At 34.5% G+C, this 102,391-nt stretch overlaps 8 protein-coding genes across 8 annotated transcripts; all 8 read right to left on the bottom strand.

Annotated features, from left to right (window-relative positions):
* Positions 1–6,341: 6,341 nt before the first annotated feature.
* LOC138314897 (IQ motif and ankyrin repeat domain-containing protein 1-like) lies at positions 6,342–9,845 on the bottom strand. The gene is made up of 5 exons (XM_069255511.1): positions 9,643–9,845; positions 7,909–8,011; positions 7,477–7,611; positions 6,998–7,129; positions 6,342–6,802 (listed from the first exon to the last, which is right to left on the bottom strand). The coding sequence occupies exons 1-5, from the start codon at positions 9,830–9,832 to the stop codon at positions 6,652–6,654; spliced, it is 711 nt and encodes a 236-aa protein (XP_069111612.1). The 5' UTR covers positions 9,833–9,845; the 3' UTR covers positions 6,342–6,651.
* A 5,623-nt stretch (positions 9,846–15,468) lies between these two features.
* Positions 15,469–19,064, bottom strand: LOC138314896 (IQ motif and ankyrin repeat domain-containing protein 1-like). The gene is made up of 5 exons (XM_069255510.1): positions 18,592–19,064; positions 17,026–17,128; positions 16,594–16,728; positions 16,115–16,246; positions 15,469–15,920 (listed from the first exon to the last, which is right to left on the bottom strand). The coding sequence occupies exons 1-5, from the start codon at positions 18,785–18,787 to the stop codon at positions 15,770–15,772; spliced, it is 717 nt and encodes a 238-aa protein (XP_069111611.1). The 5' UTR covers positions 18,788–19,064; the 3' UTR covers positions 15,469–15,769.
* Positions 19,065–23,337: 4,273 nt separating this feature from the next.
* Positions 23,338–28,516, bottom strand: LOC138314895 (IQ motif and ankyrin repeat domain-containing protein 1-like). Its single transcript, XM_069255509.1, has 5 exons — positions 28,051–28,516; positions 26,670–26,772; positions 24,784–24,918; positions 24,158–24,286; positions 23,338–23,749 (listed from the first exon to the last, which is right to left on the bottom strand). Exons 1-5 carry the CDS (start codon positions 28,175–28,177, stop codon positions 23,599–23,601), a joined length of 645 nt encoding a protein of 214 aa, XP_069111610.1. The 5' UTR covers positions 28,178–28,516; the 3' UTR covers positions 23,338–23,598.
* A 1,453-nt stretch (positions 28,517–29,969) lies between these two features.
* Positions 29,970–32,720, bottom strand: LOC138316922 (scavenger receptor class F member 1-like). The gene is made up of 8 exons (XM_069258566.1): positions 32,578–32,720; positions 32,248–32,352; positions 31,931–32,032; positions 31,531–31,644; positions 31,070–31,302; positions 30,838–30,943; positions 30,596–30,700; positions 29,970–30,237 (listed from the first exon to the last, which is right to left on the bottom strand). The coding sequence occupies exons 1-8, from the start codon at positions 32,636–32,638 to the stop codon at positions 30,044–30,046; spliced, it is 1,020 nt and encodes a 339-aa protein (XP_069114667.1). The 5' UTR covers positions 32,639–32,720; the 3' UTR covers positions 29,970–30,043.
* Positions 32,721–33,012: 292 nt separating this feature from the next.
* Positions 33,013–35,627, bottom strand: LOC138316532 (uncharacterized). Its single transcript, XM_069258217.1, has 7 exons — positions 35,600–35,627; positions 35,147–35,248; positions 34,764–34,865; positions 33,994–34,098; positions 33,586–33,818; positions 33,339–33,450; positions 33,013–33,068 (listed from the first exon to the last, which is right to left on the bottom strand). Exons 1-7 carry the CDS (start codon positions 35,625–35,627, stop codon positions 33,013–33,015), a joined length of 738 nt encoding a protein of 245 aa, XP_069114318.1.
* A 3,871-nt stretch (positions 35,628–39,498) lies between these two features.
* Positions 39,499–43,376, bottom strand: LOC138316531 (multiple epidermal growth factor-like domains protein 10). The gene is made up of 8 exons (XM_069258216.1): positions 42,894–43,376; positions 42,605–42,706; positions 42,087–42,191; positions 41,739–41,971; positions 40,957–41,062; positions 40,642–40,746; positions 39,923–40,027; positions 39,499–39,620 (listed from the first exon to the last, which is right to left on the bottom strand). The coding sequence occupies exons 1-8, from the start codon at positions 43,024–43,026 to the stop codon at positions 39,499–39,501; spliced, it is 1,011 nt and encodes a 336-aa protein (XP_069114317.1). The 5' UTR covers positions 43,027–43,376.
* Positions 43,377–54,066: 10,690 nt separating this feature from the next.
* Positions 54,067–66,627, bottom strand: LOC138316530 (cell death abnormality protein 1-like). Its single transcript, XM_069258215.1, is given in 23 exon segments — positions 54,067–54,334; positions 54,690–54,794; positions 54,932–55,037; positions 55,164–55,274; positions 55,276–55,397; positions 55,631–55,744; positions 56,031–56,132; positions 56,348–56,452; positions 56,671–56,772; positions 57,429–57,540; positions 57,678–57,910; positions 58,088–58,192; positions 58,857–58,958; positions 59,237–59,338; positions 62,107–62,214; positions 62,349–62,454; positions 63,483–63,715; positions 63,856–63,960; positions 64,729–64,830; positions 65,132–65,236; positions 65,852–65,956; positions 66,167–66,272; positions 66,601–66,627. Coding segments are annotated over 23 exon segments (2,712 nt in total). The 3' UTR covers positions 54,067–54,140.
* Positions 66,628–79,283: 12,656 nt separating this feature from the next.
* Positions 79,284–90,975, bottom strand: LOC138316529 (cell death abnormality protein 1-like). Its single transcript, XM_069258214.1, has 20 exons — positions 90,960–90,975; positions 90,405–90,509; positions 90,003–90,104; positions 89,114–89,218; positions 88,741–88,973; positions 87,585–87,690; positions 87,343–87,450; positions 84,458–84,559; positions 84,078–84,179; positions 83,309–83,413; positions 82,899–83,131; positions 82,650–82,761; positions 81,892–81,993; positions 81,569–81,673; positions 81,252–81,353; positions 80,852–80,965; positions 80,383–80,615; positions 80,151–80,256; positions 79,909–80,013; positions 79,284–79,551 (listed from the first exon to the last, which is right to left on the bottom strand). The coding sequence occupies exons 1-20, from the start codon at positions 90,973–90,975 to the stop codon at positions 79,358–79,360; spliced, it is 2,490 nt and encodes an 829-aa protein (XP_069114315.1). The 3' UTR covers positions 79,284–79,357.
* Between the last annotated feature and the right edge of the window lie 11,416 nt (positions 90,976–102,391).

The raw sequence follows: 102,391 nt of genomic DNA, 5'->3' as shown, positions 1-102,391 counted from the left end.
ATATAGATGTACAACGTCCCGAGAAGAGAGACTTTTTAATGACATTGCTTTTACTAGATTGAAGATATCTATGATTTGTATTTTAAAGAGACAATTCACTCAGGCTAATTCTTTTACATAACCCAGAAGCAAAATATGGCATAAATGTATTGTTCTAAATTTCTTATGAAACATATAACATGAAATATTGACAAATTATACACCATTTTCTGTATTTTAATTGATACCGTTGTAATTACAAATCGTTGATCAATACGATTAAGCATGTACAATATGTACGCTGTACCCATACCCGAGCCAAAGTCACGCACGTTAAACAAATGAACTACATAACCACTGAGAAGGTGACGAAATGAATTTTAGACAAGATAATTCACCTAATAAGGTAAACACAATACTGTCAGACCGATTTGAGCAGTTTTAGACAAAAGTTGCATTACTCTACGAGCAAGGGACAGGGTTCGGCATACAAGATGTTCGACCACATGGTGTAATGGCGGACAGCGAGCGAGTTTGAACATTATACACACATTTCACCACCATGGGCTTTTCTGGTATATCTCAGTAAAACCAACTGATCTAATATCCATTAGAACTGGGGTTTTTTCCGATATATGTACAAATTTTAATATTCTCTTAGACTGAATTAATGATACTCAGTAAAAGGTAAATAATAGTTTCTTAAAATGAAATGAAACAAATAGTTTATCCTATTAATTTATTCCATTTTTTTCAAATATTACTTGAGAAGTGCATTTAAAGTGTAAGTGTGTCGATTGCATTCATAGCATATTTTTAACACATCCACATACATTTTTTACTAAGAGAAAGATATACCTTTCATATGGATAACTAATACAATGATTATTATTTTCTTTATTGCATATATATTTTTACCAATTATATAACTTTGTGTGGTGTTAATGTTTAACAATTTATATTGGCCTATAATCTCCAGTTTGGAAAAAACTTAGCCAATGGTTCATTTATAATTTACTAGCATTCAGCCCTTGATAAGTATGGCTAATCATGACTGTAAAGTATAATTAATGTACTGTATACATAACAATTAACATTATCGATAGACACCAAAAGGTATTAAGCAAATGCAAGTAAATAACTTAATACAAATTGCATAATGAGAATACAACAAATATCTGACACATAGTCGCCCAGTAATTCATAGCTACAACTAAATCATTTATATCCATTCTGTTAAAAAAGCTCTCTTGTGCAAAATGTACTTACATGTTTGATTTTGATTAATGACAGTCAAGTAAGCCACAGTTTTAAAGCTGCATCATTGACTGAAAGGTATTATACTAAACCAATTTACACACAAATTAGTTTATCAATATATTGACAGCATGTAAACTCAGATGCCTCTTGACGTTTCTTTTAAATTTTAGGAGGTACATGTATGAATACATTAATTCAGGAAATACAGTATACTGTACAAACTTTAAGAAACATGTGGACATTGATATTTTGGTGGGGTTATTTTTGGTATGGTATGTATATTTCATAAGTAATTGAAATGTTATAAGGATATCTTTATACCTGGTACTATTTGTCAATCTATTGTCTAAATCTATCTATATATCTGTTCATCCACTAACCACTAACTTTGATTATTTTGATTTCATAATATAAGATTATTCTTTTGAAGCTCACATGGATGTTTTCTGAACCAAATATGTACATGTATGTAAACGGATCAGATTTTGATAGTCCTTTTAATACAACGCGACTAGCGTTTGTATTAATGCTATCCGGTTTACCATAATGTGTAGGACTGAGTAGGACTTGCCCTACAATGACATCTAGTGGTGACCTCTAAAACTATTTCATTCATAAACTTCCATTCATAAAATCCCTATTTATTGAATAATATTCCTTTTGACCAATCAAAATGTAGCATTCCCTTTACTGCAGTATGCAGTCATGGGAAGCTTGCCTTATGATTGGTGGAATTCACACAGCCTCTGTTTAATATACACACAAATACTCCCTAACTGTGTCTACATTTGTATACATGTACACAAAATCTACATCTGGTGGTGACTCATCTGTCCAACTTACATAAACTGTTAATGATAAAACAAATTGGAATTACTATATAAGACTAATAGACCTCAGAGTTAAAAAGTAAACAGTTCAGAGCTACTTTCTGTGTGCATTATATTGCTTTAAAATGAATATTGATAAGGCTGCTCTCATGTGTTCATGGTTTTACCTACATAAGTCAAGAGTGTAGGACAAAAATTCCTTTTTATCCCCCGCCCAACGAAGTTGGCGGGGGATATACAAATGGGTTCCGTCCGTCCGTCCGTACGAATGGTTTCCGGAGCATAACTCTAAAACTAGTAGAGATATTTCCACTAAACTTCATACACACATTGGTCTTATGGTCTAGTAGTGCCTTTTGCTATTTTTAGGTTAGCATTTTTTGCATTTTTTCCGTAACCATGGAAACATTGCTGAAAATATATTTTTGTACCAGGTTCGTTTCCGGAGCATAACTCTAAAACCAGAAGAGATATTTCCACGAAACTTCATAGACACATTGGTCTTATGGTCTAGTAGTGCCTTTTGCTATTTTAAAGTTTTCACTTTTTGGACTTTTTCTGTAACCATGGAAACATTGCTGAAAACGGCAGATTTTTGTGTAAGAATCGTTTCCGGAGCACAACTCTAAAACCAGCAGAGATATTTCCATGAAACTTCATAGACACATTGTTCTTATGGTCTAGTAGTGCCTTTTGCTATTTTTAGGTTTGCATTTTTTGCACTTTTTCCGTAACCATGGAAACATTACTGAAAATATCATATTTTTGTACCAGGTTCGTTTCCGCAGCATAACTGGAAAACCGGTTGAGATATATGCACGGAACTCCATAGGCACATTAGTCTTATGGTCTAGTAGTGCCTTTTGCTATTTTAAGGTTTTCACTTTTTGTACTTTTTTCTGTAACCATGGAAACATTGCTGAAAATATAATATTTTTGTGTAAGAATCATTTCCTGAGCACAACTCTAAAACCAGCAGAGATATTTCTATGAAACTTCATAGACACATTGTTCTTATGGTCTAGTGGAGCCTTTTGCTATTTTTAGGTTTTCACTTTTTGTGCTTTTTTCTGTAACCATAGAAACATTGCTGAAAATATCATATTTTTGTAGCAGGTTCATTTCCGGAGCATAACTCTAAAACCAGCAGAGATTTTCACGAAACTTTATAGACACATTCTTTTTATGGTTTAGTAGTACCTTTTGCTATTTTTAGGTTTTCATTTTTTGCACTTTTTCCGTTACCATGGAAACATTGCTGAAAATATCATGGTAAATGGTAGATGTTACTTTGCAAAACTCCAACCATCTTTGTTTATATAGTCTAATATAAATGTCAAGGCTGTATACCTGATTCAACAATTGCAGCCCTGCTCTACTTGAATTATACTCCATCTTTCTTTAGCTCAACTTCCTTTTTCCTGTTTTTTTCATACACATAAGTCTCCACAATCAAACTTACTTCAGCTTTGATATCGCCATTGGCGGGTGATCTGAATGACTATGTCCTTGTTTTTAATGAATATAAGACTGAAATGCTTTCTTTACTTTGAAATTGTTTATTTTATGTAGGGATTTTTAAATAAGAAGAATGTCAAACAATATTCCTTCGGACCAATCAAAATGTGGCATTCCCATTACTGCATGTTGTGTATGCAGTCATGGGAAGCCTGCTTTCTGATTGGTGGAATTCACACAGCCTCTGTACATGTATAGATTATACACACACCTACTCTACATGTGTACACTACTCTGTCCAGTTTACATTAACACTGTTAATGACAATACAAATTGGAATTCCTATCGAAGGCTTACAGATCTCAGAGTTAAAATTAAACTTATCCGAGTTTCTTTCTGTGTACATTATAGTTATGTTTTAAAATGATTATTGATAAGGCTGCCCTCATGTGTGCATGGTTTTACTATACAAAATAATACATAACTGTGCAAGAGTCGAGAGTGTAGGACAAAAGCTCATTTTTAATGAATATAAAACTGAAATGCTTTCTTTATCTTGAAATTGTTTAATTTATGTAGGGATTTTAATTAAGAAGAATGTCAAACAAAATATACATTAGTTAAATATTCTTGAAATAATTGATATCAAAGTCGGTCACTCGACCACCAGACATTAGACTGCTGATAAATATGTAAAGCCTTCAACTAAGCTTGATTTTCCAGGACGTACAGTATCTGTTTTCTGGGGAATGGGACATCTGTTTTTTATTGGTCTAATATTCATCATTAAGATTTTTTTTGTTCACAAAACCAGACTGGTGTATCAAATGTCATATACAACAGGACTTGATGGCAGTACTGAATTCATCAAATTAATTTCATTTCATTCATTTTTTTCTGTATCTGCTGCGTTGTATTTGCAGTACTTTGAGTCCTGTCTGAATCTGTGATGTAAGTGAGTTTTATTCCATGGTCAACTGATATGGCCATTTGGCTAGAGTGTCTAAGTAAATTTAGAATATATTTAGATGAATAGCTGGTGAGGACATATTGAGGTCATAAGTCAAGGCCATTTGAATAACATTTTCCTTTAAACAAAATTTTCTCAAAACCATATAACTATGAGGTTTAAACAGATATACACATATCGCTATATGATCAATATTCCTTAGGAACCTACAAAAAGTAGTTGTACATATTGCATTTTGGGACCGATCGGCCAGCAAAATGGCCACCATGCAGCTGCATAGCATGCAACCATTGGTTCCCCTGGACCCCGGTGATAACTGTTGCAATTTTGGAACTATCGGTAACAAGCTGGCCGAAAGGTAGCATTCTAGAATTTTATAAATTTGTAATAGGAGCTTGTCACTGATATTTCTTGAAGGAATCTAAAATTTCGCATGCAGATTTCTCGTTGTCCCTTTATAATTTGCCAATAGCATTTTGCTCGTGAGAAGGAATAAGGCTGATCATGATATGAAGCCATCTTGGATTTTGTCACTTTCACAGAGAGTACTTTAGAGGTCTAGCTTCGAATTTCTCAAATTAAGGTTGTAGGCTCTTCATGTTCCTGCGTTCTGCATATTTTGGATCAAATTCGAGCACAACATGACAGACAGTGACTAATTAAATTTAACAATTGAAGTGCGTTTCCTCTAAGCAAATTTATGTTAATTTCCCTAATCGTATTCGAAATTTGAGTGGGAAAGCAGAGAAAATATTCCTCTTTTTATCCCCCGCTTTCTCCGAAACGGGGGATATTAATTTGGGTTTGTCCGTCGGTCCGTCTGTGTGTCCGTCTGTCTGTAACACTTCGTTTCCGTGCAATAACTGTAACAAATGTAAACCGATTTTCTTCAAACTTTCTTCAAACAAGGTTAAATGCCTTAAGGGCTCGACAAAGGTCGATCGCGATTGTCGATGGACCTTATTTAGCGGAGTTATGGCCCTTTGAATTACTAAAAACATCATTTTCTGCCATTTCCGTGCAATAAGTGTAACAAATGTAAACTGATTTTCTTCAAACTTAGTAACAAGGTTACATGCCTTGAGGACTCGGCCAAGTTTGATCGCGACTTTCAACGTACCATATTTAGCGGAGTTATGACCCTTTGCTTAAATAAAAAAAAAGTCAGTTTCTGCCACTTCGGTGCAACAACTGTAATAAATATTAACCGATTACCTTCAAACTTGGTAACAAGGTTGAATGCCTGGCCAGGTTATATCAACTCTTTCAGCGGATGTTATTTATCAGAGTTATGACCCTTTAATTTACTACAAATGTCATTGTTCTGCAGTTTCTGCGTAATAGTTAAGAAATGTGAAAACTAATATTGTTAAAACTTGGTAACAAAGTTAAATGCCTTAAGGTGCATAGCCAAGTTCTAAAACATCTTACTTCCGAATAAGACTTCACTTTATTTTTTCATGTTTCAACCAAGGTTAAATCAAACCTCAATAATATATTATGTGTTCTGAAAGCGGGGGGATGGAAATTCCACGAATTGCTTGTCATGTAAGGATCGGTTGGTTGTATTGGAGCTAATTAATACATTATTGTATTAACTCTTGTTTTGGCTTCTTATAGTTTACATACGGTGTCTGCATATTTAAAAAAAAAACGGGAATTGCAATGCAATATATGTTATGGTAAGTTTTACCTATTCTGTAACTAAAGCTTTTGGCTGAAAATCCTTAAATAAATGCTTTTAAATGTTATACATGTATTTCATATACATGTATTTACAGTATTTGTATACTGCCGTAAAGAATGATGCAATCGGTACCCATTAATGATTTAAAGACTGTAGGTTCGATTGATAATTTTATTAAACATTTGAATAATAAATAAATATAAATTGTACATATTCAAAAAAAAATTAACGAAGTGATTTATTTAACATTTATAGGAATAGCCTTCCCCTCCGTATGGTTAGTGGGAAGTGTTGTACATTGTATGATAGTTATGTAAAAGAAACATAATAACCCTGCAGTGTCCTCTTTAAATCAAATCATATAAGTCCATATAGCACCGCTAAATGTTGCCCAATTCCGACTGTCTTTAACATTTGACAATAAATTATTCTGAAATGAAAATAAGTTAGTCTGTCACGTGGTGTCTTTATTCTGCTCTGACAACAAACATCTTCTCTTTTACGTCATCAGAAACTTCTATCTTTTTTGTGAGAACCGCGAAGGAAAAACTGTCTGTTTGGAAAGCGATCGATCGCTGGTAATCTTCGTCATCATTTTTCCTGATCAGTTTATCGATACTGTGAATAAAAAAAGAGATGTTCAAAATAAAGGAAAATCCTTCATTGACAAATTTATATTTAATGCATGTCTTATAGATTCACACAATAAAGATAACGTCAAACGAAGTAGGGATATCATGTATATCTATTAGCATGTGCTAAATACTGATAATAGTGTCTCGAGTTTGATTTAAAACAATGTTCTTTACTCACTTTTCCTCTTCCATTACTTTCTTTGTGAAGAGCAATTCGCTCAGGTCGGGTAGAATGTTATTCAGGAATGTGATCATTGCTTTGAACAAATCGCCGCTATCCTCCAAGTCAATGACGAAAGGTTTACCATACCTGAAAAGTAAAGACTTGTTTAAAAATCAAAATATATATTACAGACAAAATGAATCCACTTTATATCGTTCATTACTGGCTCAATCGAATCTCAAAAAATGTTCATCAACTTTTTTGTTTTCTCTAATGTGGGTCGATATTTTGACATATTAACCTACCGGTAGATACTCCCAACAATTTTTTTGGAAATACTTATTTAATTTTGACTGTAAAATATTCGCTGCCATGAGTATTGTTTAGATTAAAATGGAGCGCTTTTATCTGTTTGTTTAAGTTATAGAAATTAAGTTAATTTATACGGGATACATAATCTCAGAACATTGTTTAAGAGTTCAACTGTTCAATACCTGAGCGCCCCCAGTAATGCCTTCCGAATCATCTCTGCTTCCATCTCATGTTGATCCATTACTCGGAGAACGTTGACGTTCCGGTATTTTATAAACGTACTGAGAACTCCCGAGGGATTCACAATGTAAGGCCATCTGAAGTACAATAACGAAAAATGAAGATAGCTGATTTGTTCTACCGTGTTTGTGTGTGTATGTTTTATTTATGAAATTCAGTAAAAATACAAATGCTTTTCTAATGATAAACAACTTTCCAATATAAAATTTCCCTCTTGTGCTTCAATCTGTGAGACTATACTATGAGGCCGAGAATGAATATATGGTTATACATTTTAACACGCAAAATAATGAAAAGCATTAGTTAATGGTTTCACTCAAACTAGAGGAATGATGTAACTTGTACATAAAAAAAATAAACTGTGTATTTATTACCTTGGCGATTTCTTGATAATTTCATCTTTATCTGACAGTAAAAAGTCTGGAATAGACTTTATGGACATTTCTATTTCCGGCAACCGCACAGGTTTTGGTGGTTCTGAAGAAAAATCATAGTGCAGCAAGTTACGTATCCATACAAAAATAATGTGGAGATCAGTTGATGGCAATAAAGTCAATGGTAGCTGGTGCATTATTTTGTGACATGCGCTGATTATAACGTACACTATGAAATACACATGGAGTTGTTTATTATATTTGGACCCATCAGAGTGTCCATAGATCACGTATTCAGCATATAGAGTATGAAGTTTATCTTTTTTGTTATATAAAAAACCCCAAAAAATATAAAAATGGTCTATGATCATGGTTGTGAAATACATTGACTAAATAACTACATACGTATACGTAGATCTAAGAATTAGTCACCGTTTAACTACATGTGGATTTGCTGTATCCATAGATCACTTCGAGGTAGATAAAACCCTATAAATGCAAACATTTATTTATATATATATATAAATTTCAAGAAATGATCCATGGACTATATATGACTTTAACCGGACCCCGTGTATGATATCAAAACCTACTGAAACAGTTGGCTACAATTGCAACCTAAACATCATAGATCGGACACAAACTCATAGCCAATGGTACAGGAATTTGTTTTTGGACAAACTATGATTCCTTTCCGTAGGGTTGTCGGTAATTCGATTGTTCTTATTTCGATTGTTCATTTTAATGTTATGATAAAATTGTTCACGTTTTGCTTTCAATCACTGCAGGCAGAATTTTAGTATAAGGCCCACTATATATAGGTTTTTAAATAACATTAATACATATAGAAAATACATCGATGGCCTAAGATGAGGTTACAACACCAGCTTTTGCGTATAATGAAACTTTCATTTCCTGTTTTCCGTCTGGCGCAGTTATTCATACATGTACAGACTTTGTTCAGGAGATGATGACATGTAGTATTAACGTAGTAATAACTTTTGCTTTTATCGATCTCGTTTTATTGGTTTTTAAAAATTAAAGTAGCTGTTTTAAGTTATCAAGATATTTAACGAAAGTAATTACAGACATGTGTATGCCTGTATGTACTACATGGAGACCTCATACGTTGTACTTATAGAAGACTTGGAATTGTTCGCGACGGAGAATAAACTTAATTGCCTTTTCAGGAATATCTTGGAATTTTTCAGATCTATGTACAAGTAATAAGTAATATGTGTGAGCACTAGTGGGTTGATAGACAGATGCATAACATACATATATACATGCAAAGACCACCCAAGGGACAGAAAGACAATGCACTTTATTGCCAGTTGGTCGTTATACACAAGTTGTATTGATTTGGTAATTTGGGACCATAGAAGGTGGCTTTATTAACCAGATGGTCTATTTACAGAGGTGGTCGCTAATGTAGATTTTTCCTGGATTGTCAAACCTGTATATAACGACCACAAAAGTGACAAAAATGATCTTTGTAGCCAGTTGACCTTGGTACAGAGGTACAGCACAGTCGTGTTCAAATTAACCATTTGGGACATAATTCTAAGCACTGGTATTAATTTGTACAGAGGTTTTTGATAGGATAGGTTTTAGTCTTATATAAATAAAAAATGTACCGAATTGAAAATCACTATTTATAGACGATTTAATTTTAGTGCAAAATTTTAATTATATCTCTATTCATATATGTGTTAGCTATGTTTTATACCCTACCTTCGACAGGTTTGCTCGCGGGTGGTGGTGCATTATCGCCCTTCGCTGCTCCGCCCCCTTTCACAGTCCCGGCGCCCCTTGCGGCCCCTGCACCTTTTGCAGCCCCTGCACCTTTGGCCCCTCCAGTAGCAGCAACTTTAGTGGTAGGCTTGGCCGCCATTTTCGTCGTTGATGTTTTCTTTGGTGGCATTTTCTCTGTCTTGTGTTTTTACGAACACTGTGTGTGGCTTTCTAAGGGTGTCGTTCATGTACGTACTTATATATCTACAGTAGCCCCCGGATCGAGGTTTTCCCAGCCAGGTTAATCTCACTCACAATATAATGACACCTGTTGGTTATTTCATGGTATTCCCATATTGACCTCATACGGGACTCCGTTCCCATTTTTGACCAGACCTTTAATCAATATTCCCGTATACACGTGTGTACATAGCATTTTTTAACCGGGCATAGTAAAGCTACATGTATTGTCATATCAGGGTGGAGTCGATAGAATAATAAAGAGGTCTCCAATTTTCTTATAATAAAATGGTGTTGAGCAATTTGTGTGACGACATTGAAATATAATCGGGGAATTGACAAGGGTATTTCCTGATTTAAACTGACCAAACATTACAGTGACTGACGGAGAGTGTTTACCCGTTACTAAGGACGCCGAGTGAGTAAACACCGTACAGGACAAGTGTAGTGTGGGCTATTTTAACTCGTATCTATTTTGAGACGTACATGTACGATCAAATGTATACATTACGGCTTTCCGATACGAATTTTACTACAATTGATATCCAAAACATAATACATGTACATATAAACTTTATTATTCCATATGCTTGTCTGTGAATAGTGTGACGCCTTTCACATATACGTGAAACCAGAGTTTACCAGGGGAAATCCACGTGATTTCAATGGAGACTACAAAAAATCATGAGTATGTAATCAAGGGAAATAATTAATACGAAATATGGATATATGTATGTGATTCAATGCCTGTTACTACCCTGGTTTTGTTTTTGTTTTTTTGTTTTTTTTACTACCATTTTTATTCACTTGAAAGGGATCTACGTATCGATGAATCAATGCAAGTATTGTAAGTATTTTACAGTGTGCTATAAACTATCATACTGTTATCTACGATAGCCCGTTTGAGCCTGTCAAATTACAACTATGTTATTGAATAAGTTGTACATTTATAAATTGACAAAGTGTACATGACCATTTACTCTTTAGAAGTTGTACATTTATAAATTGACAAAGTGTACATGACCATTTACGGTGGGCAGGGCAAGGTATCGGCGTGAGTTATTGAGAGACTGGTGAATGGGGATTTTAGATTCCAGTCTTGACCTTTGGTTCAGCCTTGATTCATATTGCAGCGATAACGTGACAAACAATAAAACGCAGGCTATCATCAGTTCGAAATTCCCTGAAATTGTCTGTAATACGGAAAACAACGAGGGGACGTGGTCTGCGCTTAATTGTTTGTTACGTTATCGCTGCAATATTAATGAAAGCTGAACCAAAGGTCAAGACTGGAATCTAACATTCCCTATTCACCAGTCTCTCAATAACTCACGCCGATACCTTGCCCTGCCCACCGTAAATGGTCATGTACACTTTGTCAATTTATAAATGTACAACTACTTAAGAGTAAATGGTCATGTACACTTTGTCAATTTATAAATGTACAACTTATTTAATCAGGCAGTTGTAATTTGACAGGCTCAAACGGGCCATCGTAGTTATCTGATGGAAATTGCGTATTTAAGTTTCCAGGTGCGACACCTTTTATGTACTTTTTATCTTGTATCTGTTTAATAGAGCATATAATGCTTTGTTTTCTTCATTTTTGTAAATATTAAACCCATGTATTTGGCAAGGAGACCCGGGGTGTCCATGATATATTATAGTATTTGCTACTATGGTTTACCCAAAATGAAATTCAAAGAAAAAAAATCCAAATATCCTAATTTTGTTGTAATCACAGCTACAGCATTTAATTTCTATTCGGCATAACCCATAGATCTTACGTATCAATTTTCATCACCTTGAATTGACATTATCAAAAAAAAAATCAACCAGAGGCCCATTTTTGTTACCATAACAACTTAACAATATCGAAAATAAGTGACCCTAGCGCCTGTGGCCGCATTGATATCTCACAGACACTATTTCCACATATTTTAATTTTGAAAACAAATTGCGCACAGTGTGGAAGTATCACATATACAATGGACCTTATCACATGGTTACCTGATATAACAAAACCACATCTTAAAATAACTCTTAGTATTCCTTTACAAAAACAAAACAAAAACAAAAATTAGCAAGTTGAGTTGTGAGGTTTGATTGTTGCTTTTCCTTTTGGTATTTTAGTTTCTATTGGGACAATTCGTCCCTGCTCCATCTGTGTTCACCCTCCGACAGCGTCTCAGTCTATCATGGACACTAGAACTTTCGACTTGAATGAGCGATCGCCACTTGTGAGGAAGACTTGGAGTTCTGCCCCTTTGTCGTAGCCACTACTTATTCAACAATATATGTGTACTATTATATATAAGAGATGTAGTTTCGGCTTCTGCCTTAAGGCACTTCCACCATTATTCATGATAGCACAACTGTTTCAAACTGATGTCGAGGAATAAAGTGAGCGCGGTGGGAATGTGTCGTTGCTCGGGTGTCTTTGTCATGCGGAAGGCAGTATGTAATGGATAAGTTCCGAAAAACACTGTCCATTATTAGAGAGAAATGGATAGTACCGAGCCCGCAGGGCGATGGTAAACAATCCATTTCTCTCTAATAATGGAACAGTTTTGGATGAAATTTATCCTACTTAAAACCCATCATACCACTACTCACTACCTTGCGTACCCTGTTTGAGAAATGGGACATCCCATTTCAGGAATTGCACAGGTGTTCACTCACCTGTGACAAATAATGGACTAACAATGTTGAGATATGCATGCACAGTCATTTTAGTTTTCTACACCTTTGGAGGTACAACAGTGTCTTTTTGAACATGTCGGATAGTGATATTTTCCTTACTCGGCCATCATTTACATGTATGGATGTAACGCAGCTGTGCTGTGATTCAGATTGTTTGCCTGTTTGAAGTGACCTATTTATTCGCACAAGGAAAAGGTGCATTGTCTAACTTTACATCAAATACATACAAGCAAGGTGAGTTTTCACTACAATTTAAACATAACTGTTTTTTCCTAAAAAAATCTACCATACGCATGTTATAGATATGATAAAAAAACCCATATCTGATTGCTATGATAGCATTGCACTGGAATACAATGAAACCTGTCTAATCCGACACCACGTGGGTTGTGTTTGGTCAGATTATTCAGGGTGTAGGAAAGTCAGATACTGTTTGTAACTATTGTTGCTATTGTTGAATACGAACAGTTAACAGATAGGATAGGGAAAGCAGGTCAGATTAGACAGGTTTCGCTCTTAAGTATATTATGTTTTAAACCATAATCATCAGATTATATGTTATAAGGGTTGTGAGATATCTGATCTAAAAGGACTGCATATTATCCCCACCTCAGTCAAGAATCTAGAGTTCCTATTCCTCGTCAATTACAAGTTTTAAAAAGATGTAACAAATAATAATACAAGATATCAAAGTCGGTAACTCGACCACCAGACATTAGACTGCTGATAGAATATGTAAAGCCTTCATCTAAGCTTGATTTTCCAGGACGTACAGTATCTGTTTTCTGGGGAATGGGACACCTGTTTTTTATTTTAGATTGGTCTAATATTCATCATTAAGATTTTTTTTTGTTCACAAAAACCAGACTGGTGTATCGAATGTCATATACAACAGGACTTGATGGCAGTACTGAATTCATCAAATTAATTTCATTTCATTCAATTTTTTCTGTATTTGCTGCGTTGTATTTGCAGTACTTTGAGTCCTGTCTGAATCTGTGATGTAAGTGAGTTTGATTCCATGGTCAACTGATATGGCCATTTGGCTAGAGTGTCTAAATAAATTTAGAATATTTTTAGATGAATAGCTGGTGAGGACATATTGAAGTCATAAGTCAAGGCCATTTGAATAACATTTTCCTTTAAACAAAATTTTCTCAAAACCATATAACTATGAGGTTTAAACAGATATACACATATCGCTATATGATCAATATTCCCTAGGAACCTACAAAATGTAGTTGTACATATTGCATTTTGGGACCGATCGGCCAGCAAAATTGGCCGCCATGCAGCTGCATAGCATGCAACCATTGGTTCCCTTGGACCCCGGTGATAACTGTTGCAATTTTGGAACTATCGGTAACAAGTTGGCCGAAAGGTAGCATTCTAGAAATTTGATAAATTTGTAATAGGAGCTTGTCACTGATATTTCTTGAAGGAATCTGAAATTTCACATGCAGATTTCTCGTTGTCCCTTTATGATTTGCCAATAGCATTTTGCTCGTGAAAAGGAATAAGGCTGATCATGATATGAAGCCATCTTGGATTTTGTCACTTTCACAGAGAGTACTTTAGAGGTCTAGCTTCGAATTTCTCAAATTAAGGTTTTGTAGGCTCTTCATGTTCCTGCGTTCTCCATATTCATTTTGGATCAAATTCGAGCACAACATGACAGACAGTGACTAATTAAATTTAACAATTGAAGTGCGTTTCCTCTAAGTAAATTTATGTTAATTTCCCTAATCGTATTCGATATTTGAGTGGGAAAGCAGAGAAAAAATATTCCTCTTTTTATCCCCCGCTTTCTCCGAAACGGGGACTATTAATTTGGGTTTGTCCGTCGGTCCGTCCGCAATAACTGTAACAAATGTAAACCGATTTTCTTCAAACTTGATGACAAAGGTTAAATGCCTTAAGGGCTCGGCAAAGTTCGATCGCGATTGTCGATGGACCTTATTTAGCGGAGTTATGGCCCTTTGAATTACTAAAAACATCATTTTCTGCCATTTCCGTGCAATAAGTGTAACAAATGTAAACTGATTTTCTCCAAACTTAGTAACAAGGTTACATGCCTTGAGGACTCGGCCAAGTTCGATCGCGACTTTCAACGGACCATATTTAGCGGAGTTATGACCCTTTGCTTAAATTTAAAAAAAAAAACGTCAGTTTCTGCCGCTTCGGTGCAACAACTGTAATAAATATTAACCGATTTTCTTAAAACTTTGTAACAAGGTTGAATGCCTGGCCAGGTTAGATCAACTCTTTCAGCGGATGTTATTTATCAGAGTTATGACCCTTTAATTTACTACAAATGTTATTGTTCTGCAGTTTCTGTGTAATAGTTAACAAATGTGAAAACTAATATTGTTAAAACTTGGTAACAAAGTTAAAATGCCTTAAGGGCTTAGCTAAGTTCTAAAACATCTTACTTCCGATTAAGACTTCAGCTTATTTTTTCATGTTTCAACCAAGGTTAAATCAAACCTCAATAATATATTAATGTTTACCTACAATATGTCCTGAAAGCGGGGGATGGAAATTCCACGAATTTTCTTGTCAATGTAAGGATCAGTTGGTTGTATTGGAGCTAATTAATACATTATTGTATTAACTCTAGTTTTGGTTTCCTCTATTTTAAATACGGTGTCTGCACATTTAAAAAAAAAACGGGGGGGGGGGGGGGGAAACGTAGAATTGCAATGCAATATATGTTATGGTTAAGATATTACCTTTTCTGTAACTAAAGCTTTTGGTTGAAAATCCTTAAATAAATGCTTTTAAATGTTATACATGTATTTCATATACATGTATTTACAGTATTTGTATACTGCCGTAAAGAATGATGCAATCGGTACCCATTAATGATTTGAAGACTGTAGGTTCGATTATAATTTTATTAAACATTTGAATAATAAATAAATATATATTGTACATATTCAAAAAAATTAACGAAGTGATTTATTTAACATTTATAGGAATAGCCTTCCCCTCCGTATGGTTAGTGGGAAGTGTTGTACATTGTATGATAGTTATGTAACAGAAACATAATAACCCTGCAGTGTCCTCTTTAAATCAAATGTCCATATAGCACCGCTAAATGTTGCCCAATTCCGACTGTCTTTAACATTTGACAATAAATTATTCTGAAATGAAAATAAGTTAGTCTGTCACGTGGTGTCTTTTATTCTGCTCTGACAACAAACATCTTCTCTTTTACGTCATCAGAAACTTCGATCTTTTTTGTGAGAACCGCGAAGGAAAAACTGTCTGTTTGGAAAGCGATCGATCGCTGGTAATCTTCGTCATCATTTTTCCTGATCAGTTTATCGATACTGTGAATAAAAAAAGAGATGTTCAAAATAAAGGAAATCCTTCATTGACAAATTTATATTTAATGTATGTCTTATAGATTCACACAATAAAGATAACGTCAAACGAAGTAGGGATATCATGTATATCTATTAGCATGTGCTAAATACTGATAATAGTGTCTCGAGTTTGATTTAAAACAATGTTCTTTACTCACTTTTCCTCTTCCATTACTTTCTTTGTGAAGAGCAATTCGCTCAGGTCGGGTAGAATGTTATTCAGGAATGTGATCATTGCTTTGAACAAATCGCCGCTATCCTCCAAGTCAATGACGAAAGGTTTACCATACCTGAAAAGTAAAGACTTGTTTAAAAATCAAAATATATATTACAGACAAAATGAATCCACTTTATATCGTTCATTACTGGCTCAATCGAATCTCAAAAAATGTTCATCAACTTTTTTGTTTTCTCTAATGTGGGTCGATATTTTGACATATTAACCTACCGGTAGATACTCCCAACAATTTTTTTGGAAATACTTATTTAATTTTGACTGTAAAATATTCGCTGCCATGAGTATTGTTTAGATTAAAATGGAGCGCTTTTATCTGTTTGTTTAAGTTATAGAAATTAAGTTAATTTATACGGGATACATAATCTCAGAACATTGTTTAAGAGTTCAACTGTTCAATACCTGAGCGCCCCCAGTAATGCCTTCCGAATCATCTCTGCTTCCATCTCATGTTGATCCATTACTCGGAGAACGTTGACGTTCCGGTATTTTATAAACGTACTGAGAACTCCCGAGGGATTCACAATGTAAGGCCATCTGAAGTACAATAACGAAAAATGAAGATAGCTGATTTGTTCTACCGTGTTTGTGTGTGTATGTTTTATTTATGAAATTCAGTAAAAATACAAATGCTTTTCTAATGATAAACAACTTTCCAATATAAAATTTCCCTCTTGTGCTTCAATCTGTGAGACTATACTATGAGGCCGAGAATGAATATATGGTTATACATTTTAACACGCAAAATAATGAAAAGCATTAGTTAATGGTTTCACTCAAACTAGAGGAATGATGTAACTTGTACATAAAAAAAATAAACTGTGTATTTATTACCTTGGCGATTTCTTGATAATTTCATCTTTATCTGACAGTAAAAAGTCTGGAATAGACTTTATGGACATTTCTATTTCCGGCAACCGCACAGGTTTTGGTGGTTCTGAAGAAAAATCATAGTGCAGCAAGTTACGTATCCATACAAAAATAATGTGGAGATCAGTTGATGGCAATAAAGTCAATGGTAGCTGGTGCATTATTTTGTGACATGCGCTGATTATAACGTACACTATGAAATACACATGGAGTTGTTTATTATATTTGGACCCATCAGAGTGTCCATAGATCACGTATTCAGCATATAGAGTATGAAGTTTATCTTTTTGTTATATAAAACCCCCAAAAACATATAAAATGGTCTATGATCATGGTTGTGAAATACATTGACTAAATAACTACATACGTATACGTAGATCTAAGAATTAGTCACCGTTTAACTACATGTGGATTTGCTGTATCCATAGATCACTAGGTAAACCTATAAATGCAAACATTTATTTATATATATATATAAATTTCAAGAAATGCATCCATGGACTATATATGACTTTAACCGGACCCCGTGTATGATATCAAAACCTACTGAAACAGTTGGCTTCAATTGCAACCTAAACATCATAGATCGGACACAAACTCATAGCCAATGGTACAGGAATTTGTTTTTGGACAAACTATGATTCCTTTCCGTAGGGTTGTCGCTTATTTCGATTGTTCATTTTAATGTTATGAAATTGTTCACGTTTAAATCACTGCGAGGAATGGATAACCTATATATTATAAATACAAATAGAATCATACACCCGAGCTTTTGCTTTCATCCCCACTCTTACATACATGTACAGACTTTGTGTACACATGTAAGTCTAGCTTTATATTGGTTTTAGTAGCTGTTAAGTTATCAAGATATTTAACGAAAGTAATTACAGACATGTGGTATGCCTGTATGTACTACATGGAGACCTCATACGTTGTACTTATAGAAGACTTGGAATTGTTCGCGACGGAGAATAAACTTAATTGCCTTTTCAGGAATATCTTGGAATTATTCAATATATGTACAAGTAAGCAACTTGTGAGTACTAGTGGGTTGATAGACAAATGCATAACATACATGTATACATGTAAACACCACCCAAGGGACAGAAAGACAATGCACTTTATTGCCAGTTGGTCGTTATACACAAGTTGTATTGATTTGGTAATTTGGGACCATAGAAGGTGGCTTTATTAACCAGATGGTCTATTTACATAGGTGGTCGCTAATGTAGATTTTTCCTGGATAGTCAAACCTGTATATAACGACCACAAAAGTGACAAAAATGATCTTTGTAGCCAGTGACCTTGGTACAGAGGAACAGCACAGTCGTGTTCAAATTAACCACTTGGGACCTAATTCTAAGCACTGGTATTAATTTGTACAGAGGTTTTTGATAGGATAGGTTTTAGTCTTATATAAATAAAAAATGTACCGAATTGAAAATCACTATTTATAGACGATTTAATTTTAGTGCAAAATTTTAATTATATCTCTATTCATATATGTGTTCGCTATGTTTTATACCCTACCTTCGACAGGTTTGCTCGCGGGTGGTACCTTCGGTGCATTGTCGCCCTTCGCTGCTCCGCCCCCTTTCACAGTCCCGGCGCCCCTTGCGGCCCCTGCACCTTTTGCAGCCCCTGCACCTTTGGCCCCTCCAGTAGCAGCAACTTTAGTGGTAGGCTTGGCCGCCATTTTCGTCGTTGTTGTTTTCTTTGGTGGCATTTTCTCTGTCTTGTGTTTTACGAACTGTGTGTGGCTTTCTGAGGGTGTCGTTCATGTACGTACTTATATATCTACAGTAGCCCCCGGATCGAGGTTTTCCCAGCCAGGTTAATCTCACTCACAATATAATGACACCTGTTGGTTATTTCATGGTATTCCCATATTGACCTCATACGGGACTCCGTTCCCATTTTTGACCAGACCTTTAATCAATATTCCCGTATACACGTGTGTACATAGCATTTTTTAACCGGGCATAGTAAAGCTACATGTATTGTCATATCAGTGTTGAGTCGATAGAATAATAAAGAGGTCTCCAATTTTCTTATAATAAAATGGTGTTGAGCAATTTGTGTGACGACATTGAAATATAATCGGGGAATTGACAAGGGTATTTCCTGATTTAAACTGACCAAACATTACAGTGACTGACGGAGAGTGTTTACCCGTTACTAAGGACGCCGAGTGAGTAAACACCGTACAGGACAAGTGTAGTGTGGGCTATTTTAAAACGTATCTATTTTGAGACGTACATGTACGATCAAATGTATACCTTACGGCTTTCCGATACGAATTTTACTGCAGTTGATATCCAAAACATAATACATGTACATATAAACTTTATTATTCCATATGCTTGTCTGTGAATAGTGTGACGCCTTTCACATATACGTGAAACCAGAGTTTACCAGGGGAAATCCACGTGATTTCAATGGAGACTACAAAAAATCAAGAGTATGTAATCAAGGGAAATAATTAATACGAAATATGGATATATGTATGTGATTCAGTGCCTGTTACTACCCTGGTGTTGTTGTTGTTTTTTTGTGTTGTTTTTTACTACCATTTTTATTCACTTGAAAGGGATCTACGTATCGATGAATCAATGCAAGTATTGTAAGTATTTTACAGTGTGCTATAAACTATCATACTGTTATCTACGATGGCCCGTTTGAGCCTGTCAAATTACAACTATGTTATTGAATAAGTTGTACATTTATAAATTGACAAAGTGTACATGACCATTTACTCTTTAGAAGTTGTACATTTATAAATTGACAAAGTGTACATGACCATTTACGATGGGCAGGGCAAGGTATCGGCGTGAGTTATTGAGAGACTGGTGAATGGGGATTTTAGATTCCAGTCTTGACCTTTGGTTCAGCCTTGATTCATATTGCAGCGATAACGTGACAAACAATAAAACGCAGGCTATCATCAGTTCGAAATTCCCTGAAATTGTCTGTAATACGGAAAACAACGAGGGGACGTGGTCTGCGCTTAATTGTTTGTCACGTTATCGCTGCAATATTAATGAAAGCTGAACCAAAGGTCAAGACTGGAATCTAACATTCCCTATTCACCAGTCTCTCAATAACTCACGCCGATACCTTGCCCTGCCCACCGTAAATGGTCATGTACACTTTGTCAATTTATAAATGTACAACTACTTAAGAGTAAATGGTCATGTACACTTTGTCAATTTATAAATGTACAACTTATTTAATCAGGCAGTTGTAATTTGACAGGCTCAAACGGGCCATCGTAGTTATCTGATGGAAATTGCGTATTTAAGTTTCCAGGTGCGACACCTTTTATGTACTCTTTATCTTGTATCTGTTTAATAGAGCATATAATGCTTTGTTTTCTTCATTTTTTTTAAATATTAAACCCGGGTATTTGGCAAGGAGACCCGGGGTGTCCATGATATATTATAGTATTTGCTACTATGGTTTACCCAAAATGAAATTCAAAGAAAAAAAATTCAAATATCCTAATTTTGTTGTAATCACCGCTACAGCATTTAATTTCTATTCGGCATAACCCATAGATCTTACGTATCAATTTTCATCACCTTGAATTGACATTATCAAAAACAGGAATTCAACCAGAGCCCTATTTTGTTACCATAACAACTTAACAATATCGAAAATAAGTGACCCTAGCGCCTGTGGCCGCATTGATATCTCACAGACACTATTTCCACATATTTTAATTTTGAAAACAAATTGCGCACAGTGTGGAAGTATCACATATACAATGGACCTTATCACATGGTTACCTGATATAACAAAACCACATCTTAAAATAACTCTTAGTATTCCTTTACAAACAAAAAAAAATAAATTAGCAAGTTGAGTTGAGGTTATTGTTGCCTTTCCTTTTGGTATTTTATTTCTATTGGACATTCTCCCTCCCATCGTCACCCAGGACAGCGTCTCAGTCATCATGACACTAGAACTTTCGACCTTGATGCGATCGCCCTTGTGAGGAAGACTTGGAGTTCTGTCCCTTGTCGAGCCACATATCAACATATATGTACTTTATAAGAGATGTAGTTTCGGCTTCTGCTTAGCACTCACCATTATCATATAGCACAACTGTTTCACCTGATGTCAGAATAAAGTGAGCGGGTGGGATGAGTCGTGCGGTGTCTTTGTCAGCGAGCAGTATTAATATCATAAGGCACAACACAAGTATACTGACAGTCACCCAAAACTCTTATACGTTACACATCGCAGTGGTGATGAGATCAACCTTAATATGACAACCAATCATCAAACTAATGTAATATTTGTACAAATATAACCAAATTGCGAATCGTAGATGAGTCGTACTTTTTCAATTTAAGCTCTGATTACAACCTCACCAAAATATCTGTCCAGTTCTTCTCTTCTTGTAAAATTGTGAGCCCATTGCTAAATGGATTTGTAAACATCCATGATTCTAGTTGATCTGCGAGATGAATTTTCTTCACAAAATCATTGTCAACAATTACCCAGATGAGTTATATACGTAAAATTATACAAATTAGATAGGCACGGAATTATTTGTGTACTATTCATGGTACATTCCTGATTATATACAGGAACTTTTACCGGATGATGGGTATTCTGTTTTTTGCAAATAGTATCTATGAAAGCTGCTGAATTCGCGTTTTAGTAAATATGTATACATTTTTACATTTTTGTCATCCTTACTTTGAAGATATCAAAACTGTATTAAATCATTTTTCCTTGTTGATGTATTTGATATTTTTTTTCATTTTTATTATATTTTTTATTCCTTTCAATTTTCTATAATGTCCTGATTTAAGAAGTTCAATATGTGTTAGTTTTGTGATCACTCCCATATCTTTTTTGTAATTCTTTGTCTTAAAGTTTTGTATAAACTCTTCACTTATGGAGGAATAAAGTCAAAGAAGAAGATATTTATAAATATAACCAATTCGCGAATAGGTGAGTCATACTTTTTTTTTATTTCGAGCTCTGATTACAACTCAACTTCACCAAAATAAGTGGCCAGTTGATATTCATTTGTTAAACTGTGTGAGGTACTACTTATGTACAACATACCTTCCTCTGGCTGTACAGAAGCTATTCTTCCCTTGATCTGCTGTACAGATGTTTGCACCATATTTAATCGATAATTCGAGCCACGAAACACCAACAGTTATTCGAGTATTCGAGTTAGGTTTACTTGAATAAGCAGAACACATGAAATTGAAAGGTTATTCGAGTTATAAATGTTCGAGTTAATGATGGGGTTCAACTGTAATTGAGACATATAGTCACATTCATCAGCATTAGGTAATTACAAGGCGAGCATTTGGTATGTAGTGATTTATACAATGTATGTTTATATTGTTTATCTTCATGGCAAATTAAAAAAAAAAACGCAAAGTTAAAAACATATAACCCACAAGATTAAAGATGCTCCACCGCCGACAGAGCAGAAATGACGCTACTCATTTGAACAATACTTGGTGATTAATCGTTTATATAAATCTATATACATGTCTAATTAGCAAAAAAAATATACATAAAATATTTTATTTTGCTTTAGGTGCATGCACAATCAGCACTTCATTCAATATAGGAAATAGTTCCACGGATTTTTTTCGGGACGCAATTAATAAATTTTTAATGCTCTTATCCTGAAGTAAAATTTGAAGCTCAAACTTTTCAATGGTGGTAATGGTGTGAAGTAAGTAACTTTTGTAACTAAATGAAATACAATTTCGTCTGCTTCTTGTTTTGATAGAGAAAAAAACAATATTTGTCAGAGGTCGAGCATTTTAAGGTTTTATCCATTGTTTAAACTAATGCTATTTTGCTCGTTAGTTGGAAAGAACCAATGTTCTTACTAGCCAAGAGCATGGAATCTTACGAAATGACGTCAACTCGAAACTCATACTAAAGTGATATCAATAGAAACAATTAAGTCTATATGTTGTAGATGCATATCTACTACTTATGGTTACTACTTATCGAGTATTTTAAGACTTTTTTTTTTATTTCTTATGGAACCATTACGAGACAAACTTACTTTAAGACGAATTTAACCAAAGAATTCACACATATTTATTACGACATAAACTTATGTATTCATGATGTTGTTTAACTAAGAAATGGAGCACAACTACATGTATATAAACGAACTACAACTAATTAAACATTAATGGATATTTTCCCCGATAGAACATATATTCGGTATGCATCAGCTGTTATTTTTTATATCCAGGTATGAAATAAAATGTTGAAACACGATTATCTTATCACATTTTTATTGTGAAGTTACATGTCATAATAACATAATAACATACTATAATAAAATATGTACACTAGTTGTCATCAATAAAAAACATAAGATTCTGTTATATCTGAACCCAGTCGATTCCAGCCAAAAATACAAAGTGCATATAATAAATCAGAAGCGTTTAGCAGTATACTTTATAACCAGTCGCCTATTTGGTTATTAATTTCCGCTTCCGTTACACATGCGTACATGATCCATTTTAATAACGCTACTCATTCTACCCTGACTACGAGCATCTTTGATTTGACGTCGTCCGAAACCTCCTCTTTTGATGTTATTACCGAAAAGCTGAATCCTTCTGTTTGGTAAAACATTGGGTTGCTGTATTCCGAATCATCATTTGGCTTAATAAGCTTCTCGATGCTGGAAATAAACGTAATGACTGAAAATATTACTGTTTCGATACAAAAGATAAGTAGTCGAATGTGAGGTCAGAATGATAAGCTGTTTCACTGATTAATACAGAACAGTAATGCCTTTGAAAGACTTGAAATAAACGACATCATTACAAAATGTATGAAACCAATATCAATGAGGTCTCTGGAAACTCGAAGTTCTCAAAAAATATTAGACTTATTTATGCCAAAATTATATCATTTGATTCTACAAAACAATATGGCGAGATTCTGAATGTTAAAGAAATACGACAGAACAATGTTAATTGGCATGATAATTCATCGTATATTTCGAGAACATCTTTTCCTACATTTGTATTTTAGACTGACAAGGCGAACTATCCATGTATTATAATTGTACATATTTCAGACGTACCAATCTTCTTCCAGCACTTTCTTTGTAAGCACCAAAGTGGTTAGACCAGATTGAATACCATCTAGGAACTGGTTTATGGCAGAAAACAAATCCATGTCGCCCATATCAAAGACAATAGGTTTTCCATGCCTGTAAAATCATGGTTTTATAAATGTATTTAGTGCACACATTCTTTATCAAATAAAAATCAAAATGAGTCTAATGTTGAGAAATTATTAGTATTACAATATTCGAGAATAACGCCTTTGAAATGTATATGCTACATCGTGTGTTAACCATGTGTGTTAGCATTTTTTATGTTATAAGTCGCATCACCAGGAATATAAACAGCAAGTAATGTCGTTTGAGTGGGAATATTCATCTCTCTTTTCCTAGTATTCCTTGGGATACAATTGTTATAAGTGTCATTTGGATGGAATTTAAGTATATGTTGATAATCTATCATATTGTATATGTACACACATGTAACATGTATCAATATTAATTAACGATTCGTGTAACATGTACGTCTGTCCCATGATTAGGAATTGAAATATAAATTTTCTAAGCTTCCTTGCTAATTTACTCTTATTAATGGCGAATTTAAAATTGCTTGCTTGAAACACATCAGTAGTACATTTTTTTACCTGAGAGATCCCATCAATGCCTTTCGGATCCTATCGGGTTCCATTTGGTCCTTGGATGTGACTTCAAGCAGGTTCACATCGCTGTATTGGAGAAGCCTAGGGATGAGTCCATTGGTGTCAACGATGTAAGGCCATCTACAAACAAAAATTGTTATAACATATCAGGCTAATGTAAACTTATGGGATTCTCTGTAACTTCCAACATTTTTATAACTTTATTTTAATACTTTGTATTTGTGGGGTTTTTTAATTTTTTTTGTGTGTGTGCTAAATTGCTGAAATGTCATACTCGGTTGAGTTTATATCTACATATGAAATATTTAACAATGGTACAATGGTACATACTCTGCTGAGAAAAGAACACATGTTGGTAGAGGAGCGATGAAATTCCAAGTGGATGTCATCTGTCGCTTACTTTGATTGATTATCGTTTATATAGGTTAATTGATTTTGCGTCTGTTCAGTCACTGTATTGCCACATTTATGGCATTTATGATTCATCTCATGTTTTGATTTCAATCACCCGTTTAAATATTCCGTCTGCTATAATTACGGTAGCACGGTGGTCAAAGAGTGTTTCCAATTCTCACAAACTAGATATAATATTATACTATTCTACTAGTATTGTTTCCAAGTCTCACAAACTAGATATACTATTATACTAGTATACTAGTATTGCTTTTGGTTGTTGAATATTTAAAATTACTTTTGTAACTTTTAAAAAATAACTTACGAGTGTGGAATAAATTCAATATTCTACAACCACGAGTAGTGTGACCTGTTTCCACCACAATCATATTCGTTTTTAGCCGATAGAAATACGGCGGTGATACGTTAACGTGTATTTACCCAAATATGAAAGTAAGGTGTAGTAATATTTTCCTCAGCAAAAAGACCCTAATTAGTATTCAAAAGTCATCGTTTGATAAAGAATCCATCGATATCAAATTCTTTTATTTGGGAACATCTTTAGGGTTAAATAATACTCACTTGACGTCTTATTGAGTTCAAATCTTCATAGTTATTTCCAGAAAATAAAACTCAATGTCGGACTACATGTACAAAAGTAAAATCATTCGCACGACACGGCATCGTCTATTTCTCGCCAAATAATCATCAAGCCATTACCATCAAGATCAAGTTCGTTTCATACACGATAAATCTATGAAACTCCTCAGTGAAATTCTTGTTCGTCAAGATGTATTATTAGTACATAAGGTCTATTTAACATTTATGAAAACGTCACGTATTTTGACACAGCGACCACGACGCATACGCTTTCCCACACCGGTTTGGACGTCAACCAGCGATCACAACTTATAGTATGACGTCATTCGGTTATTGATGACGTTGACAAATGATGACGTGACACCAAGAAAAAGAAATTCGGTCAAAGTTCACCGTGTCAGCCAATCCAAATGCGTACAGAGTTTATACCACGTGTGGTATAAACAAATTGTTAATCAACAGCTGCACTGTTTATTTGATACCGTTAGAGTTGAATACCACCGCCTATTGTGGTAGAAAATATGATACTAGTAAACTAGCATAATATAAAATTGAAATGAATAGTTTGATACCCTACAATCTGTCAGTGTCTTCGTATTTATTTTTACATTGCATATTTGTATAAATCCGTGTGCAATACATTTTCAAGTATTTCAACCCATTTTCATGAGTGTTTTGTATATACCTTGGTTCCATGGAGTTTTGATTTGTATTATGTTTCATGGTCGGTTTTCGTTATGCTTGGATATTTTCGAGCATACATATATTTGTATGAACGTGTTAGCAAATCCTCAAACTATCATCGATCGTTTTGTAAGTCCGAAATACCTAATACATTTGTGGTAAAGAGCCATGCTGTTTGGGAGTGTGAATATCACCTTTTAGAACTTTTTAATTTTCCCTCGGGGTCCTTTGTGAGTAGCGGTAAAATCTGTTTTGCACCTAAGGTTTCCTCTGGTAAGGGCGGGCCTTTCGGTGGCTCTGTAAATAAGACATGTATTTGACAAGTAGCTGTCATTTTTAGTCAGATCAATTTCTTCCATAAATTTACATGATTCATATAACTTACGACCTTGTCTAGACTTTAAATCAATTCTAACATATCTTCTATATCATCCGGAATATGATATTGAAAGTATATAATATCTGAATTTCTCAATTTTAAACCAGTTTTCATATACAACCACACAATAATCACATAGAGTGTCACAGTAGAACTATATAACTTAAAGGACAGTCAATACAATATGTATATATACTAGTACTTTAGCCAATTCAATTAAGTTGTATTATAAAAGAGTTGACAGCAAACAACACTCTTTAATATCATGAAGTAGCTTTGCTACCTTATCAACATCAGGAAACACATCTACTTATCTAATGCTAATACTGGATTTGTAGTTGATTTATTTCTTGATGGCAGATACTAGTATCAGTCTAATATAAAAATGGTTACAGATACTAGTATCAGTCTAATATAAAAATGGTTACAGATAATGTGTACCACTATTTGTCGTCTTTTATTTACTGGCTTTAAAGGTGCACTCAGTTACTCCGACTAGTTAAAGATCAGATTAATCGATTTACTCTACACATGTAATGTAGCCCACACCAGTGTAACATAATATTCATATAGAATATGCAGCAGGTTAAGACTTTAGATACAGTCTGGAGTTCCGAATGTAACGACTAATAGCAAGTGCCACCTGGCACGTAGGTCTAGCTCTCATGCAAGCGTTAAAACTGATTAACAGACAAAACATAAAACTAAAAACCTTATTCACTAAGCATAATGATATAACATCCGAAATTGGTTATAATGTGTACATTGAGAAGAGGTAAATGTTTATAATCAAGTGTATGACTTCATGGGTTTTGTCCAAGTATCGAGGATAGATATAACGGAAAAGTAGTGATACAATCTCAGAATTACTTGTACATATGTATTCCATTTACATTAATTCTTGGCGTTTTTCATTTAAAAACACGAGTTTCGAATGGCTACAGCAACATGTTATCGAGGAATTCGTGTTCACAATTATATGTTATTATACTGTTCATGTTTAAACAGTACATATAATGGTTTTTTTTCTAATTAGATGTATGAATATAGACCAACACACATATCAAAAGTGACGATGGAAATGAGTAAAATGGGATAACTTTTATGAGATATATATGTAAATATACACTAAGAACCACATGAATTCACTGTAGAATCAATCTCATGAATTGCATTTTTCTCGTATTTTTCCCTACCTGCTGCTGGTTTCGCTTTCGTGGCTCCTGCTCCTTTGGCTGTTCCAGCCCCTTTGGCCCCTCCAGAAGCGCCTTTCGCAGCTGGCTTGGCTGCTGTTTTCGTCAGCGCTTGCTTCTTTGGTGGCATTTTTACTGACGTCTGTCTGAATGTGAAGTCTGTGAAATTTGTGATACAATTCCCGAAATGTTGTCTGTCAATTTCAAAATGAAATCTCCTGCTTTCCAGAATGGATATCTGTCATATGTGCTACAGTCAATACTGATTTACCTCCGTCAAGGTAGATTATACCGTCTAGTAATAAGCCTTAGAAGTGTTTATAATGCGCACATGCTTCGCCGGGGTAGAATTAATTTCCCACTTGAAATACTGGAGGATTTTCCGTATTACATTTGTAATGGTTATAAATAAACATGGCGACATGAACTATTCTATTCGTTCATCTACATAACAACTATTAGTTGGCGTTGGTAAACTGACAATTGCTTTGTTTTATTTTTATTGAAACATATGCGGCGATCATGTGTGTACCATGCCTAAAGTAGTACGAGTGTATAATACGCATACAAGGCCATTCAGCGATTGACATAATTTATGAAGTATTATACGTTATTCACAGGGTTAGTATATTTGTGTTTTGTATATACACAGTGTTTTACTAGGTTCTATAAAACAAAATCGATTGTAATCTTTAACCCCTCTTAGACAATGAATATTAACAAAATCTAAGTTGTAAAGAACTAGATACACTAGGAGCTATTTATTTCGTCTGGGTTAATGTTATTGAACAGTAAAAACAATAAACAAGTAATGAAACATAAAGCGATAAACATTGGCGTGGTATTGAGAATGCGTTCGTTAATTAACATCCTATTTCTCACCGCTTACACCGTAGTGTTCTGCTAACATCATGGCCACATATGCTGGTAGATCAGGCCTTCGGCTGTCACTTGCCGAAGGGTTAATTGAGCTCCATTGTGCTGCTAAATGATTGCCTATTTTCATTGTCCAATATTACTGTTCGTATCATATTATGTAATCGTATTCGTTTTGTGTGTCTTGATAAAAGTGCAGATCGCATCGAACATTTGACAATTATTTTTGTCCAAACGGTTAGAATCACTTCTTTGTCCCATATTCACCATTTGAAGTAATTCGTATCCTACAGACTTATGTTTGATGGGATCCCGTGTCATCTGGAAAGTCCTGTTGATATTACTTCTTTGACTCCTATCCTATTAAAGCACATAATTTGCACATTTAATGCGTTTTTATTCAACCACATATTGTCAATGTCCATTGGACAAGTTTGAAAAAACACTTCGATGGCTCCTTGGACTAGGGACTGCATGGACAGGAAAACAAATGATTTTTTCTGTGTTTTCGATTGGATTTTTCACAACAGCTTTACTTAGTGAACTTAGCGGACGGACTGACAAGACATTAGTTATTTACTGGAAGGTCATGAAATACCTTCAGCTTATACCTGTCCTCACCAGGATTCATTTCTAATTTCTGTAACACCGTTTTCAATCACACAAAAACCAGGGTCTTTCCCAGAAAATATTCAACTAAAAACCAAAGGATGAGAACGATACTGTGTTAGATTCATTGCTCAGATTCAGCCACAAACTAGTTAATAGCCAAATTAATCTTTGACATGGTACAGCGCCAATTGCTTCCAATACATCCAAAAATAGTTTTGTTCTTCTAATTCCAAGAACCAGTCTTCGCGATTCATGACCAATTACATATAACAAGTCCTTTAATTTTGATGTTCAATGTATTGGATTAGGGTAGGAACGCTTTTTCTGTCTTATTTAAGATTACACAGCCTACTTACAAAAATTATAAGTATAGTTATTTTACTAACGCCAAGATGTACATTTATCCAAGTCAAAATAGAACACAGACTACATTATAATGCAACATACTACAGTTTATTGATAATTCATTTCTACAAGACAAAATACACACAACAAGGTTTTCTACAGGTTAGTATCCGTTGTTAACAGTTTCATATCCACCAGTTCCTCCGGTGCCTCCATAACTTCCTCCGTGTCCACCACTCGTACATACACATCCTCCGTGGTAGGGGTCGCCACTGTACTTGTCATCACATTCACATTTGTTTGTCTTGTAATTACAGTGAGAGTGTGCGTAGGCTCCACAATGTCCGCCACATGGAACTTTAAAACCAGAAATTATGACTAGTTAACCAAAAAGAACAACAAAATACATTGAATGTAATACTTGATAATAAGTTTACGTCTTCTACAAATTATTGAGATTCCAAAGCCTTTTATGAGTAATACAAATTATTACGTCACATGCGGGAGAGTCCGGTAATATATTCTGACTGATGAATTTCGCTTAACAACCTTAAACCTAACTGAGTAGCTCTATATAATAAACACAAAGCTTGTAAGACTCGTTCCTGTTCGAGATCAAACATATTTCCTACTAAATTTCCGTTTTGCCACTGTTACTAACGAACCTAATACGGCATTTTGATCCTGGTCAATGTCTTTTTTTATCTTTACTTACGTTCACATTTCACAATTGGATTCCCAACCAGTCCCTTGTTGCAGTAACATTTATTGTCATCATGGTTACAGTAAGCATTATGCACACATTTGCCTTCACAACGTTCTGTAAGAACAAAATACAACAAATTATTATACAATTAACAGTGTCATCGACCTACTCTCAATGTAGACTTTACTCTGTACTTAGGTACTTGCGGCCCCTGATATATCATTTAAGATTACAATACGATGTTAACCTACCATCATCATTCTCAATGAAGACTGTTGCTTCGTGCTGAGGTCCTATACTTCCGCCCTCTGTTACCTTGGTCAATTTCACACTGAACTTTTCCTTAAGTTCGAATACCTGTAAAGAGCAAATATCCAAATAGGGTGAGGTTCCAGATACAACAATTGCATTTATTAATTAGAAAGTGAAATGTAAGGTTTGTATCATTGGATTCTATTTTCATGTCCGATGTCTAATACTTACATCGTCGTTTATGATGTGAATGGATATGTCCTTTTCATTGTCACCATCACCAAAGAAAAGAATACCACCAGTGTTGATGTAATCAAGTCCATGTACAGCAGTGCCATCGAAGGCAGCCCATGTCACCTTAATGGATCCAAAAGTAGAGCCAATTCGCTTGACGGTAATATCTACTTGACTGTCCTTTTCATTGACGGCATGGATCGACTGGGAAATTATAAATAGGCTTGGCTCTGAAAATAATGTGAAAAAAGATTTCAGTAAATCGCATTACTATATCAAACTACTAAGAATAAGAATACTATGATCATTGTATTATATGATCCTGTCTCTAATTCGTATTTTTTTTACATCACATAATATATAATTTAACACTTTCATCCTTCAGATGAGCATTTATCGGCGAATTGTTTACATGATCATTACACCTTCAATAAACCTATTCAGATTATTGTACTTACTGTGACATCCTCCTTTGTATGGTTCACCGTAGTAACCGGGAAGGCAGACACATTTCTGGGATGGAATATCACATTTGGTGTTTTTGCTCTTCAGACACTTATCATGGCATGGTACTGGTGAAAATAGTAGATATCGTGTTTATTGTTGTCAGGTATGACACAAGTCTAGGTAAATTATGTTCTTAAATAGGTGTTAGTGTCAGAAATTTGTGTAAAATCTGAGTACCCTTACAATAACCACCGAGCCAGCAAATATGAGTACCTGATAACTGCTCATCATAGGTTTCAAACTTACATCTCAGACATTGGAGTTTATTGGCGATATGTTAAAAGATACCGGCCGATGTCTTATATATAAAGTCTCATTGTTTAATGGTTACGTACTAACAAATATGCTTACAATGACATTCCGAGTACGCGTTTCCATAGTATCCTGTCTTACAATAACACTTGTTGTCCTTTCCACAGAAGGCGTTGAGCCGGCAGGCGTTGTTACATGGTTCTGTAAACCAGATTAAATAATCATAATAATTTTATTGTACATTGTACCTTTTAGTGTCGTTTAGATAATCGGTATATTTTGGCAACAAAACATTTATAGCTATCTGCGTATTGATTCAAACAGACAAGTTTTCATGGGTTAACAAAAAATGACGGTATATCATTAGCGAAGGAAACGGGGCATGACATACAGTTCGCAAGTAAAATCATTCTTACTGTAACATTTCACGGTTGGATTTCCGATGTAGCCTGTGTTACAATGGCATTTGTTATCTCGTGGACTGCAGTATGAATATGCACAGCATTTTCCATCGCATGGAACTGAAATAAAAGACGTATCCAGGCATTTAGCTGGTATGCATAAAATAATCGTTAACACAAAATAGCATGTCGATTTCAAAGTTCTAATGAATCAAACCAAGTAGGAAGTATGCGTAATCAAATAATGGCGATGACAAATGAATTAGCATTTTGAGCCAGAATTATCTACAAGTCATGGAAAAATGGAATATTGCATGGTGAATCGTCTATATTTTAGATACTTACGTCCGCACACTCCGTCCCATAGAATGAAGTTTTTGTCACAAACACATCTCTGTGAGGGCATGTCACAGTGTGAATTGACCCCACAAGGTCCACCACACGGCTCTGTAAGTGTATCAGAGCATTAACGAAGATAATATACCTATATGTACTTTATTATGCCTAAATTCAACCACGATAATATAGTTATATGTCCATTATTTTACCTATATTTTATATACCTTAATTTATTTAAGGGCGTCCTTTATAATATGACGGTATATAAAGGATCTGAGTGGCTATGTGATATGGAATTTACCAAACGAGTTCAATGATTGTATATGCCACAAGCCTTTAGGCGAGTGGCATATCAAATCATTTAACGGGTTTGATTAATTACATATCAAATAGTCACTAGTGAAAGATTCTATTTATCACATAACTTTCAATGATTAAGTTTTAATTTCGTCTCTGTATAAAACAGAAGAAATCTGGCTCCGATGTGTCGTTTCGGTCTACTGAGACAATCATGTGTCGTCATATGTAGATTATGACGTCAGAACTACGTGTGATGTTATAATAGTTTTACGCTTTATAAAAAGGAAAAACGTCAGTGGATGAAAATCACATTCTCAATCAATTTAAATATATTCCTAAAAATGAAAGCTTAATTATAACACAAAACTGGAAATTACTTTAAAATATCTTTAAAACGTTTCTTGTGGGCCTTATATATAATGTACAACCGATAACAATACACACAAATTTATGTAAATTCAACTTACTGTCGTCGTTGTGTATAGTGACGATTGTAGTGGATAAACTTCCCACTACGCCGAAAAGTGTAGGATTTGTTTGCGTAAGCGTTAACTTGAATTTTTCATCGAGTTCAAAAATCTATGAAACAGACGAAAAAAACACGCATGATCCTCTTAACGTTAAAATATCTTTCTTAAATACAGAGGTTTGGGACAAAATGGCATATTTGAGTCATGGTGGCTGAACGGCTAATGTTGAAAAAGAGTGTTTTACCTTATCGACTCTAATGTAGATGATGAAAGACACTGAAGTGACACCCGGAGCAAAGTACACATTGCCCACATTGTTGAGGTAATCGGGGCCGTATTTTGCAGATATATCTGTAGCTACCCATGTGACAGTCACTCCTCCAAATTTGGATCCAATCCTGTTTACTGTTACCGATACAGAACCAGTGTCTTCGTTTACGCTGTAACTAGGCGTGGCAAATACAAAAGTAGCTGGTCCTGGAATTACAATATCAAAACAAATTAATACCGAATACTTGCATCATATCAATTTTAACATTTCGGTGTTTTCGACTCTTTACATGACTGACTGTGCAGTATTAAATCCAATATCGGTTTTTATTTTAAATGTTTTGACAGCATCAATACTTCAAGAGAAAATGGTAATACTTACTTTGACATCCAACCTTTGGATCACCATGGAATCCTTTCAAACATTCACAAGTCTGGGATGGAATATCACAGCGAGCATTAGCCTTACATAGGTTGTTACATGGTGCTGTAAAATACAACAAGATTTGTTTAGTTGATTCATCAACCTCCCGTGTATGACGCGTGCAGCGTGAAATTGTTTTGGGAGGCTGTTGTATATTCGTGTGGTTTCTTCTCATACAGAGCAACTTTTGTCCTTCTTAAACTTCTATATTACTGAAGTATGCTACAAAAGACACCAAACAACACATCTTACCTGGTCACATTTTACCGACAATGGACGAACCAGTCGTCCTACTCCCTGTATGCCAACAGTGAAGCGGTGTCAAGGGGAGACGTTAGGAAGAACATTGTTAGTAAAGAAGAAGATACAAGAAGAGATCCTAAATTAACTGACCTTTGTGAAAATGACGTCATCAAGTATCTTATTTCTTATTAATACATTTTCGACACTGTAAAATGTATCAAAGAAATATAGACAGTAGACTTATGGTTTTATCGTATTTTAGTTTAACAATTCAAAAGCGAATTGGACATTAGTGACATTTTTGACCGTCCCTATCCCATCCTTACGTGTTTTTTGAAAGGGATCCGTCCCAAACTGCTAAGTAATCCCGAATTATTATAACTGATAGTTTTCAATACAGTTCCAAGTTAGGAAATATAGCTAAATATGCCTATCTTTGGCCGTTTAAAAAGTCATTTTATGGTATGATTATGTATAACACTTACGTGTACAGCCGACATATGGGTTACCATAGAATCCTTTGTTACAGCAACATCTGTCGTCAGACCCACAAAAAGCATTTTGTTTACAGGCATCACGGCAAGGTTCTGTAATTTAAACAAGAAATTTGATGAGGAAATCAACAATTACTACCAGATTTCGTAGGAAGACTACGTTTTAAAAAAAATAGTTTTTAATGTTAACCAGACGTCGCAAGACGGTAAAGATATTTGTTTATAAATCATTTTATAGTACAAGTCTCACTCGATACAATACATATACAAGTTTACCTATGTTAAATATGATAGTATAAAACCAAAATAGTTCTTTACTAGATAGGGATCTTATGCTTGTAAGGTATCAAGACATTTTCTTATTAGAAACTTACTGTAACAGGCCACATATCCAAGCCCCTTGTATCCTGGTTTACATTTACAAGTGTTATCCTTATCACAGTATGCATTAGCACAGCATCGACCATTACATGGACCTATAAATACAAATTTCATAATGAGATCTTCAATCGCGCGGACATATAACCTAAACTTAATTACATTTACCATCTTATAAATCTATCAAAATATTGTCTTGATTACATGTAATATTACATGGACCTATAACACAAATGTCTTAATCACATCTACCATCATATAGACGTACAACACAAACGTCTTAATTACATCTAGCATCATATGGACTATACCATAACGTCTTAATTACATCTGGCATCATATGGACCTATACCATAACGTCTTAATTAGAAGTAGCATCATATGGACTATACCATAACGTCTTAATTAGAACTAGCATCATATGGACTATACCATAGCGTCTTAGTTACATCTGGCATCTGTTACATCTGGCATCATATGGACCTATACCATAACGTCTTAATTAGAACTAGCATCATATGGATCTATACCATAGCGTCTTAGTTACATCTGACATCATATGGACCTATACCATAACGTCTTAGTTACATCTGACATCATATGGACCTATACCATAACGTCTTAGTTACATCTGACATCATATGGACCTATACCATAACGTCTTAGTTACATCTGGCATCATATGGACCTATACCATAGCGTCTTAGTTACATCTGGCATCATATGGACCTATACCATAACGTCTTAGTTACATCTGGCATCATATAATTATCTCTGAAAGGCATGTTGTTCTTCAAGTTTATTTTACGCTATTTTTGTGAAGGGTCAACATTTGCTGTTCAATTAAGTCAGTTCCTCCCACTTATGATCGACTTTTATTGAATAATTACGTCACTTTCAAATGACGATTTTATTGCATAAAATAAATAAAAAGTCGTGTGAGTCTAAATGTAGGATTGGATTTAGCTTTTATGTTTACTATGTTTGTATGAGGCAATTCCTCTAAGAACATATTCAATATGGGACGCGTTATTCTTAGAGGAATTGCTCTATACAAGTATGGTTAACATAAAAGCGAAATCCAATCCCTATGTGGATGTCATATTTAATTGTTGACGTCAAAAACTCCAGGCCGCCGAAACAACTGTATACTGTTAAATGAACGCCTTCGTTATATATACAACTACGTAAAACTGCAGCTCCAACTTTCAAGTTAAATATACCATTGCGTAAACAGCGTAAAATAAAGTGATTATCTTAATTGCTAAACAAATTATTATCTGTACTTGAACTAAATCATAATACGTACGAACGCATGCTCTATAAGTAGCATCCCAGTTATAGCCGTCATCACAAACACACTTCCTTATTTTCTCATCACAGCTTGAGTAACGGGGGCATGGTCTTCCACATGGATCTATAACAGATATTTTCGAAGTGATCCATGGATATAAACACAACATAATTCAACGTATAAATATCTATCAAACTGTGATGGTGCTCTATGATTCAAATCTCTTCAACAGTACGTAACGGAGTAAACAAACAAACCGTCATTGTCAAGGATGTTGATCTTTGCTGTCACGGAGGATCCCAGCACACCTCCTGCACTGACGTATTTCAGGACGACGGTGAAGAACTCTGTGGTTTCATAAACCTGAGAAGTAAATAGGATAGTCTTAATGCGGAATCTATGGTTTTTGATACAAAAGTTCAAATTAACGATTAGCGGGAAGACAAGAAACAAAAGAAAGATGGATCTTTTCTCTACTTTTTAAACTTTTTCAAACATACTACATATAAAATTTGAGACAGATCGCTTCATTACCTTTTGAGAAATAGCGGTAACAAACTTCAACTATCAAAATCCAAGATGACTCCTTGGCGGCCATCTTGTTGATCAATCGGTCTCAAATTACAATATATGCACAACTAGGGCCCTAGGGGAACCTACATGTGAAATTTGAGAAAGATCCATTCAATACTTTCTGAGAAATAGCGATAACAAACTTTGAATATAAAAATCCAAGATGGCTGCCTGGCAGCAATTTTGTTGACCGATCGGTCCCAAATCACAATATGCACAACTAGGGCCCTAGGGGAACCTACATATGAATTTTGAGACAGATCCCTTCAGTACTTTTTGAGAAATAGCGATAACAAACTTTGAATAACAAAATCCAAGATGGCTGCCTGGCGGCCATTTTGTTAACCGATCGGTCCCAAAATGCAATATGCACAACTAGGGTCCCTAGGGGAACCTACATATGAAATTTGAGACAGATCCCTTCAGTACTATCTGAGAAATAGCCATAACAAACTTTAACTATCGACGGACGACGGACCACGGACCACGGACCACGGACGCAGGGCGATTTGAATAGCTCACCATCTGATGATGGTGGGCTAAAAATACTTAATATATTTGGAAATTGGATAAAAAAGACTTGCTTATCATGAAAGGACAGTATCTGGAGTTGACCTCAATATAGCAGGGGGTCATTACAGGTATTCGCATATATTTTCTTGATTTCAATTTTCTGAAGAAAATATTTTGTTTTATGTATATGCATATGTGTTTTATTGATATCAAACTTTCAGGGAAGATCATTTCCTTGGTGAACCAAATAGGTATTTTTCAACTAACCGAGTCGTCGATAATGTAAACGTTGACGGTCTTAGTAGTTTCTCCGCTAGCAAAGTAAATTGTCCCTGCTGTATTTCCGTAATCCAATCCTTGTTTGGCAGTTCCATCTTGCGTTTGCCAATAAACAGTGACGGCCGGGAAGCTGAATCCAGCTCTGGTTACAGAAACCTGTACTACTCCAACATCTTCCTTTGCAGTGTACACAGTTTTGGTAAACGTTAATGATCCAGGCTCTGCAGATGATATCAATAGATAAATAAACACACATATTGATGGTTTGTTGATACTCAACGAATTATATTCAATTTGACGTGCAACAGCATGATATTATAGGCGATGCATTATACAGGAGTGACTGTATAACAATATACTTACTTTGACAACCCTTCAGTGGATTACCAAAGAAACCATCTTTACAGTAGCATTTGTGGGCGTAGATATCACAGCGAGCGTTGTCTTTACATAGACCATGGCATGGCACTATCAAAAACAATAAAGATATAGACAAAGATGTTTCCTTTTGTTTTAGTCTCAAACTGCAAAAATACGAATTTCGCTTCATCTCGTACGAATAATCACGGTTTAAGTCTAATAATATAAATTGGGTTTTGGATTTTTTAGAAGTTGTCTTATCCAGACCTTTCTGTGATCGTCTATTTCAATGTTAAAGTTAATGTTACATGGTGATGATTTTTTAGTGCGAGTGTACTAGTACTATTATTTTCCTTGTCGGGTGTAGAGTCTGTGTACATCCGCTATGCGCAGATTCCAACTGCGCACGCGATACCGGAAGTCAGTGTCTTCTAGCGTTTGATAGATTTCGCCATGATTTAGTGACAACAAAATTTCAAAAACATATATTAAGATATACTTGTCAGCGATAATCTACTATAAATTAACAACAGTGACATTACACAGTGCTAAACGCATTTGTTTTGTGTAAACTTCAAGCGTCGTATCATACAAACTCTTGCATCGGTCATGATATTCTATGCATCTGATCGACATTTTTCACATCATCCTAGGCCTAGGTGTACGTTGCACTATAGCTTACTAAACCCTGTGACCACAGACCGCATTTCCTGCAGTTCTAATTAATATTTATGAAATTACATAGCTTTGCGTGAGAGAAACAGAATAAAAACACACATTATAAAATATCAGTTTGAGTGTCTGAGCTCTAGATCTAATGTATCCCAGAAAGGCGTTCAAGCATGACACAGGTAAGTTACCACGTGCACAGAGACTGGACGGTGTTCTAGCGGACGACTATTTCGAACAACGAAACAAGTTTATCGTATCAATATCAATATGATAATAAACACACTTTTATGTAACAAAGAACTTCAAAGTAACTTCACATTCAAAGTTCTGATGAAGTTAAGGAAAGTATTTATTACAATGCACCAAGGGCGTAAACCATCTCCTTGCAATAGTACCCAGGATAATGAGCGAAAGAGCTACGTACACCTGGTGCAGAGAATGATATTTCATAGCGGAAATTAAGGTTAGGAAGTATTTAGCGAGAGCACTTAATGTCTAACAGGCATATCTCTAATTTAAAAAAAAAATTCCATCACATTTCCATGCCGCAGTGATAGGCTTCCATAATTACAATATTTATAAATAATTTGATTTTGTGATGTTGTCATCAATTGTATATTCACCATTATTTTTCAGCCTTAATTCTGGAGTATAATATTAGGATTCTTTATACTCACAGTAGCATCCCTTGTATGGGTTGCCGTAGTATCCTTGTTCACAATAACACTTGTTATCCTTTCCACACAAAGCATAGCTTCCGCAGGCATCATTACATGGTTCTAAAAAAGAATATATTAATAGCAACGGCAGCGTAAATCTGATGTTTCAGTTCCAAGGCTATACTACCCTGGTATCAAACTTAACTAACCTATTTACCGATCGCCAGGTGTAATATAGCCAGGTGGATTCGTGCCCGCAAACGCACGTGTTTCTGTTCAATATCAGAGCGAACATCGTTTAACACACAATACAAAATACAAAGGCACGTGCGGTTTGATTGACAACAGGCGGTCCGTCAATTAGATAACTTAGCGAAACATTTTAAAGTTCTCGGACCATATTATTCTGTAATAGAACTTACTGAAACACTTCACAGTTCCTATGCCCCAATATCCTGGGTTACATTTACATCGGTTGTCTCGTGCATCACAGTAAGCATTGGCGCAACACAGTCCTTTACAGGGCACTGAAAAGACAAGTACGAGTAAATGAAGTACCGTATTGACATCATCTTATTATGGTTGGTTTTATCGAACAACTTAACAACACTGAAAGTATTAACTGCGATAAAACTATAAACTTCATTTAAATCGCTCCCGAAGTAAGTTATACGTTTGATAAAAGTCAATTTCAATGCCTCGGATGTAAACTAACGAGATATTTACGAGTGTGATAAAACGTTACAAAATAAGCGTAATAATTTGGATAACGCTTTTAAAAAAAATTCTGTAACTGTTCCTTCATTAATTGCGGTTTTCATCTACACAATGTATAGAATAACATGTATTATTATCTCCACAAATAACATACATATGTATATGTAGAGTTTGTGATGCTATCACACGTCCATATAACCTAAATTCAACAACCTGTAAACGTAAGTATACGTTTTCTACTGGACAACCATTGTACTACAATGATTCTCGTCCATTCTTTGACAATGTTTTGTATTCATTTCTCATAACACTCGGAAAACTAGCTCAAAGTTGAAATAAAACATATTCCTTATTTTAAAATACTTAACATTTATTTAACAACCATAATATACGATATGAGAAGAAAACGTATATAATAACCTACATTCACATCCTCCATAATAGGTCTTGATGTAGCCCTTAATGCAGACACACTTCTGAGATGGAGGGTCACACTTGGAATACTGGGGACATGGGCCGCCACACGGAGCTGTTAGTAGGAAACAAGTATTAATCAGGATATTGAGGTTGAAATAAAAAACGAAAAAAGTCAAATAATGATAATTTTTATCAGAACACTTAAATTTCAATATTGTTAATATTTCTTGCATTGATATGCTTATCCCATGTGACAATCTCTCAATTCATCAGGGTTATTGAAATATAACGATTATACATTATTTGAAAGATATGTCCTTACCATCATTATCCTCAATTGAGACAACTGTGGTAATAAGCTGACCAAATACGGCACCAGGCTCAATAAATGTCAGTGACAAAGAGAAGGTTTCGATCTTTTCATACATCTGTTAATACAAAAATTAATAAACAGCTTTACAATATTTGTCTGTAAGAATCAGAGATATATGTATTTAACAATGATTCATTGTGTGAAAATGTATTGATTTTAAAAAATTATAAAAAATAAACGTTGATTATAGAATTGGTTTAAGTACCGTTATATACCGTTACCGACACATGCATTAAAATCGTATTCTTGTTTGTGTTGTAAATGATATGTAATAAATGTGATATCGCTATAATGTTTCTTTTCGTGTATTTTGATCTTTTTTTTAAGTTTTAGTATTTAGTGAGCCACCAGGTGTACGATTGCTGTTGTACACTAGTTCTTACTCTTCCGGAGTTGTTGCTTTGAGCCATTTCCGTTTTAAAGTGCATCCATACAAACATGTATGTTTAGCACGTGATAAAACATTGGACACAAACCTCTATCATGCACATGCTCACGACAATGCTATTTTAGTATTATTAATATCGCTTAATATTGACAGACGTATCTTGTTGGAGTGGTAATGCAGGATTTATGAGTTAAGAAAGTATTTGAAGAATCAGAAAGAGTTCGATATTTTTGATATAAGATGTAAACATATTTGTATTAGGTTATTAATATTCCGTCGTAATGATGTTATCAGAAAATGTACATTACACATATACAATATACAACAGCGAATGAAATCTCACCATATCGTTTGTGATAGGGATAATGATTTCCACTGACGTTACTCCAGTGCCAAAGTAGATTTTGCCTTGACTACCGATATAATCACTTCCTTGTTTAGCTGTTACATCATGGCTTGTCCAGGTGACATGGACACCGGCGTAAGTTGATCCAGTTCTGATCACCTTGATGACAACAACTCCAACATTTTCGATTACAGAGTATTCAGGTTTCTCGAACTGAATGATTCCAGGCTCTGTTAAAGAAAAGGTTAAGTATGGCTAGATAGTTTATTATGAAATATCAAGAAAAAAAATGTATTTTCTGAAATTGCAAATTGATCCTATGTATAAAAATAGATTAATGCTTACTTTCACATATTTTGTATGGGTTTCCGAAGAATCCTTCATTGCAAACACATTTCTGAGTCGGGATATCGCATTTGGCATTAGTTTTGCAAAGTCCATGACAGGCCGCTGTTCAATAAACAATGAAACAATTTCTAATTAAGAAAAAACTTACACTATAATTAGAAATAATCTGTCTTTCCGTTGAAAATTATCAGTTTTCGGGACAATCGCGCTTACTTTATAACAAGAGTTAATGTGAAAGGCAGAAAAACGAAGCAAGGACATACTAATTTATATCATCAACCTTCGAATTGGATTAGAACTAAGGTTTCTATGTGTGGTAACTTTTATATCCGCGTCTTTATATAGTACAGATAGCAGAGTAAGAATTTCGTTAGAAAATTACATCTACCTCTCTGATTACAATGAAGTTCACTTAAGATGTTTGCATGGGAACGGTGTATATAAGGGCTTCCATACAACATTTTATATCGATTTTCTTACTTACAGATATAAGTACAAAATATTATTATACTTACGGTAACAACCAAAGTACGGGTTTCCATAGAATCCGTCGTTACAGTAACAAGTATTGTGCTTTCCGCAATAGGAATTCGTTCCGCACAAGTCCTTGCATGGTTCTGTAGAAAAGTAATCTTATGTTTGAGGAGGTCGGTATATCGTTAACAACATTCAAAAGACTTAAATATTCTAATTGTTATGATCACCTGACTTGTAAGAAGTATTTAGCACCATCAAAATATAACAGCGAAAAGTTATGGTTGATAATGATTGCATTAAGTTCAAATATTTTATATTTCCGCTTACTGTAACAGTTGACTGTCGGTACTCCATAATATCCCTTGTTACAGTAGCATTTGTTGTCCTCTTCATTGCAATAGGCATTAGCACAACAAAGTCCTCCACATGGTTCTGAAATGAAATAACCGATGTCGCACATGTTAAAATTTTTGTTTTTCTTTTCTTTTTTTGGACTATTTCACATACAAATGTCTTTTAAATATGATTATAACATATCCGCCATCACACATATCACAGATAAAGTAATGAAAACCATATCATCCGTTTTAGGAGGGTCCTTTGTTAAATATATATATTTTTTTTCCATTTATATTTTAATAACATTATAGACCAAAAGCGTTTAAAGACACCCCACCGCCGACAGCATTAACAGTACTCATCATTTGAACAAAATAGATGTTTATTCGTGAACATATGTGTATAGTTCACCCAAAAATATACATGAAATAATTATTTTGCATTTGGTGCATGCACAATCAGTATTTCATTCCATATAGGAAATAGTGTCATGTTGTATTTTCGGGACGCAATTAATTATTCTTAATATTTTCATCTTTAAGTTAAAGATGCTCCACCATCGCTGACAAATGGTATTTTTTCACTATAAAAACAGGAGCAGACGATTAATATTTTACTTCAGTTACAAAATTTAATTTCTTTACACTTTTATCTTCATTGAAAAGGTCGAGCTTCTAATTTTACTTCAAGCTAAAAATATGAAAAAGTATTTATTGCATCCGAAAAAAATCCCGTGGCACTATATCCTATATGGAATGCAGTACTGATTACGCATGCACCAAAGGCGAAATAAATTATTTTATATTATTTTTATTTATTGGTTTTAATAAGGCATATATATACACGATAAGATACCAATAATTGATCAAATGATGAATATCATTTATGCTCTGTCGGCGGGGAGCATCTTTAAATAAAAACCTCAAACTTTTCAATGATGGTAATGGTGTAAATAGAGTAACTTTTATTATTGAAGAAAAACACTGAAGCATTTGCTCCCGGTTTTTTTTATAGCAAACAAAATTCATTTGAATTACAATATTATCTTTATAAGAAAAGCCGACTTACTTCCACACCCGCCGTGATAAGGATCGAGAACGTATCCATCATCACAGACACAAGTTTGTTTCGGGATGTCACAGTGGGAATAAGGTCCGCAAGGCTTTCCACAGGGTTCTGGGAAATACATAAAGGGCCAATGAGCAGGAGAGAAACTAAACTAGAAAAGAAACTAGTCAAGCAAATTTAAAAGGCAAATTCTATTCTTATTTTTCATTTATGTTATCCAGTAAAATTACAATTAATAATAAGATAATAATATGCTACATAAACAAGGTCAATAATCTTTTATCCTGTGTTATTATTACTCGGTTTGTATACCTACCGTCGTCATCTGTGATTGTAATAGTAGCTTCAAGTGGACCACCTACTGCCAGGACTCCTCCACCAACAACTGACACTAGTTTTACTACAAACTTTTCAGTCTGCTCATAGATCTGTTAAAAGATTAGGTATACATCATCTCAAATTGAAAACCATTCAGCCAACAACAAAACGTTGATGCAACGAATACTACACACATAATTCAACTCATCAAAATAATAGTCAGACAGTCGGTATATCAAAATTGTGTAGAAGAATCGCTTTACCTTGTTCCCTATGATGTTGAACGTGATGTATTTGGTAGTCGCTCCGCTTTCGAATACAACTACCCCTTTTTCAGGAGAGTAATCGGATCCAAATTGAGCAGTAATATCTTTAGTCACGAACCCAACAGCTATCTTGCCCAAACTGACACCGACCCTCACTACCTCCACTTGTAATTGACCAACATTTTCTGATACAACGTAGGACGTTTTCACGAGTTTCACAATGCTTGGTTCTGAAATAGAACACGAAATTTGTCATGTGATTATTGGTATCAATTAGTAAGTTAATTCATTCACGTAATGCGTACAAATGTGCAGTAAAACATCCATTCAAGCATTATGTTAGATATATAACTATTTAATTTGCAAAGCTTTTCTTTTTCGTACCATGCAATAAGAAAAAGTGTTTGATGTTTTAAATACGCGGACCTCCATACAATGACTTCACTCCATCCTAAATGATGCGGCCGACCCCCCGAATTCTGAATAATAAACATGTTGAGGAGATTGTTTACTTACTGTAACACTTGACAGATCCGTCTCCCACGAGCCCCTTGTCACATACACATTTATTGGTCTCTTTCTCACAGAAGGCGCCGTCAACACATTTTCCATAGCATGGGACTATAATCGTGAAAATATGAAGATTCAAAGTGATATAAACTTATATAAACTCATTTATTTTGCTTGTGTTTTCTTTGCAATCAGTACCACATTCCATATAGGCATATATCTTGTTTCCGGGATGGAATTAATTATTTTACATACTTTTAAACTGAAGTGAAATAAGAAACTTTTTAATAAAGTTACTGGTAATTGTGTAATGTAAGTAGATTTTGTTACTGAAAAAATACTATCTCGTCTGTTCCTTTAATGAATACAACTGCCCATTCTTAGGCGGTGTAGTATCTTTAATACAAAATAAGCCGACTAGAGGCAATATATATGCTAAGTTTTATTGCAAACAGAAAAAAAATAAGAAAAAATGTTTTGTTGACAGGTTTTACTTACGGTAACAGCCTTTATAAGGATCACCGATGAATTCCTTTTTGCAGTAACATTTAAAAATCTTAAGGTCACAATAGGTATTGCGTCCACATTTATCCCAGCATGGCTCTGAATAGAAGAATGTTATTGTCGGCAATGGCATAGGTTTTAGGGAAATGTTTGGAAATCAACTGCAACAGACCTTCGATTTTTCATAAATGTTTAATAAGAATTCATTGTTGTCATTACCTAGAAACAAATATACAATGCGTCTTTTATTTATGATATGTTAATCATTGTTTCATACGTATATTTACGTTTGCTGATTGGAATTAGTCAGTTAAGTCTGCCTTATGATGGAACTATTTTAACAGGACAAATCATGAATGATGATACTACTACTCTTAGTGATAGTTACAATCCTCTTCTTACCAACACATGGATGAGTACTATCGCCGTGGTAGTCAGGTTTACACACACATCGTCCGCTTATATATACAGAGTTTTCACAACATTTCTTTTCTGGTGCAACGTAGCCCGGTGCTGGCGCAGGCGCAGCGTAGTCCCCAGATGTTGAAGGAGCTGCGTAATCCGCGGATGGTTGAGGAGCTGCGTAGTCGCCACCTTAAGGTAATATAAATCCCAGTAAAGTAAACTATGTATAAATAATTTCTTTCTAAATAAAATGTAAACAGAACATGACATAGCGTTTAAATGAATGTTCGATATTGATTAATCTTATTTTACACCGCTGTTAGACCTTTGAACTTTATTTGATTTGGTCTATATTTACGTCCTATTAATAGCCAGGGTCATTTAGGGACGGCGCCTGTAGATATGATATCAAAAAACCTGTTTATTTATTGACGCTTTCTGGTCTGTATCTGGTGGGTGAAGGTAATTTCCTCATGGCTGCTGCTTTCTCAATTCTTTATTATTATACTTTTTGAAAAACAAAATTACTATCTATAATCTCATTAATAATATATCATATATTGTCATGACTTATGAAACATATACTTTCAATTGCTTTCAAATACTCTTTCGTGTCATTTGTATATAAACATTTTGTTACCAGGGAGAGATCTTACATAGGCACTGCCTGTTGTTCGATCCTATTTAAACTTGTTTGAAATAAAATTTTGTTGAAATTGACGCTTTGCTATTTTGACTGTTGAAATAGATGCATACTTTTTCTAATAATTATTCCGTTTTTCATTCAATAGATTTCAAAGGATTAGCAGATGCCATTTTTCAATCTGAATCTAAATTAAACACGAGCCCTAATTACTCTGTATATAGTCTTTTTTTAGCAACCACCAAGCAAAGTCTATGTCCCACATACTATTTTAGAGATTCATTGGAAATACATGTTATTCTAATAGTATTGATACATGTGCAATATACATGAGGTATACCAATTGCTGAAATTCAAGAAAAATGGCATAATAACAAACAGTATACTTACTCGATATTGTGATGGCGGAAAACGCGCATATGATGAAGGTGATCCGCATGTTTGGTAGTTGGTGCAGCATCTCGACCAAAGATTCAATGCAACGCAAATGTCCGTATGTCATCGTCCTTTTATACAAAAATTTTCTCCAGTAATTGTCTATTGTAACATATGGTTAAAGATTACACTCCCCTTCGTGGTTGATACATATTATGTGCATGGGTCATTTTAATAAACAGCATGTTAAAACCCCTAATCGTCTCAATTTTGTACCGAAAACAAACAATATCGTAGATGTACTCAGTACGATGAGACAGGTGTTGGGCGTATTTCGCAAAGTTAGCAGAATCGCCCGCATTTGAACCCAACGCATATCATGTGTATTCACAGGTATATATTGATTGATTTCATATCGTCTTAATAAAATTTAATGTCGTCTGAAGAAAAACCTCACAAAATAATCATCTCTTGGACATAACGATTCATGAAATATTAATTAGTGATCCAGAATGAAATAAAATAATATATAATGTCAATTCGTTTGGATGTATGACCTTACTCACTATCATATATCATTTTAAACATAGCAAGTACTGGGACGTCTCAACACTTTACCAGAGGTGGAGCATACATTATATTATAATCATTTCGGTGATGCAAGGAGACCACTCGTGAACTATTATTTCATTTTTATGGATAGTATTATCGATTATAGTGTCTCTGGTGGTTCTATCGAAGGATAACGTTGAGTAGGTCTTTGATATTTGCATTGGACCATGAATCGACCTTAATATCTACAGTCTTTATTATTTTATAACTCAATATGTACCAGATTAATGTTTATAATGGTGTATTTTTGTGATGTTATCAAATTGAAATTTAATGATATCAATCTGCGTCCGGCAGGCTTTTGAAAAAGCCATGTTGGAAGGTCTTCAAGCTAATGTATCAATAGAAATACGAATATTTAATTCCGTATACCGTATACGCATATATCTGTAATTTTCTTTGTACGAAATTACAAATTGTTTCAATTCAGTATTGATAAAACTTCAAAGTGGAAATCAGATTGATTTTATTCGTTTGAATAGTATGACAACACATTCTGACTCAATTCGTAACACGACAGGATAGTAATCGTATTTGTTACGCGTCGTCGAGTTCCAATCGCAGACTACGTCATGTACGTGTGACGAACAGAACATTTATGTAACTTTGCGATCACTTGGGTTGTATTTTGATCACTCAACAAAACAACAACACATGAATCCACGGATATTCGTGGTAACTTTATATCGCATATTCAAGCCTAATTACATTCATTGTATCGGCATTTTGAAAGCAGTATCATAGACACCCTATGAATATCGAATCGTGTGTTGATATTTTAGTTTTCCCAAAGGAGTGGTGAACGTTTCTGTTTGCTCCGTTTCTTATCCTTCTTCTGCTTTTTCCGCCGCGACTTTGTCTGACCATTTTCTCGAAAATTATTAATCGGATCGTCATGAAATTTCGCGTGGATTTTCTGGTTACCTGCAGATGTGTCGACCGGTTTCATTTTTTCCGATCAGCATCCAAGATGGCCGCCTCAGCCTTTTTATTGTTCAAAATTGAACTGCTGATAGATATTTAACTACTGGTCTGATTTGCTTGGAATCAGTTTCATTATATAGTTTTAATCAGATTCTAAATTTTTAAAATAAAAGACTATAATTATGCAAAAATAAATACATTAATAAATAAATATAAAAATTCTACCTTGCATTCAGCAGGGATCCATTTTAGATTGACTTTTATTTTTGTTGTGTTATAAATGATATTGTTTCAAGTATTACAATACTTTATCAAATGAATGATCCTAAGATAATCTTCACCACAGTTGCAATTTTGTAAATAAAAGACAAATTTTTGTCAACATGTAGATTGAATCATATTTTAAATGTATAATTATGAAAAAATACATACATATTTTTGTGACCGATTCAAATTGCGATCCCGGATCTTCTGGAGTTCCTCAGGGAGCGGTTTGAGGTCCTATGACATTGTTTCCATTGATATGACATTATTGCATATAATAAATTATATATAAAATGAATTCTGAGATGGTCCTGACCACAGCTACCATTAAAAAAATAAAATAAATTTAAAAAAAACTCTTTTCCAATTTCACTGACTTTAACTAAAAATTGCCTCAGCTGCCATCTTAGTTGGTCTGATTATCTTTATTTTTATATTTAATTTCTGGACATGTAAAGTCGGATCCCAATGAAACTTTGAGAGTTTTTGTAACGGTAGTGGTATTTAATGACAGAGGCAAATACCGAGGTCTCAAGCACAACTGACACAAAGACACTACAAACTGACCAACACACATTTACCACCAAAACTAACTAGCTGACGAACAGGACATGGTACAGCATATCCTTATTTTTGTTTTTATTATTTTTCTTGCTTTTATTCAGAACATAATATTAAGTCCTAAAATATCTATTCGAAAAGATCGCAAGCCTCACATATTGCGATCTAGGCCAATCGATCGTACGTAGGCCTAGAACAAAACTTCACAACCATTTCGGCCTGAATGCTAGTGATAAAACATTATTAGATTCCTCACAAACAAATCATTAAATTCACTGATAAACATAAAGTGCACAAAATGATGCACGTTTTTCACCACATACCATATCACAATTTAATGTAGGCAGAGCTAGCTTTGTGACATCAGAATGTAAGGAGCGATCTGATCGTCTAATGGGAATGATGCAATTTCTTTCAAATTACGATTTTCGATCAATTTTAAGGGAAAATGATACATGCAACTTAAATACTTTTAGAATGAGGATAGAACGTAATTTTTCTTAAATCTGATGCATCATTTTGTCGTTTTAAAACGCAACTTCTTATCGTAATTTGATCTGGATTGATCAAAGAATTTATGACCATACATCGTGGGTTATGCTTTGGTTTTTACAACTTATTTTGAAGTTTTTCATATGCAATACACAATCCTTTTCCTTATAACCATTCACACTGCAACCATACGCATCTTCCTCTAGATTTTCAATCTTACATTCACAGAATAATATCTTCATCTTTAAAATTTAAAACATCCTTACATATCATTACCGGTATCACTTCATCAAACCATATACATCATTCGAATTCATTCACTCAGCACTCGCTATATTTTGTAACATTCTACATTACATTCTCCAAAAAATATGTGCGATAGTCTCCCTTTTAGTGTAACACATCATACACAAAAGGGAGGTAACCGGTTGTTAGTGACATGAAAAGGAATTTTTGTAAATAACAGACCAATGCTCTCATCCATATCATCAAATATCCTGTTTCCCAGATGATGAGAAGTTATTTTTCATGAATCTATTATAAAAATCTCTTCAATCTCGTAAGCTCAAAAAGGGTACGTAATTTAGATTATTGGTACAAATGGGGTGGCAAAGTTATTTATACCTAGCTTTACATATGTAGTTATCTTGTGATCCATGATATTGCAGAAAAAAATGTTGGTGTCCCGTATTTCTGTGAGACCTCATTTAGAGAAAAGAAGAAACCTGTGAAAGTACCTTCAGTATACCACTCTCTATAAAAATTGTTTTCCTCCGACACATATCCTTTATTATACTGTACCAAAGTGGTGATTTCAAGATAGACCTAATATTTCCCATCTTTCCTGATTCAAATTATATACATACCAAGCTAAAAACACTTAATTATTTTATATATCTAAGATAAGAGATTATCATCTGCGTATTCTAGTATTAGCTAAAATTTCCTGCCTTTAGTATGGACAAATATGGAGCGATCGGGTCGCCTTGACGACACCCTATCTTAATATGAATAGAAGATGGTATAAACATATTATGCAAAGGTTTCACTCAAGACAAAACAAATCCCGTGATACTGAGTCGAAAGCCTTTTAGAACTACAATGTATATCATTAACATCCCAGAGATATATTTTACTTTGCATATTGCATTATATCATATACTAGCCTGTACTAAACCAACCAGACAGAGAGCTTGTTTGATACAATTTTGACATTGGAAATGTGTGCACATTCAGGATCGTTCCCTGGTCAGCGCCATAATACACGTGCTTTTATGTCCGTTACCGACCGCCACAGTCATTTTATACAAGAGCTGTATTTATATAATTACCACACAAAAGTTAAACGTTTATGTATTATCCTTATCACTGAATCTAACATCTATTCGAAACACATATACATACTTTGTATGTCATATATGCAACAGACCGCACACATGGGATGCCGTCTTTACAAGATCCTGGCTGTTAGTTGGACGTTAATAAATCAAACAAACAAGTTATTGATTGTTGTCTTTGGCGGTATGCTTCAGTGATATAAGTGGGGAAGATAAAAATTCCTCTATTTTTAACTTTGTGACCGTGTTCTATTGTATCCCCACCTTAATATCAATATTGAGATGTTCTAGATTATGTTATGTTTCATAATCTTTTAACATAATTTTATGTATATGAATTATGTGTCAATTTGTTTGCATAATATTTGTTATATTACTTTGATATAGGTTTTATATATAATTTTTATACATGTAATAAATATGTCACCTTACGGAGGCCATTTTTAATTTATTCAACTCTTTATTTTTTGTATTTGGAGTGTGCATAATGAACTATAAAACAGACAAGTTCCACTATACAAAAAACACAACACAAATATACCGCAGTCTCCCACAAAACGGACGCACGTCATACATGCAATCCTTTTATTATCTGAATCTTTTCTGTTAAATCACGATCATGATGGTACTTAGCTTTACTCTCTTTTTCAAGTTTTATTGGGTGCGAACCAGTATTTGCCTGTGTTAGGGGCTTTTGGCAATAATTGGCTATGGACTTTCGTAGTCCCAGACACAGGCAGAATCACTGGATTATGTACCCATTAAAACTGAGAAAACTTCAAAAAAGTTTTGTGGCTTACTTGTCTGTTATATTACATAAATAATTACTATCTTACTACTATAATATTATTCAGTCTATTGATAAATTATCTCCCTTGTACAATTATATTATATATAAAAATATAAATATGAAATTTATTCCCAAACTTATATATTCTTTTGTATCATACTAAATTTGTTTAATTAAGATGTTGTTTAATCAACTTAATACATGTATATACTTTAATTTGATTATAGTTTCTGGCTAGGAAAGGGCTTATATAGCTTATATATCTCCCGTGTTTTGGGAGACTGCGGTATGTTGTGTTATCTTATAGTGGAACCTTGGCCAGTTTTATAGTGCTATATCACTGAAGCATGCCGCCGAAGAACAACAAGCAACACACGCACCCGGTCACATTAATTGGTTCGTTGGAAAAATTAAATGTTTGCTGTTACAGGTCCTTTGTCCATGAACAAATTTTATCAAAAGTAATTGTTATATGGAGAAACATTAATGCCAACCCCTACGACACGTTTAAACATTTAAAAGGCCACAGACGTCTGTGCTATAGACACTTAAAGTTGACCAATAGCGGTATATGACAAGGTTCCTTTTTATTTCAAAACTGCTATATTTTTAAGACAGAAAGTCGAACTTTCGAGCGCTATTATCGGCCATGTCAATTATCAACAAATGTGATTCATCTACTTCCAGTTTGAGTGAACAGGACCTTTATATGTCTACTGGCAACACTTACTTACATCGTAATAGCTATTCTGACCCCGCCAGACGTTGTGAAGGCATTCCTATTGTAATTTCTTTTCGAAAAGTTCTTAAGGCGGAACTTACCTATTAAAACTGTGCGATTTTTGAACATTATGGACCGGATACAAAGTGTACTTTCTCTCGGGCAACCGAGTTTGTGGTTGAATTTTAATTAAAAGACAGCATTCATACTTAGTGTATTCTCGAACATAACAAGCATGGTCATGCGGTTGTGAAGATATTCAACAAAACTATCAAAGGATGTGTAACCACTGTAACTAATCCCTTCTTGTAAAGACGGCAGGTATACTGCGCGATACTCAGATTAAGACACAAAAGCTTTTTAATAACCAAACCAAAATTCAACTTTGTCAAGATCCGATTTCTGTCAATATTTATAAAACCTGTTTTTCTAGCACGAGTTAAGAGTTAACCTTAAGTCCAAAGATGACAATCACTTTCGACTTCCTACCTGGGCACCAGTGTAACATAGTGTATTATTTTAGATCTGTTTTATAACTTACTGCTCCAGGATCGAACTTGGTACTTTAGCTAACTAGCCTGACGCTCAACCTATCAAGCTAAAGGGCATATTGTGTATTCAGCAGGGTTACACAGTTACCTGAAGTATCGTGTTTGCATTAACACGTATGATCCAAATATGTAATGTTGGTACTGTTAACTTATTTTCCATATTTATATTTTAAATGATGTTTCATTGACGTTCTATTTGTATACACTGCTTCGATAAAACATTAACCTGATAGATCTCTAGCCAGTGTTTTACAAGTTTTTTTTCCGAATAATCTCAATTCAATTATTAAAAATAAAAGCAAATTATTATATAGATTTTATTGGTGAAGGTAACATTTGTAAATTTCGCTGCTATAAAAAAAGGAAAATTATCAAAATAAAACATTTATATATTGAAATTTAAATCTTATGAAATGACTATCAGGAGAAATTTGAACATCGAAAGGTTTGAACGAATAAAGTGTTCATAATATTGATTTTGATTTTTAAAAAGAAAATATGATTGGGCAAATTGATAGAAAATTGATTATACACATGAACAAAAACTCTTAGTTTAATTGGTACCATATCTGTTAGTAGTGTAACCGAAATTGAAAGGGACATATCTAAAAAAGAGATTTCCAATTTGTATTCCTATCTCATAAAGCCGATCATCGATATTCATGATAAATCACACCTAACCAGTCAATTGGTTTGACATTTCGGTATGCCAATACTGTATCTTCGGGTTTTTCCAGACGTACAGGACTACTTAAAAGTGAAAGCTTTGTTTCCTAACAAACTTCATGATGAAAGTCAAAATAGAACACACACTACATTATAATGCAACATACTACAGTTTATTGATAATTCATTTCTACAAGACAAAATACACAAAACAAGGTTTTCTACAGGTTAGTATCCCTTGTTAACAGTTTCATATCCACCAGTTCCTCCGGTGCCTCCATAACTTCCTCCGTGTCCACCACTCGTACATACACATCCTCCGTGGTAGGGGTCGCCACTGTACTTGTCATCACATTCACATTTGTTTGTCTTGTAATTACAGTGAGAATGTGCGTAGGCTCCACAATGTCCACCACATGGAACTTTAAAACCAGAAATTATGACTAGTTAACCAAAAAGAACAACAAAATACATTGAATGTAATACTTGATAATAAGTTTACGTCTTCTACAAATTATTGAGATTCCAAAGCCTTTTATGAGTAATACAAATTATTACGTCACATGCGGGAGAGTCCGGTAATATATTCTGACTGATGAATTTCGCTTAACAACCTTAAACCTAACTGAGTAGCTCTATATAATAGACACAAAGCTTGTAAGACTCGTTCCTGTTCGAGATCAAACATTTCCTACTAAATTTCTGTTTTGCCACTGTTACTAACGAACCTAATACGGCATTTTGATCCTGGTCAATGTCTTTTTTATCTTTACTTACGTTCACATTTCACAATTGGATTCCCAACCAGTCCCTTGTTGCAGTAACATTTATTGTCATCATGGTTACAGTAAGCGTTATGCACACATTTGCCTTCACAACGCTCTGTAAGAACAAAATACAACAAATTATTATACAATTAACAGTGTCATCGACCTACTCTCAATGTAGACTTTACTCTGTACTTAGGTACTTGCGGCCCCTGATATATCATTTAAGATTACAATACGATGTTAACCTACCATCATCATTCTCAATGAAGACTGTTGCTTCGTGCTGAGGTCCTATACTTCCGCCCTCTGTTACCTTGGTCAATTTCACACTGAACTTTTCCTTAAGTTCGAATACCTGTAAAGAGCAAGTATCCAAATAGGGTGAGGTTCCAGATACAACAATTGCATTTATTAATTAGAAAGTGAAATGTAAGGTTTGTATCATTGGATTCTATTTTCATGTCCGATGTCTAATACTTACATCGTCGTTTATGATGTGAATGGATATGTCCTTTTCATTGTCACCATCACCAAAGAAAAGAATACCACCAGTGTTGATGTAATCAAGTCCATGTACAGCAGTGCCATCGAAAGGCAGCCCATGTCACCTTAATGGATCCAAAAGTAGAGCCAATTCGCTTGACGGTAATATCTACTTGACTGTCCTTTTCATTGACGGCATGGATCGACTGGGAAATTATAAATAGGCTTGGCTCTGAAAATAATGTGAAAAAAGATTTCAGTAAATCGCATTACTATATCAAACTACTAAGAATAAGAATACTATGATCATTGTATTATATGATCCTGTCTCTAATTCGTATTTTTTTATTTTTACATCACATAATATATAATTTAACACTTTCATCCTTCAGATGAGCATTTATCCGCGAATTGTTTACATGATCATTACACCTTCAATAAACCTATTCAGATTATTGTACTTACTGTGACATCCTCCTTTGTATGGTTCACCGTAGTAACCGGGAAGGCAGACACATTTCTGGGATGGAATATCACATTTGGTGTTTTTGCTCTTCAGACACTTATCATGGCATGGTACTGGTGAAAATAGTAGATATCGTGTTTATTGTTGTCCGGTATGACACAAGACTAGGTAAATTATGTTCTTAAATAGGTATTAGAGTCTGAAATTTGTGTAAAATCTGAGTACCCTTACAATAACCACCGAGCCAGCAAATATGAGTACCTGATAACTGCTCATCATAGGTTTCAAACTTACATCTCAGACATTGGAGTTTATTGGCGATATGTTAAAAGATACCGGCCGATGTCTTATATATAAAGTCTCATTATTTAATGGTTACGTACTAACAAATATGCTTACAATGACATTCCGAGTACGCGTTTCCATAGTATCCTGTCTTACAATAACACTTGTTGTCCTTTCCACAGAAGGCGTTGAGCCGGCAGGCGTTGTTACATGGTTCTGTAAACCAGATTAAATAATCATAATAATTATATTGTACATTGTACCTTTTAGTGTCGTTTAGATAATCGGTATATTTTGGCAACAAAACATTTATAGCTATCTGCGTATTGATTCAAACAGGCAAGTTTTCATGGGTTAACAAAAAATGACGGTATATCATTAGCGAAGGAAACGGGGCATGACATACAGTTCGCAAGTAAAATCATTCTTACTGTAACATTTCACGGTTGGATTTCCGATGTAGCCTGTGTTACAATGGCATTTGTTATCTCGTGGACTGCAGTATGAATATGCACAGCATTTTCCATCGCATGGAACTGAAATAAAAGACGTATCCAGGCATTTAGCTGGTATGCATAAAATAATCGTTAACACAAAATAGCATGTCGATTTCAAAGTTCTAATGAATCAAACCAAGTAGGAAGTATGCGTAATCAAATAATGGCGATGACAAATGAATTAGCATTTTGAGCCAGAATTATCTACAAGTCATGGAAAAATAGCATGGTGAATCGTCTATATTTTAGATACTTACGTCCGCACACTCCGTCCCATAGAATGAAGTTTTTGTCACAAACACATCTCTGTGAGGGCATGTCACAGTGTGAATTGACCCCACAAGGTCCACCACACGGCTCTGTAAGTGTATCAGAGCATTAACGAAGATAATATACCTATATGTACTTTATTATGCCTAAATTCAACCACGATAATATAGTTATATGTCCATTATTTTACCTATATTTTATATACCTTAATTTATTTAAGGGCGTCCTTTATAATATGACGGTATATAAAGGATCTTACATGAGTGGCTATGTGATATGGAATTTATCAAACGAGTTCAATAATTGTATATGCCACAAGCCTTTAGGCGAGTGGCATATCAAATCATTTAACGAGTTTGTGATTAATTACATATCAAATAGTCACTAGTGAAAGATTCTATTTATCACATAACTTTCAATGATTAAGTTTTAATTTCGCCTCTGTATAAAACAGAAGAAATCTAGCTCCGATGTGTCGTTTCGGTCTACTGAGACAATCATGTGTCGTCATATATAGATTAAGACGTCAGAACTACGTGTGATGTTATAATAGTTTTACGCTTTATAAAAAGGAAAAACGTCAGTCACATTCTCAATCAATTTAAATATATTCTTAAAAATGAAAGCTTAATCATAATACAAAACTGGAAATTACTTTAAAATATCTTTAAAACGTTTCTTGTGGGCCTTATAAATAATGTACAACCTATAACAATACACATAAATTTATGTAAATTCAACTTACTGTCGTCGTTGTGTATGGTGACGATTGTAGTGGATAAACTTCCCACTACGCCGAAAAGTGTAGGATTTGTTTGCGTAAGCGTTAACTTGAATTTTTCATCGAGTTCAAAAATCTATGAAACAGACGAAAAAAACCACGCATGATCCTCTGAACGTTAAAATATCTTTCTTAAATACAGAGGTTTGGGACAAAATGGCATATTTGAGCCATGGTGGCTGAACGGCTAATGTTGAAAAAGGGTTGTTTTACCTTATCGACTCTAATGTAGATGATGAAAGACACTGAAGTGACACCCGGAGCAAAGTACACATTGCCCACATTGTTGAGGTAATCGGGGCCGTATTTTGCAGATATATCTGTAGCTACCCATGTGACAGTCACTCCTCCAAATTTGGATCCAATCCTGTTTACTGTTACCGATACAGAACCAGTGTCTTCGTTTACGCTGTAACTAGGCGTGGCAAATACAAAAGTAGCTGGTCCTGGAATTACAATATCAAAACAAATTAATACCGAATACTTGCATCATATCAATTTTAACATTTCGGTGAAATAACGACTCTTTGCATGACTGACTGTGCAGTATTAAATCCAATATCGGTTTTTGTTTTAAATGTTTTGACAGCATCAATACTTCAAGAGAAAATGGTAATACTTACTTTGACATCCAACCTTTGGATCACCATGGAATCCTTTCAAACATTCACAAGTCTGAGATGGAATATCACAGCGAGCATTAGCCTTACATAGGTTGTTACATGGTGCTGTAAAATACAACAAGATTTGTTTAGTTGATTCATCAACCTCCCGTGTATGACGCGTGCAGCGTGAAATTGTTTTGGGAGGCTGTTGTATATTCGTGTGGTGTCTTCTTATACAGAGCAACTTTTGTCCTTCTCAAACTTCTTTATTACTGAAGTATGCTACAAAAGACACCAAACAACACATCCTACCCGGTCACATTTTACCGACAATGGACGAACCAGTCGTCCTACTCCCTGTATGCCAACAGTGAAGCGGTGTCAAGGGAGACGTTAGGAAGAACATTGTTAGTAAAGAAGAAGATAAAAGAAGAGATCCTAAATTAACTTACCTTTGTGAAAATGACGTCATTAAGTATTTTATTTCTTATTAATACATTATATACACTGTAAAATGTATCAAAGAAATATAGACAGTAGACTTTTGGTTTTATCGTATTTTAGTTTAACAATTCAAAAGCGAATTGGACATTAGTTACATTTTTGACGGTCCTTATCCCATCCTTACGTGCTTTTTGAAAGGGATCCGTCCCAAACTGCTAAGTAATCCAGAATTATTATAACTGATAGTATTCAATACAGTTCCAAGTTAGGAAATATAGCTAAATATGCCTATCTTTGGCCGTTTAAAAAGTCATTTTATGGTATAATTATGTATAACACTTACGTGTACAGCCGACATATGGGTTACCATAGAATCCTTTGTTACAGCAACATCTGTCGTCAGACCCACAAAAAGCATTTTGTTTACAGGCATCACGGCAAGGTTCTGTAATTTAAACAATAAATTTGATGAGGAAATCAGCAATTACTACTAGATTTCGTGGGAAGACTAGGTTTAAAAAAAAAGTTTTTAATGTTAACCAGACGTCGCAAGACGGTAAAGATATTTGTTTATAAATCATTTTATAGTACAAGTCTCACTCGATACAATACATATACAAGTTTACCTATGTTAAATATGATAGCATAAAACCAAAATAGTTCTTAACTAGACAGGGATCTAATGTTTGTAAGGTATCAAGACTTTTCTTATTAGAAACTTACTGTAACAGGCCACATATCCAAGCCCCTTGTATCCTGGTTTACATTTACAAGTGTTATCCTTATCACAGTATGCATTAGCACAGCATCGACCATTACATGGACCTATAAATACAAATTTCATAATGAGATCTTCAATCGCGCGGACATATAACCTAAACTTAATTACATTTACCATCTTATAAATCTATCAAAATATTGTCTTGATTACATGTAATATTACATGGACCTATAACACAAATGTCTTAATCACATCTACCATCATACAGACGTACAACACAAACGTTTTAATTACATCTAGCATCATATGGACCTATACCATAACGTCTTAATTACATCTGGCATCATATGGACCTATACCATAACGTCTTAATTACATCTGGCATCATATGGACCTATACCACGTCGTCTTAATTACATCTAGCATCATATGGACCTATACCATAACGTCTTAGTTACATCTAGCATCATATGGACCTATACCATAACGTCTTAATTACATCTAGCATCATATGGACATATACCATAACGTCTTAGTTACATCTGGCATCATATGGACCAATACCATATTGTCTTAATTACATCTGGCATCATATGGACTATACCATAACGTCTTAGTTATATCTGGCATCATATGGACCTATACCATAACGTCTTAGTTATATCTGGCATCATATGGACCTATACCATAGCGTCTTAATTACATGTAGCATCATATGGACCTACACTATATCGTCTTAATTACATCTAGCATCATATGGACATATACCACGACGTCTTAATTAGAACTAGCATCATATGGACCTATACCATAGCGTCTTAGTTATATCTGGCATCATATGGACCTATACCATAACGTCTTAATTACATCTGGCATCATATGGACCTACAATATATCGTCTTAATTACATCTAGCATCATATGGACATATACCACGACGTCTTAATTACATCTGGCATCATATGGACCTATACCATAACGTCTTAGTTACATCTAGCATCATATGAACATATACCACTACGTCTTAATTAGAACTAGCATCATATGGACCTATACCATAACATCTTAATTACATCTGGCATCATATGGACATATACCATAACGTCTTAGTTATATCTGGCATCATATGGACATATACCATAATGTCTTAGTTACATCTGGCATCATATGGACCTATACCATAACGTCTTAATTACATCTGGCATCATATGGACCTATACCATAACGTCTTGATTAGAACTAGAATCACATGGAACTATACCAAAACGGTTTAATTACATCTTCCATTACATGGTACTGTTGAACGAACGCCTTCGTTATATACTGCAGCTGCAACGTTTTATCAAAATCTACCATTCCATGGTATTGTTCGACTACTGACCGGTCAATAGTTAGACTCTTGACGTTTGCATTCGCTTTATATTATATTTTCACTTACTACGCTTGTCCACTATACGCAAATACTAGCTGAGTTTGTTTACCATAACTGCATGGTTTCAGTGATTGGGGTGGACGGACGTGAGGCCTTGTGGCATATTTCAGTTATAAACAAATCTCCTTGCATTTGTTCTCTGAGACTTTAATAATGTGTATTATAAAACATGCACCGCTAGTAATCAACGTGTTGACCGTTTGCCTACGCGTCACTACAAATACATTTACATTGTAGGCCTATCCAACGAACAAAAGTGAAGTCGATTAATCTATCGTAGACTACATTTAAATAACCACATAGGTTCCAAGGATGTTATATCGTCAAGTCAATCGACAATATAAAACGCATTGAGCTACTTGCATTTGAACACCGGTGTTTTGATAACTTCGTCAAACACATGTGGCCGAGTACAAATACTTTATGTAATTACGCTGTATAACTGATCTGATTTAATGAAATTATCTCTGAGAGGTATGTTGTTCTTCAAGTTTATTTTACGCTAAAATATTGAACTTTTTTGTCGTCACGGGTGAATAATTCGACCTTTTGTGAAGGGTCAACATTCGCTGTTCAATTAAGTCACAATCTGATTAAAACACAGATCCTTATAGCCACTCCGTTCAATAGAGGATCTGACAATATCCCATAAGGGGTCACGTCCAGGTGACCTTTCAACCACGTGTACTGCAGAGCAAATGCAGTTTCTACACCTTGCAAGATCAATTGAAAACGTCTTTTCGTCCCAGTATACATATACAATTAGCTTTGTTGTGAACTTCGGGCGAGATGACTACATACACGAAAGTAATTTTGACAGCCTTTTCAAACTTTTCGTCCCCAGTCAAGATTCTGGCAGTGCCAATTCGATTGGCCATTTTAAAAGGTCATCTTGACGTGACCCCTTATGGAATGTTCTCAGATCCTCTTATCCAACGTAGTGATAATAAGGATCTGTATTTTAATCAGATTGAATTAAGTCAGTTCCTCCCACTTATGATCGACTTTTATTGAATTACGTCACTTTCAAATGACGATTTTATTGCATAAAATAAATAAAAAGTCGTGTGAGTCTAAATGTAGGATTCGATTTAGCTTTTATGTTTACTATGTTTGTATGAGGCAATTCCTCTAAGAACATATTCAATATGGGATGCGTTATTCTTCAAGGAATTGCCCCATACAAGCATGGTGACCATAAAAGCGAAATCCAATCCCTATGTGGATATCATATTTAATTGTTGACGTCAAAAACACCAGGCCGCCAAAACAACTGTATAACACTGTTAAATGAACGCCTTCGTTATATATACAACTACGTGAAACTGCAGCTCCAACTTTCAAGTTAAATATACCATTGCGTAAAAAGGGTAAAATAAAGTGATTATCTTAATTGCTTAACAAATTATTATCTGTACTTGAACTAAATCATAATACGTACGAACGCATGCTCTATAAGTAGCATCCCAGTTATAGCCGTCATCACAAACGCACTTCCTTCTTTTCTCATCACAGCTTGAGTAACGGGGGCATGGTCCTCCACATGGATCTATAATAGATATTTTCGAAGTGATCCATGGATATAAACACAACATAATTCAACGTATAAATATCTATCAAACTGTGATGGTGCTCTATGATTCAAATCTCTTCAACAGTACGTAACGGAGTAAACAAACAAACCGTCATTGTCAAGGATGTTGATCTTTGCTGTCACGGAGGATCCCAGCACACCTCCTGCACTGACGTATTTCAGGACGACGGTGAAGAACTCTGTGGTTTCATAAACCTGAGAAGTAAATAGGATAGTCTTAATGCGGATACAAAAGTTCAAATTAACGATTAGCGGGAAGAACAAAAACAAGAGATCCCAGAGTGATCTTGGCGCCCACCAAAGAATGATCTATATCTGACAAAGGAAAGATGGATCTTTTCTCTACTTTTTAAACTTTTTCAAACATACTACATATAAAATTTGAGACAGATCGCTTCAGTACCTTTTGAGAAATAGCGGTAACAAACTTCAACTATCAAAATCCAAGATGACTCCTTGGCGGCCATCTTGTTGATCAATCGGTCTCAAATTACAATATGCACAACTAGGGCCCTAGGGGAACCTACATGTGAAATTTGAGAAAGATCCATTCAATACTTTCTGAGAAATAGCGATAACAAACTTTGAATATAAAAATCCAAGATGGCTGCCTGGCAGCAATTTTGTTGACCGATCGGTCCCAAATCACAATATGCACAACTAGGGCCCTAGGGGAACCTACATATGAATTTTGAGACAGATCCCTTCAGTACTTTTTGAGAAATAGCGATAACAAACTTTGAATAACAAAATCCAAGATGGCTGCCTGGCGGCCATTTTGTTAACCGATCGGTCCCAAAATGCAATATTCACAACTAGGTCCCTAGGGGAACCTACATATGAAATTTGAGACAGATCCCTTCAGTACTATCTGAGAAATAGCCATAACAAACTTTAACTATCGACGGACGACGGACGGCGGACGACGGACGACGGACGACGGACGCAGGGCGATTTGAATAGCTCACCATCTGATGATGGTGGGCTAAAATACTTAAATATTTGAAAATTGGATAAAAAAGACTTGCTTATCATGAAAGGACAGTATCTGGAGTTGACCTCAATATAGCAGGGGGTCATTACAGGTATTTCGCATATATTTTCTGGATTTCATTTTTTTGAAGAAAATATTTTGTTTTTTGTATATGCATGTGTTTTATAGATATCAAACTTTCAGGGAAGATCATTTCCTTGGTGAACCAAATAAGTATTTTTCAACTAACCGAGTCGTCGATAATGTAAACGTTGACGGTCTTAGTAGTTTCTCCGCTAGCAAAGTAAATTGTCCCTGCTGTATTTCCGTAATCCAATCCTTGTTTGGCAGTTCCATCTTGCGTTTGCCAATAAACAGTGACGGCCGGGAAGCTGAATCCAGCTCTGGTTACAGAAACCTGTACTACTCCAACATCTTCCTTTGCAGTGTACACAGTTTTGGTAAACGTTAATGATCCAGGCTCTGCAGATGATATCAATAGATAAATAAACACATATTGATGGTTTGTTGATACTCAACGAATTATATTCAATTTGACGTACAACAGTATGATATTATAGGCGATGCATTATACATGAGTGACTGTATAACAATATACTTACTTTGACAACCCTTCAGTGGATTACCAAAGAAACCATCTTTACAGTAGCATTTGTGGGTGTAGATATCACAGCGAGCGTTGTCTTTACATAGACCATGGCATGGCACTATCAAAAACAATAAAGATATAGACAAAAATGTTTCCTTTTGTTTTAGTCTCAAACTGCAAAAATACGAATTTCGCTTCATCTCGCTTCATCTCGTACGAATAATCACGGTTTAAGTCTAATAATATAAATTGGGTTTTGGATTTTTTAGAAGTTGTCTTATCCAGACCTTTCTTTGATCGTCAATTTCAATGTCATGTTAAAGTTACTGTCACATGTTGATGATTTTTTAGTGCGAGTGTACTAGTACTATTATTTTCCTTGTCGGGTGTAGAGTCTGTGTACATCCGCTATGCGCAGATTCCAACTGCGCACGCGATACCGGAAGTCAGTGTCTTATAGCGTTTGATAGATTTCGCCATGATTTAGAGACACCAAACTTTCAAAAACATATATTAAGATATACTTGTCAGCGATAATCTACTATAAATTAACAACAGTGACATTACACAGTGCTAAACGCATTTGTTTTGTGTAAAATTCAAGCGTCGTATCATACAAACTCTTGCATTGGTGAATCTGATCGACTTTTTTTCCATAGCGGAAATTTAGGGTAGGAAGTATTTAGCGAGAGCTCTTAATGTCTAACAGGCATATCTCTATTTTTTTAAGTTTCTTTTTCATCACATTTCCATGCCGAAGTGATTCGCTTCCATAATTACAATATTTATAAATAATTTGATTTTGTGATGTTGTCATCAATTGTATATTCACCATTATTTTTCAGCCTTAATTCTGGAGTATAATATTAGGATTCTTTATACTCACAGTAGCATCCCTTGTATGGGTTGCCGTAGTATCCTTGTTCACAATAACACTTGTTATCCTTTCCACACAAAGCATAGCTTCCGCAGGCATCATTACATGGTTCTAAAAAAGAATATATTAATAGCAACGGCAGCGTAAATCTGATGTTTCAGTGCCAAGGCTATACTACCCTGGTATCAAACTTAACTAACCTATTTGCCGATCGCCAGGTGTAATATAGCCAGGTGGATTCGTGCCCGCAAACGCACGTGTTTCTGTTCAATATCAGAGCGAACATCGTTTAACACAATTCAAAATACAAAGGCACGTGCGGTTTGATTGACAACAGGCGGTCCGTCAATTAGATAACTTAAGCGAAACAGTTTAAAGTTCTCGGACCATATTATTCTGCTATAGAACTTACTGAAACACTTCACAGTTCCTATGCCCCAATATCCTTGGTTACATTTACATCGGTTGTCTCGTGCATCACAGTAAGCATTGGCGCAACACAGTCCTTTACAGGGCACTGAAAAGACAAGTACGAGGAAATGAAGTACCTTATTGACATCATCTTATTATGGTTTTAGTTTTATCGAACAACTTAACAACACTGAAAATATTAACTGCTATAAAACTATAAACTTCATTTAAATCGCTCCCGAAGTAAGTTATACGTTTGATAAAAGTCAATTTCAAAGCCTCGGATGTAAACTAACGAGATATTTACGAGTGTGATAAAAAGTTACAAAATAAGCGTAATAATTTGGATAACGCTTTTAAAAAAATTCTTTAACTGTTCCTTCAATAATTGCGGTTTTCATCTACACAATGTATAGAATAACATGTATTATTATCTCCACAAATAACATACATTTGTATATGTAGAGTTTGTGATTCTATCACACGTCCATATAACCTAAATTCAACAACCTGTAAACGTAAGTATACGTTTTCTACTGGACAACCATTGTAATACAATAATTCTCGTCCATTCTTTAACAATGTTTTGTATTCATTTCTCATAACACTCGGAAAACTAGCTCAAAGTTGAAATAAAACATATTCCTTATTTTAAAATACTTAACATTTATTTAACAACCATAATATACGATATGAGAAGAAAACGTATATAATAACCTACATTCACATCCTCCATAATAGGTCTTGATGTAGCCCTTAATGCAGACACACTTCTGAGATGGAGGGTCACACTTGGAATACTGGGGACATGGGCCGCCACACGGAGCTGTTAGTAGGAAACAAGTATTAATCAGGATATGGAGGTTGAAATAAAAAGCGAAACAAGTCAAATAATGATAATTTTTATCAGAACACTTAAATTTCTATATTGTTAATATTTCTTGCATTGATATGCTTATCCCATGTGACAATCTCTCAATTCATCAGGGTTATTGAAATATAACGATTATACATTATTTGAAAGATATGTCCTTACCATCATTATCCTCAATTGAGACAACTGTGGTAATAAGCTGACCAAATACGGCACCAGGCTCAATAAATGTCAGTGACAAAGAGAAGGTCTCGATCTTTTCATACATCTGTTAATACAAAAATTAATAAACAGCTTTACAATATTTGTCTGTAAGAATCAGAGATATATGTATTTAACAATGATTCATTGTGTGAAAATGTATTGATTTTAAAAAATTATAAAAAATAAACGTTGATTATAGAATTGGTTTAAGTACCGTTATATACCGTTACCGACACATGCATTAAAATAGTATTCTTGTTTGTGTTGTAAATGATATGTAATAAATGTGATATCGCTATAATGTTTCTTTTCGTGTATTTTGATCTTTTTTTTAAGTTTTAGTATTTAGTGAGACAACATGTGTACGATTGCTGCTGTAGACTAGTTCTTACTCTTCCGGAGTTGTTGCTTTGAGCCATTTCCGTTTTAAAGTGCATCCATACAAACATGTATGTTTAGCACGTGATAAAACATTGGACACAAACCTCTATCATGCACATGCTCACGACAATGCTATTTTAGTATTATTAATATCGCTTAATATTGACAGACGTATCTTGTTGGAGTGGTAATGCAGGATTTATGAGTTAAGAAAGTATTTGAAGAATCAGAAAGAGTTCGATATTTTTGATATAAGATGTAAACATATTTGTATTAGGTTATTAATATTCCGTCGTAATGATGTTATCAGAAAATGTACATTACACATATACAATATATAACAGTGAATGAAATCTCACCATATCGTTTGTGATAGGGATAATGATTTCCACTGACGTTACTCCAGTGCCAAAGTAGATTTTGCCTTGACTACCGATGTAATCACTTCCTTGTTTAGCTGTTACATCATGGCTTGTCCAGGTGACATGGACACCGGCGTAAGTTGATCCAGTTCTGATCACCTTGATGACAACAACTCCAACATTTTCGATTACAGAGTATTCAGGTTTCTCGAACTGAATGATTCCAGGCTCTGTTAAAGAAAAGGTTTAGTATTGCTAGTTAGTTTATTATGAAATATCAAGAAAAAAAATGTATTTTCTGAAATTGCAAATTGATCCTATGTATAAAAATAGATTAATGCTTACTTTCACATATTTTGTATGGGTTTCCGAAGAATCCTTCATTGCAAACACATTTCTGAGTCGGGATATCGCATTTGGCATTAGTTTTGCAAAGTCCATGACAGGCCGCTGTTCAATAAACAATGAAACAATTTCTAATTAAGAAAAAACTTACACCATAATTAGAAATAGTCTGTCTCTCCGTTGAAAATTATCAGTTTTCGGGACAATCGCGCTTATTTTTTAACAAGAGTTAATGTGAAAGGCAGAAAAACGAAGCTGCCATACTACTTTATATCATCAACCTTCGAATTGGATTAGAACTAAGGTTCCTATGTGTGGTAACTTTTATATCCGCGTCTTTATATAGTACAGATAGCAGAGTAAGAATTTCGTTAGAAAATTACATCTACCTCTCTGATTACAATGAAGTTCACTTAAGATGTTTGCATGGAAAAGGTGTATGTAAGGGCTTCCATACAACATTTTATATCGATTTTATTACTTACAGATATACGTACAAAATATTATTATACTTACGGTAACAACCAAAGTACGGGTTTCCATAGAATCCGTCGTTACAGTAACAAGTATTGTGCTTTCCGCAATAGGAATTCTTTCCGCACAAGTCCTTGCATGGTTCTGTAGAAAAGTAATCTTATGTTTGAGGAGGTCGGTATATCGTTAACAACATTCAAAAGACTTAAATATTCTAATTGTTATGATCACCTGACTTGTAAGAAGTATTTAGCACCATCAAAATATAACAGCGAAAAGTTATGGTTGATAATGATTGCATTAAGTTCAAATATTTTATATTTCCGCTTACTGTAACAGTTGACTGTCGGTACTCCATAGTATCCCTTGTTACAGTAGCATTTGTTGTCCTCTTCATTGCAATAGGCATTAGCACAACAAAGTCCTCCACATGGTTCTGAAATGAAATAACCGATGTCGCACATGTTAAAATTTTTGTTTTTCTTTTCTTTTTTTGGACTATTTCACATACAAATGTCTTTTAAATATGATTATAACATATCCGCCATCACACATATCACAGATAAAGTAATGAAAACCATATCATCCGTTTTAGGAGGGTCCTTTGTTAAATATATATATTTTTTTTTTCCATTTATATTTTAATAACATTATAGACCAAAAGCGTTTAAAGACACCCCACCGCCGACAGCATTAACAGTACTCATCATTTGAACAAAATAGATGTTTATTCGTGAACATATGTGTATAGTTCACCCAAAAATATACATGAAATAATTATTTTGCATTTGGTGCATGCACAATCAGTATTTCATTCCATATAGGAAATAGTGTCATGTTGTATTTTCGGGACGCAATTAATTATTCTTAATATTTTCATCTTTAAGTTAAAGATGCTCCACCATCGCTGACAAATGGTATTTTTTCACTATAAAAACAGGAGCAGACGATTAATATTTTACTTCAGTTACAAAATTTAATTTCTTTACACTTTTATCTTCATTGAAAAGGTCGAGCTTCTAATTTTACTTCAAGCTAAAAATATGAAAAAGTATTTATTGCATCCGAAAAAAAACCCGTGGCACTATATCCTATATGGAATGCAGTACTGATTACGCATGCACCAAAGGCGAAATAAATTATTTTATATTATTTTTATTTATTGGTTTTAATAAGGCATATATATACACGATAAGATACCAATAATTGATCAAATGATGAATATCATTTATGCTCTGTCGGCGGGGAGCATCTTTAAATAAAAACCTCAAACTTTTCAATGATGGTAATGGTGTAAATAGAGTAACTTTTATTATTGAAGAAAAACACTGAAGCATTTGCTCCCGGTTTTTTTTATAGCAAACAAAATACATTTGAATTACAATATTATCTTTATAAGAAAAGCCGACTTACTTCCACACCCGCCGTGATAAGGATCGAGAACGTATCCATCATCACAGACACAAGTTTGTTTCGGGATGTCACAGTGGGAATAAGGTCCGCAAGGCTTTCCACAGGGTTCTGGGAAATACATAAAGGGCCAATGAGCAGGAGAGAAACTAAACTTCATATCATATCTAGTCAAGCAAATTTAAAAGGCAAATTCTATTCTTAATTTTCATTTATGTTATCAAGTAAAATTACAATTAAAAATAAGATAATAATATGCTACATTAACAAGGTCAATAACCTTTTATCCTGTGTTATTATTACTCGGTTTGTATACCTACCGTCGTCATCTGTGATTGTAATAGTAGCTTCAAGCGGACCACCTACTGCCAGGACTCCTCCACCAACAACTGACACTAGTTTTACTACAAACTTTTCAGTCTGCTCATAGATCTGTTAAAAGATTATGTATACATCATCTCAAATTGAAAACCATTCAGCCAACAACAAAACGTTGATGCAACGAATACTACACACATAATTCAACTCATCAAAATAATAGTCAGACAGTCGGTATATCAAAATTGTGTAGAAGAATCGCTTTACCTTGTTTCCTATGATGTTGAACGTGATGTATTTGGTAGTCGCTCCGCTTTCGAATACAACTACCCCTTTTTCAGGAGAGTAATCGGATCCAAATTGAGCAGTAATATCTTTAGTCACGAACCCAACAGCTATCTTGCCCAAACTGACACCGACCCTCACTACCTCCACTTGTAATTGACCAACATTTTCTGATACAACGTAGGACGTTTTCACGAGTTTCACAATGCTTGGTTCTGAAATAGAACACGAAATTTGTCATGTGATTATTGGTATCAATTAGTAAGTTAATTAATTCACGTAATACGTACAAATGTGCAGTAAAACATCCATTAAAGCATTATGTTAGATATATAACTATTTAATTTGCAAAGTTTTTCTTTTTCGTACCATGCAATACGAAAAAGTGTTCGATGTTTTAAATACGCGGACCTCCATACAATGACTTCACCTCATTCTAAATGATGCGGCCCCCCCCCCCCCGAATTCTGAATAATAAACATATTGAGGAGATTGTTTACTTACTGTAACACTTGACAGATCCGTCTCCCACGAGCCCCTTGTCACATACACATTTATTGGTCTCTTTCTCACAGAAGGCGCCGTCAACACATTTTCCATAGCATGGGACTATAATCGTGAAAATATGAAGATTCAAAGTGATATAAACTTATATAAACTCATTTATTTTGCTTGTGTTTTCTTTGAAATCAGTACCACATTCCATATAGGCATATATCTTGTTTCCGGGATGGAATTAATTATTTTACATACTTTTAAACTGAAGTGAAATAAGAAACTTTTTAATAAAGTTACTGGTAATTGTGTAATGTAAGTAGATTTTGTTACTGAAAAAATACTATCTCGTCTGTTCCTTTAATGAATACAACTGCCCATTCTTAGGCGGTGTAGTATCTTTAATACAAAATAAGCCGACTAGAGGCAATATATATGCTAAGTTTTATTGCAAACAGAAAAAAAATAAGAAAAAATGTTTTGTTGACAGGTTTTACTTACGGTAACAGCCTTTATAAGGATCACCGATGAATTCCTTTTTGCAGTAACATTTAAAAATCTTAAGGTCACAATAGGTATTGCGTCCACATTTATCCCAGCATGGCTCTGAATAGAAGAATGTTATTGTCGGCAATGGCATAGGTTTTAGGGAAATGTTTGGAAATCAACTGCAACAGACCTTCGATTGTTCATAAATGTTTAATAAGAATTCATTGTTGTCATTACCTAGAAACAAATATACAATGCGTCTTTTATTTATGATATGTTAATCATTGTTTCATACGTATATTTACGTTTGCTGATTGGAATTAGTCAGTTAAGTCTGCCTTATGATGGAACTATTTTAACAGGACAAATCATGAATGATGATACTACTACTCTTAGTGATAGTTACAATCCTCTTCTTACCAACACATGGATGAGTACTATCGCCGTGGTAGTCAGGTTTACACACACATCGTCCGCTTATATATACAGAGTTTTCACAACATTTCTTTTCTGGTGCAACGTAGCCCGGTGCTGGCGCAGGCGCAGCGTAGTCCCCAGATGTTGAAGGAGCTGCGTAATCCGCGGATGGTTGAGGAGCTGCGTAGTCGCCACCTTAAGGTAATATAAATCCCAGTAAAGTAAACTAGGTATAAATAATTTCTTTCTAAATAAAATGTAAACAGAACATGACATAGCGTTTAAATGAATGTTCGATATTGATTAATCTTATTTTACACCGCTGTTAGACCTTTGAACTTTATTTGATTTGGTCTATATTTACGTCCTATTAATAGCCAGGGTCATTTAGGGACGGCGCCTGTAGATATGATATCAAAAAACCTGTTTATTTATTGACGCTTTCTGGTCTGTATCTGGTGGGTGAAGGTAATTTCCTCATGGCTGCTGCTTTCTCATTTCTTTATTATTATACTTTTTGAAAAACAAAATTACTATCTATAATCTCATTAATAATATATCATATATTGTCATGACTTATGAAACATATACTTTCAATTGCTTTCAAATACTCTTTCGTGTCATTTGTATATAAACATTTTGTTACCAGGGAGAGATCTTACATAGGCACTGCCTGTTGTTCGATCCTATTTAAACTTGTTTGAAATAAAATTTTGTTGAAATTGACGCTTTGCTATTTTCACTGTTGAAATAGATGCATACTTTTTCTGTTAATTATTCCGTTTTTCATTCAATAGATTTCAAAGGATTAGCAGATACCATTTTTCAATCTGAATCTAAATTAAACACGAGCCCTAATTACTCTGTATATAGTCTTTTTTTAGCAACCACCAAGCAAAGTCTATGTCCCACATACTATTTTAGAGATTCATTGGAAATACATGTTATTCTAATAGTATTGATACATGTGCAATATACATGAGGTATACCAATTGCTGAAATTCAAGAAAAATGGCATAATAACAAACAGTATACTTACTTGATATTGTGATGGCGGAAAACGCGCATATGATGAAGGTGATCCGCATGTTTGGTAGTTGGTGCAGCATCTCGACCAAAGATTCAATGCAACGCAAATGTCCGTATGTCATCGTCCTTTTATACAAAAATTTTCTCCAGTAATTGTCTATTGTAACATATGGTTAAAGATTACACTCCCCTTCGTGGTTGATACATATTATGTGCATGGGTCATTTTAATAAACAGCATGTTAAAACCCCTAATCGTCTCAATTTTGTACCGAAAACAAACAATATCGTAGATGTACTCAGTACGATGAGACAGGTGTTGGGCGTATTTCGCAAAGTTAGCAGAATCGCCCGCATTTGAACCCAACGCATATCATGTGTATTCACAGGTATATATTGATTGATTTCATATCGTCTTAATAAAATTTAATGTCGTCTGAAGAAAAACCTCACAAAATAATCAACTCTTGGACATAACGATTCATGAAATATTAATTAGTGATCCAGAATGAAATAAAATAATATATAATGTCAATTCGTTTGGATGTATGACCTTACTCACTATCATATATCATTTTAAACATAGCAAGTACTGGGACGTCTCAACACTTTACCAGAGGTGGAGCATACATTATATTATAATCATTTCGGTGATGCAAGGAGACCACTCGTGAACTATTATTTCATTTTTATGGATAGTATTATCGATTATAGTGTCTCTGGTGGTTCTATCGAAGGATAACGTTGAGTAGGTCTTTGATATTTGCATTGGACCATGAATCGACCTTAATATCTACAGTCTTTATTATTTTATAACTCAATATGTACCAGATTAATGTTTATAATGGTGTATTTTTGTGATGTTATCAAATTGAAATTTAATGATATCAATCTGCGTCCGGCAGGCTTTTGAAAAAGCCATGTTGGAAGGTCTTCAAGCTAATGTATCAATAGAAATACGAATATTTAATTCCGTATACCGTATACGCATATATCTGTAATTTTCTTTGTACGAAATTACAAATTGTTTCAATTCAGTATTGATAAAACTTCAAAGTGGAAATCAGATTGATTTTATTCGTTTGAATAGTATAACAGCACATTCTGACTCAATTCGTAACACGGCAGGATAGTAATCGTATTTGTTACGCGTCGTCGAGTTCCAATCGCAGACTACGTCATGTACGTGTGACGAACAGAACATTTATGTAACTTTGCGATCACTTGGGTTGTATTTTGATCACTCAACAAAACAACAACACATGAATCCACGGATATTCGTGGTAACTTTATATCGCATATTCAAGCCTAATTACATTCATTGTATCGGCATTTTGAAAGCAGTATCATAGACACCCTATGAATATCGAATCGTGTGTTGATATTTTAGTTTTCCCAAAGGAGTGGTGAACGTTTCTGTTTGCTCCGTTTCTTATCCTTCTTCTGCTTTTTCCGCCGCGACTTTGTCTGACCATTTTCTCGAAAATTATTAATCGGATCGTCATGAAATTTCGCGTGGATTTTCTGGTTACCTGCAGATGTGTCGACCGGTTTCATTTTTTCCGATCAGCATCCAAGATGGCCGATCAGCCTTTTTATTGTTCAAAATTGAACTGCTGATAGATATTTAACTACTGGTCTGATTTGCTTGGAATCAGTTTCATTATATAATTTTAATCAGATTCAAAATTTTTAAAATAAAAGACTATAATTATGCAAAAATAAATACATTAATAAATAAATATAAAAATTCTACCTTGCATTCAGCAGGGATCCTTTTTAGATTGGCTTTTATTTTTGTTGTGTTATAAATGATATTGTTTCAAGTATTACAATACTTTATCAAATGAATGATCCTAAGATAATCTTCACCACAGTTGCAATTTTGTAAATAAAAGACAAATTTTTGTCAACATGTAGATTGAATCATATTTTAAATGTATAATTATGAAAAAATACATACATATTTTTGTGACCGATTCAAATTGCGATCCCGGATCTTCTGGAGTTCCTCAGGGAGCGGTTTGAGGTCCTATGACATTGTTTCCATTGATATGACATTATTGCATATAATAAATTATATATAAAATGAATTCTGAGATGGTCCTGACCACAGCTACCATTAAAAAAATAAAATAAATTTAAAAAAAAACTCTTTTCCAATTTCACTGACTTTAACTAAAAATTGCCTCAGCTACCATCTTAGTTGGTCTGATTATCTTTATTTTTATATTTAATTTCTGGACATGTAAAGTCGGATCCCAATGAAACTTTGAGAGTTTTTGTAACGGTAGTGGTATTTAATGACAGAGGCAAATACCGAGGTCTCAAGCACAACTGACACAAAGACACTACAAACTGACCAACACACATTTACCACCAAAACTAACTAGCTGACGAACAGGACATGGTACAGCATATCCTTATTTTTGTTTTTATTATTTTTCTTGCTTTTATTCAGAACATAATATTAAGTCCTAAAATATCTATTCGAAAAGATCGCAAGCCTCACATATTGCGATCTAGGCCAATCGATCGTACGTAACAAAAACTTCACAACCATTTCGGCCTGAATGCTAGTGATAAAACATTATTAGATTCCTCACAAACAAATTATTAAATTCACTGATAAACATAAAGTGCACAAAATGATGCACGTTTTTCACCACATACCATATCACAATTCAATGTAGGCAGAGCTAGCTTTGTGACATCAGAATGTAAGGAGCGATCTGATCGTCTAATGGGAATGATGCAATTTCTTTCAAATTACGATTTTCGATCAATTTTAAGGGAAAATGATACATGCAACTTAAATACTTTTAGAATGAGGATAGAACGTAATTTTTCTTAAATCTGATGCATCATTTTGTCGTTTTAAAACGCAACTTCTTATCGTAATTTGATCTGGATTGATCAAAGAATTTATGACCATACATCGTGAGTTATGCTTTGGTTTTTACAACTTATTTTGAAGTTTTTCATATGCAATACACAATCCTTTTCCTTATAACCATTCACACTGCAACCATACGCATCTTCCTCTAGATTTTCAATCTTACATTCACAGAATAATATCTTCATCTTTAAAATTTAAAACATCCTTACATATCATTACCGGTATCACTTCATCAAACCATATACATCATTCGAATTCATTCACTCAGCACTCGCTATATTTTGTAACATTCTACATTACATTCTCCAAAAAATATGTGCGATAGTCTCCCTTTTAGTGTAACACATCATACACAAAAGGGAGGTAACCGGTTGTTAGTGACATGAAAAGGAATTTTTGTAAATAACAGACCAATGCTCTCATCCATATCATCAAATATCCTGTTTCCCAGATGATGAGAAGTTATTTTTCATGAATCTATTATAAAAATCTCTTCAATCTCGTAAGCTCAAAAAGGGTACGTAATTTAGATTATTGGTACGAATGGGGTGGCAAAGTTATTTATACCTAGCTTTACATATGTAGTTATCTTGTGATCCATGATATTGCAGAAAAAATGTTGGTGTCCCGTATTTCTGTGAGACCTCATTTAGAGAAAAGAAGAAACCTGTGAAAGTACCTTCAGTATACCACTCTCTATAAAAATTGTTTTCCTCCGACACATATCCTTTATTATACTGTACCAAAGTGGTGATTTCAAGATAGACCTAATATTTCCCATCTTTCCTGATTCAAATTATATACATACCAAGCTAAAAACACTTAATTATTTTATATATCTAAGATAAGAGATTATCATCTGCGTATTCTAGTATGTAAGCATTATGTCTTAATGTATTAGCTAAAATTCCTGCCTTTAGTATGGACAAATATGGAGCGATCGGGTCGCCTTGACGACACCCTATCTTAATATGAATAGAAGATGGTATAAACATATTATGCAAAGGTTTCACTCAAGACAAAACAAATCCCGTGATACTGAGTCGAAAGCCTTTTAGAACTACAATGTATATCATTAACATCCCAGAGATATATTTTACTTTGCATATTGCATTATATCATATACTAGCCTGTACTAACCAACCAGACAGAGAGCTTGTTTGATACAATTTTGACATTGGAAATGTGTGCACATTCAGGATCGTTCCCTGGTCAGCGCCATAATACACGTGCTTTTATGTCCGTTACCGACCGCCACAGTCATTTTATACAAGAGCTGTATTTATATAATTACCACACAAAAGTTAAACGTTTATGTATTATCCTTATCACTGAATCTAACATCTATTCGAAACACATATACATATGTCATATATGCAACAGACCGCACACATGGGATGCCGTCTTTACAAGATCCTGGCTGTTAGTTGGACGTTAATAAATCAAACAAACAAGTTATTGATTGTTGTCTTTGGCGGTATGCTTCAGTGATATAAGTGGGGAAGATAAAAATTCCTCTATTTTTAACTTTGTGACCGTGTTCTATTGTATCCCCACCTTAATATCAATATTGAGATGTTCTAGATTATGTTATGTTTCATAATCTTTTAACATAATTTTATGTATATGAATTATGTGTCAATTTGTTTGCATAATATTTGTTATATTACTTTGATATAGGTTTTATATAATTTTTATACATGTAATAAATATGTCACCTTACGGAGGCCATTTTTAATTTATTCAACTCTTTATTTTTTGTATTTGGAGTGTGCATAATGAACTATAAAACAGACAAGTTCCACTATACAAAAAACACAACACAAATATACCGCAGTCTCCCACAAAACGGACGCACGTCATACATGCAATCCTTTTATTATCTGAATCTTTTCTGTTAAATCACGATCATGATGGTACTTAGCTTTACTCTCTTTTTCAAGTTTTATTGGGTGCGAACCAGTATTTGCCTGTGTTAGGGGCTTTTGGCAATAATTGGCTATGGACTTTCGTAGTCCCAGACACAGGCAGAATCACTGGATTATGTACCCATTAAAACTGAGAAAACTTCAAAAAAGTTTTGTGGCTTACTTGTCTGTTATATTACATAAATAATTACTATCTTACTACTATAATATTATTCAGTCTATTGATAAATTATCTCCCTTGTACAATTATATTATATATAAAAATATAAATATGAAATTTATTCCCAAACTTATATATTCTTTTGTATCATACTAAATTTGTTTAATTAAGATGTTGTTTAATCAACTTAATACATGTATATACTTTAATTTGATTATAGTTTCTGGCTAGGAAAGGGCTTATATAGCTTATATATCTCCCGTGTTTTGGGAGACTGCGGTATGTTGTGTTATCTTATAGTGGAACCTTGGCCAGTTTTATAGTGCTATATCACTGAAGCATGCCGCCGAAGAACAACAAGCAACACACGCACCCGGTCACATTAATTGGTTCGTTGGAAAAATTAAATGTTTGCTGTTACAGGTCCTTTGTCCATGAACAAATTTTATCAAAAGTAATTGTTATATGGAGAAACATTAATGCCAACCCCTACGACACGTTTAAAACATTTAAAAGGCCACAGACGTCTGTGCTATAAACACTTAAAGTTGACCAATAGTGGTATATGACAAGGTTCCTTTTTATTTCAAAACTGCTATATTTTTAAGACAGAAAGTCGAACTTTCGAGCGCTATTATCGGCCATGTCAATTATCAACAAATGTGATTCATCTACTTCCAGTTTGAGTGAACAGGACCTTTATATGTCTACTGGCAACACTTACTTACATCGTAATAGCTATTCTGACCCCGCCAGACGTTGTGAAGGCATTCCTATTGTAATTTCTTTTCGAAAAGTTCTTAAGGCGGAACTTGCCTATTAAACTGTGTGATTTTTGAACATTATGGACCGGATACAAAGTGTACTTTCTCTCGGGCAACCGAGTTTGTGGTTGAATTGTAATTAAAAGACAGCATTCATACTTAGTGTATTCTCGAACATAACAAGCATGGTCATGCGGTTGTGAAGATGTTCAACAAAACTATCAAAGGATGTGTAACCACTGTAACTAATCCCTTCTTGTAAAGACGGCAGGTATACTGCGCGATACTCAGATTAAGACACAAAAGCTTTTTAATAACCAAACCAAAATTCAACTTTGTCAAGATCCGATTTCTGTCAATATTTATAAAACCTGTTTTTTCTAGCACGAGTTAAGAGTTAACCTTAAGTCCAAAGATGACAATCACTTTCGACTTCCTACCTGGGCACCAGTGTAACATAGTGTATTATTTTAGATCTGTTTTATAACTTACTGCTCCAGGATCGAACTTGGTACTTTAGCTAACTAGCCTGACGCTCAACCTATCAAGCTAAAGGGCATATTGTGTATTCAGCAGGGTTACACAGTTACCTGAAGTATCGTGTTTGCATTAACACGTATGATGCAAATATGTAATGTTGGTACTGTTAACTTATTTTCCATATTTATATTTTAAATGATGTTTCATTGACGTTCTATTTGTATACACTGCTTCGATAAAACATTAACCTGATAGATCTCTAGCCAGTGTTTTACAAGTTTTTTTCCGAATAATCTCAATTCAATTATTAAAAATAAAAGCAAATTATTATATAGATTTTATTGGTGAAGGTAACATTTGTAAATTTCGCTGCTATAAAAAAGGAAAATTATCAAAATAAAACATTTTTATATTGAAATTGAAATCTTATGAAATGACTATCAGGAGAAATTTGAACATCGAAAGGTTTGAACGAATAAAGTGTTCATAATATTGATTTTGATTTTTAAAAAGAAAATATGATTGGGCAAATTGATAGAAAATTGATTATACACATGAACAAAAACTCTTAGTTTAATTGGTACCATATCTGTTAGTAGTGTAACCGAAATTGAAAGGGACATATCTAAAAAAGAGATTTCCAATTTGTATTCCTATCTCATAAAGCCGATCATCGATATTCATGATAAATCACACCTAACCAGTCAATTGGTTTGACATTTCGGTATGCCAATACTGTATCTTCGGGTTTTTCCAGACGTACAGGACTACTTAAAAGTGAAAGCTTTGTTTCCTAACAAACTTCATGATGAAAGTCAAAATAGAACACACACTACATTATAATGCAACATACTACAGTTTATTGATAATTCATTTCTACAAGACAAAATACACAAAACAAGGTTTTCTACAGGTTAGTATCCCTTGTTAACAGTTTCATATCCACCAGTTCCTCCGGTGCCTCCATAACTTCCTCCGTGTCCACCACTCGTACATACACATCCTCCGTGGTAGGGGTCGCCACTGTACTTGTCATCACATTCACATTTGTTTGTCTTGTAATTACAGTGAGAATGTGCGTAGGCTCCACAATGTCCACCACATGGAACTTTAAAACCAGAAATTATGACTAGTTAACCAAAAAGAACAACAAAATACATTGAATGTAATACTTGATAATAAGTTTACGTCTTCTACAAATTATTGAGATTCCAAAGCCTTTTATGAGTAATACAAATTATTACGTCACATGCAGGAGAGTCCGGTAATATATTCTGACTGATGAATTTCGCTTAACAATCTTAAACCTAACTGAGTAGCTCTATATAATAAACACAAAGCTTGTAAGACTCGTTCCTGTTCGAGATCAAACATATTTCCTACTAAATTTCCGTTTTGCCACTGTTACTAACGAACCTAATACGGCATTTTGATCCTGGTCAATGTCTTTTTTATCTTTACTTACGTTCACATTTCACAATTGGATTCCCAACCAGTCCCTTGTTGCAGTAACATTTATTGTCATCATGGTTACAGTAAGCGTTATGCACACATTTGCCTTCACAACGCTCTGTAAGAACAAAATACAACAAATTATTATACAATTAACAGTGTCATCGACCTACTCTCAATGTAGACTTTACTCTGTACTTAGGTACTTGCGGCCCCTGATATATCATTTAAGATTACAATACGATGTTAACCTACCATCATCATTCTCAATGAAGACTGTTGCTTCGTGCTGAGGTCCTATACTTCCGCCCTCTGTTACCTTGGTCAATTTCACACTGAACTTTTCCTTAAGTTCGAATACCTGTAAAGAGCAAATATCCAAATAGGGTGAGGTTCCAGATACAACAATTGCATTTATTAATTAGAAAGTGAAATGTAAGGTTTGTATCATTGGATTCTATTTTCATGTCCGATGTCTAATACTTACATCGTCGTTTATGATGTGAATGGATATGTCCTTTTCATTGTCACCATCACCAAAGAAAAGAATACCACCAGTGTTGATGTAATCAAGTCCATGTACAGCAGTGCCATCGAAGGCAGCCCATGTCACCTTAATGGATCCAAAAGTAGAGCCAATTCGCTTGACGGTAATATCTACTTGACTGTCCTTTTCATTGACGGCATGGATCGACTGGGAAATTATAAATAGGCTTGGCTCTGAAAATAATGTGAAAAAAGATTTCAGTAAATCGCATTACTATATCAAACTACTAAGAATAAGAATACTATGATCATTTTATTATATGATCCTGTCTCTAATTCGTATTTTTTTTTAATTTTTACATCACATAATATATAATTTAACACTTTCATCCTTCAGATGAGCATTTATCGGCGAATTGTTTACATGATCATTACACCTTCAATAAACCTATTCAGATTATTGTACTTACTGTGACATCCTCCTTTGTATGGTTCACCGTAGTAACCGGGAAGGCAGACACATTTCTGGGATGGAATATCACATTTGGTGTTTTTGCTCTTCAGACACTTATCATGGCATGGTACTGGTGAAAATAGTAGATATCGTGTTTATTGTTGTCCGGTATGACACAAGACTAGGTAAATTATGTTCTTAAATAGGTATTAGAGTCTGAAATTTGTGTAAAATCTGAGTACCCTTACAATAACCACCGAGCCAGCAAATATGAGTACCTGATAACTGCTCATCATAGGTTTCAAACTTACATCTCAGACATTGGAGTTTATTGGCGATATGTTAAAAGATACCGGCCGATGTCTTATATATAAAGTCTCATTATTTAATGGTTACGTACTAACAAATATGCTTACAATGACATTCCGAGTACGCGTTTCCATAGTATCCTGTCTTACAATAACACTTGTTGTCCTTTCCACAGAAGGCGTTGAGCCGGCAGGCGTTGTTACATGGTTCTGTAAACCAGATTAAATAATCATAATAATTATATTGTACATTGTACCTTTTAGTGTCGTTTAGATAATCGGTATATTTTGGCAACAAAACATTTATAGCTATCTGCGTATTGATTCAAACAGGCAAGTTTTCATGGGTTAACAAAAAATGACGGTATATCATTAGCGAAGGAAACGGGGCATGACATACAGTTCGCAAGTAAAATCATTCTTACTGTAACATTTCACGGTTGGATTTCCGATGTAGCCTGTGTTACAATGGCATTTGTTATCTCGTGGACTGCAGTATGAATATGCACAGCATTTTCCATCGCATGGAACTGAAATAAAAGACGTATCCAGGCATTTAGCTGGTATGCATAAAATAATCGTTAACACAAAATAGCATGTCGATTTCAAATTTCTAATGAATCAAACCAAGTAGGAAGTATGCGTAATCAAATAATGGCGATGACAAATGAATTAGCATTTTGAGCCAGAATTATCTACAAGTCATGGAAAAATAGAATATTGCATCGTCTATATTTTAGATACTTACGTCCGCACACTCCGTCCCATAGAATGAAGTTTTTGTCACAAACACATCTCTGTGAGGGCATGTCACAGTGTGAATTGACCCCACAAGGTCCACCACACGGCTCTGTAAGTGTATCAGAGCATTAACGAAGATAATATACCTATATGTACTTTATTATGCCTAAATTCAACCACGATAATATAGTTATATGTCCATTATTTTACCTATATTTTATATACCTTAATTTATTTAAGGGCGTCCTTTATAATATGACGGTATATAAAGGATCTTACATGAGTGGCTATGTGATATGGAATTTATCAAACGAGTTCAATAATTGTATATGCCACAAGCCTTTAGGCGAGTGGCATATCAAATCATTTAACGAGTTTGTGATTAATTACATATCAAATAGTCACTAGTGAAAGATTCTATTTATCACATAACTTTCAATGATTAAGTTTTAATTTCGCCTCTGTATAAAACAGAAGAAATCTAGCTCCGATGTGTCGTTTCGGTCTACTGAGACAATCATGTGTCGTCATATATAGATTAAGACGTCAGAACTACGTGTGATGTTATAATAGTTTTACGCTTTATAAAAAGGAAAAACGTCAGTCACATTCTCAATCAATTTAAATATATTCTTAAAAATGAAAGCTTAATCATAATACAAAACTGGAAATTACTTTAAAAGATCTTTAAAACGTTTCTTGTGGGCCTTATAAATAATGTACAACCTATAACAATACACATAAATTTATGTAAATTCAACTTACTGTCGTCGTTGTGTATGGTGACGATTGTAGTGGATAAACTTCCCACTACGCCGAAAAGTGTAGGATTTGTTTGCGTAAGCGTTAACTTGAATTTTTCATCGAGTTCAAAAATCTATGAAACAGACGAAAAAAACCACGCATGATCCTCTGAACGTTAAAATATCTTTCTTAAATACAGAGGTTTGGGACAAAATGGCATATTTGAGCCATGGTGGCTGAACGGCTAATGTTGAAAAAGGGTTGTTTTACCTTATCGACTCTAATGTAGATGATGAAAGACACTGAAGTGACACCCGGAGCAAAGTACACATTGCCCACATTGTTGAGGTAATCGGGGCCGTATTTTGCAGATATATCTGTAGCTACCCATGTGACAGTCACTCCTCCAAATTTGGATCCAATCCTGTTTACTGTTACCGATACAGAACCAGTGTCTTCGTTTACGCTGTAACTAGGCGTGGCAAATACAAAAGTAGCTGGTCCTGGAATTACAATATCAAAACAAATTAATACCGAATACTTGCATCATATCAATTTTAACATTTCGGTGAAATAACGACTCTTTGCATGACTGACTGTGCAGTATTAAATCCAATATCGGTTTTTGTTTTAAATGTTTTGACAGCATCAATACTTCAAGAGAAAATGGTAATACTTACTTTGACATCCAACCTTTGGATCACCATGGAATCCTTTCAAACATTCACAAGTCTGAGATGGAATATCACAGCGAGCATTAGCCTTACATAGGTTGTTACATGGTGCTGTAAAATACAACAAGATTTGTTTAGTTGATTCATCAACCTCCCGTGTAAGACGCGTGCAGCGTGAAATTGTTTTGGGAGGCTGTTGTATATTCGTGTGGTGTCTTCTTATACAGAGCAACTTTTGTCCTTCTCAAACTTCTTTATTACTGAAGTATGCTACAAAAGACACCAAACAACACATCCTACCCGGTCACATTTTACCGACAATGGACGAACCAGTCGTCCTACTCCCTGTATGCCAACAGTGAAGCGGTGTCAAGGGAGACGTTAGGAAGAACATTGTTAGTAAAGAAGAAGATAAAAGAAGAGATCCTAAATTAACTTACCTTTGTGAAAATGACGTCATTAAGTATTTTATTTCTTATTAATACATTATATACACTGTAAAATGTATCAAAGAAATATAGACAGTAGACTTTTGGTTTTATCGTATTTTAGTTTAACAATTCAAAAGCGAATTGGACATTAGTTACATTTTTGACGGTCCTTATCCCATCCTTACGTGCTTTTTGAAAGGGATCCGTCCCAAACTGCTAAGTAATCCAGAATTATTATAACTGATAGTATTCAATACAGTTCCAAGTTAGGAAATATAGCTAAATATGCCTATCTTTGGCCGTTTAAAAAGTCATTTTATGGTATAATTATGTATAACACTTACGTGTACAGCCGACATATGGGTTACCATAGAATCCTTTGTTACAGCAACATCTGTCGTCAGACCCACAAAAAGCATTTTGTTTACAGGCATCACGGCAAGGTTCTGTAATTTAAACAATAAATTTGATGAGGAAATCAGCAATTACTACTAGATTTCGTGGGAAGACTAGGTTTAAAAAAAAAGTTTTTAATGTTAACCAGACGTCGCAAGACGGTAAAGATATTTGTTTATAAATCATTTTATAGTACAAGTCTCACTCGATACAATACATATACAAGTTTACCTATGTTAAATATGATAGCATAAAACCAAAATAGTTCTTAACTAGACAGGGATCTAATGTTTGTAAGGTATCAAGACTTTTCTTATTAGAAACTTACTGTAACAGGCCACATATCCAAGCCCCTTGTATCCTGGTTTACATTTACAAGTGTTATCCTTATCACAGTATGCATTAGCACAGCATCGACCATTACATGGACCTATAAATACAAATTTCATAATGAGATCTTCAATCGCGCGGACATATAACCTAAACTTAATTACATTTACCATCTTATAAATCTATCAAAATATTGTCTTGATTACATGTAATATTACATGGACCTATAACACAAATGTCTTAATCACATCTACCATCATACAGACGTACAACACAAACGTTTTAATTACATCTAGCATCATATGGACCTATACCATAACGTCTTAATTACATCTGGCATCATATGGACCTATACCATAACGTCTTAATTACATCTGGCATCATATGGACCTATACCATAACGTCTTAATTACATCTAGCATCATATGGACCTATACCATAACGTCTTAGTTACATCTAGCATCATATGGACCTATACCATAACGTCTTAATTACATCTAGCATCATATGGACATATACCATAACGTCTTAGTTACATCTGGCATCATATGGACCAATACCATATTGTCTTAATTACATCTGGCATCATATGGACTATACCATAACGTCTTTAGTTATATCTGGCATCATATGGACCTATACCATAACGTCTTAGTTATATCTGGCATCATATGGACCACATATGGACCAATACCATAGCGTCTTAATTACATGTAGCATCATATGGACCTACACTATATCGTCTTAATTACATCTAGCATCATATGGACATATACCACGACGTCTTAATTAGAACTAGCATCATATGGACCTATACCATAGCGTCTTAGTTATATCTGGCATCATATGGACCTATACCATAACGTCTTAATTACATCTGGCATCATATGGACCTACAATATATCGTCTTAATTACATCTAGCATCATATGGACATATACCACGACGTCTTAATTACATCTGGCATCATATGGACCTATACCATACTGTCTTAATTACATCTGGCATCATATGGACATATACCATAACGTCTTAGTTATATCTGGCATCATATGGACATATACCATAATGTCTTAATTACATCTGGCATCATATGGACCTATACCATAACGTCTTAGTTACATCTGACATCATATGGACCTATACCATAGCGTCTTAGTTACATCTAGCATCATATGGACCTATACCATAACGTCTTAATTACATCTGGCATCATATGGACCTATACCATAACGTCTTGATTAGAACTAGAATCACATGGAACTATACCAAAACGGTTTAATTACATCTTCCATTACATGGTACTGTTGAACGAACGCCTTCGTTATATACTGCAGCTGCAACGTTTTATCAAAATCTACCATTCCATGGTATTGTTCGACTACTGACCGGTCAATAGTTAGACTCTTGACGTTTGCATTCGCTTTATATTATATTTTCACTTACTACGCTTGTCCACTATACGCAAATACTAGCTGAGTTTGTTTACCATAACTGCATGGTTTCAGTGATTGGGGTGGACGGACGTGAGGCCTTGTGGCATATTTCAGTTATAAACAAATCTCCTTGCATTTGTTCTCTGAGACTTTAATAATGTGTATTATAAAACATGCACCGCTAGTAATCAACGTGTTGACCGTTTGCCTACGCGTCACTACAAATACATTTACATTGTAGGCCTATCCAACGAACAAAAGTGAAGTCGATTAATCTATCGTAGACTACATTTAAATAACCACATAGGTTCCAAGGATGTTATATCGTCAAGTCAATCGACAATATAAAACGCATTGAGCTACTTGCATTTGAACACCGGTGTTTTGATAACTTCGTCAAACACATGTGGCCGAGTACAAATACTTTATGTAATTACGCTGTATAACTGATCTGATTTAATGAAATTATCTCTGAGAGGTATGTTGTTCTTCAAGTTTATTTTACGCTAAAATATTGAACTTTTTTGTCGTCACGGGTGAATAATTCGACCTTTTGTGAAGGGTCAACATTCGCTGTTCAATTAAGTCACAATCTGATTAAAACACAGATCCTTATAGCCACTCCGTTCAATAGAGGATCTGACAATATCCCATAAGGGGTCACGTCCAGGTGACCTTTCAACCACGTGTACTGCAGAGCAAATGCAGTTTCTACACCTCGCAAGATCAATTGAAAACGTCTTTTCGTCCCAGTATACATATACAATTAGCTTTGTTGTGAACTTCGGGCGAGATGACTACATACACGAAAGTAATTTTGACAGCCTTTTCAAACTTTTCGTCCCCAGTCAAGATTCTGGCAGTGCCAATTCGATTGGCCATTTTAAAAGGTCATCTTGACGTGACCCCTTATGGAATGTTCTCAGATCCTCTTATCCAACGTAGTGATAATAAGGATCTGTATTTTAATCAGATTGAATTAAGTCAGTTCCTCCCACTTATGATCGACTTTTATTGAATAATTACGTCACTTTCAAATGACGATTTTATTGCATAAAATAAATAAAAAGTCGTGTGAGTCTAAATGTAGGATTCGATTTAGCTTTTATGTTTACTATGTTTGTATGAGGCAATTTCTCTAAGAACATATTCAATATGGGATGAATTATTCTTCAAGGAATTGCCCCATACAAGCATGGTGACCATAAAAGCGAAATCCAATCCCTATGTGGATGTCATATTTAATTGTTGACGTCAAAAACACCAGGCCGCCAAAACAACTGTATAACACTGTTAAATGAACGCCTTCGTTATATATACAACTACGTAAAACTGCAGCTCCAACTTTCAAGTTAAATATACCATTGCGTAAAAAGGGTAAAATAAAGTGATTATCTTAATTGCTTAACAAATTATTATCTGTACTTGAACTAAATCATAATACGTACGAACGCATGCTCTATAAGTAGCATCCCAGTTATAGCCGTCATCACAAACGCACTTCCTTCTTTTCTCATCACAGCTTGAGTAACGGGGGCATGGTCCTCCACATGGATCTATAATAGATATTTTCGAAGTGATCCATGGATATAAACACAACATAATTCAACGTATAAATATCTATCAAACTGTGATGGTGCTCTATGATTCAAATCTCTTCAACAGTACGTAACGGAGTAAACAAACAAACCGTCATTGTCAAGGATGTTGATCTTTGCTGTCACGGAGGATCCCAGCACACCTCCTGCACTGACGTATTTCAGGACGACGGTGAAGAACTCTGTGGTTTCATAAACCTGAGAAGTAAATAGGATAGTCTTAATGCGGAATCTATGGTTTTTGATACAAAAGTTCAAATTAACGATTAGCGGGAAGAACAAAAACAAGAGATCCCAGAGTGATCTTGGCGCCCACCAAAGAATGATCTATATCTGACAAAGGAAAGATGGATCTTTTCTCTACTTTTTAAACTTTTTCAAACATACTACATATAAAATTTGAGACAGATCGCTTCAGTACCTTTTGCGAAATAGCGGTAACAAACTTCAACTATCAAAATCCAAGATGACTCCTTGGCGGCCATCTTGTTGATCAATCGGTCTCAAATTAAAATATGCACAACTAGGGCCCTAGGGGAACCTACATGTGAAATTTGAGAAAGATCCATTCAATACTTTCTGAGAAATAGCGATAACAAACTTTGAATATAAAAATCCAAGATGGCTGCCTGGCAGCAATTTTGTTGACCGATCGGTCCCAAATCACAATATGCACAACTAGGGCCCTAGGGGAACCTACATATGAATTTTGAGACAGATCCCTTCAGTACTTTTTGAGAAATAGCGATAACAAACTTTGAATAACAAAATCCAAGATGGCTGCCTGGCGGCCATTTTGTTAACCGATCGGTCCCAAAATGCAATATGCACAACTAGGTCCCTAGGGGAACCTACATAGGAAATTTGAGACAGATCCCTTCAGTACTATCTGAGAAATAGCCATAACAAACTTTAACTATCGACGGACGTCGGACGGCGGACGACGGACGACGGACCACGGACCACGGACGCAGGGCGATTTGAATAGCTCACCATCTGATGATGGTGGGCTAAAAATACTTAAATATTTGAAAATTGGATAAAAAAGACTTGCTTATCATGAAAGGACAGTATCTGGAGTTGACCTCAATATAGCAGGGGGTCATTACAGGTATTCGCATATATTTTCTGGATTTCATTTTTTTGAAGAAAATATTTTGTTTTATGTATATGCATGTGTTTTATAGATATCAAACTTTCAGGGAAGATCATTTCCTTGGTGAACCAAATAAGTATTTTTCAACTAACCGAGTCGTCGATAATGTAAACGTTGACGGTCTTAGTAGTTTCTCCGCTAGCAAAGTAAATTGTCCCTGCTGTATTTCCGTAATCCAATCCTTGTTTGGCAGTTCCATCTTGCGTTTGCCAATAAACAGTGACGGCCGGGAAGCTGAATCCAGCTCTGGTTACAGAAACCTGTACTACTCCAACATCTTCCTTTGCAGTGTACACAGTTTTGGTAAACGTTAATGATCCAGGCTCTGCAGATGATATCAATAGATAAATAAACACATATTGATGGTTTGTTGATACTCAACGAATTATATTCAATTTGACGTACAACAGTATGATATTATAGGCGATGCATTATACATGAGTGACTGTATAACAATATACTTACTTTGACAACCCTTCAGTGGATTACCAAAGAAACCATCTTTACAGTAGCATTTGTGGGTGTAGATATCACAGCGAGCGTTGTCTTTACATAGACCATGGCATGGCACTATCAAAAACAATAAAGATATAGACAAAAATGTTTCCTTTTGTTTTAGTCTCAAACTGCAAAAATACGAATTTCGCTTCATCTCGCTTCATCTCGTACGAATAATCACGGTTTAAGTCTAATAATATAAATTGGGTTTTGGATTTTTTAGAAGTTGTCTTATCCAGACCTTTCTTTGATCGTCAATTTCAATGTCATGTTAAAGTTACTGTCACATGTTGATGATTTTTTAGTGCGAGTGTACTAGTACTATTATTTTCCTTGTCGGGTGTAGAGTCTGTGTACATCCGCTATGCGCAGATTCCAACTGCGCACGCGATACCGGAAGTCAGTGTCTTATAGCGTTTGATAGATTTCGCCATGATTTAGAGACACCAAACTTTCAAAAACATATATTAAGATAAACATATATTAAGATATACTTGTCAGCGATAATCTACTATAAATTAACAACAGTGACATTACACAGTGCTAAACGCATTTGTTTTGTGTAAAATTCAAGCGTCGTATCATACAAACTCTTGCATTGGTGAATCTGATCGACTTTTTTTCCATAGCGGAAATTTAGGGTAGGAAGTATTTAGCGAGAGCTCTTAATGTCTAACAGGCATATCTCTATTTTTTTAAGTTTCTTTTTCATCACATTTCCATGCCGAAGTGATTCGCTTCCATAATTACAATATTTATAAATAATTTGATTTTGTGATGTTGTCATCAATTGTATATTCACCATTATTTTTCAGCCTTAATTCTGGAGTATAATATTAGGATTCTTTATACTCACAGTAGCATCCCTTGTATGGGTTGCCGTAGTATCCTTGTTCACAATAACACTTGTTATCCTTTCCACACAAAGCATAGCTTCCGCAGGCATCATTACATGGTTCTAAAAAAGAATATATTAATAGCAACGGCAGCGTAAATCTGATGTTTCAGTTCCAAGGCTATACTACCCTGGTATCAAACTTAACTAACCTATTTGCCGATCGCCAGGTGTAATATAGCCAGGTGGATTCGTGCCCGCAAACGCACGTGTTTCTGTTCAATATCAGAGCGAACATCGTTTAACACAATACAAAATACAAAGGCACGTGCGGTTTGATTGACAACAGGCGGTCCGTCAATTAGATAACTTAGCGAAACAGTTTAAAGTTCTCGGACCATATTATTCTGTAATAGAACTTACTGAAACACTTCACAGTTCCTATGCCCCAATATCCTTGGTTACATTTACATCGGTTGTCTCGTGCATCACAGTAAGCATTGGCGCAACACAGTCCTTTACAGGGCACTGAAAAGACAAGTACGAGGAAATGAAGTACCTTATTGACATCATCTTATTATGGTTTTAGTTTTATCGAACAACTTAACAACACTGAAAATATTAACTGCTATAAAACTATAAACTTCATTTAAATCGCTCCCGAAGTAAGTTATACGTTTGATAAAAGTCAATTTCAATGCCTCGGATGTAAACTAACGAGATATTTACGAGTGTGATAAAAAGTTACAAAATAAGCGTAATAATTTGGATAACGCTTTTAAAAAAATTCTTTAACTGTTCCTTCAATAATTGCGGTTTTCTTCTACACAATGTATAGAATAACATGTATTATTATCTCCACAAATAACATACATTTGTATATGTAGAGTTTGTGATGCTATCACACGTCCATATAACCTAAATTCAACAACCTGTAAACGTAAGTATACGTTTTCTACTGGACAACCATTGTAATACAATAATTCTCGTCCATTCTTTAACAATGTTTTGTATTCATTTCTCATAACACTCGGAAAACTAGCTCAAAGTTGAAATAAAACATATTCCTTATTTTAAAATACTTAACATTTATTTAACAACCATAATATACGATATGAGAAGAAAACGTATATAATAACCTACATTCACATCCTCCATAATAGGTCTTGATGTAGCCCTTAATGCAGACACACTTCTGAGATGGAGAGTCACACTTGGAATACTGGGGACATGGGCCGCCACACGGAGCTGTTAGTAGGAAACAAGTATTAATCAGGATATGGAGGTTGAAATAAAAAGCGAAACAAGTCAAATAATGATAATTTTTATCAGAACACTTAAATTTCTATATTGTTAATATTTCTTGCATTGATATGCTTATCCCATGTGACAATCTCTCAATTCATCAGGGTTATTAAAATATAACGATTATACATTATTTGAAAGATATGTCCTTACCATCATTATCCTCAATTGAGACAACTGTGGTAATAAGCTGACCAAATACGGCACCAGGCTCAATAAATGTCAGTGACAAAGAGAAGGTTTCGATCTTTTCATACATCTGTTAATACAAAAATTAATAAACAGCTTTACAATATTTGTCTGTAAGAATCAGAGATATATGTATTTAACAATGATTCATTGTGTGAAAATGTATTGATTTTAAAAAATTATAAAAAATAAACGTTGATTATAGAATTGGTTTAAGTACCGTTATATACCGTTACCGACACATGCATTAAAATAGTATTCTTGTTTGTGTTGTAAATGATATGTAATAAATGTGATATCCCTATAATGTTTCTTTTCGTGTATTTTGATCTTTTTTTTTAAGTTTTAGTATTTAGTGAGACAACATGTGTACGATTGCTGCTGTAGACTAGTTCTTACTCTTCCGGAGTTGTTGCTTTGAGCCATTTCCGTTTTAAAGTGCATCCATACAAACATGTATGTTTAGCACGTGATAAAACATTGGACACAAACCTCTATCATGCACATGCTCACGACAATGCTATTTTAGTATTATTAATATCGCTTAATATTGACAGACGTATCTTGTTGGAGTGGTAATGCAGGATTTATGAGTTAAGAAAGTATTTGAAGAATCAGAAAGAGTTCGATATTTTTGATATAAGATGTAAACATATTTGTATTAGGTTATTAATATTCCGTCGTAATGATGTTATCAGAAAATGTACATTACACATATACAATATATAACAGTGAATGAAATCTCACCATATCGTTTGTGATAGGGATAATGATTTCCACTGACGTTACTCCAGTGCCAAAGTAGATTTTGCCTTGACTACCGATGTAATCACTTCCTTGTTTAGCTGTTACATCATGGCTTGTCCAGGTGACATGGACACCGGCGTAAGTTGATCCAGTTCTGATCACCTTGATGACAACAACTCCAACATTTTCGATTACAGAGTATTCAGCTTTCTCGAACTGAATGATTCCAGGCTCTGTTAAAGAAAAGGTTTAGTATTGCTAGTTAGTTTATTATGAAATATCAAGAAAAAAAATGTATTTTCTGAAATTGCAAATTGATCCTATGTATAAAAATAGATTAATGCTTACTTTCACATATTTTGTATGGGTTTCCGAAGAATCCTTCATTGCAAACACATTTCTGAGTCGGGATATCGCATTTGGCATTAGTTTTGCAAAGTCCATGACAGGCCGCTGTTCAATAAACAATGAAACAATTTATAATTAAGAAAAAACTTACACCATAATTAGAAATAGTCTGTCTCTCCGTTGAAAATTATCAGTTTTCGGGACAATCGCGCTTATTTTTTAACAAGAGTTAATGTGAAAGGCAGAAAAACGAAGCTGCCATACTACTTTATATCATCAACCTTCGAATTGGATTAGAACTAAGGTTCCTATGTGTGGTAACTTTTATATCCGCGTCTTTATATAGTACAGATAGCAGAGTAAGAATTTCGTTAGAAAATTATATCTACCTCTCTGATTACAATGAAGTTCACTTAAGATGTTTGCATGGAAAAGGTGTATGTAAGGGCTTCCATACAATATTTTATAACGATTTTATTACTTACAGATATACGTACAAAATATTATTATACTTACGGTAACAACCAAAGTACGGGTTTCCATAGAATCCGTCGTTACAGTAACAAGTATTGTGCTTTCCGCAATGGGAATTCTTTCCGCACAAGTCCTTGCATGGTTCTGTAGAAAAGTAATCTTATGTTTGAGGAGGTCGGTATATCGTTAACAACATTCAAAAGACTTAAATATTCTAATTGTTATGATCACCTGACTTGTAAGAAGTATTTAGCACCATCAAAATATAACAGCGAAAAGTTATGGTTGATAATGATTGCATTAAGTTCAAATATTTTATATTTCCGCTTACTGTAACAGTTGACTGTCGGTACTCCATAATATCCCTTGTTACAGTAGCATTTGTTGTCCTCTTCATTGCAATAGGCATTAGCACAACAAAGTCCTCCACATGGTTCTGAAATGAAATAACCGATGTCGCACATGTTAAAATTTTTGTTTTTCTTTTCTTTTTTTGGACTATTTCACATACAAATGTCTTTTAAATATGATTATAACATATCCGCCATCACACATATCACAGATAAAGTAATGAAAACCATATCATCCGTTTTAGGAGGGTTCTTTGTTATATATATATATATATTTTTTCCCATTTATATTTTAATAAGATTATAGACCAAAAGCGTTTAAAGACACCCCACCGCCGACAGCATTAACAGTACTCATCATTTGAACAAAATAGATGTTTATTCGTGAACATAAGTGTATAGTTCACCCAAAAATATACATGAAATAATTATTTTGCATTTGGTGCATGTACAATCAGTATTTCATTCCATATAGGAAATAGTGTCATGTTGTATTTTCGGGACGCAATTAATTATTCTTAATATTTTCATCTTTAAGTTAAAGATGCTCCACCATCGCTGACAAATGGTATTTTTTCACTATAAAAACAGGAGCAGACGATTTAGTATTTTACTTCAGTTACAAAATTTTATTTCTTTACACTTTTATCTCCAATGAAAAGGTCGAGCTTCTAATTTTACTTCAAGCTAAAAATATGAAAAAGTATTTATTGCATCCGAAAAAAAACCCGTGGCACTATATCCTATATGGAATGCAGTACTGATTACGCATGCACCAAAGGCGAAACAAATTATTTTATATTATTTTTGGTTTTAATAAGGCATATATATACACGATAAGATAACAATAATTGATCAAATGATGAATATCATTTATGCTATGTCGGCGGGGAGCATCTTTTAATAAAAACCTTAAACTTTTCAATGATGGTAATGGTGTAAATAGAGTAACTTTTATTATTGAAGAAAAATACTGAAGCATTTCCTCCCGGTTTTTTTTATAGCAAACAAAATACATTTGTCAGCGTTGTAGCATCTTTAAATTACAATATTATCTTTATAAGAAAAGCCGACTTACTTCCACACCCGCCGTGATAAGGATCGAGAACGTATCCATCATCACAGACACAAGTTTGTTTCGGGATGTCACAGTGGGAATAAGGTCCGCAAGGCTTTCCACAGGGTTCTGGGAAATACATAAAGGGCCAATGAGCAGGAGTGAAACTAAACTTCATATCATATCTAGTCAAGCGAATTTAAAAGGCAAATTCTATTCTGATTTTTCATTTCTGTTATCCAGTAAAATTACAATTAAAAATAAGATAATAATATGCTACATTATCAAGGTCAATAATCTTTTATCCTGTGTTGTCATTACTCGGTTTGTATACCTACCGTCGTCATCTGTGATTGTAATAGTAGCTTCAAGCGGACCACCTACTGCCAGGACTCCTCCACCAACAACTGACACTAGTTTTACTACAAACTTTTCAGTCTGCTCATAGATCTGTTAAAAGATTATGTATACATCATCTCAAATTGAAAACCATTCAGCCAACAACAAAACGTTGATGCAACGAATACTACACACATAATTCAACTCATCAAAATAATAGTCAGACAGTCGGTATATCAAAATTGTGTAGAAGAATCACTTTACCTTGTTCCCTATGATGTTGAACGTTATGTATTTGGTAGTCGCTCCGCTTTCGAATACAACTACCCCTTTTTCATACTACCCCTTTTTCAGGAGAGTAATCGGATCCAAATTGAGCAGTAATATCTTCAGTCACGAACCCAACAGCTATCTTGCCCAAACTGACACCGACCCTCACTACCTCCACTTGTAATTGACCAACATTTTCTGATACAACGTAGGACGTTTTCACGAGTTTCACAATGCTTGGTTCTGAAATAGAACACAAAATTTGTCATGTGATTATTGGTATCAATTAATAAGTTAATTCATTCACGTAATGCGTACAAATGTGCAGTAAAACATCCATTCAAGCATTATATTAGATATATAACTATTTAATTTGCAAAGCTTTTCTTTTTCATACCATGCAATAAGAAATTGTGTTTGATGTTTTAAATACGCGGACCTCCATACAATGACTTCACTCCATCCTAAATGATGCGGCCGACCCCCCGAATTCTGAATAATAAACATGTTGAGGAGATTGTTTACTTACTGTAACACTTGACAGATCCGTCTCCCACGAGCCCTTTGTCACATACACATTTATTGGTCTCTTTCTCACAGAAGGCGCCGTCAACACATTTTCCATAGCATGGGACTATAAATGTGAGAATATGAAGATTCAATGTTATATAAACTTACATAAACTCATTTATTTTGCTTGTGTTTTCTGTGAAATCAGTACCACATTCCATATAGAGCATACATTTTGTTTCCGGGATGGAATTAATTATTTTACATACCTTTCTACTGAAGTGAAATAAGAGACTTGTTAATAAAGTTGCTTGTGATTGTGTAATGTAAGCAACTTTTGTTACTGAAAGAAACTATCTCGTCTGTTCCTTTAAAGCATACAACTGACCATTCTTAGGCGGTGTAGTATCTTTAATAATACAAGATAAGCTGGCTAGAAGCAAGATATGTGCTAAGCTTTATTGCAAAAAGAAATAAAATTAAGAAAAAATGTTTTGTTGACAGGTTTTACTTACGGTAACAGCCTTTATAAGGATCACCGATGAATTCCTTTTTGCAGTAACATTTAAATATCTTAACGTCACAATAGGTATTACGTCCACATTTATCCCAGCATGGCTCTGAATAGAAGAATGTTATTGTCGGCAATGCATAGGTTTTAGGGAAATGTTTGGTTTCTCAAAGATCAAACATAATTGATATCAACTGCAAAAGAGCTAGGATTGTTCATAAATGTTTAAATAAGAATTCATTGTTGGTTTTTACCTAGGAACAAATATACAATGCGTCTTTTACCTATGACATGTTAATAATTGTTTCATACGTATGCTTACTTTTGCTGATTGGAATTAGTCAGTTAAGTCTGCCTAATGATGGAACTATTTTAACAGGACAATTCATGAATGAAGATACTACTACTCTTAGTGATAGTTACAATACTCTTCTTACCAACACATGGATGAGTACTATCGCCGTGGTAGTTAGGTTTACACACACATCGTCCGCTTATATATACAGAGTTTTCACAACATTTCTTTTCTGGTGCAACGTAGTCCGATGCTGGCACAGGTTTAGGAGCTACGTATTCGCCACCTTAAAGTAATATAAAGCTAAGTAAAGTAACCTATGTATAGATGTTTTCTTTCTAAACTAAATGAAACCAGAACAGAACATAGCCTCTAAAATTTGCATATATATCGAAAACAAACAAGATCTAATTGACATTATATAAGTAAGAAAAGCCCTATGTAGTGAAATGTATGGGAAATTATCAAACTCGCTTGCTGTCCGCCATTGCACATTGTGGTTGGGCGACTTGTATGCCGAAACCTGGCCCTTGGCAGTATAGTTAAGATTTTTTGTCTAGAACTACTCAAATCGTTCTTACAGAAGTGTGTTTACCTTATTTGGTGCAAGTTCTTGTCTAAATATAATTTCACCAACTCCTCGGTGGTTAAGTAATGCATATGTTTCACGTGCGTGACTTTTGCTCGGGTATGGGGACAGCATTCATGTTATATCTGCTTAATCGTATTGATCAACGATTTGGAATTCCAACGGTATCAATCAAAATACTTAACAATGACGTAGAATTTGTCAATATTTCTTGTGATATGCTTCATAAGGAATATAGAACAACGCATTTATGTCATATTTTGCTTCGTGGCTATGTAATAGAGTTAGCCTCATTGAATTGTTCCTTTTAATGAATGATCGATATTTATTAATCTTATTCTATACATCTGTTCGACCTTTCAACTACATGTATTGGTTTGGTTTGGATTATATTTACGTCCTATCAACAGCCATATGGGGGCGGCCCCCGTGGATATGATGTCGTAAATCCTGTTTACTTATTGACGTTCTGTTATTTTGACTGCTGAAATTTGTGCATGATTGTCTGTTAATTGTACTGTTTTCAGTCAATAGATAACAATTGTTTAGGTGATGCTTTTTTCTCTCATACCTATTTCAAAAAACTAGGGTTGATAAACTTTAGAAGATAAAACAATGGAATTTGCATTGAAAATGTGCAATTTTCATGTATGGAGAATTGACTTGTAATTGCGGTTTTTTTCAATTTGTTTCAAAATGGTGGAGATAAAAAAGTAGTAAAATTACAATACAATGTCGACGTATGATAGAAAAATACTCTTTCATACGAGGCAAGCCTCGGATTTTACAACATTTTGTGATCCTCGGAGAGAATATTCCAATCCTACATATCCACATATGAAATTGTCTTTTATTACATACTAAATGTAAATTAAAAATGCATTATAATGACTCTTGGTATTTATTAAAACCTAATCAGTTCCACATATTATTTTTAAGTTTTAGTGTTACTTATTGCACGGTAAATGTATTTCTAATAGTATTGGTAAACGTGCAATATACATAACGTATAATAACAACTGAAGAAATTATACAGAAAACTTACAATAAAAAGCAGGTACACTTACTTGATAAAGCGATGGCGGAGAAAGCACATAGGATGAAGGTGATCCGCATGTTTGGTAGTTGGTGCAGCATCTCGACCAGAGAGTCAATGCAACGCAAATGTCCGTATGTCATCGTCCTTATATACAAAAATATTCCCTAATAATAACCCATTGTAACATATGGTAAAAGACTGACACTCCCTTTTGTGGTTGATAGATATTATGTACACGGGCAATTTTTAATAAACGTGTTAAACCCCTAATCGTCTCAATTTTGTACCGACAACAAACAATATCGTAGATTTACTCAGTACGATGAGACAGGTGTTGGAGATATTTCGCAAAGCTTAGGAGTATTGCTTGCCTTTGAACCCCATTCATATCTTGTGTTTGGTATTCACAGGTAATTTAATTGGTTTGATGTTTTAATAATAATTTCTTGGACATTATGGTATGTAAGATGTCAAATAGCCATTCTGAATAAAATAAAGAAAAAAGAAAAAACCCACACATTTCTCATTAATGTGGTTGCTCCGTTTAAACTATCATTTCTGCAATCAGAAGCTGCGGCATATCGTGTAATAAATATAAGTACTTAATATAGCTTGTTATGTAAATACCTTTTGTGGTATTGATGTTATACATTGGCTTGTTCAATCAAATTTATGTCCTATTAACAGCTAGTGTCAAATAAATAAGGCCTGTATGATGCATTATGTTTTGGAAGGCTGCGGTATGTCCATATTGTTTACCCTTGCAATATTTTGGCTCTTGCACATATTATTCAAACATACCACCGGAGATACTGAACAAGCACACTCCATCCGTTCATATTTTACTGAAAACCGGCAAATGCTGAGTGCTTAACAGAAATAGAAACTTCCACTTTTAAGACTACTGTGTGTCTCAGCTAGTGGACAGAACCCACTGTTCAATCTATTGTGTGCTGAATAATATGATTGCTATCTCCTAAGACAATAGGATTGTTGAATAAAATTTCTTCTTTGCAGTGCTTCATGTATTAATAATTGTATTGTGACTTATGCAGATATGGGTTCATCTTAACTTACATAACATGATCAATTTACAGTGCAATGTTTGTTTGAGTACTTCATGTAAGGACGGCCTCCTATGAATGTAGTGTGTTGCGTGTATGAAGTGCAGGTGTGTGTGAAGATATTGTGTTTGAACTATTGTATATGAGGCATCATACATTTTTGTCCGTGCTTTTGAATGCTTCCAAAGCTTTATTCGTCAAACCTGATGTTTTTCAATAGAATACTGTCAACAAAATAGCATGTCTAAATTTTCGCTCAGTTATATTACGACACATAACTTTAAGCTTTGGAAATCATTCAAATATATCATATTTTTTCTTCTTAAACGTCTCTCTTGACACCGCCTCAATTTTGGCCTTCAATTGAGCGTTCACTCCTATGAGGTAGGCTATGGGTTCTGTCTCCTGGTCAAGACTCACCATAGTCTATAGAGTGGTAGTTTCTGCACCTGCTTAGCGCTCAGCTTAATATGACCGGGTGGGATGTGTTGCTTGGTGTCCTCGGCAGCATGATTCAGTGATATAGCAATATAAAAAGGACAAGAGCTTCACTAAACTAGAATTTAAGAAGAAGTTCAAAATGTGTTTTCAAGATGGCGGCTGTGGCGGCCATCTTCGATATCCGATCTACCCGAAAAATAACACCACTTTGTCTGGACCATGTCATGATGCAAGTTTCAGCCAAATCGCACTGATAAAACTTGATAAGTTAAAAATACATTTTCAAGATGGCGGCTGTGGCGGCCATCTTGGATTTAGGATCGACCCAAAAAATAACAACACTTTATCGGGACCATGTCAGGATCATTTTATGCAAATTTCAGCCAAATCGCACCAGTAGAACTGGAAAGGAAGTTCAAAATGTGTTTTCAAGATGGCGACTATGTCGGCCATCTTGGATTTCGGATCGAACCAGAAAATAACAACACTTTGTCGGGACCATTGCAGGATCATTTTATGTAAGTTTCAGCCAAATCGCACTGGTAGAACTGGAGAAGTTCAAAATATGAAAAGCACACATAAGAGGCCGTCCTTACATGACCCTTGCTGTTAAAGGACATTAATTAATCAATCAAAAAGAAACTTAAACTACTAAATGTATGCACTGTAAAATGTACACACATGCGAAATCACTCTACAATCACCAGTAATACTTTAATAATGTAAAATGAAATTTTGTACACTTAGGGGCTGTCTAAAATGCCAAAAGAAAGATGCAAAATTAATAGATGGTCCGTACAACCCGATGGAAACCATTTATTAACAACAACAACAACAAAAATATGTAGATGAAAGCATACATGAACTGATTCTGTACTGCCAAAAATCATTTTCAGCTGTAATATTTTTTTAAATTCTACTTTATTGTAATTCTCAAAATTTTGGTAACTGGTGGTGATTAATGAAACATTATTTTTTTTTATTCTTGAGTATGAAAATTACTGCACATATTCTGACTTTGCATATTATAAAGTTAGCTCCATTTATGTATCCATTGTGACGTCATTGTTTTGCGGGCGCTATAATGAATTCACGTCGTTTACTCCGAAAAGTATAACGTAATTCTTGTAAAGACATGACGTCACAATCATTACCTGCGCAGGCAGATAACTTCTTATAAGCTAATGCAGAATAACTTAAAGGGACATGAACGTTAAATGTTTATTGAATATTTTAATACTATGATTGGTTATCTAAAACGACAGGAAAACGTGGGGAATACCTACCTCAAAAATGATAAAAATAGACCGCCATATTGTATTTTTGGAACACAAAACGAAAGTTGGCAGGAAGCGAGGTTATAATGAACAGAAAACTTGCTGACATGACAAGGAATATTTGTTTTCCACATTTTTAAATTATTTTCTAATTTACGATCGTTGACAAACAATCTGATTAAAACACAGATATTTATAACCACTCCGTTCAATAGAGGCCTCTTATCCAACGTAGTGATAATAAGGATCTGTATTTTAATCAGATTGGTTGACAAATGAAGTTTTAGCCATTTGTTATAAAACAATTTGTATTTTGAGTAAGAATGATAAGTCAAAAGCCAAACGAGACTTTTCATTCGACTGGGCACCGCGAAGTAAGGTGACTTATTGCACATATGTACATCACGCAAGTATAAAGTGGGGAGTTGCTCCCGTCATTTCAGCTATCCATTTGTATTTACCTACTTTCCAAATCGCGCACGTAACTGACTCTTGACGTACACTGTTTTCTATCAGAATTCGTTTGTGTTCGCTTCACCAACGTTTTTGACCAACCATTTTGTTTACATTTGTGCAGTGCATGGTGGGAGGTCACTAAAATTCAATACTACTATACTATCGTTACAAAATTCTACCGGGCCGGTTAAAAATACAGAAAGATGAAATTCCCATTATAATTATTTTATTTGACACATTTGCACAATAACTGAATTGTTAATATTCATGACCATAGCTGTTAATAGGACGTTAAGAAATCAAACAAACAAATAAACAAAGTATTTTACTCAAATTTACATGGTTTATTTAGGTTCATGTTCCTTTAAATTTGAAACTTTGATTTTCCTTTCGAACGAACCCATGTCATATAGGCTACTAAGGATACCATTGGCTACATATGCACATAACGAAATGAACCTGTTTACGACAGCTGTTTCCATATTTACCGCTGGTTTAATCTGTACCGTTCCCTAAAGTAATGTAAAATATCTAACCGTAAAATCGACAACTACTTAGATTGAAACACCACACGTATAATACCATAAATCGAGTGTATTATAACATACGACTCACTATTCTTCAAAGGAATTATCAGTAAGTTACCGTAATAGCATTTGAAAACATGTCTACATCTTCATATCTGCTTGTGCTTACAGTGGTTCGTGAACCCTTCGGTAGCGAGAGAGATTTTTCTGAATCACCTCATAATGTCAAAATTAAAAACAAATGTTATAGTGGGAAAGTTAAATCATCTCAAAATTCAATAATTAAATATGTTTAATTGATTAAAATTTCGATTTTAAATGACGAGTAAATGTTAAATTTATAACAATAAACTTGCCATTGACAAATTATTATCTTTACATATATTTCAATATTTATAAAACCGTTTTAGTGATTTTCAAAAAACATCATTTGTAGAAAATTGTCAAAATATAAGAACATTACCATTTTATAAAAATATGAACGAATTTCAGTCCATTGAAAGAGTGTGGTTCGGTTCGTCAGCTTTGTGTATATCTAAACTTTGACCATTTAACTTTTTGGTGTAAGTTAACACGCGTTTTTAATTCCATTCAAGTTTGGGCACTATCAAGAGTTCTGCTG

Source organism: Argopecten irradians, chromosome 2 (genome assembly GCF_041381155.1).
Source record: "Argopecten irradians isolate NY chromosome 2, Ai_NY, whole genome shotgun sequence".
NCBI lineage: Eukaryota > Metazoa > Mollusca > Bivalvia > Pectinida > Pectinidae > Argopecten > Argopecten irradians.
The sequence above is the reverse complement of the archived record's forward strand: the minus strand, read 5'-3'. Positions and strand labels throughout refer to the sequence as shown.

Coding starts and splice junctions, on each gene's coding strand:
- LOC138314896 (XM_069255510.1), bottom strand. CDS start 18,787: ATGCCACCAAAGAAAACAACAACGACGAAAATGGCGGCCAAGCCTACC. Junction 17,129..18,591: donor CGCGAGCAAACCTGTCGAAG/GTAGGGTATAAA, acceptor ATTTTTCTTCAG/AACCACCAAAACCTGTGCGG. Junction 16,729..17,025: donor ATTATCAAGAAATCGCCAAG/GTAATAAATACA, acceptor ATTGTACTTCAG/ATGGCCTTACATTGTGAATC.
- LOC138316922 (XM_069258566.1), bottom strand. CDS start 32,638: ATGCCCTCACAGAGATGTGTTTGTGACAAAAACTTCATTCTATGGGAC. Junction 32,353..32,577: donor ATGGGACGGAGTGTGCGGAC/GTAAGTATCTAA, acceptor CTTTTATTTCAG/TTCCATGCGATGGAAAATGC. Junction 30,944..31,069: donor TTCACATCATAAACGACGAT/GTAAGTATTAGA, acceptor TGCTCTTTACAG/GTATTCGAACTTAAGGAAAA.
- LOC138314897 (XM_069255511.1), bottom strand. CDS start 9,832: ATGCCACCAAAGAAAACATCAACGACGAAAATGGCGGCCAAGCCTACC. Junction 7,130..7,476: donor GCATTACTGGGGGCGCTCAG/GTATTGAACAGT, acceptor TTTACTTTTCAG/GTATGGTAAACCTTTCGTCA. Junction 6,803..6,997: donor AAAGTAATGGAAGAGGAAAA/GTGAGTAAAGAA, acceptor TTTTATTCACAG/TATCGATAAACTGATCAGGA.
- LOC138316532 (XM_069258217.1), bottom strand. CDS start 35,627: ATGATGCCAGATGTAACAGATGCCAGAT. Junction 34,866..35,146: donor TGGATATGTGGCCTGTTACA/GTAAGTTTCTAA, acceptor TTTAAATTACAG/AACCTTGCCGTGATGCCTGT. Junction 33,819..33,993: donor TCCAAAGGTTGGATGTCAAA/GTAAGTATTACC, acceptor TTGTAATTCCAG/GACCAGCTACTTTTGTATTT.
- LOC138316529 (XM_069258214.1), bottom strand. Junction 84,180..84,457: donor TGGATATGTGGCCTGTTACA/GTAAGTTTCTAA, acceptor TTTAAATTACAG/AACCTTGCCGTGATGCCTGT. Junction 83,414..84,077: donor CCCATATGTCGGCTGTACAC/GTAAGTGTTATA, acceptor TGTATTTTACAG/CACCATGTAACAACCTATGT.
- LOC138314895 (XM_069255509.1), bottom strand. CDS start 28,177: ATGCCACCAAAGAAGCAAGCGCTGACGAAAACAGCAGCCAAGCCAGCT. Junction 24,919..26,669: donor AAATTAAAAAGTTCTAAAAG/GTGATATTCACA, acceptor TTTTGTTTGTAG/ATGGCCTTACATCGTTGACA. Junction 24,287..24,783: donor GCATTGATGGGATCTCTCAG/GTAAAAAAATGT, acceptor ATGATTTTACAG/GCATGGAAAACCTATTGTCT.
- LOC138316531 (XM_069258216.1), bottom strand. CDS start 43,026: ATGTGCGACATCGGTTATTTCATTTCAGAACCATGTGGAGGACTTTGT. Junction 42,707..42,893: donor ACCGACAGTCAACTGTTACA/GTAAGCGGAAAT, acceptor ACTTTTCTACAG/AACCATGCAAGGACTTGTGC. Junction 40,028..40,641: donor CTATTATGGAGGATGTGAAT/GTAGGTTATTAT, acceptor TTGTCTTTTCAG/TGCCCTGTAAAGGACTGTGT.